Below are 144,179 nucleotides of genomic sequence, written 5' to 3' on the forward strand. Positions count from 1 at the left end.
AACACTGCTTTGCTTTGGGGGCCCTTCATTGTCATGAAATCAGTCATTTGAATCAAAATCCTTAAGGACATTTTCCATGCTGAGAGTCTTGCTTTGAAAAGTGTCTAATTATCTCAGAGTCCTGATAGCTATCCAGCATGCCCTACACTTGACAAATTATTTTCTATCATTGGACCCCAGGAGAAAACTCTGCAAAGTAGATACTGTACTATCAGAAATATTTAACTTACTTTTTAGCCCCTAAATTCTTCTATGAACAAGAAAAAATCATTAGAGGATGCAGTAAAACATCATGGTTAGAAGGATGGGCTTTTAAAGTCATTCAGGCACAGGTTAAATCCAAGATTGACCACTTTCTACCTGTATGTCCTTGAGTAGTCACTTAACTGCTCTGTGGCTATAGTTTGCTTATCTGTAAAATAGGTAATTATGCCCACCTCATAGTAGTAGTAGTTTAGTTGCTAACTCGTGTCCGACTTGATTTAATTAGCTTGCTTCTCTTTCTCTAAATAATGAGAATGATTAATATCATCCTGTACATAGATGGTATGTCAAAACCAAACAATAACTGTTGTGCAAGGAGTAAAGTGAGAATTATTGTATAGATTACTATAGAGGTTAAATAATATATGCAAAGTACATGGTAGGTGCTCTATAAACCATTACGAACTGACTCAAGCCAATTCAATATGCACAACTCTTAGATTCTTTATGGTAGATTATGTGGCTACCAGATCATGTTGAAAGCAAATCACAGACCAAATTGTGCAACACATATAGACCTTCTCCAGGGGATCTTCCCGACCCAGCAATTGAACCTGGGTCTCTCAGATTGCAGGAAGATTCTGAGCTACCAGGGAAGCCCCAATATAATGACAAATAGACATAAATCAGGTCACACCAAGAATTCTTTATAGCTTGATAAAGTTCCAGCTCTTAGTACAGTTAAGTGTTCCATGAACAGCTCACATGAAATATTTACTCAAAACAAACACATACTAGAAATTCTCTTACCCAATAGCTGGAACCAGTCTGTTTAGGACTCAAGTCTTAAGCATCATTTTTACTGCTAAAGCTTTCAGGCCTCCTTGAATTATTATACCCTGTTCAGGACTATGCCTCTAGAACAATTTTAGTCAGTGCACCTATCCTGAAGAGCTTTAATTTTACGAATGAGACTGTCTTCTTATATTAATGATGTTGATCAATAAGCCAGCATTTTCACCTCTGAAAAATTATTTGCCATATAGTATGCTGTTTATGAATAATATAGAGTATTCCTATTTCTAACATATTTGCCATCTATGAAATAAGCTAGATTTAGATAGCATAGATACGGATGATAGAAGTGTGTACATTAGCATCTCATAGTGCATGGAACTTTTCACTTGAAAGCTAGCCGGCCAGCCCTGGACTAAAATTCTTGAATAGGATGTTTTCAGCACGTGGAATGTACTCTCCATCAAATAACATACACACAGTACCAAGCTGCATATTTTTAAGGTAAATGAAAGATATCATAGCAAAAATCAATCCAATTTAAGTGCGAATTCTTTATAAATGAAAAAGAAAATATATATTTAAAAATCAGTGATTGTGACAATGATTATCTTATTTTTATCTACTGTCTCACCTTGGGTGCAGGCCTCAGAATAAGAAAGCTGATAACGAGGATTTGCCATGGGAGCCTCCATAGTATGCAATAACAGATTTGAATGGAAAAAAAAATTTTTTTTAAGGAAGGTGGGTGAGGGTGGCTGGTGTATATGGCTAAGATGACAATGTCTAGGGCTTACCAGCCAGTCTAAGCTTGGATTTCTCAACTCTGAAAGCCATCTCTTCCCTCAAGGCCTTTGCAGACCAGGTTGAAAAGTGGTCAAGATCTGCATAACCTCTAAAGATGGGGTCAATGCAAATAGTTTCTAGCTGAGGTAAAACACAGACAATAAGGTACATTGTTAACAAAAGTCTTTTATCCAAACTTGATAAGTGGTCTGATGACGCTGGAGGGAGACAGGAAAAATCTGCTACTTGTCTAGGCAAGTTGCACATCCACTTAAAAAAAAGAAAGTATCTACAATGCTTGTTTCAGACTTTGGAACCTACAATAGAGTTAAGTTTATTTGTTCTCTAGCTGCCTTAAAGTCAAATTCTTTTCACCTACTGTGCTCCAGAAGAAGAAAGAGGAAAGTTCCAAATACACGATAGCTTCTCTGCCATTCCCTGTTTATAATTTTTAAAGGGAGATAACCAGGGGAGTCACATTACATTTCATGGTAGAGCTTTACCAAGTACTAGTACATTTGTCTATGTCTCTATACTGTTCACTAACTGTGCCATTCAAGAGTTGAATATAGCAAACCTATCAATTAGGAAATACACTAGCAACTTTTCATTTAAATGATTCATTAGAGAACACATTTCAAAAGTACAATGTAAAAAAGAACACTGCTACAGTTCAAGTCACACATCTCTTTTAAATCAGATAAGAGAATAACATCACTGACAAAAATATCACCCTAAATTAATTTATCTAATACACATAAAAGTCATAATATCAAGGAAAATTCTGTAAAAATGTAGAATTATATAATATGTTTTTTAAATGTCATGGAGAAGAGGGACTTGTAGTAAAATATTAAAAGTTATAACAGCTCATGGTATTTGATCGTCATATATATATATATATATATATATACATATATACATATATATGTATATAGAAATGCATATTCCCAGAAATACATATCAATTAGAAAATCAATTCTACCTTTTTCTCTAGAAATTCTTCTCTAAATAATCGTAAAATCATTATCTTATTAATAATCACTCTTTACTATAAACAAGGTAGAATATTTACTCTTTGATCTGGATTTCTTGGAAGCAATACTTCCAGATGAGGCAGTCATGAGTCAATTCTAGAGACAAATGTTCTCTTCCTCATTCAAATAAGACTCTCCGTGGCCTCCATTCTTCATCTGTAGATGAACTGTGTAAACCACATTTATCAAAATTCTTTTCTAGTTTTAAAACCTAGAAATAGTGAAATAACTGTTTCTGAAATCTTTAAGGATTAGAAAGACACAAAAACAGTTATATAAGTTGAAGGGAATAATTATACTTATTAAAAATACAACTTTGAGTCAAAACATATTTGCTAACCTTTTAGTAAAAAGAAAAAAAAAATCACATGCAACTATTATCAAGCCCCCATGTGCATATTCTCTTGCTCGAGTGTTCCCATCAAATTCCCACAGCTCATTTTATTCTTTCTCTCAGCACATACTGAGAGTATCCTTCTCTCCTTCTCTGAATGAGGGCTCACGGATTACCAAATAACTTTCTCATTAATTGTAAGCCTAATGAATGTTATAAGGAGTGAGCAACCACTCTGCTTCTAAGAGGAAGTGTTATTTGAACCAGGATTTGAATGATGAAAAGGAGATTTCAGGCAGAAAATAGAGAAAAAGCTACTCCATGCAAAAGGAACAATGTGTGCACAGGAACAAAGGTGTCAGAGAAAATGCTGAGAAGTCCAACATGGCTAGTTGGAAGAAAGTAGCTAGTACAATTGATGAGTCTAGGGAGCTACAAACATGTATTGTGGCCAAATTGCCGGGAACTTCAGATTTTATTCTCTAGTTACGGAGAATCAGACTACATTTATAGACTATGAGGTACTGTGCCTAGATTATTATAGATGCTAATGTAATGTTGACAGTGATGATGAAGTGGATGGGAAGAAGAAAAGACCAGAGACGGGACGACATTAGGTGAATCTGTTCAAATAGTTTTAAATGAAATTCATGAGCTCTGAAGCGGGATAGTGAGGATTGAAATGAATAATACATTTTAGAGTAGATTATTGGAGGTAATTAAAAATTATGTTATAATTACTGAAAGCATTAAAAATATTTGTCAAATGAATTCATTAATGAATAAATGAGTTAATTCTACAATTTTTTTTTCAGGAACATAATTATTTACTGTTTTTTTTAAATTGGACCTGTGATTAATTTTCAGATACCAAAGGGAAAAGAATGCTGACTACCAATTATTTAAGTATTTCCTATCCTTGGCAATGTTTTCTAATCTGTATTCTATAATCAAGAAAAAATAAACTAATGAGTTTGATAGTATTCCCTAAATATAAGAACTGTTGGGCTTTCAAAGAATACTCTGAACTGTTATCTTTCAGCATTTTTAAGACTGGTCAAACCAGACATCAATAGGATAAAGGGACCGTCACATTTTTGTGGCTTGTGGCAAATTCATAGGAAGAAGGTAACATTTCCAAGTAACTTTAGCAGGAAAATATTTCAGTGGATTCTGATTGGCCCATCTCAAGTGATGTAGCCATACCTCACCAATCAGGGGATTGGCCAGGATTCTAAATCCAGGCCTCAAATGAAGGGGGAAGGTAAGGAACAAAGGCTTGTGAATGACAATCCCTCCTGAAAGACTTCAAATCATCTTGTGTGATTTCTACAAAAGAAAGTGGGATGCTGGTAGCAGAGGAAGAAGAATAGGAGAGGTGCTGAGTAGGTAAAAAATCCTAACCATAGTTCACAGCCTGAATTAGATCATGCCTTTTTCACTTACCAATTGAGGATCTTGAATAAATTACTTAATCTTATTGGTCCTCAGTTTCCTTATTGATCAAACAGAAAAATTATCTCCCTTACATGATTGTTGTGAGAAATTGGTGATATCATATAAGCCATGGGCCTTGTCCAATTACTGCCTCCTGTCTAGCATCAGCAAACTAATCAGAATAATATTTAAGAGATTCACTGTGTTCTGCTCACTGCACTCAACACTGAAGGTAAAATAATGAGTGAGGATAGTCAGAGTGACTTTAATCATCACACAAACAAATGTGAAACTGCCTCTGTTTTATAAATGCTATAAAAGAGGGAATTCATACTTGAGTTTCTAGTAAGAGTGTGCATGTGTGCTAAGTCACTTCAGTCATGTCCAACTCTTTGCAACCCCATGGACTATTGCCCACCAGACTGCTCTGAGTATGGGATTCTCCAGGTGAGAATACTGGAGTGGGTTGCCACGCTGTCCTCCAGGGTATTTTCCCAACCCAGGGATTGAACCTGCATCTCTTATGTCTCCTGACAGGATAGTTCTTTACCACTGGCGCTACCTGGGAAGCCCTTCTAATAAGAGACATGCATGCTCAGTCGCTTCAGTCATGCATGATCTTTGCAATCCTGTGGACTGTAGCCCACCAGACTCCTCTGTCCATGGGATTCTCCAGGCAAGAATACTGGAGTAGGTTGCCAGGCCCTTTTCCAGGAGATCTTACTGATGCAGGAATTGAACCCGCGGCTCCTGTGTCTCCTGCATCACAGGCAGATTCTTTGCCCACTGAGCCACCTGAGAAGCCCCTCTAATAAGAGCGGGCTGATCAAATCAGAGGTTGGGGAAAACCTACTTGAAGAAGGGAATTTAGGGAATACTGAATTGAGATCTAAAGAATAAGAAGATATTTACTAGGCGAAGAGGAGCAAGTTGAGCAAAGCAGTCTAGGCAGAGGCAGAAGGAAGAGTACCGAATAAGTACAGGCTCTGAGATAGGAGAGAATTCTGAGGAATATCAAATGGCTCTTGCCTCTGGGGTAGGAGCACAGCATGAATTGACTTTGGAGAGGCAGTGAGGAGCCAGACCTCAGAACGTTTAAAGCCTTTCCTGTTTTTTTTTTTTTTTTTTCCCCCAAGAGTAATGGCAAGCCACCAGAGTTCTCAGCAGAGGAGGTTATGTGATCGAAGTGTTACGTCTAACAGAGGGCAACCAGAAGGGGTGAATGAACAAGAGATGTTTCGTATGCAGGCAAGACTTACCAGACTTACTTATTAAATTAAATCTATCTCTAAAAAACATCAGCAACAACAAATGTTAAAGCTCAAAAGAAAAAAAAAGAAGCTTTCCAACAATTAATCAAAAGCAGCATGATGGACCAACTAGCACTGAATGTATGCAAGTAAAGACTAGATACTCCTGGACAGACTTTCTTCCCAATGTATCAAATGTTGAACTCCCTGTACCTTATAACAGGAGCCTACTATTCTGCAGAAAAAATTCCTGATGCCTCTTATCCTTTTAGAGCACAGCCTTACCTCTTATTCACTTTTAAGTAGCTCCTGGTTTTCTTTTGCTAAGGGCCTGGATGCTGGCTTTTGTCTTCTCTCAAAAGCCTACCCTGAAGAGAGATCTTAGTTTTTCTGACCCACTTCTGACCTCCTGCTGAGCTTGCCCACAGTCTTCGATTTGTATGCTAGCTCTTCTAATCTCTTTGATATCTTCTTTTTTGTTGTTGTTCAGTCACTCAGTCATGTCCGACTCTTCTGGACGCCATGGACTGCAGCATGCCAGGCCTGCCTGTCTTTCACTATCTCCTGGAGTTTGCCCAAGTTCACGTCCACTGCATTGGTGAGGCCATCTGGCCATCTCATCCTCTGATGCTGTCTTCTCCTGCTCTCAATCTTTCCAGCATCAGGGTCTTTTCCAATGAGTCAGCTGTTCGCATCAGGTGACCAAAATCCTGGAGCTTCAGCATCAGTCCTTCCAATTCTCCAATGCTCTGCCTTCTTTACAGTCCAGCTCTCAAAACTGTACATGACCACTGTCTAGGTATGTCACAGCTTTCTTTCCAAGAAGCAATCATCTTCCAATTTCATGGCTGCAATCACCATCAGAATTGTAGCGTCAAATGAAGGAAACAACAGATAGAGTTATCGATAAGAAAGTCAATCATGCTATTAATGGAGCTAAAAAGCCATTGACTGTGGAGGTGGAAGAAGAAAACAGAACTGAGAGGGAGAAGAAAGGAACAAGGGAGGAAGGGAGAGAAGAGAGTGAGTCATTCTAGGAGATGAGCATATTGGGTATTGAGATGAATTATCCAGTTGATTGAAAAGAAACTGGACTGAATTTCTGCTAGGTCTAAATCCTCTGGTTTCTTTAAACCTGTTCTAACCTGTAGGCCATTTCCTCTTATTGGTTTCATAAAATTAGTATGGTTAAATAGATGTTGGCCAAGCTTCAGTAATTCTTCCATGATGATTTTTGTCCATATCTATCTTCCTTTATTACCAGTTTTATTTAACGTTATAAAACTTCTTTTAAAAGTTGGCTTAAAGCTCAACATTCAGAAAACAAAGATCATGGCATCTGGCCCCATCACTTCATGGGAAATAGATGGGGAAACAGTGGAAACAGTGTCAGACTTTATTTTTTTGGGCTCCAAAATCACTGTAGATGGTGACTGCAGCCATGAAATTAAAAGATGCTTACTCCTTGGAAGAAAAGTTATGACCAACCTAGATAGCATATTGAAAAGCAGGGACATTACTTTGCCAACATAAGTCCATCTAGTCAAGGCTATGGTTTTTCCTGTGGTCATGTATGGATGTGAGAGTTAGACTGTGAAGAAGGCTGAGCACCGAAGAATTGATGCTTTTGAACTGTGGTGTTGGAGAAGACTCTTGAGAGTCCCATGGACTGCAAGGAGATCCAACCAGTCCATTCTGAAGGAGATCAGCCCTGGGATTTCTTTGGAAGGAATGATGCTGAAGCTGAAACTCCAGTACTTTGGCCACTTCATGTGAAGAGTTGACTCATTGGAAAAGACTCTGATGCTGGGAGGGATTTGGGGCAGGAGGAGAAGGGGACGACAGAGGATGAGATGGCTGGATGGCATCACCGACTGATGGACGTGAGTCTGAGTGAACTCCGGGAGTTGGTGATGGACAGGGAGGCCTGGCGTGCTGGGATTCATGGGGTCGAGAAGAGTCGAACATGACTGAGAGACTGAACTGAACTGAAGTTGACCCTTAATTTTTTTTTTTCTAAAAAGCAATCAACTTGGACTCATCTGTTTAATATGATATATATGTTATATGTGTGTGTGTGTATTGCTCAGAGGTGTCTGACTCTTGCTGACCCCATGGACAGTAGCCTGCTAGACTCCTCTGTCCATGGAATTCTCTAGGCAAGAATACTGGAGTGGGTTGCCATTCCTTTCTCCAAGGGATCTTCCTGACACAGGGGTCAAACCCAGGTCTCCTGTATTGCAGGCAGATTCTTTACCATCTGAGCCACCTGGGAAACCCTATATATGTTATACATGTAAATATATAGTAAACATTTTAAAAATATGCATTTCAACTTATCCTCATTTGATAAACAAAGATGTAATATCTATACTCACTTGGGGAGCCTTAACAATTATGCATGCCACACTGTTTAATCCCTGATTGGAGAAAAGATCATAGAGCCTGCATACAGTCTAAAATAGAATCAACCTTCCTCAAACTCATTTCCCTTTCCATAATAATATTGGTCCATAATAATACATTTCAGAAGTGTAACTCCTTAGTGCGTAATATATATGCAACTCTTTGGAAGATTCTGGCAGACCAAAATTACTCCTAAAGGCTGGTTATATTAAGATTCGATTGCCAGGGAGAAGTCATTAGTTAAATGATTTTCCTCTACTGTCCAATTTGTTTCTGTTTTCACACTTCCACTCTGAGTAAGATCATTTTATAGCACTGTTTTGACTGAAAGTAATTATTTAAAACTCTGAACTTTGGTTGTGGTCTTTTTTCAAACACTTATTTTCATAGCTATGGAGGAGACAGTCTCCTAGCCAGAGATCTGTGGCTGCTTGGAGTAAAGGACTTGATGAAGGATCATAGTGAAACAAATCCACATTTCCACTCCTTGTTCTCCCAGAACTTGTTTGCTATTAAGTGTGGTGTGTGTTGAGTCACATCTCTTTGTGATCCCCATGGACTGTAGCCTGCCAGGCTTCTCTGTCAACAAGATTTTCCTGGCAAGAGTGGGTTGCCATTTCCTCCTCCAAGGGATCTTCCCAAACCAGGGATCGAACCCTTGTCTCCTGAGTCTCCTGCACTGTGGGCAGATTTTTTTTTTTAACCAATGAGCCACCAGGGAAGCTCATATTGAGTGTGGCAAATAGAATAATGTCTGTACCTGCTGCCCCCCAACCCCTACCAAGATATCAATCTCTGGAACCTAATCTTGGGAACCTGTGAATATGCTATACTAAATGGCAAAGAGGAATTAAGATTGCAGGTGGAATTAATGATGCTAATCAGATGATTTAGGGAGCATACCCTCGATTATTCAGGTAAGCTCAATGTACACAAGGTCCTTCAAAGTGAAAGAAGGAGGCAGAAGGGAAGGCCAGAGTGGGCGATATGAAGACTCAACTTACCGTAACTGATTTTGAAGAGGAAAATATCTATAAGCCAAAAACTCTGGATTACTTCTAGAACCCTGGACAAGCAAGAAAAGGAATTCTCTAGAGCTTCTATAAGGAACACAGCCCTGTCAACATTTAGCCCTGGGAGATCCATTTTGGACTTTTGACCTCCACGCTGTAAGATAATAAATACGTGTTGTTTAACGTGAATAAGTTTTGGTTATTTGTCACAGCAGTGATGGAAAACTAATACTATGAGCTTCAAATTTTACCTAGTTTCTTGTTTTTCATGATTATAGGTTTTATGGCCATATTTCTTTAAAAAGGCTCACTGAATTAATTAATTTGGAATCCTACTCATTAAAATACCTAATTCCTCAATTTACATATTTTTTCTTATAGATTATTGACATATTAATCTCTAGTACATACTTTCTTCAAAGAATTAATAAAATGCTTTTTAGTGGTCTGAAATAAGAACAAATATAATGGGGCTTTAGAGAGTCAAGAATTGTTTTAAATATTTTTAAAAGCTGTATAGCCAAGACTCTGGATTCAAGTTAAGTTCTGCCATTTACTAGCTGTGATTTGGGGAAGTTGACCTAAGACTGTTTCATCAACTATAAAATGGAAATAAAAATGACAAGACCTATATAATAGATTTGTGGAGAGGATCTAAGTGAGATAATCGCTGTTAAGTACTAACACTTCTCAGGCACAGCGCCTGGAATGTAATTAAGTACATCACACAGTGGTTTTAGCTATTATTGTTGTTGTAGCATTACCTGACTCCAAAACGTTCTCCAACAACAGAAAGTACAGGTTTCCAAAACTGCCTGGTTCTGTGGCCTGCCTGTTACCTACCTCCTGTTACCTACCGCCTCTCTTTCCATCTTAATTTCTAAAGCAGCAGCCATAAATCACTCTGGAAACAGCATCTCCCTTAGCAACATTCAACTCTGAGTCAACAATAATTTCAATGATTAAATATCCATTCACTAAAGTAATTGTTTAAAAAAAATTGGAGTGGGACAATGGCCTAACTATATAGATCCTAATTAAGCTTTAAACATTTTTTTCCCCTAAAGCAGGACTAGGTGAATTCTTCGCTAGGCCCCGAGTGACTCCTCCAGCCCCGCCTCTGCAGTAGAAAAGGAACTGCCAGCCCTCGCCCAAGCTCAAGGTTTCTCTTGAGTCCCCCGGCCGTGCCAGGCTAAGAGGCAGATCAGAGACTCTCCGCGCCCGGCGCGCAGCGCGAGTGGCGGCTGCAGCGTGTTCACCTTCGTCCTAGGCGCCCCCGCGCCCCAGTGGTCTCCCAGCCTTGCACGCACCAGCCCCCCAGCGCTGAAACGCGCTTCGCTTGATCTGTCCAACTTCTGGTGCTCCAGCCGCCCTCCAGGGTCTGCCCCCCTGCCCCCCTGCCCCCTGCCCCAGCTCAGGCTTGCTTCCCCGGGGCTCCGGAAGAGAAGGAGGCGTGTCCGGAGTAGGCGGGCAGGAGCCGTATAAAAGTGCTGGCGGCGCGCCGGCCCAGGCTTCGCTCACCGCCTCGCGCCGGGACAGGGATCGCCGCACCAAGCACTGGCAGTGGAGCGGGCGTTGCGCTCGGGCTCAATGCGTGGACTATCTGCAGCCGCTGCTCATGCAGTATGCTGGAGCTCCAGAACAGCTAAACGGAGTTGCCACACCGCTGCTTGGGCTGGATCACAGTGCTGCCTTTCCTTATGAAGAAGACACAAGTAAGTAGGGCGCGCCCGGGAGCTCGCCAGCTCTCCAAGAAAAACCGTGCCCGGAGGCCGGCGCGTCCCGGCCCCAGCTGCCCCGGCGTGCGGGGCTGTGCCTGCCGGGCGAGCCTGGAGGGGGTGGTGGAGGCGGGAGAGGCGCTCGAGCCCCAGCCGCCCGGCCCGGGTGAGCCTGGAGAGGAGTGGGAGGGATGAGAGGGAGCGGGTGTCAAGTTGGGAGCCGTAGCCCGTAAGTTGGGAGCTGTCAGTTGGGAGCCGCAATTCCTGTAAGACAGAAGGATCTGTTCTTTGGCCGGAGAGTTGAAGTTATTCCGGAAAGGCATGTCCTTGCACGGGAGACATTTTCCCGTGGATTTCGGGAAGATTACACAATAGTTACCCACGCGCCACGCTCGATCACTCGCGTACTCAGATTTTTGTGTGGCTCGGGTGTGGGTGTCGGGCTCGTGCGGACTCCGGTGCAGCCGCGGGAACCGAGCCAACCCCGAGGTCCTTACTCGCCGCGCTCAGCTGGGCGGAGAACCTGCCCCACCAGCCGGGGGAAACTTGGCTCCCGCGGCGTCTGCCAGGTTTGCGGCTCTAGGAGAGCTCTAGATAGGGTAATACCTCCACATTGTACCCACTTTCTTCCATTACAGAAGAGAAGAAGTTGTATAAGTGTGCGCGCGTGCGTGTTTTAATGGGCACCTCTGGTGGTAGTTATGGAGGTAATTCCCGGTGCTGCAAAATTTGCATTATGCACAAGAAGCACAGAGGGTAGAGCACCGTCTAGGGGTACAATTAGTTGTTGTTGTTTTTTTCCTTTCTTTCCTTGCAGCAGATATCTCAGGCTTGTCCTTGATAAAGGGCCGGCGCGGCACTCCCATCCACAGTTCTTTTCGCCAGGTCTCACCTCTTCTTACTTCTCCCCTTAGGAATTTTTCTATGTTATCTGCTGCGGGTTAGGTAAGGCTGCCCTCTCACCCCCCAGAGGTTCTGTCGGAGATTGCAATTCTTGACACGTGTCGAGGGGGTGGAAGTGGCGGGTGAAAAGATTGTATACGTCTTCAGTTTAGAATGTTGAAAATGCTTTATTTAATGACACACTCAGTGTCACAGTTTCAATAGACGTCTAGATCTGGGAAGGGTACCAACGCATTCAGAAGGGAGTAGAAAGACCCGAGCCCATTACATTGTGTGGAAAAGAGCAGGGGTTTGGGACTTGGCCTGGCAGAAAGGTTTGTGTAGTCTCTAGGGCAGCTGCCCAAGGCGGAGGACAGGAGCGCAGCGCAGGTTTCTTTCTTGCAAGCAGGTTAGTTTATAGGCAGAGCACCTGGGATCACCGCAGCGGGCTGTTGAAATGCAAATGTGGAAGACTGGCAACAGAAGTTTTAAAGTAATTACTTGACTTATACATGCTTTCTGCTGTGTGAAATTAATAAGCATGGGCGGGGAACCAATTCTTTGTTACAGTAGCATCTGCTCATATGAATGGCAGTAGTGAGATCTGGGTGGAGAACCCCGCTACCTTCCAGTTCAGGAAAAGAGCCTAAACCTTCCTATTTAAACAAGATCTCTGGAGACAGATCAGGTTAATGACCAACAATCCAAAGGTGGGTGGTGGGGGGTGGTATGGGACGGTACTATCAAGTCAACTTAGACTCGGTAGGATTGATGATCCTTGCACCCTTGCTTGCTTTGCAAAACAAACGGTGAGCTCTGTAATCTCCTTTCTCACTTTGATTACATGGCTGTGTAAATCGGATTACATGGAATAATTCCATTGAAAACTAGAAAGAGGTCGAACTAGCCTGAAACTCCTTGGTGATAGTGAATCAGTACTGCTGACCAGGGACGTTGGAGACAGGGGAGTATTTTAGAAATGTGACCTGCTCAGGCTGAGTAAAAGTGCAAGCCCTTTGGGGGAACTTGCTGATGCTGAAGGGCTGGAGGCAAAGGAGGGCAGTGCCCTTGGTGAATGAAGGCATTCATTGCCTGGGATCTAATGACCTTCAAGGTTTCCTTTAAGGATACTTCTAGCAATTCCACATTCTTGCACTGAAGAAGGAGACCCTGGAAATAACATGAAATCAATGAAGTAATCAGTGGAAATGGGGGAGGGTGTGTAGGTCCTCATTCATATTTTTAGATTTTCTAATCCAAAAGTTACAAAGAAATTTCCTAGTGCAACTCTGTACGGAGGGAAAATAGCATAAGGTAATCTGACATTAAGAGATGAGATCAATTGTTCCAGTGAATCTAATGTTATACTCGAAAGGGTGGAATAGCTATTAATATTCAGTAGTTAAAATAGTCATTTATAAAGATGGAATCAATCCCGAGTTCTGTAATAAAGCAAACAGTTGTGTACCCTTCCATTACCCAAGATATAAAATGAGAAATTAATATACTTGAATTATGCAGCTCTCCAAGAATCACAGGGACACGAGGCATTCTAGCCTTATAGTCGAGCTAAATAAATGTGGAAATTCCACCAACAACCACTTGAGGTGTGAAAAAACGATTCTTTCATTTATTTAGCACATGCGATGGACCAGCAGATGGGCAATAATTACACGGCAGGAGTCGTGAGGAGCAATTTGAACGGTTAAGTTTTAATCACAAGTCTACAGAAATCAAAGTGTTTTGCATTTTTCAGATTTCTGAATGTATTTTATCCTTATTGTGTGGTTTTACGGTTTCTGAAGGGAACTGTGTCTCTGGCTTAGAACATCTATATTCACCATATAATAACAATCGGACATCTTAATTTGCAAGACCAATTAGGAAAGTGCTATCAGTTTAACAGGGCTGATGCCATGTTTATTGATGTTGTACTTACATTTTAGTTTTGAGATGGTTTGTGACAGTTTTCACAACTGCTGTCGGGTTTAGAAATATGAAGACAGGAAAATTCTGTCTGGCAAATGGTGTAGAGAAGACCACGTTAGGCACACATTAGTTCTCAGAAGAAGCAAATAGAATGATTATTAGCTTTTGTTTTTCCAAAGAAGATACTCTGCGCCCCCCCCACCCTTTTTTTTTTTTTTTTTGTCTGTGTGAAGTTTGTCATCTGGGTGATGATGCAAGTTTATAGAAAAATTTAACATTTATGAAAAGAGCATTTTTTAATCTTGTCCTTAGAAATCACTCCATTTGGAATGGGTGCTTTGAACAGTCCTAATTTATGTAGCTTTTAATTGATACGTTCTGCCAAAACTTTGAAACTCAAGTGCTAAATCGATTACGTTTAACATAAAACAAGGAAAATAACCATATGGAAATCTGAAGGCCTGAGCCAAACCAATTAAAATTGCCAAATTTTATTTATATCTAACTGCTGATTTGGAGATAGCAAATTGGTGAGTCACATTTATTCTATAATGATAGGTGATTGAAATCTTTCCATCACCATCAATAATGTTAAAAAGAATGAATTCTTCCCCAAGTAGCTAGTCTGAATATGGGAGGTTCTTGCATGGTCTGGCAAGCCCCACTCCATGTGCTCTTCCCCATCCATGTCCAGGGAGCACCTAAAAATAGTGAAGAGATCTTAAACGTTAGCTTTTCAAGACTGATTCTAATTCCTCTTTTACCACTGGTGAGAAAAATGACTTCAGGCACGTGGTTTAACGTCTTGGGATTTCCATTTTGTAATCTGTACAATGATTATCAAATAGTTATAAAGATTTGTAAGGATTAAATGAGATTTTATATATCCCAGCCCAGTGGCTTGCTGTGGTTACAGCTTAAATTTATTATCCCTAGAAGAAAGTTGCCTCCCGGCTCTCTTAAAAGCCAGGGATAAAACTAGCTTTTGCAGGTAAATGATGCTTAACCATCAAAGCATAGATACCAAATTTTGATAATCTGGATCTGTGGATTCAACTTTATAGGCTGATATGTGTTTGTACTCATCAAATCAAGAATGTGTGAAAAGAAGGGCTATCTCCATGGCATGGGAGATGCTAAATTCTTTAAAATTTTTTCTTTAGAAGTGAAAATGAGAGAGTGAAAATAGAAAAAGGAAATATCACTATCTCTGATTCACTTTCATATTTCCGCACTCTCGCTTTCTGAGCCCCCCTAATCTGAAATCTGAGGATTTATGTTATTTTGTTTTAGAAGGGACTGAGTCAGCTTCTTGTCCTTGATGTTCTTTGAACTTGCTGTTCTGAGTGAGGACAAGGATTCATGTCTGCAGCGTTCTTTATTGTCTTTACCAGGCAACAGGCAACATGCGGTGACATTTTTTTTTTTTTTTCCCATTATGCAATTTTGGGAGATTTTTTTCTTTTTCCTTGATTACCTTAACTTTCCCTTTTGTAAATTAGGGTAAGGCATTTGGATATAAATCTGTCAGGAATGATCTTTTATCTTTGTTTTCTAGTACATGAATCATGAGCAGCTGCAGGAGACTGTCTTTTTGGTGTTAGTCACCTGTGTAGTTGGAACAATTTAGAAAACAAATTGAAGAAACACCAGGATGCTTTTCTAATATATGCTGCTTTCAGGGTTATTTTGTTTGGACTTTGTCTCATAGAAACCATTGACTGTAGCCTTACTGATTTATAGATGCATGAGATGCTTTTGCCTTTTCACTTAGTTGTGGGCATGCTAAAACTGTTTACTGGGGGTGGGAGAGGATTGTCATTATCTATTTCTGTCTATTTCCTTCTGTCCAGAAAAATGGAGGTGATGGGGGGAATGTGACTTTCTTATAATTAGGCCTCAGGGACCTTTTTCTAAAATCACAATGTGTGTCAGGAAGGACAGGAAGACTGTCCTTTATATAACTCTCTTTGTCTTTTGACTACATTTTCCTATTTTTCTAGGTTGCTGCATTGACTTGGTTATTAGGGGATGGAGTTCTTTTTTAGCACAGATACTATGTTATCTGACTTTGGGAAGGTATTTGAATCTCTCTGGACCTCAGTTTCCTCCACTGTAAAATGAAAAAGTAGGACTAGGTGATTTCTCAGTGTCTTATACTTTTAAAATTCTCTAAGGTTCTAGTCAAATAGATACTTGAACCAGTTGGCGTTTAAGCTTCCATTGGTCCTGAGGTTCATGTAGTCATTGCTTTGGTGTGAATAGAAATCATAACGATTGTCTTATATATGGTTATGGAGTATAACCATATAACATATTTTATATATATATATATATGGAAAATAAATGCAGCGGGGCAAAATGAAGGAGATTTCACTTTAAACTGTTCTACTTTTAGCCTTTTCACCTACTACTTGATATTTTTTCTATAAAGAATGGTGTTTACACTTCCTATTTTAGCAGTGTCCCTCACTAATGGGGATCTTTCCTTTCTCTCTTCCAATCTTTAAATTCTCTTATGTGAAGAAGAATCTTAAGAAAAAGTCAGGCAGCCAGAGAGGTCCTCTTACATAACTAATGTATGCCTGCCTCCCCATATTAGCTTGTCATTTCTGCCCCTGCGGTCTCTAATATCTGTGTGCCTGGAGTAGAAATGTATAGAGAGAGCTTTCTTGGAGGGTATCAGAGGTATGGGTCCTGCACTTGGCTCAGGATCCAGGGCCAGTCACTGAGTCTCTGTAGTCTTGGGCGAGTCTCAGACAAGTCTTGGGCAAGTCACTGAGTCTTAGTCATATCGTGCCCTAGAGTTAATCCTGAGAAGAGAGTGAAGAGGAGGGGTCTGCAGCTGGAGACGCAGAGGCTGAGAAAGGAGGGAGCAGCTCTTCTGCCTCCGGGAGAGACTGTTCCTGAGGATGGCTCGTTGCCATCTGAGTCTCTCCGTGTCCTGGGTTTTTGCAGGTCTAGGACCACTCTGGAACACCTCTTACTCGCGACTTTTCCTTAGCTTCTCTTGCCAACTGACGGAACTGGAACCTGGGACTAGCCTGGTAGCCAGCAGCTGGATTTCCTTGGCAGCCAGAGCCACTTTGCTCATGATTGACATGAGAATATTCAAAGATCAACTGGACCCCCCTCTTCCAGGCAAAAGACCACAAATTCTGCAGAAAATAGAGCTGTGACAGTGACAACAATGTACCATTTGCTCTCATCATCAGCAAAATCTAGCGAGCTTCCTACTAAAACCATGTTCAGAATTGAGGCAGTGATCCAGATACTTGACACAGCAGCAGTGGCTATCTTTCGGTTATCTGGATGCAAGAATTCAGTGCTTGACTTTGCAGGTGTAAGCTGTTGCCTTGGGGCTTGCGGTGCAGCTGATTAGAATGTAGTCTCTAAGGGGGGCAGTTAGGGTGCCTTTTCTGTGTTCCTGGCACACAGACGGCAGCTCAGAAATCTGACAGTTGCCTTGCAAATAATGCCTTTGCTCTCCAGGGTGACCATGCAAAAGGGCGTACAAGACGAGAGCAAGAGCAAAGCTCTGTCACTGCTCATTTGCAAAAGCAAGCCCCAGCCTCCTTCACCTTTGCAGAAAGGGTGGCCCTGCTGTCTAATGTACCCTGTCTGTACACTGTGCCACCACTGGAGACCGGGAAAGAAAGAGCATAACCTGGAGGGAGCCGTTGTTTGTCTTACATACACATACTCTGTTGCCCTTTCAGGAGCAGAAGTTCACCTTTTGTGTAAAAGCCCTGTGGGTGCTTAGCACTTTTGCCTCTTTGTCACCTTGACATGAAATCTCTGAAGCCAAGGACCTTTCCTTTTATGTGTCTTTACCAAAAGTCCAGGACTGAATCACATCTGGTAATTGGCCTGTTTCTTCTAAATGCCAGTGTTTGAGTGGTAGTAAACCGAGTTGCCTCTAAAAATTACAGCGTAATAATGGTAATCTATTGTCACAGACTGTTTTACTGAGTTTTCGACTGTTTACTTGGGGTCCCTTTCTGAAGCCTTCCTAGATGCCTTATGAAGACACGAATCTCTCGATTTCCAAGAAGAGTGCTGCAGAGAAAGCAGGTTGTGTTATAAAGGCTTTGCCCCTCTCCTGGAATGTGTTGTCCTTATAAGAAAGAAAAGAAAGATAGCGCTAACTCGTGTCCAACTCTTGCGATCCCATGAACTGTAGCTTGCCATGCTCCTCTGTCTATGGCATCCTCTAGGCAAGAATATTGGAGTGGGGGGACTTATAGATGGTTATTAAAATTGACATTCACTGCAGAACTTTAGATGGGAGGAAGGAGGAAGGGTAGAGATGTTTCATATAAGATGGTTTCTAATGTGATCTAGAAAAGCCAAGGATTGCAAAACAAACCCTAGCAGTTGCACATCATTATTTATGGCTCTGTGTAAACCTACAGTTTAACACTTCTGAAATAGTCACTGCATTAGGGATTTCCATTTCTGATGATCGACTAAAACCTCTGTGATTGGATCTCTGGCAATTTTAGAAAGCTGCTACCTTCAGCCAGCCCTACCCAGAGATCTCTGATGTGTTCTGTTAGGCAGAGAATGAACGCAGGTCATTCTACTGCTTATTAGATTTATTATCACACTACAGGAACTGGCTCTGTGCTTTATGCCTCCAGATGGTCCCAAGTGGGTGCTAAAATGCTGGAATAGTAAAGAAGTCAGAAAACATTCATGAAAAATCCAAAAGAAGTTATTAGCAAAATGTTTTTAATACTGGATGAAATTAATTCTATGTAGAAAAACATAGACGGAGAAGGCAATGGCACCCCACTCCAGTACTCCTGCCTGGAAAATCCCATGGACGGAGGAGCCTCGTAGGCTGCAGTCCATGGGGTCGCTAAGAGTCGGACACGACTGAGCGACTTCACTTTCACTTTTCACTTTCATGCACTGGAGAAGGAAATGGCAACCCACTCCAGTGTTCTTGCCTGGAGAATCCCAGGGACAGGGGAGCCTGATGGGCTGCCATCTATGGGGTCGCACAGAGTCGGACACAACTGAAGCGACTCAGCAGGAGCAGCAGCAGCAGCAGAAAAACATAGAACTACAAAGTAGGGTTTATATAATCTTTCCATTGTTATGCAACAAATTGTAACAATATTGTTTTTGTTTTTTCTAATTCTTAACCCCTGCCCAGGAAAGTATTTTAAAACTTTAGGACACATTTGTTTATAACATACTGTAGCCATAATGGTACTCTATGTCTGAACAGTACTAGGAAATAGTGAACTATAAAAAATAGTCCCCCATTTGAAACTCGGATCTTTTATATTCTTAATTCCATAGACTTCTAACCCCCAAGTTGATTTGACCATTTATTGTTTGCATTTATTTATAAATGTCACACATAAATGATTTGGCTTGAAGGAATGATATTTAGTACAGTTTGTGTCAAGCATTTGACATTTAAATGTGTAGCCATTTTAAATAGCTTTCATGATTATTTTGTAAAATCAGACCACCCTGATAATAAGATTATGCCAAAATAGCACTTAGTAGAAAACAGTTCCAAGATGAGTGAATTCAGACCTTTTCTTCTTAAGTCCCATTTCACAGATGAGGAAACCAAGATAAAGTCTTTTCCTTGTTAACTCAAAGGGTTTTCTGGTCATGATCAACACCCAGAGATTCAGTTGGCACGACTGCAGTCCATTAGTGGGGCTTATTCAGAACCTCAAAGATACACATTCTGCTCAGAAGAACATTGAGTCAAAAACAAATGCAGTCAGATATTAAAAACAGCTGCCTGTAATAGAATTTGGTAGCAAAAATTGTGTGGAGTGGTTCATACTAGAGGCTCAATGAAAATAAATGGAAAATTGTGGAATGAATAAATGCCTGATATCCGGTTGTTAAGTGTCAATAACCTGTTTAAGAAGCCTTTTTCTTTCCTTCTTTCTTTTTTTTAACAGTAGGCAAATTTTAACTACTGTCCTGGCTGTGTCATACACATAAATGTCTGGTTAATGATTGGAAAGGCTACTTTGGTCCCCATTTACAGCATTAATTTTCAGTGAATATGCGCTATTTACTAATCAAAACTGGTGGGCATGTGAGAATACAAAAAACACTGGACTGAAGCAAACACAGCAGTGGTTCTGCCACTTACTAGCAGTGTGCTCTTCAGTAAGTATTTCTCTCTGAGCTTTACTTTCCCAGTCTCTAAAATGGGTGCAGAAATAACTACCTGTGGCTAGTATTGATGTCGTGATTAAGTGAGATAGGCTGTGTAAGGGCACAGGGACTTGCTCCTAGTAAATAACCAGTTTCTTCTCAGCAAGAAGAGCAAATCACAGAACCTTTCCGCAAATCCACATACTGAAAGACATAAATGCGTTATTCGCATTTCCTCACTTTGGGTATAGGGCTTGCATGAATAAGTGCATTAAGATAATAGAGCTTGGGATAGTTGGGGAATTTGGGATTGATAGGTACACACTGCTATTTTTAAAATGGATAACCAACAAGGACCTCTTGTATAGCACAGGGAACTCTACTTAATATTATGTAACAACCTAAATGGGAAAAGAACTGAAAAAAGAATAGATACACGTGTTTGTATAACTGAATCACTTTGTACACCTGAAATGAATACAACATTGTTAATCAACTATTACTCCAGCAGAAAAGTTAAAAAAAAAAAAGAGCTTTATACCTTAACTGCCTTCTTTATACACAATCTACCTTCTTCAGCACTCCTAGCAGACTAAACAGAATTTTCCTCCAGTTTTACATCCTCTACCTCATTTTTCCCCTTGCTACGATGGTAACAGGCATACAAAATGGGCCAAAAAACAAGCTGCTTAACAAAATGAAGAATAAGGAAATAAAAAAGACTAACTAATACGTTAATACCCATTGATTACTCACCATACCTGAGGCACTAGGTCACAGACTGCACAGGAATTTCTCATTTGATTCTAGCCAAAAAAAAAAAAAAAAAAAAATCTTATGAAGCAGATATCCTTATTGACATCATTTTTTCAACAAATAAGGAAACTGAAGTTCAAAGAGATTAAGAACACTTGCCCAAGATTACAAGTGGGGCAAAATGCACGTAAGTGGAAGAGTTTGGATTTGAAGCCAAGCCTGTTTAATTCTACAAACTAGATTCCACTGAACCACGTCAATGGAATGCACCTATGTTTAATATACATATAATCTGTAAGCCTTGAGACTTAAAAAGAAAAGTGTGTGTGAAGATGATGGTTTTTTAATCTTATAAGGGGAAGGCTGAGCAGGCAAAGCAGAGCTCCTGGGGTGAGTGAAGGGTTGCTTCTGACTCAGCTCCCAGGACCACCCAGGAGTGTAAATGGCGGTGAAGAGCAGTAACACTCCCACAGTCTGGGAGCCCAGCTTGGTCCTCAGTCTCCCTAGCCATCAGATGCTTGCCTCTGCTGACCCATTGTGAGGGAGGCCCCTTGTTAACTGGAAAAATGCCATTTTATTTTATGGAATTAAGAATCACTGCCAAGTTCTTGGTGTCTGTCAAATAAAATGGTACTTTTGTTGGCAGAGGGGAAGGTTGTTAAATATTTGAAAATTGTTGCAAAATAACTTCGTGGGAGAAGAAAGCTGTTTCAAGGATTACCTTAATCAATTAGCTCTGACTCTTTTCATGCTGTTTCTGAAGACAATTGTCAGTGACTGTGATCATTTTTGGAAAACTACTGAATAATGTCTTTTTGCTAAAGCTACCAGCTGTTAAAGTTGTGACCTTTGCTTTGTAATTCCCTATCAGTCCAACTGCATGAATAGTAAAAATTCATTTTCTGCATTGATATTATGATTTTTTGCAACAAATGACTGTTGGAGCATCCTTGGTGGCAGCATCACTTTGTAACTTATCAGTTTAGTGGAAATGAAAGTGTTCTTTAAAAGATCCTGGAATCATTAGAACACAGGTGAAAGAAAACAGCAGAACAGAGGTGTGATAAGCTGAACAGAACTAAACAGACAGCAGTTGGATGGCCTGCTTTGGTTAGATGGCCTGCTGATCCTCTGAGCCTTGGTTTCCCTATCTGCCAAAAGGGAGAACAGTACATTTCTCAAAGGTGGTTGTGAAAATTATGTGAAATAATCCACAAAAAGTCCTTAGTCCAGTGTCAGGCACCTAGGGAATCCTAAGTAAATATTCACAGTAATCATTAGCATTAAACAAATGGTAAACTTACGTTTATATTGAACAGATGGCTTCCCTGGTGGCTCAGTGGTAAAGAATCTGCCTGCCAATGCAGGAGATGTTTGTTCAATCCCTGGGTCAGGAAGATCCCCTGGAGAAGGGAATGGCAACCCACTCCAGTATTCTTGCCTGAAGAATTCCATGGACAGAGGAGCCTGGCGGGCTACGGTCCATGGGGTCGCAAAGAATCGGACATGACTTAGTGACTAAACCACCACCACAGCCAAGCTTATCAATAGCAATGAAGCCTTGTGTTTTAAAGTGACTTTCACTGCAAAATCTCCATTGTCAGAATGAAACAGAAAATTGAAGCAATTTATCCAAATACCTAGAATTAACTTTAGTCCTAAATAATTGTTTTCATTCCCTACTCTAACAAAAAAAAAAAAAAAAAACAAACTGAAAAAGAGCTAAATGTGTATACTTATAATCACAAGATAGTTTACCTAGAGCAAAGTTAGTTCTTTCTATTGTGTGCCCAAGGTCACAGTGCTAACACGTGGCGGAGCTGGCCTAGGAACCAGGCGGTCTGGAACCAGAGCCTGCATTCCTCAGCCCTGTGCTCTACCTGGAATTGGGGGTACAGACCATGAGTCCTTCCCCTGAATTGGTGAGTGATCTCCTTTCCCTGTCTGGGATGAGCAGTCGTTTTCTGCATCAACAGAAATATAGCCACTTGTTGAAGGAGAAAGGAAAGAGCGTGGCTTTTGTGTCAAAAGCACCTAGGTTTTACCTCTAGCTCTTGATTCTAGCTTTCAAAGGGATCTTAGGCAAATTAGCTAATTTGGCTTGCTGCTGCTGCTGCTGCTAAGTCGCTTCAGTCGTGTCCCACTCTGCGCGACCCCATAGACGGCAGCCTACCAGGCTCCCCCATCCCTGGGATTCTCCAGGCAAGAACACTGGAGTGGGTTGCCATTTCCTTCTCCAATGCATGAAAGTGAAAAAATAAAATGAAGTCGCTCAGTCGTGTCAGACTCCTAGCGACCCCATGGACTACAGCCCACTAGGCCCTTCCGTCCATGGGATTTTCCAGGCAAGAGTACTGGAGTGGGGTGCCATTGCCTTCTCCGTAATTTGGCTTAGCCTTCTCTAAACTGAATTTCCTCTCTTGTAAAGTGGAATAATACTTTGCAGCTTTTTAACCTAAAAATAGTGTCGTATTATCTACTTTCGGAGAAGGCGATGGCACCCCACTCCAGTACTCTTGCCTGGAAAATCCCATGGATGGAGGAGCCTGGTAGGCTGCAGTCCTTGGGGTCGCTAAGAGTTGGACACGACTGAGCGACTTCACTTTCTCTTTTCACTTTCATGCATTGGAGAAGGAAATGGCAACCCACTCCAGTGTTCTTGCCTGGAGAATCCCAGGGACGGGGGAGCCTGGTGGGCTGCCGTCTATGGGGTCACACAGCGTCGGACACAACTGAAGTGACTTAGCATAGCATAGCATCTCTACTTTGTGATTGTCACTCACAGAATTGTACTATTATAAAAAAGTGCTTTTCAGACTGAACACATGTTTTCCCGCTATACTATTAAGCACTAAATTGTGACTGTGTAAGTGTTTGATTCATTGGCCTCGTCAGACACTCAAAGGAGCATGGACTTTGGAGTTAGAATGAGGCTTAAGTCCTTAATCTTGTTACTCACCAAGACCCACTTTCTTTCTCTGGGCCTCAGTGTTCCTACCTGTATAATGGGGTAGTAAGGGTAATAAAATATAGTTGGAAGAATGCAAAGATCACATGAGATAATGTATAGAAATTGGCTGACCCAGAACTTATGTTCAATGAGTGGTATCTCTAATCTTTAGGGACTGGAAGACGCCAGCCAACAAATCCGTATGGATCAGTCTGCTCTGTCTCTTACCCCACTTGTGTAATAGATACAATTATTTAAACCTGTTGTCACTGAAAAGCTGAAAAGCAAAGAGGGATCATGGGAAATGGGCTTGTGTAGCCATGAACCGAGACTAGTAAGGGTCTGGATGTGGGTCAGCCTCCTGCTTTGAAACCAAGGATGCTGATGCTTGTCTTGACTGCATCACCAGTTGTTGTGTGAGACAGAGATACTTAATAGACCAGTGCTCCTCACGCTGTGTTGTTTCATTCAGAGGCCTACAGTCATGCTATTATTCTAAGCCCTGAGTAATGAATAAGTCCAACTTTCTAAATAATGAAAAATTTGAGTTTATCAATGTCTCCCAAAGTGAGCCTCACACTGCTTCATATAGTATGTATTAATAGTTTTGGAGACACATAGGTATGGAGTCACCTCTTCAAATTGGAGTGACTTTGAGTCACTTAATTCTTTTAACATTCTGACTTTTTCATTTGTAAGATGACATTTATAATAATGTTTAACTCATCAGGTGGTTTTGAGGATTAAAGGAGCCAATGCATGAGAAGGACTGTTCCATGCCAGATACCCAGGAAACCTAGGTAAATGTTAGTTGATTTCGAGCAAAATTCATTTTTGCATTCAGTTGGTTGCTTTTTTTTTTTTTGGTTTTGTCTGCATGCATTGAATTTGCATGGGTGTAGGATCAACAGTTTGGGGATGTTTGCATTATAAATTCAGGTTTTATTTTCTTGTGGGTGATGGTGTTTTAGAGTTTAAGGGCTTGATTGTTGAGGTTAATCTTCAAGTAAGTGTTGTATCAATCACGACCAGATGCAAATTACTTTTATCAGTCCATTATTTCAGGTAAACAAGCATTCCCTTCTTGGACAGAACATTAAACTGTTATGTTCCTTTTGATGGGGTGCTGACTTGCGGAAGACAGAAAACAGCTCCTGTTTCCTGACATTGCATAATCTGAAGACTGTTTCTAGAGGTTTCTTGATTGAATCTTTGACTCTCATGACTTCAACAATTAAGTTATCAATCCAGAGAAGCGTGAAATAACTTTGGGCTCAATTCACAGTAGGCTTTAGCATAACAACTTGAGTCAAGACTCAAGTGAAACTCAAAAGCAAAAAAGATCTCTTTTAAATGTTGAAAAAGGGGAAAAATAAAAAAAAAGGTATGTCCATTCTTTTAAGGCCCAAAGGAGAATGGGGTGAATCATTGATATGTGTGTTATAAGTTATTTAAGAGGAGAGTTAGGTTATAAAGGGGCTTTTTGCATCTTTCCTTGAAAATTGTGCCCTGGCACATGAGGGGCAATGCAGCAGAGTCAAAACAAGCACTTGACTGACTGCACAAGAATCCGCATCCTGAATTCAACTCTATGGTGTTGGTATAGAGTTCGTCTCTCTGACGGCATCGATTTCATAACTCAACAAAATGAAGAGTGAATTCTGTAATGTTAAAGATTCTCTGTAATGTACACAGTCCAGATTATTAAAGAAGTTTGATCATGTGGCTGCCCTGGTTAAAATCTTCCACTGACTTTATATTACCTGCAGGATAAAGTCCAAACCCTCAACACACTGTACAGGATTCTCTGCGATTTGGCTGTTGCTTATCTCCCCTGCTCCCTCAGTGGTAAATTTCATGCCAGTGTCACCTAACCAACGTGCAGTGAAACAGTGATATACTCCACGCTGCACTTGGTCTTGAAAGCCCCAATAGCCCCTCTTTATCCTCCAGTTGATCTACCTGAAATGGTTCCTCTTCTTAGAAGCCCTCCCTGAAGTCTGTTGCCCTTCTTCCCTGCCTCCACTCCCCCTGTATTTAGTGATCTTACCCCATGCTTCTATAGCGTTATATATATTTTATATATATATATATAAAACAATATAACAAAATTTTCTTATTTGCCTATGTGGCTAAATTGGTTCATGTTGATATCCTCAGCTAGTGGTACAATACCAAAATCTTATTAAGGTTTTTGGAACCAAACTATGAGTGCATGAATCACATCAGCTGCTCTACTGAATCTTTGACTATAGCATTCTAAGCATGGGTCAGACTGCTTATCAGTTTAATGCCTGCTGACCTTGGTTGACGCATGGGGTGCTACCACGGAGGGCAATTTGGAAGGTAGGAGGAACATCAATCACGCACTGATGTCATACCTAGGAAATGCATATAACCGTGCATGCAGTACCACTTGGCACAAACATACGTTGTTCAAACATACTTCTGTTTGGAGAGAGAAGTTGGCCACTTGGGGTTGTAGAAGAAGGTAGACTATGGATTAAAAAAAGAGTTGGGTGGGTCAAGTTGCTGGCCATCTTTAAGGAAATAACACACTAGGTTGAATAGCAGGTTGAGATGGTGCTGGCTAATTCAAGATTATATAGGGTCTAAGAGCCAGAAAGGATTTTAGGAGATGATACTGCCACTGATAATGGTAAAGAAAATGCTGATTCTGATTCTCATTTGGTGTGCCAGGTCCTGACCTAAGTGTGTCACATACTTGTATCTGCACTGGTTTCTCCACTTACGAGTCTGGTCATGTGATCCCTTCCATTTACAGAACATGAATAGGTAGGTTGTGTAAGTTGCTCAGCATCTTTCAACTAGTTAGTCTTAAACCCAGTTTGTTTGCTTGGTATTAGTATTGCTGACATTTTCTCTTTTTGCTTAGGTAAGATGTTTTTCTTGATACATAATAATGAATAAGACTGTCATAAATAGAATAAATGAAATTCTTTCCAGCTTACCCACATTCAAGAAGCTTCCTTTCATATTTTCTTTTCACAGTTTGGGTTGGTTAATGGTTAGCCAGTGCAACAGACAAGGGAAGGATGTTGTGAAGGATTATACACTGATGTGTATAATCTCTATCAAGAAAGTGATGAAAGAAATATGAGACGATAGACAATATGAGAACTTTAGATGGTTCAGCCTAGTGATATTTACGGATTTAAGATTGATGTGATTAAGGAATTTAGCAAAAATGATGTTTCAGTACTCAGGATCAAAGATGTATTTAAGTGTGCAGGAAGAAAGTTGGAGAAGGATTTAACATGAAGTGATGTTTTCAAATTTTATCTGTGATTAGAAGCTACCATCTTAGTGACCCAAGGCAATGATACCACTTATAACACAGTGTTCTTAAACACAGAACTATTTTGATGCCAAGTTTTCAAAAGTTCTGAAGTTGTTAAAGTTATGCAACCTTAGAGCATGCCCTAGTTTTACTTTTTTTTTTCTAATCAGGTAAGCTGCTTGGTTTGGGGTGTAGAACTGAAAGGTTAGCATTTCTGAAATCTGTAAAAACTTTTTAAGTTTTGGATAATACTACATTATAAGGAGCAAAATCTACCTCCTGTCTCCATTTACAAACAAAAGCTCCAAAAAGTACCATACATGAGAAGGGGAGATGACACACAAAAATTAAACAATAAATTTGACATGCAGATTTGGCACTCGAATCATATGGCAGCTGAAACATATCTTTGCAATTTCATTTAGTTGGATACACGGCCCTGTCTTCATTTCCTGAGGAACTGGATTCCCATTCTTTCCTGTATAGTGAGAGAATCTCTTTGCTCTCCAAGCACTCTCCATGTTTGTATGTATCCCTCTATCCACTTTTGATTCCTCAGCAAAACAGCTGCTTTGAAAAAAGCCCAAAGAACAGTTTTGCAATGGATACTCACTCATCTTCTTTCTTGACCCAAGGAAAAATTCCTTCCTTTCTTTTTTTTTCCTCTAGGATTTTTTTAGAGTTAAGGCTTGCGGGTTTAAAGTACAGTTTCCATATTCTTCTTTTGTCTTATTATACAAGGAAACTTAATTGATCATCTTTCAGGTCATCTCTGAGAAAGAATTTCAGAACACAAAATAGTTGACATTTCCTTTGAAGATTGTTAACTGAGAACCTTTTAAAAGCTAGTAATTATAAAAAGTGTGTGATGCCACTCCTTACATCCTGGTACATTGTTAAAAAGTCTTCCTTTTTTATTTCTGTCTTACATCTTCCTTTCTCTAGTGATTTTGGAGTCTCTTCCTACGTAGTCATATTATGGAGAATGCTAAGCACAACTCTATGGCTATCTTGGTGAAAAATCGCAATAAAAGAGCTTGCAGAGTAGTCATGCTCATTAGCATGAAAATGTCTATTTTGGAGGGGGTGGTGGTGAGGGCAGTGCCATCTGAGTCCACTCCTGTGTAGTCTGGCATGCAGCTTTCTGTTTCTTGCAAACAAGTCTTGCGAGAAGGGAATGGTGATATTATGCCTGTGTTGCTCTGAAGAAAAGGTAGTTGTTTTTATTCTTTAGTCAAACTAGGAATGGGTCTGATGACATAAAAAAAGTCATTTAGTTCTGTGAGTTTTTTTTTTTTTTTTGCCTGCTTCAGTAGGGATGACAGATAGAGTCAACCAGTGCTTTGGGAAAAGATAAGATTAGCATTTAAAAACTTAACCTATGTCATCACTTCTGAATGTGCCTGCTCCCTAGTGAAATCATATTCCCTGCATGTGTTTCCCAGTGCAGAGCCACCATGAATAATTTTTTATGAATGACTGCTTTAGAAATTTTGATGGATTGCAGTTCGCTGGGGAAACAGGGAGAAATTTATAGATGCATCTTATCCTGAATTCTAAATAAGAGTGTAGAATTGTACTTACTTCCACTGAACTTACTATAGGAAAGTGTCTGTATTCCAGGTTTTTTTTTTTTTAATGCCTTTGTTGAGTCAATAAAAGAAAGTAACTGCATGTGATACTCATCTAGTTCCTTTAGAAAGGGAATTGGGATTTTATAGGCGGGTCAGTACTTTGGGTTATTACCACATTTTGGCCAAATATGCCAGTAAAAACATTTAGTTTATTTAGCATTTAGCAGAGCACTGTGCTAGAGGCTAGAGCTACAGTAGTGAAGAAAGCACATCATTCCTGCTTTTCATGGGGCTTATAGGGTAGCCTTGGTTTTATATCCTTATTTTCCATTTTCATGGGGCTAGAAAAATAAAGGTACAAAGAAAATGGTTTAAAATTCAAACTGAAAGGCATTTAGCTGATGTTGCATTTTGGATAATTAAAATGTCGCAACCTTCATATGTGTCATCATTAGGCTTTGGCAGTTAGTGGATTCGGAAGGAAGACAGTGGTTTATGCCCAATGGACGAGCAAAACTGTTTCATTTATCCTTCATTCATTGATTCATCTTATCCTTCATTCATTATGGATTTATTTTATACATGTTAATGAGAAGCTCCTCTGTATTTAGCCCTGCTCTACTCACCCTGGACAAAACAGTGAGAGACAGAAAGTACCTGCCTTATGGGGCTCAAACTCAAGAGCAGGAGACAGGTAACAAGCATGCTAACTCGCTTCAGCCATGTCCAACTTTGTGTGACCCCATGAACTGTAGCCTACCAGGCTCCTCTGTCCATGGGGATTCTCCAGGCAAGAGTCCTGGGGTGGGTTGCCATTTCCTTCTCCAGGGGGTAACAAGCCTGCCTGGTGGGTAATGCCAGTTTCATGTGAATAAGGATACCATCTGCTAAGGATTGAATCACACAGTATCCTGGCTTCACCTGTGCCTCCTTCCACATACCTGAGTTTATTCTGTATGCAAACACTTTTACGCATGCTCCCACCAGGTCTGTACTATATAAAAGAGAATTAGATGGTAGGAGTGCTTAAGTAGTTCAAGGAGCTAGAGATAAGAATGATGAACAACGATAGCAGTATCCTCCTCCTCACCCCATTTTCCCACTTGTCAGAAGGAACAGGGATAAGAATAAATGAATTGAGCCATCAAGACAGTTTTCTCATAATTTCTGATGAAAAGTGCTTCAGTGGAAATAAAACTGTGATCTGAGAGTGCTCAACCTGCTTAAGGCAGGTCACCTGGGAAGGTTTTTCCCAGAAGGTGATATCTGAACTGAGTCCTGAATGATCAGAAAGATTTGCCTCATTCACAGCCCAAGAGGGAGAAAGCTTGTAAGGGTGGTACAACAGCTTAGGGCAGAAATATATCCCCGGTGTTTAAGGACCAGAAAGGAGGCCAGTGGAGCTGGAGTATGGTGAGGGGAGAGGCATGGTGAGACTGAGCATGGAGCAGGACAAGTCTGTGTTAAATAGGGCCTTGGAGACCTTGATAGGGATGTGCATTTTATCATAAATGTAATGGAAAGGCATTCCGAGGTTGTAAGCAGGTGGTGGTGATTTGCAATGCCTGAAGACCACAGTCTTGTGAGTAGCAGGCATGGAAGCGAAGGAGGCTATTTAGAAGGTCCTTGGAGTCTTCCCGGCAAGACTGATGGAGCTGGGGACAAGTGGTACTGCTCCGAGATGAGACGGAGGGAAGTGAGTGTTTCAAGACTTTATTTTGCTGGTAGAACCAACAGGACTCGACAGAGTCAGTGTGGAACTAGGGGAATGGGAAGGATCAAGGATGGTGCTCAGGGTTGGAGCTTGAGCCGCCAGGCTTCAGGTCTGGAAATGACATTACTGGGGATGCTTGTTCTAGGTGTGGTTGAAAAGACAGCATTGATATCCCCAGTAGTGGGCATCTAGGAGGGTGAGCTAGCTGTGAGAGACTCCATACCAAGTGCATGTGTAACTTAGTCCTCAAAAAGCTTGTGAAGTGAGTTCCATCATTAGGGCCATGTTACAGGTGAGGAAACTCAAGCAGAGAAAGATAACTTTCCAAAGGCCATGAGGCAAATCTGTGGCAGAGTAGAGATTAAATCTAGAGCAGCCTGGTTGTAGAATCACTGCCTCCCACTCCCGCACTCTATAACGGTTCTCTGTGCCTGAGTAAACACACTGTTTTCTAAAACCGTCTTGGATTATTACTAAAGCTGAAGTTGACTTTTGAAACTCTACTATTCGGGTTAACATTCACCCATTGCCCAAACAATTCCGTTTCACTTTTGCTCCAGGTGGAGATGAGCCTGTTGCTGCTGGGAGAGCTGATCCGAATCTAAGCTCAGGGGAGTAATGATAAAATAACTACAGGCATACCTTCTTTTATTATGCTTCACTTTATTGTGCTTCCTAGATATTGGGTTTTTTTTTAAACAGACTGAAGGCTTATGGCATCCCTGCCTGGGCCATGGCTTTCAGCATCACTTTTCCAATAGCACTTGCTCACTGTGTGTGTCTGTGTCACAGCTTTTTGCAATGTCTCAAACTTTGTCGTTATTATAATACGGTGATCTGTGATCAGTGATGTTTCCTGTGACTTCTGTGACTCACTGAAGGCTCAGATGATAGGCAGCATTCTTTAACAATAAAGTGTTTTCTAATTAAGTTCTATACATTGTTTTAGTTGTTAGGCTATTGCGCACTTGATAGGTGATGGCATAGTGTAAATACAACTTTTGTATGTGATGGGAAACCAACGTATTAGTGTGACTTGCTTGCTTTATTGCAGTGGTCTAGAACTGACCCTGCAATCCAAGATATGCCAGTATAGCTTTAATGGGATTCCCAGGTGGTGCAGTGGTAAAGAATTTGCCTACCAGTACAGGAGATACGGGTCCAATCCCTGGGTTGGGAAGATCCCCTGGAGAAGGAAATGGCAACCCACCCCAGTGTTCTTGCCTGGGTAATCCCACGACAGAGGAGCCTGGCAGGCTATAGTCTGTGGGGTAGCAAAGAGTTGGACGTGACTGAGCATGCACACATGAATAGCTTTAACAGTCATGTCTTGGTCTCCTGGGTGCCAGTCCCTTTGTATAACTGCTTTATATAACACAGTCTTCTTTACTAATCTTTTCAAATATCCAAAGGAATGTTATCACCATGAGAAATCCAAAAGGAACCTCAGAGTTTCCATAATTTGTTGGAGTTTGCAGCATGTGACAGAATCAGGATTTGAATTTACATCTTACTTTGCTGATTTTCTTCTTTTCTAAACATCATCTCATCTCTTTCATAAGCAGTGAACCTGCAGTTAAAATATACTGTTACCAGAGGGACATGTCCTGGGCATGTCAAAAATAGATGCTTTGCTGGGCTTCAGGTGGTAGAATTACCAGAGGAACGTGTTTTAGGCACGCCATAGATACATGATTGCTGGGCTTCAGGTGGTAGAATTACATTAACAGTCTCATGAATTGCCAACCAAAAACTGCCTTTAAAAGAAAAAAAAATTAAATGATTCTTATTTTACAATTTGAATTTTGAAATATTAATGGAAAATTCCTAAGGAGAGTTTAGACTGACCTTTGTGAGAAATAAATGCTCAGTAACTTAAATGTTTCTCTCCTAGCATTGCTTGGGGTTTAATTGCAGATAATACAATCTACTCTAGCTAGGTTAAACATTAAGGGATATATTGAAATATATTTGATGGCTTATGAAACCACTGGAAGGGCGAGAAGAACAGGTTGAGATTTCAGAACACTCCCACACCCAGAACACAGTTAAGTCCGAGGCAGCCTGTGAAGCAGCTACATATAGCCGGTGCTGTCCAGCCAGGACTGCTCCTGATGGCAGGCCCTCCCTGCCCCCCACCCCGCCAACCACCACTCAGCAAAATGCCTGCCCAGCATCCATCCAGCTTCTCTTCTCCTGGATTTTCTTTCCATATCAAATCTTACAGAGTTGTGCCTGACTGATAAAACCTAAGTCACATCTGCAACCATCGCTAACTGCAAAGGAATCCAAGACATGGAAATTTTAATTTTGAAGCCACTACAATACAGAAGAATATGGTCAGAGAGAATGGGAATGGGGATTAAGGGTCAATTGACAGTCTCCTCTACACTCACTATATTTAACTCTTCTTTTTTCAAGTTCCTCTAAATCAGGAGTATCTAACGTGTAATGCTTGAACCAAATGCAACCTCTCATACCTTTTCAGACATTTTCATTTTCTCTAATGATATAGCACCCATGAGCTAGTGCAGCCTAAAATAGTATGTCTCGGACTTCAGAGAGTACCTAAGAATCTTGTTTAAAGTACACATTTCTGAGATGGACCCTCGGAAATTTGGATTCCACATGATGCCCAGGAACCTGCATTCTAAATAAATACCCCCAGATGATTATACTTTGATCTAAACATAAGACAGCAGTTCCCCTTGTTTCAGTTGGGGCACCTTTCATGAAAGTGGGGGGAACATTTCAACAGTTTATTCAGTTCACCCAGAGGCATTTGGTATGTCTAGCACACACTGCATAATCAGGGAAGCTCGTGCAGTGACCTTTGCAAATCTGGCTTGTCATCTGATGTGATGGAGAAGATGATCAAGATTGTGAGCGTTCTTTGAGCTCATGCCTTTGACCTCCTGGTTTTGATGCTGTTTAGAACAGTCCCAGCAGAGTATAAAGATTTAGTTTATGTGTAGTCCAAAAACTCAGGTGGGGGAAAAAAGAAACTTCGTCTGAGATTTCCTGAGCTGCTTCCTCAGATTGAATCTTCTTAAAAATGAAAAGGGCCCGTGAGACCAAGCTTGTCACACTCCCAATAGCTGATAGGACAAGACATCTGAGCATATTTAATTACAGCCAGAGGGGGGGGTGAACACAAGAAGTTCTAAGAAGCTCAGGCATTCGGCCCAAATTCAGTGCATGAAATCAGAGAGCAACTGGAGCCCAAGCTTATTTTCCATCCCTGAATTGTTTGGAGTTCAAAAGATTGTACAGATTTTGCAGAACTTTTGATTTACAGGAGATCACAATTTCAGAAGTGAGTCACATAGATGGAGGAAGATAAATTATCGTTTAGGTTTTATAACTGTTTTTGGAAAGCTACAAACCCTCAGAATGTATGTCATGATGATTCAATTTTAAGAGCAATTAATTAACATAATAGTGAATACTGCCATCCCTAAAGAATCAGTGCTTGTAAAGTGCTGAATTTTTGAGTATGTGGATTTCAGAACTGTCACAATTTTTTTGCATTCCTATACTTTCCAATGTTGAGAGCCTGTTGCTCTTATTAAAAAACAAAGAACACTGATAGCAAAAAGAATTGGCAACAGATGTGTAAATCTAGGTTCAACATTGAGCTAGCACCCACTGGTTTTCTAGACCAGTTTGGTTTGTTACATGTCCTCTTCCTCTTAATATTGATTAGAATTAGGTCACCAGCTAGCATCTCTATAAAATACATCCTTTCTCTCGGCATTGATGTAACTTCTGAAGACCTATATTTATGAATAGCAATGATCTATTACCATTGTTTCTAATGAAATCTCCACTGCTGCACAAAGCTTATTCTATCACATGTGCTTCTATTAAAAGTAATAACAATAAAACTTGAACACCTAGCCCCTAGATTCTAGCCTGAGGTAGAAGTCCTTTGTAGATATTTTCATACAGGGGCAAAGTCTCTGAGCTAACTCGGTTCTCATTAACCACAGGGGAGTTCTCCATGCTCAGGCTATTTAAGGTGGAAGAAGGCTTAGTTACTCATTTTAGCCCTTTTTTTTTTTTTTTTTAATGCGGGCCATTTTAAAAACTTTTATTGAATTTGTTACAGTATTGCTTCTGTTTTATGATTTGGTTATTTGGCCTCGTGGTATGTGAGATCTTAGCTGCCTGACCAGGAATCAAACCTCCACTCCCTGCAGTGGAAGGTGAAGTCTTAACCACTGGGCCACTAGAGAAGTCCCACCCCATTCCTATAGAGGTGCCTTTCCTTATCTATCAAGACTAAAGTTAACTTTCTAGCCATTCCAGGCATTAGCCACTCTCTGTTGTGGTAGTTCAGTTCAGTTCAGTTCAGTCGCTCAGTCGTGTCCGACTCTTGAAGCCCTTGAAATTTCCTCACTCTCATTGACCCCTATGGTCCATCCTCCATGGTCTCACTCCATGGAAACAGCCCTCATGAAGGTCAGCTCCTCTAGGTCCTCTTCCAACAACCAACCGGTTGACATCTTTTAGTGCTTGTTTTATTGATTATACTCTCCCTTTTGTACTTTTTTCCTCTATTGGCCAGGGTACCCCCAAAGCAACGAATAGGCATCTCATTTCTGTTTGACTTCTCATTCTCTCATCTTCTATGTGGCTAATTCTTTCTTCTTATACGATGGTATTCTCCAGGGTTTTGGGTGATACCTTCCAGTCCCCAGCTGCCACTTCTGATGGGACTAGCACCACTTCTGCCTCAGTTACCCATGGAAGTCATGTGACTCCCTCCCTTACACCCCACACCTTCTTTCTGCCTACTTCCACATCCTCTTGAACTTGTCTGTTTCTCTATTCCCACTGCCATTTGTGAGAGTTAAGGACCTCCTCCTGTGGCCTCTGGATGACTCCATTGACCTTTTAACTGACCTCCTGCCCCAGGCTTATTGCTTGCCCCCCTCCACCCCATCTATCCTTTATTCCGATTACTGACAAAGTTTTCAAAAATAAATCAGATCTTGATACTCCTTGCTGAAAATCCAGCAGGAGATCCCCATTGCCTTTAAGATAAAATTCAAATCAATTAGTTTAGTGAAACTGGGAGGGCCTCCCTCGTCTATTGTGTATTCCTTGAGACTCATTTTTCATTCAGTCATAAACATGAAGATCTATGAAAATGCCTCTCTCGCTTCTGTAGGCACCTGCTACTTTAATGTCTCTGCCACTGGTCTTTGTCCCAGCTCCCTTTGACCTGGCTACCTTCCTCTCACCTTTGAAAAAGAGGTCTCCTCCCAGAAGCTATCACTGAGCCCCTCCTTTACTCTCCCAACTAAACCAAAGTCAAGTTTAGTTGTCTCTCTGGGCCCTTCCCCTCTTAGATGCTCTATCACTTAGTCATGTTTGACAAGAGTGTGAGCTCCTGGAGGCCATGACCATATATTCTGTATCACTACCTTCTGTACGTATCAGGTACTCTATATGGATCTGATGATGAATAAGTAGCTCTTCTTAGAAGTCTGAAAGCACTCAATTTTGTTTTTATCAGAACAAACAACTTATCACTTCCTTTTTTGAGCTCTCCCTTCCCTCTAGCTATGCAATTTTTAAGGTACAGCAATCATAACCTGATTTTCATGCATTACTTGTTTACCCAGCCTGGTCATAATTTGAGATTGTTGTTTCACTTAGAAATTGATGCAGTTAAAGAGACCTATATGCTGTCCACAGTACAGGTGTTGTGAACTGAAGTTTGCTCAGTCGTGTCCGACTCTTTGCGACCTCATGGACTATATAGTCCATGGAATTCTCCAGGCCACAATACTGGAGTGGGTAGCCTTTCCCTTCTCCAGGGCATCTTCCCAACCCAGGGATTGAATCCAGATCTCCCACATTGCAAGCAGATTCTCTACCAGCTGAGCCACAAGGGAAGCCCGAGAATACTGGAGTGGGTAGCCTATCCCTTCTCCAGTGGATCTTTCCGACCCAGGAATCAAACTGGCATCTCTTACATTGCAGGTGGATTCTTTACCAACTAAGCTATGAGGGAAGCCATAGTAAATAAAACTTAATTGTTCATCAGATATAACAATTAAGTTGTTTGAGCAAACTCCTGGAGCTGGTGAATGACAGGGAAGCATGCTGCAGCCCATGGGGTTGCAAAGAGTTGGACACGACTTAGTGACTCAACAACAACAGAAGTTTTACTAACTGACCAGTGTTTTTCTTTCCAGTGTAGTATAGGTCTTGGTTTAAACTTGGTCCAGGCATACAGATGGCCTACAGGCACATAAAAAGATGCAACATATCGCTAATTATTAGGGAACTGTAAATCAAAACTACAGTGAGGTATCACCTCACACTTGTCAGAATGGCAATCATCAAAAAGTCTACAAATAATAAATTCTGGAGAGTGTGTGGAGAAAAGGGAGCCCTCCTACATTCTTGGTGGAAATGTAAATTGGTATATCCACTATCGAGAACAGTATGGAGGTTCTCAAAAAAACTATAGAGTTGCCATATGGTCCTGCAATCCCACTCTTGGGCATATATCCAAAGTAAACAATAATTCAAAAAGATACATGCACCCCAGTGTTCATTACAGCACTATTTATAAGAGCCAAGGCATGGAAGCAACCTAAATGTGCACCAACAGATGAATGGATAAAGATGTGATACATGTATACAATGGAGTATCACTCAGCCATGAAAAAGAATGAAATAATGGTATTTGTAGCAAGATGGATAGACCTAAAGATTATCATAGTAAGTGAAGTAAGTGAGGGCTTTCCTGGTGGCTCAGCAGTAAAGAATCTGCTTGTCAATGCAGGAGACACAAGAGATGTGGGTTTGATCTCCAGGTCAGGAAGATCCCCTAGAGAAGGAAATGGCAACCTGCTCCAGTATTCTTGCCTGGAAAATTCTATGAACAGAAGATCTGGGCAGGCTACAGTCCATGGGGATGCAAAGAGTTGGACACAATTGAGCATGCATATGCACACTGCTGTTGCTGTTTGCTCAGTCGTGTCTGACTCTTTGTGACCCTGTGGACTGTAGCCTGCCAGGCTCCTCTGTCCATGAGAGTCTCCAGACAAGAATCCTGGAGTGGGTTACATGCACATTACTGTATGTAAAATATAGTATGCACATAAAATAATGGTGTATAGAATGCATATTACTAAATATAAAATAGGTAAACTCGACCTACTGTGTAGCCTAGAGAGCTATATTTAATCTTATAATAAACTAAGAATTTAAAAAAATATACATGTTCAACTGAATTACTTTGCTGTCTACCTAAAACATTGTAAATCAACTATACTTAAAGAAAATTAAATTAAAAGAATAAACTTGATTTCGGGGGTTTACTAGCAGAGTGGCCATAAACAAATTACTTAATCTCACTGAATCATGTTTTACTCACCTACAAAATGGGGTAGTAGTTATCTACCTGGTTGATGAGAAGATCATATGGAATATCCCAGATTGCAATGTGTGGCCCTTCGTAGGAGTGAATCTATTGAGTCATTTCCCCTTTTAAATAGTATTTACATATAGAGTAAGGATGAACTGTCCTCAGGATATTTCTCCTCCCGCCCCCATTTTTTCCTATAGATTATCTTGAAGTCCTTAAATTCTCCTTTTCCTTTAAAGCCATTGTCTGCCTTTTTCTGTTAAGCAGTTCCCTTCAGAATGTTCAGATTTTGTTATAAGAGCATACTTACCCATATTTCAAAATATTCTACTTCACAAAAAGACCTGCATTGAGAGAGAAGAGTGAATATCTTTATAGGATTTTATTGGACCAACTTGGACTTCAAGCTGGTTTGAGTTTCACTTAACTGGCCTGTTAACATCTCCTTTCCTGATAATGGTAAAAACAACCAATCTGCTGTTTCTTTTGCATCTTCAAGATTACTGGACAATCACTAGAGAAGAATTCGAATCTGTGTAGGATGCTTCTGTATTTTCTTTATAAAGTTGGATGGTAAAATCTTGTTGAGCAATAAAAAATCTGAAGGAAGAAGTCATATAGAACTAAATAGTTATTCACTGACTGACAATCTGCTGTTGCTTTAGGTCAAGATTATTTGGGGAGGATATGGTTTGTATGACCTCAGAAAATCTGAACTCAGGACTCATTTCTATACCTGTATCTTGGTAACTTGCTATCCTGGCTCTGGGTGGCTGAGCCAGTTGGCTGTCTTCCAGAGCACATTTGGGCTACAAGGGAACTGCCTGCTTGGCTAGCTGGCAGGCGAGATTAAAGAGGAGATGAATGTTGTTTCTGGCAGCAGCTGCTGTTTTGTTCGGGGCAGTCCGAATACCAGTCTGTAGTTCTCTGCATAAAGAAAAAGACTACACAGGCACCCTGCTTACCTTTTCGACTTTGAAAAGTCTGTAATGTGGACCCTGGCAATGCATATTTTAAAACCACTTCTCAAGTGCATAGAAAAGTTTGTTTTTTTTCCCAAGTTTAGAGAATTAGAATCTTCTGGTTTCCCGAACAGCATATGTTGCCCTGATGTTCTTGGTCTACATTCATGTTAATTTCTACTAAAGGAAAGGAGTCTGCAACCTGACTTCTGTGTAATAACACATGTTCAGATCAAGTAGATTGTTTGCTTTAGGGGGCTTTGCAGCTCCTTTTTCTGGCATGTGGCTTTTTATTGTAAGGAAGGCTGTTTTGCTTCGGAAGAATTGATGAATGGGTGAATAGTCCACTAGAGTCTCTTGAAATTGGTTCTCAACAAAAACGAGATTTAGATAACACTTTTGCTTTAGGGGTCTCCAGCCTCATCTTCCCGTAAATTTTGCCTTTTAAAGTTCCTTTTCAGTACTCTCTGCCACTGTTAAAACCTGCTCCCAGAAAAAGACCCGCTATATCTTGTCATTCACAATTGAATGTGAATTTTAGTCTCTGTTACCTCCCTCTATTAGGACTGTTTCTAATGTATGTTTTACTTCTAACAGTGCCTATAGATTTCTCATTTTTCATCATGTAAATAAGCTAAGGGCTCTTTTAACTATGAAAGGGTTATTGGAATTTTGTGTGCCATGGGGAGGACGTGGGGGACACTTTTGACGCATGCCTCTAAATTAAAAAAAAAAAAATCTAGAAACGGCCGACAATAAGATTAGTTTAATGTGTCTGTGCAGTGAAAGGTTATCATGAAATGAGGGGTTATCATACAATGAGCGTGACCTAGAGAGAAAAGTTGTACAATGCTAAAACAAAGTAGCCAAAGAAAAATGTCTGCAGAAGCAGAGTGTTACGGAAAAAACAGCAAGATGATTACCCAAGCCAAAAAGACACATTGTAGAGCTGAAGTCACAAACGAGGGACATTTTGCTTCAGCTTTCTATCTCCATAGGGTGTGTGGGTACGCATCTGCCCACGCGTTCAGGCACCCGCATACCCTTGTTGGAGTTGCCAGAAGGTAGAGAAAGAGGAAGGGAGAGAAAACAAAGATAAATATTTTGTCGATGTATTGGAACACCTCACTTCATTGGAAGTCAATTGTCTGTTAACCCAAGCTACTCTCAACACAGCTGAGAACTAAGAAATACATTCAGAAAGCCATCTGACCCCCAAATTAGTGTCAGAATACCTATGCACTAAAGATCAGGCTCTTTGTTCATGCAGGATTGATTCTATAAAGTCCTTTCTTGGGCTCTTATTTGTATGGTTTTGAAGCAGTTGTTTCCCTGACTTCCTAGACAGTCCGAAACCTACAGGGCACACAACAAATCACGGCACAGCACCTGTGGTTTGGAAAGTTTTCATTTGATTCTCACCAGCACTCATGAACACGGAGGCAAAAATGATTCTCATTGTAGACACTGATAAACAGATACTCAGAAGGACTCACTGGCTTGTTTGAAGTCACACAGTGAGGGGCTCAGAGGTTTTTCTGGATCCACCTTCAGTCCCCTGCCATCACACTACAAGTTTTCAAAAGCGTGAACTTTTTTTCTTTCTTGTCCTTGGAAACCTTTGTTCAAACAAAATCTTACCCAGAAGCATGAACAAACAGAACAGAAAAACAATAAAAAGCTGAGTTGCTTGCTTAAAGCAAGCTTCAGGGGCCCAGAATTCTGGTGAGGCAGTATATTTTCCTTACCAGGAACAACTTGAACATTGCACACTGCTCCATTCATTGCTTAATTCATCCAGAAAGTAAATTTATTGAGCTTTGATTTATTTTTCTATTGCTGTTGGAACAAATATGATCACCAATTTAGTGACCTAAAACAATACAGATTTATGACATTATGGTTTGGAGATTCTGAAGTCCAAAATGGGACTTAATGGGCTAAAAGCAAGGTGAGACCCTTTGCTGTCTTGAAGTCCGTAAGGGAGACTCTTTCCTTGCCTTTTTTCAGCTTCTAGAAGCCACCAGCGTTTCTTGACTCCTGGCCTCTTACTTCCATCTTCAATGCCAGCAGTGGCAAGTCAAGTCCTGATCGTTGTCACATCTTGCTGACCCTTTTTCCATCATTGCATCTCTTTGACGAGCTACAAATGTTCTCAGTTTGTAAAGACCAGTATGGTTAGGTTGGATTTAGAGAATCGAGGATAATCCTCTCCCATCTCAAGGTCCTTTGCTTAGTCACATCTGCAAAGTCCATTTTGCCATATAAGGCAGTATATTCACAAATTCCAGGAATTAGGGCATGGCCATCTTTTTTGCCATTATTCTGTCTACCATAAGTACTGCCCCGCCTGCCATGGGACGTGTATTTGCCATGGAGACTACAAGAGGCTAGATATGGGCATATTAACAGTAAAACTATGTTGCAAATCATTACCTGATGATATGGGAGAAATAGGTAAATTAAGACACAAACCAACAAAACTAAAAATACAATTGAAAAACATTCATTCAAACAAGTACAGTAATTTGGAGCTCCTTGGAGAAGGACAGTCACAACTACATAACCAAAATGCTTTTCCCCCCTAACTGCATTGAGGTTGTTCAGTCGCCCAGTAGTGTCCAACTCTGCAATCTCATGGACTGCAGCACCCCGGGCTTCCCTGTCCTTCTCCATCTCCCGGAGTTTGCTCAAATTCATGTCCATTGAGTTGGTGATGCCATCCAACCATCTCATCCTCTGTCATCCCCTTCTCCTACTGCCTTCATTCTTTCCCAGCATCAGGGTCTTTACCAATGAGTCAGCTCTTCGCATCAGGTGGCCAGAGTATTGGAGCTTCAGCGTCAGTCCTTCCAATGAATATTCAGGGTTGATTTCCTTTAGGATGGACTGGTTTGATCTCCTTCCTGTCCAAGGGACTCTCAAGAGTCTTCTCCAACACCACAATTCAAAAGTGTCAGTTCTTTGGCACACAACCTTTTTTATTGTCCAGCTGTCACATCCATCCATACATGACTACTGGAAAAACCATAGCTTTGACTATACAGACCTTTGTGGGCAAAGTAATGTCTCTGCTTTTTAATATGCTGTCTAGGTGTGTCATTGCTTTTCTTCCAAGGAGAAAATGTCTTTTAATTTCATGGCTTCAGTCACTGTCCACAGTGATTTTTGGTGCCCAAGAAAATAAAGTCTGTCACTGTTTCCATTGTTTCCCCATCTATTTGCCATGAAGTGATGGGACCAGATGCCATGATCTTCGTATTTTTAATGTTGAGTTTAAAGCCAGCTTTTTTACTCTTCTCTTTGACCTTCATCAAGAGGCTTTTTAATTCCTCTTGGCTTTCTGCCATAAGAGTGGTGTCATCTGCATATCTGAGGTTATTGATATTTCTGCTGGCAATCTTGATTTCAGCTTGTGCTTCATCTAGCCCAGCATGTCACATGATGTACTCTGAGTATAAGTTAAATAAACAGGGTGACAATATACAGCCTTGATGTACTCCTTGCCCAGTTTGAAACCAGTCCGTTGTTCGATGTCTGGTTCTAACTGTTGTTTCTTGACTTGTATACAGGTTTCTCAGGAGGCAGGTAAGGTGTTCTGGCATTCCCATCTCTTTAAGAATTTTCCACGGTTTGTTGTGATCTACACAGTCACAGAACCAGAGATCAAATTGCCAGCATCCTTTGGATCATAGAAAAAGCTAGAGAATCCCAGAAAAACATCTACTTCTACTTCATTGACTACACTAAATCCTTTGACTGTAGGTCACAGCAAACTGTGGAAAATTTATTGAGGTGTGACTGACAAATAAAATTGTATGTATTTAAGGTGTATAATGGGATGTTTTGATATATGAATACGTTGTGAGATGATGGCTACAGTCAGACTGTCTACAGTTACCCATGTGTCTTTGTGTGTGTGTGTCTGTGTGTGTGATGAGTACACTTGAGATCTACTCTTAGAAACTTTCAAGTGAACAATACAGTATTATTAGCTGTAGTCAAAGTGCTGTATTTAGGCCTTCAGAACTTATAAATGAAAGTTTGTAACCTTTAATCAATATCTCCCCATTTTCCTCCACCCCCCAGCCACCTTTCCGTTCTACTCTTTGTTGCTATGAGTTCAACTTTTTTTTTTTTTGATTCCACATATATGTGAGATCATATGATATTTGTCTTTCTGTGTCTGGCTTCTTTCATTTAGTCTTTCCTTTATTTGATGAGAATGAATCATCAAAGAAAAGCAAAGTTTAATATTTCTAGTCACTGTTTAGGATATCAGGGAAGTGTGTGTACTATATATTAGAATAATTTCTGCATAGAATAATATGGAAAAAATACTTTTCCATTTAAAGAAGTAAGCTCCTCATTTCAACCCTCTCCCTGAAATAGTGATAGGGAGGTATTACTACTGCTGTGCAGAATGCTGAATATATTTCTACCCTGACTGTTCCTCCATCCTAATGTTTAGTTATGCCTGAGTGAATGACTGGATTTTATGAAAGATGAATACTTATCAGTAGCAAAGTACATGACCCTTGAAGAACATGAGTATGAACTGCATGGGTCCACTTATATGTGGATATTTTTCAATAGTAAATACTGAGGGTACTACACAGTCTCAGATTGGTTGAATCCCTGGATGCTGAGGAGCCAGGGATAGGGTGGGCTGACTATAAATTATACCTGGATGACTGCTGCATTGCTCAAGGGCCAACTGTATATGCAATACTAAATTACAATTTCAGTGTGATAGCTTTAACATAATGCTTCATGAAATATGTTTCTCAGAGATACTTGTTTTATATTTTTTATTTTGTTGAAGTATAATGGTTTTACTATGTTGTGTTAATTTCCAGCGTGCAGCAAAGTGATCCAGTTACATTCATACATTCTTTTTCATGTTTTTTTTTTCTCGTTATAGTTTATCCCAGGATATTGAATATAGTTCTCTGTGCTATAGAGTAGAATCTTGTGTATCCATCCTATGTATAATAGATTGCACCTGCTGGTCCCAAACTTCCACTCCATTCCTTCCCCGTCTCCCCTCACCTTTGGCAACCACAACTCCTACGTCTGTGAGTCTGTCTCTGTTTCCTAGGTGAGTTCATTTGTGTCGTATTTTAGATTCCAGATATAAGTGATGTCATACGGTGTTCGGCTTCCTCTGCCTGACTTCACATAGTGTGATCATCTCTAGGTCTACTCACGTGGTTGTAATTGGCACTGTTTAGTCTACTTTATGGCTAGTGTGCCATTCCATACGTGTAGCACATCTTTATCTGTTCATCTGTTGATGGGCATTTAGGTTGTTTCCATAGCTTGGCTATTGTAAATAGTGGTGCGATGAACATTGGGGTGCCCGTATCTTTTCAAATTATAGTTTTCTCATGATATATGTCCAAGAGTGGGATGGTAGAATCATATGGAAAACATATCTTTAGTTTTTTTGAAGAACCTCCATACTGTTTTCCATAGTGGGTGCACCAATTTACATTTTCTCAGGAATATTTGAGTGCATTAACAGATTTAAGTTTAGTCCTGCTCAAATGGACCCTAATAAATTGAGCAAAGTCATCTTTACAGATGTTTCTATATAGTTGATCCAAAAGAAATTGTTGCCCTGGTGAAATTACTTTGCAATTGTTAATAGATTTTGAATGTCTTACAAAACTTACAATTAATATATATTTTTAAACTATCAAAAACATATAAAATTATAAAATTAAAAGTTCTGAAAAATGTAAAATATTCAGCTTTGACTTGGAAACAAGCTTGTCTTCATATGCATTATATTTAAATAATTATTGAAGTCTTTGAAAGATGGTGTCAGAGTCCTCACCAATGATGTAACAGCTTCCTGGGAGTGCTATGACAGTGTGAGGTGGTGAAAGAGGACAGGATTTCAAACTGGACGCACTTGAGTTTTCATTCTGATCTCACCATGGAGTGAAAGTGAAATTCACATTCTGATCTCACCATGGAGTGAAAGTGAAATTCACTCAGTAGTGTCCAACTCTTTGTGACCCTATGGACTATACAGTCAATGGGATTCTCCAGGCCAGAATACTGGAGTGGGTAGCCTATCCCTTCTGCAGTGGATCTTCCCTACCCAGGAATCGAACCAGGGTCTCCTGCATTGCAGGCAGATTCTTTACTAGCTTAGCTATCAGCAAAGCCCTCACCACGTAGAAGTCACCAAATCTCTCTTTATCTTGGTTTCTTCATCTTCAAAATTAAGATAGATGAATCTTAAATTTTGTTTGTGATCAGTTGGACAAAATGTTTGGTACCCAGTAAATATTCAGTAAGGGAAAGCTGTATTCACTGCTGTTCAGAAAGCAGCAGCATTTGTGCACACATTCAGACATCCTGCCTGGTGGTACTGATGACCTACAGTATACACTCTATTAAAAGCCAGGCCCTCTGTTTGAGACCTGGATCTCACCCCTTCCTGTCCTCAAGAACATCGCTCTACTGTACCTTTCTTCTGATCCACAGTGCGAGTTGTAGCTCCTTCTGGATTGTCCCCATAGGTATACAGACATCCTGGTATTTCTACCGTCTTACAAAAAAAGTCTCCCCCCACTCCAACCTAATTCTTCACCAACCACATTCTCACTTTGTTTTTATTTCTTTGTTCATTTATTTATTTGCTGTCCTTTGAAAGACACCTCTTTTGTTTATTTTTTAAAATACATTTATTTTAATTGGAGGCTAATTACTTTACAATATTGTATTGGTTTAGCCATACATCAACATGAATCTGCCACAGGTGAACACATGTTCCCCATCCTGAACCCCTCTCCCACCTCCCTCCCCATACTATCCCTCTGGGTCATCCCAGTGCACCAGCCCCAAGCTTCCTGTATCCTGCATCGAACCTGGAGTGACAATTCGTTTCTTATATGATATTATACATGTTTCAATGCCATTCTCCCAAATCATCCCACCCTCTCCCTCTCCCACAGAGTCCAAAAGACTGTTCTATACATCTGTGTCTCTTTTGCTGTCTCGCATACAGGGTTATCCTTACCATCTTTCTAAGTTCCATATATATGCGTTAGTATACTCTATTGGTGTTTTTCTTTCTGGCTTACTTCACTCTGTATAATAAGCTCCAGTTTCATCCACCTCATTAGAACTGATTCAAATGTATTCTTTTTAATGGCTGAGTAATACTCCATTGTATATATGTACCACAGCTTTCTTATCCATTCATCTGCTGATGGACATCTAGGTTGCTTCCATGTCCTGGCTATTATAAACAGTGCTGCAATGAACATTGGGGTACATGTGTCTCTTTCAATTCTGGTTTCCTTGGTGTGTATGCCCAGCAGTGGGATTGCTGGGTCATAAGGCAGTTCTATTTCCAGTTTTTTAAGGAATCTCCATACTGTTCTCCATAGTGGCTGTACTAGTTTGCATTCCCACCAACAGTGTAAGAGGGTTCCTTTTTCTCTACACCCTCTCCAGCATTTATTGCTTGTAGACTTTTGGATCGCAGCCATTCTGACAGGTGTGAAATGGTACCTCATTGTGGTTTTGATTTGCATTTCTCTGATAATGAGTGATGTTGAGCATTTTTTCATGTGTTTGTCAGCCATCTGTATGTCTTCTTTGGAGAAATGTCTATTTAGTTCTTTGGCCCATTTTTTGATTGGGTCATTTATTTTTCTGGAATTGAGCTGCAGGAGTTGCTTATATATTTTTGAGATTAGTTGTTTGTCAGTTGCTTCATTTGCTATTATTTTCTCCCATTCTGAAGGCTGTCTTTTCAACATAAATCACAGCAGGATCCTCTATGACCCACCTCCCAGAATATTGGAAATAAAAGCAAAAATAAATAAATGGGACCTAATTAAAATTAAAAGCTTCTGCACAACAAAGGAAACTGTAAGCAAGGTGAAAAGACAGCTCTTTTCAAAAAGCTCCCTGTATGCACTGTTTCTAATCACTCACCCCTCACTCTCGAATCCGCCCCTCTCTGGCCTTTTCCAAACTGTTTCAATAAAAATGCTCTTGTTAATGTCACCAGTGACCTCTGTGCTGCTAAATTCAGTGATCAGTTCTTAGTCCTCATCTTACTTGATCTGTTATGAGTATTTGATGTAGTTCATAGTTTGACCTCCTTAAGGTACTTTTACTGTTTCTGTTTTTTTTTAACTTGGGTTTCTCCTCCTCCTCCTCCCTTGGCTTTCTCTCAGGCTCCTTTGTGTGTTCTAAATCTTTTCCAGACCTCTCAAGATTGGAGCACCATCAGTTCAGTTCAGTTGCTTAGTCGTGTCCGACTCTTTGCAACCCCATGAATCATAGGACCCAGTTATTTGTTCTTTTTTCTATTTGTATTCACTCCTTTGATAGTCTCATCCACTCTTTTGCTTAAAATTCCATTTATGTATCAAAGGCTGTCGTATTTCTATATCCAGCCCAAACTACCCTCATGAGTCCAGATTCAAATATCCTGACCTACTTTCATCACTAGGATATCTTAAAGACATCTCAAACTGATGACATTCAAAACTTTACTCCTCATATGACCCCCCCCCAAACCTTCTCTACCCCTCAGTCATTCCCATATTGATAACTTGATGGCAACACTATCCATTCAGTTGCTCAGACAAGAATCCGTGGAGTCATCCTTGACTCTGAGCTAACCACCTCTAAGCAGTACACTGTGACAACCCTTTCTTGCTTAGATTATAGCAGTATCCCCAAATTGGTCTTCCTGTTTTTACCTGTTGTTAAAGCCTGAGTCTATTCTTACCACAGCAATCAGAAGTGATCTTTTAAAAATTTTTTTTTTTTTTTAGGGGAAGAATTTATATTTTTAGAGCAGTTCATAGCAAAATTGAGAGGAAGGTACAGAGGTTTCCCCAGTGCCCCTTACCCCCACACACGCAGGGCTTCCCTCATTATCAATAATCTCCCACCAGACTGGTGCATTTGTTACAGCTGATGGACTTATGCTGATACACCTTAATCACCCAGAGCCCATAGTCTATGCTAGGGTTTACTCTTGGTGGTGTATTTTCTGAGTTTGGATAAACATATAATGACATGTATTTCACAATTATAGTATCACATAGAGTACTTTCACTGCACTAGAAATCTTCTGTGCTCTGTGGGCTTCCCAGGTGGCCGAGTGGTGAAAAGAAAATCCGCCTACTAATGCAAGGGACATGAATTCGATCCCTGGGTTGGGAAGATCTCCTGGAGAAGAAAATGGCAACCCACTGCAGTATTTTTGCCTGGAGAATCCCATGGACAGAAGAGCCGGGTGGGCTACAGTCCATAGGGTCGCACAGAGTTGAACACAGCTGAGCACACATGCGTGCATGCTCTGTCTGTGCATGCCTCCCGCTCCAACCCCTGGCAACACTGATCTTTTTACTATTTGCACAGTTTTGCCCTTTCCGAATGACAGAGGAGTTGGAATCAAATGGTGTAGAGTCTTTTCATATTGGCTTCTTCACTTTGTAACGTGTATTTGTTTACTCTATGTCGTTTTATGGCTTTATAGCTCATTTCTTTTTAGTGCTGAGTAAAAGTCCATTGCCCAGATATACCACAGTTTATTCATCTATTCACCTACTGAAGGACATTCTGGCTGTTTCCAAGTTTTGCAGTTTTGAATAAGCGGCTATAAAAATCAGTAAGCAGGTTTTTGTATGGATATATATTTTCAGCTCCTTGGGACAGGACCAAGGAGCATGATTGCTCGATCATATGGTAAGGGTATGTTCAGTTTTGTAAGAAACGACCAGGTTTTTAGTATTATTATTATATAACATGTCATCTGTCTCCTATGCTCAAAATCCTGCAACGAATCCCTCTTGGTTCACAGTAAAAGTCAAAAATCCAGATGAGTATACAAGACCCTACATGATCTGACCTGTTCCCTTTGACATCATCATCTTCATTGCTCCCTCTTTACTCTCACATGCATGCATGTGTGCTAAGCTTCAGTCCTGTCCAACTCTTTGCAACCCTATGGATTGTAGCCCACCCGGCTCCTCTGTCCATGGGATTCTCCAGGCAAGAATACTGAAGTGGGTTGCCTTGCCCTCCTTCAGGGGATCTTCCCAACTTAGGGATAGAACCCAAGTCTCTTGTCTCCTGCATTGGCAGGTGGGTTCTTGACCACTAGCACCACCCAAGAAGCCCTGCTTTCTTCTTGCTCTTCCTTAAATAAAGCAGGTTCCTTAAATCAATGAGATGCATTTCTTTTATAATGGTGGGGGGAGATACACTTTCTAAAAATTGTCAGGGTAGTGACTTTCCAAGCAGGTTTTTTCTTTATTCTCCAAGTGTTTGGTAATGATAATATATTACTTTTATAATAAAATATCTTGAAAGATTCAATTGAAAACAACAAAATAGACCTTAGGGACTTAGCAGTAGCTTCTCTTTCTCTGTCTATAACACTCTCCTACAGACATCTGCATGGATAATTCCCTTAGTGCCATCTAATCTTTGATAAAACGTTGCCTTCCCAATGAGGCCCCACCAAAATAGCATTATTTTTGCAGTCATTCAGTCTCTGGGGAAAGAGAGGTGGCGTTAATAGCTGGTACTGTGGCCTTTTCTCTAGATTCAGAGATGCCTGGGGATTTGACCTCTCTACCTTCCTCACTTGATCTTAGCCAAAAGGCCGAGAAGCGATCTACCTTCCTCTTTGTATCAAGAACTCAAGTAACTGATAGGAGTATACCTAAACTTCACCCAAGAGAGTCCTGCTGAAGTTACTAGGTAGCAGAACAATCACCAGTATGCCTTTTATTGTTGAGACTGTTACTGGTGGGAGGAGCTGTAATGGAGAATGAGTGGCAGCTCATGGCATGTCCCTGAAGGGGCTACTCAACTAGCGAGGTATAAGCTTGAGAAGTGGTCCTGCCCACCCAGCATTGTGAATCATTGCCACATGCCCCAAGGGTGTAGTGATATGTGGACATTAGAGATGGTGCAGCAGTCAGTCGTGAGTTCTATTCTGCTGTGCGTGCTCTTTGTCATCTCTCCTGTTTCCTTTCTCAGAGCTCAGTAGTACACTTGGTGCTAGGTGAAGCCTCCAACGCCTCATGAGTGTGACTGTCACCTTGAACCTAAGACCCTGCTGCTAGTAGAGAACAGTAGGCATTGTAATTCCAGTCCCTTTACTGAGATCTAATTTTTCTCTTTTCATGGTACACTTTTGACATACTATATAATCTGGTTATTTATCAGTTTTATTGGTCATGGTCTGCCTTCTCTCATTAGAAGCTAAGCTTCATGAGGGTAGGGATTTTTGCTTTTTTTTTTACTAATATATCCCCAGCATCTAGAACAGTGCCCAGCACACAGTAGCACTAGGTGCTTAATAAATATTTGCTGAATGAATGAATGAGTGAACAAATGTTTGTGTAGCGTTTCTTAAATGTCAGGCATAAAACATGGTAAAGAGAAATCAACAGAATTTCTGCCCTTATATTTATTTATTTTTTAATTCAGTCTTACTGAGATATAATTGACATATACCCTATATAAGTTGCACAGCATAGTGATTTGACTTACATACATCATGCAGTGATGACCATATTAAGATTAGTGAACATCTGTCATCTCATATAGTTACAAAAGTAAAGAAGCAGAAATTTTTTTTTCCTTGTGATAAGAACTCTTGGGATTTACTCTCAAACAACTTTCATATATAACATAGAGCAGTGCTAACTATATTTATCACATTATACAGTACATCCCTAGTGGTTATTTTATCTTTCAACTGAAACTTTGTACCTTTTGATCACCTTTATCGAGTCCTCCCTCCCTCATCCCTGTGCCTTTATATTTCTTACAGCCTAGAATATGAATAAGGTTATTAGAGATTGGCCCATTATAGAGATACTTAGGGAGGATTCCAAAGTTAGATCATGAAAGAGGGTGTTGGAGAAATCTATTTCAAGGGAGGGTTATATTTTAGCGATGACAGTGTGAGAGAGTTTAAGCATTGTATTTACATACATGAAGGGAGACTCTTAGAGGAGATGTTATGTGTTGGGATTGTCCAAAAAGCGGAATCCCCCAAACAAATCATTTACACTAGCGGTTCCCAACCTTTTCAGCACCAGGGCCCAGTTTCATGGAAGACAATTTTTCCACAGGCCAGGGTAGAGATGGGGATGGTTTGGGGATGATTCAAGCATATTACATGTATTGCATGTTATTTCTATTATTTATTACTTGGCTTCACTTCAGATCATCAGGCACTAGATCCCAGAGGTTAGGGACCCCTGATGTACACAATTTAGTCTTTATTTTGGCCCAAGGGAGAAGAGCAGGATCCCACCAAGCTCTAAGTAGTCTTAAACAAAATTAAGCAGGATTACTTAACATTCATAGATTACAATGGTAAAACAATGAAGGGATTTTAGTTTTGTTTACACTACATTTTTATATGTAGGAAGCATTGTAGTCTTAGAAATTTTAGTAAATGATCATTGTAACTTGGTCCAGTATAATATCTATTAAGCTGGCAGATATTAATTGAAAATAATAATCCAGTTCCATTTAATACATGGCTGGTTACATAATAAGTAGGAAAGATTTCTAGCCATGTGCAGATGGGCCTTTGTGTAATTTTAAAATGCCATAGATGACTGTTAACTCATAAAAGAATTCTCACATTTTAAAATATCATCACATCTCCTGTTGTTTATTTTTCCTGGAATGCTCATCCCTTCCCCGTCAACTCTTGCAAATTCCTCCTCTGTCCACCAGAATCCAGTTGGAGTCACATTTTCTCTGTGGCTTTTCTTGGCACTACCTTTCTGCCACGAGTTCTCTCCCTTAAGATTAATTGATTAATTGCTTCCTCCTCTGGGTTCCCAGAACATTTATCGCAGGGTGTGTGTATTACTTATTTCCCTGAATCTGCATTTCAGGGGAGTCTTATCACCTTTGTACAATTCTCCGGCTGGCTCAGTCCCTGTCTCATACAAGTTCAATAAATAGGTATCAAATTTGAAACATTAGACTCTTTTTTAACCTTGATCACTGATTCATCTAGCAAATATTTAGCAAGAGCTTTTTATATTCCAGGTGCTGTTATGTCTTGTAAAGATATTGAGGGGAAAAAAATAGATGCCCTAATTTTTAGAAATATAAAACACAGGGTAATAAGAAAAAGTAAGCCAGGCATAAAAGTAACTATTTAACATGGTTGAAAGAGTTATTTGGAAAGAGAGGTAGCATGTGTGTGTGTGTGTGTGTGTGTGTGTGTGAGTGTGTGTGAGTACTTCATGCTGGTGTTCAAAAATGGCTTCTCATTGACTAAGAAAATATTTTTCCTTGTTAAATCGCTAAAAAACTGTGATTGAAAACAATGACTCTTTTGATGTCTCACAACTTAAATTCTCTCCTAGATCTAAATATCTCTCTCTCACTTTAACTGGGTGTTCTAGTAGGTTATTGGGTTAAAGCAATGCTCAGAGTTTTGCTGTTACTTGCCAAACAGTCTACATTTAAAGTAGAGAAAAATTTTTTTTGGTGCCTTAAGGTACAAATTTTATGCATTCCCTAGTTTTTAGAAAATAGCTTAAGTGATAAATTCTTCTCATGTTGCTACAAGTTCATTTCTAATTGCCATTGGGGAATTGCCCATAGAACGTTTTTGACAAAAGTTAACGATACTGTCATTGAAATTAAAAACCAAACCATATTTTAACAGAGAATTTTTAAGAAATTTGGTTAGCATAGTTTGTGTGTAAGGTATTTAAACCAGTAGTATTCAAAGAAAAAAAAAAAAAACCCACAAGATAGATTCTTTTTTCCACATTAAGGCAGAAAATGTTAGTTGTTAATAGTTTGAGTGACTATGGATATTTACTGATGGTCACCAGCATTTTTTCTCTTTTCATTTAGACTTGGATTATCACTTGCATTTATCTTCAACTGCTCCTATTTAATCCTCTCGTCCACACTCAAGGGATCTGCAGTAACCGTGTGACTGATGATGTGAAAGACGTTACAAAATTGGTAAGGAATGCTTTCAATTGCTCTGACTCTTGTACTTTTTGAAAAAGATTTCCTTTTTTTCTTGCCCCAGATTAGTGTCTTTCAGAGATCAGGAGAAAAGTCACCGAGTTGTGCTGAAGGGTTTGTAGGGAGCAGGTCAGGCGATACTTGCGGTCACAGAGCGTCTTGGTAAGGGTGGCCCGCCGCACCTCACTCGAGGGACTTTGTTTCCTTGCTGGCCTCTTCATCTCCTTTGCAGGCAGTGAAGGACGCTGGCGGGTGCTTTGTCTGCTGATGTGTGAGCACTAGCTTGTTCCCCATTATCTCGTAGGCAAGTTTCATTTTCCCTCCACACGTCTTCCTGCTCTTCTCTAAGGAGCCTAACAAAAGGAGGTCCGAGCTGCTCATTCTCCCGTTTCCAACTGCTCTAAGACCCGTTACACGCGGGTGGGTGTTTGCCCCCTCAGTAAACACAGTTGGAGTCGTTTGTTGCCCCAGAGTTGACCAGACGCATCTCCCACATCCATCCCATCGTAGCCTTTCCCCCAGCAAAAGCCGTTTTTCACTAGTGCCCCTTTGTCACTGCCAGCCTCTCTCAAGAGGCAGACCGCAGAGAGCGAGGGCGTGACCCAGCCTCTGAAATGGATTCCTCCCGACCCTCATGATCTAGCGGCGGCTGTACGTGTTCATTGGAGCTACACTCTGTGTTTTCGGAATGAACACACTTTGAAAAGCCATTTTGTAAGTTCCTGATTTTGTAAGTGCCCAGTGGCACTCAGTTATTTGAATATTGTTTTGAGAGCAGAGTGATGTGGGTTGTAGTATGTAAAAAAGAAAGGAAAGTATATTTGTTGAGATATTTATCTTTCCTACTTTGATATGCATTTCCTGGTGTATATGTTGTTATTTTGGGTTCATAACCAAGCTTCAAAACAGAAGTTTAATGCTACGATCTGAGTCTTGCTTAGCTTAGTCTCAATGTACAATTAAGAATATACGCATACATGCACACACACACACCATGCAGATTTCTTTGGATACCTACAAAGTCCAGGCTTAAAAATATTCTCTGGTGCAGTATCTGAAGGTGTATCAACATGTTTTATTTGAGGGGCTGGTGATCCAAGCACTATAACATTTGCCTCCTATATGCCCAGCTGGGTTTAAGGATGGGCTGGGGGAAGTACTTTTTTCAAAACATAGATCATGATGCTTTTCCTCAAATTGCTTGTTAGTTTGTTAGCCAAGGAACTATACTAAGAAGAAAACATTTATATTCAAAATTTGGTATGGGTCAAAGAAATGTTTGTTCTCGTGAAATGTTTGTTCAATAAATGAAGTAAGGATGTGCATCACTATGCAGCAACAAAATTATCTGTGGCGTTCATGAAAGTCACAGGTGTCTGGGCCCCACTGTTTAAACAGGTCTGAGGAAGGGCTCTATGCATCTACATTTTAAAGATATTCCTTAAAGGAGATTTAAGAACCATTGCTTTAGATGGTTTATGCTGTCAAAGTTTAGAGACCAAAATATTGTGACCTTACTTTAACCTCATTTCTTATTATGACCAGTTTTATCTACGTTGTATCAGTTCAGTTTAGTTGCTCAGTCATGTCTGACTCTTTGCAACCCCCTGGACTGCAGTACTCCAGGCTTCCCTGTCCATCACCAACTCCTGGAGCTTGCTCAAACTCATGTCCATAGAGTTGGTGATACCATCCAAATATCTCATCCTCTGTTGTTCCCTTCTCCTCCTGCCTTCAATCTTTATTAGCATCAGGGTCTTTTCTAAGGAGTCAGTTCTTTGCATCAGGTGGCCAAAGTATTGAGTTTCAGTTTCACCATCAGTCCTTCCAATGAATATTCAGGACTGATTTCCTTTAGGATTGACTGGTTTGATCGCCTTGCAGTCCAAGAGACTCTCAAGAGTCCTCTCCAACATCACAGTTCAAAAGCATCAATTCTTTGACACTCAGCTTTCTTTATGGTCCAACTCTCACATACATAAATGACTACCGGAAAAACCATAGCTTTTTCTATGTTGTATGGGTTTACATATATGTTAGATTAATATGAGTCTCCAAAATAGACTTAAAGTAGGTCACAGCTGGGAAATTAACAACTCTTATGGGGTTATTTGTGGAACCATGGAGCTACAATGAGCAGGGGAGATTGGAAGTAGTCCTAGGCATCCAATTTCAAATATGTGGGCAAGGAATCACAGATGGAAGGTGATGGTGTATCTGACCACAGGCTAAGCATGTCCAAAATTAAGTTGGCATTTAAGAAAAATTACTTATTGTCAGTATTTTTTGCTATTTGAAGAATATTACCTAATGAGCACCACTTCCTGTGAAATGTCAAACTGATATTTTCAAGTGGCATAAGTAGGTATTGTAAGCACCTTCCAAGATTTTCTGTTCTTGTCTTTAACCATCTGCTTATTTTCAGTCTGTTACCTATCAGTTGAAAAATGCAAGAAACTTTGGGAAAGAAATGCCTGGAAAGAGATACTTATTAACAGTAAAATATTAATATAATTCCTTTCCCCAGGGGGAAATGTAAAATCATTAAGCTGGAAAAAGTCTTTTTTCTCCCTTCCAGCAACTGACTCATAGGGGAATTTTTTAATTTCAAGAGTTGATCTAAATGAAATTAGTGTGTTTACTTCAGATTATTGGGGGAAAAGTCAAGTTAATAACAAAAAAGGATTTAGAAGATCACTTCTGATTGAATAAAGACCTACTTAATGCACAGCCGGTATTTCATAGAGTAGGAAATTGAAAGATATAAAATAATCCCTGGTCTCAGAGTGTTTATAATCTAGTTTGGGGCTAAGCCATCTCTATGAATATATGAAAGCAGATCACTAATACCACAATAACCACATGAAAATGGATGCTATTTAAAATATTTTCTGGTAAAGTATGGGATCCGACTTGTACTAATTTTTTGGTTAGAATGGATTTTAGCATCTGACAGACATGCTTTTTGACCTTAGATAAGAAACTATCTTTCTAAAGCTCAGTTCTTCCCAATTTTATGGTGTAGATGGAATAAGAGAATGTGTGTGTGTGTATATATATATACATACATATATATGTATATATATAACCACAGTTATTGTCACATGATCTCTCTGTGCCTCAGTTTCCTCATCATTATAATAGATTAATAGTACAACAGGGGTTAGCAGTGCCAACCTTCTGGCAGTGGAAAATCGTCTCACAGCCTATAGTTGGCCCTCTGCACATAAGGTTCCTCCCTAGCTGTGGTTTTTGCATCCATGGATTCAACAAGGGTGGATTGTGTAGTAGTGTAATACTATTGAAAAACAGGAGTATGAGTAGACTCACGAAATTCAAACACGTGTTGTTCAAGGATCTACTGTACTTAACCTCATAGAGTGATTTCAAAGATTAAATAAAAGAACAGTGCTAGGAACATAGCAAGTGCGTGCTAAATATTATGTTAGTAATGGTAGTATAGGGCTCCCTTGGTGGCTCAGTGGTAAAGAATCTCTCAATGCAAGAGACCTGGATTTGATTCCTGGGTTGGGAAGATTCCCTGGAGGAGGAAATGGCAACCCACTCCAGTATTCTTGCCTGGATAATTCCATGGACAGAGGAGCCTGGTGAACTACAGTCCAGGGTCACAAAGAGTTGGCCACACTTAGCAACTGAGGACAGAATGGTAGTGTGATGGTAGTGATGTTTGTGGGGTCATAGTCCATGGGGTCTCTAAGAGTCCGATAGGACTGAGCAACTTCACTTTCACTTTTCACTTTCACACATTGGAGAAGGAAATGGCAACCCACTCCAGTGTTCTTGCCTGGAGAATCCCAGGGTGGGTGGAGCCTGGTGGGCTGCCGTCTATGGGGTCGCACAGAGTCGGACACGACTGAAGTGACTTAGCAGCAGCAGCAGCAGGATACTGGAGCTGAATTTAGAGAATTCAGAATTTCATAAATAGGAAAACTGAGATCCGTGAGTGGTGAGTTCCAGCTCCTGGTCCCATACCTGTGTTGTCTTCTAGGACAGTGGTTTTCAGACTGGCTTCAAGAGACTACCCAGCAGCTCTGCTTTTATTTATGTTTCTGGGTTTCTGAATAAAACTTGGGTGGAACAAAGAATTGAGCTTCTGGGAAAATGTTTGCAAATCACGTCTCTAAACCACCGTTTTGTGGAATATTACTTGAGAACCATCCAGTCACAATCTCTGAGGGTCCTTATGAAAAGTTTAGCCATCAGGGCCCTGCCTCAGAAATATAGGATTGCAGCTCATGGAGATGAGATGTAGGAAGCTTAATGTGTTGGACTGGCGTCCCAGGTGATAGTTATTTGCATAGGTCAGGACTACTGAGGTAATAAATTATACTTACAATTATGGGGTTGTTTCCATATTTGAAAAGAAGTGGCGTTCCCATCCTTAGCCTAAAACTCATTGATTTCACTAATTCAAACCGGGACATGAGTGACTTTTCAGTTTTATGGCTACAGATAACCACAGTCTCTCTCTGGAGAACAGTGGAGCAAAAAAGCATCTTGAAGTAGGTCAGGCTTACTGGGGTGTTTGATACCAGCTCTGCTATTACCCAGCTGTGTGACTTTGGACAAATAAATCTCTGAACCTTTCTGGGATTCAACTTTTGGTTTTGAAAATGAGGAATTAGGACATGATCAGTAGTTCTGAATCTAGAATTCATAAACTTTCAAACTCTTTCAAATGAAATTCCAAATTATGCTTGCTGTGTGCCTTATGTGTTTCTGCTGCTGCTGCTGCTAAGTTGCTTCAGTCGTGTCTGACTGTGGGACCCCATAGACGGCAGCCCACCAGGCTCCCCTGTCCCTGGGATTCTCCAGGCAAGAACACTGGAGTGGGTTGCCATTTCCTTCTCCAATGCATGAAAGTGAAAAGTGAAAGTGAAGTCACTCAGTCGTGTCCGACTCTTAGTGACCCCATGGACTGCAGCCCACCAGGCTCCTCCGTCCATGGGATTTTCCAGGTAAGAGTACTGGAGTGGGTTGTCATTTCCTTCTCCAGGGGATCTTCCCAGCCTAGGAAATGAACCCGGGTCTCCTACATTGCAGGCAGAGTATTTACCAACTGAGCTATGAGGGAAGCCTAGTGTGTGTGTGTGTAAGAACATGTATAACTTATCATGCTTCCCAGAGAAGTCTGTAACCCTCCCCCCAAAAGATAAGAACTAGCAAATTGGATAACTCGGGAGGCCCATTTTAGCCCTGAGATTCTCTTATTCCATAGTCCTGCCTCTTCAGATTGTACATGTTGGAATAATCCAGTTATGCCTTGACTAAAGGAGGTTATATCAGATTAGATTTACTTCCTTTGCAGGCATAACATATGTACATTTTATCTGAGAAAAAGAAAGTGGGTTGAAAATACCTTTGTACCCTTTGCTCATTGTAATTTATTCAACTAAAATCATTCCTTTGCCAATGCTGCCAGTTCTGCCTTTGCTGTGGGTGGCAACTTGCACTCTGCCCACAAATCTTAAGTTTGTTTGCTTGGGGTGACTCCCGTGTCACAGAAGCACATGGTTTGTGACTTTACTGTCATTTTCTTTTTAATTTCTTCTTGGACGTTTTGTACTACACCTGTAGTCCCCATGGTTTCTATTTTAAATCCTTCTGGCATGTTTACTCAGCATAATAGTTCATCTGTTTACAGAACTTTTTGCTTTGTTTCTAAAAAATGTTGCAAGACTTGTGTTAAAAGGCAGACTCAGACCTACCTAAAGAAAGGGTGTTTGCCATACACAAAAATAAACTCAAAATGGATTAAAGATCTAAATGTAAGACCAGAAACTATAAAACTCCTAGAGGAGAACATAGGCAAAACACTCTCTGACATACATCACAGCAGGATCCTCTATGACCCACCTCCCAGAATATTGGAAATAAAAGCAAAAATAAACAAATGGGACCTAATTAACCTTAAAAGCTTCTGCACATCAAAGGAAACTATTAGCAAGGTGAAAAGGCAGCCTTCAGAATGGGAGAAACTAATAGCAAATGAAGCAACTGACAAACAACTAATCTCAAAAATATATAAGCAACTCCTACAGCTCAACTCCAGAAAAATAAACGACCCAATCAAAAAATGGGCCAAAGAACTAAATAGACATTTCTCCAAAGAAGACATACAGATGGCTAACAAACACATGAAAAGATGCTCAACATCACTCATTATCAGAGAAATGCAAATCAAAACCACTACGAGGTACCATTTCACACCAGTCAGAATGGCTGCAATCCAAAAGTCTACAAATAATAAATGCTGGAGAGGGTGTGGAGAAAAGGGAACCCTCTTACACTGTTGGTGGGAATGGAAACTAGTACAGCCACTATGGAGAACAGTGTGGAGATTCCTTAAAATCTGGAAATAGAACTGCCTTATGATCCAGCAATCCCACTGCTGGGCATACACACTGAGGAAACCAGAAGGGAAAGAGACACGTGTACCCCAATGTTCATCGCAGCACTGTTTATAATAGCCAGGACATGGAAGCAACCTAGATGTCCATCAGCAGATGAATGGATAAGAAAGCTTTGGTACATATACACAATGGAGTATTACTCAGCCATTAAAAAGAATACATTTGAATCAGTTCTAATGAGGTGGATGAAACTGGAGCCTATTATACAGAGTGAAGTAAGCCAGGAGAAAAAACATAAATACAGTATACTAACGCATATATATGGAATTTAGAAAGATGGTAACAATAACCCGGTGTACGAGACAGCAAAAGAGACACTGATGTATAGAACAGTCTTATGGACTCTGTGGGAGAGGGAGAGGGTGGGAAGATTTGGGAGAATGACATTGAAACATGTAAAATATCATGTAAGAAACGAGTTGCCAGTCCAGGTTCGATGCACGATACTGGATGCTTGGGGCTAGTGCACTGGGACGACCCAGAGGGATGGTATGGGGAGGGAGGACGGAGGAGGGTTCGGGATGGGGAACACATGTATACCTGTGGTGGATTCATTTTGATATTTGGCAAAACTAATACAATTATGTAAAGTTTAAAAATAAAATAAAATTTAAAAAAAAAGAAAGGGTGTTTGGGAAGGTAGTGAATCAAACTTTAAAAACTTGTATCTTTGGGTGGTTCAACTGCAGCTCTTAATGATTGTGTTGATAAAAAAGGAATCCAAACATTGAAATAGATCAAATTAGTTTTTCCTTCTGTTCTTTCTACTGTTTCCTTCATTTATGATCATTTTTCTTCGTTTGGGGGAGTTTAATTGAATGTGACTTTGCTGCTTTTTGAAAACATTTTTATCTTTATCTGTTGGGTAATTGTTTGTCTTCCTTAAAATGTTTAAGGCAGGTTGCTGTTCTAGCCCCCATCTTGTAAAAGTGGAAATCACTCTGTCTTTTCAAGGTCAGTCTATAGATCAGTAGGGTAAAGTCAGAAATTTGTGGCTTTCCTGGTCTTTCAGTAGGCAATTATTTTAAACAGATTATATTAATACATGCCTCTTATAGTTTGACATAATAGGAGATTATAAAAATATTCTTAGATAACAAATTTCACACTTTGAGTGGACTGTTTTGAATAGTGCTGAATTTTTATTCTCTTCAAGTACAATGTTTGGATAGAATTATCACTGCATTAAAATGGAGGATTGGAGTCTCTGCTGCTGCTAAGTCGCGTCAGTCGTGTCCGACGCTGTGCGACCCCATAGACGGCAGCCCACCAGGCTCCCCCATCCCTGGGATTCTCCAGGCAAGAACACTGGAGTGGGTTGCCATTTCCTTCTCCAATTGGAGTCTCTGAGTCTCCCCATTTCTAAGTATATCTTCTCTTTAAAAGCAGAGGTCCCCCATAGTTTTGTTTGACCATTGAAGAACAATGGTTTGATAGCTGGATAGTTTTTAAAGTTGATTTTTTATTAATTTGCAATATTTAGCATTTTACTTTCTACTCCTGTAGTCAGTACGTTTTTTTTTCTCTATTTAAAGTAAATTTTGGACTTAGTATTTAAAGGACAGAGTATATTAGAAATAATATTTGTAAAAACTGACTAGCTGTGTTGCCAAGCATGTAAATCTTATCATAAAGAAAATGTTGTTCTTCCCTTGTAAAATAAACCACTTAGGTACAGTATCTCCTGCCCCTTGACTGTTTTTACAGCAGATATTATTGTGTGAACATCTAAGCACCATGCAAAGCACTGTCTGTGGATTCTCTGTTTTAGTCATTGCAACCCTAGAAGGTAATGATTTTGTCCACCTGTGTATTCTTTACTGTCTGGGTCAAAGGGAAGCCTGACTAATGCACCACTGTATTGATTAGGCAGCTGAAGCCTAGTGATGGTTAGTAACCTGATGATTCTCACTTGGAAGCTGGGAGATGAATAGAGGTATGAACCCATAACTGCCCATCTCTGGAACATAAGAACCCGGTTCATAATATATGATGTCTTTACTTATGTCAGTATCAACTGCAATTTAAGAACTATCATTCTATCCTCTTGAATTGTACTTGCTAGGTAGAAGTCATCTTATTTTATGATTAGGAAATTATAGATTAGTACTATTTAACAGGAGTCATCATCATAAGGTATGTTTATGAAGCAGACCAACATTTTAAAATTAATTTTTATTGCAGTATCATTGCTTTACATGTTGAGTTAGTTTCTGCTGCATACAGAGTGAATCAGTTATACATATATCCCCTCTTTTTTAGATTTCCTTCTCATTTAGGTCACCACAGAGCATTTAGTAGAGTTCCCTGTGTTAGATGGTAGAGACCAAATGTTTTTAATCTCTTTTATTTGAAGGAGACAAGGATCATCTAAACTTATTTAGGTATTCTTCACTGAGAAAAGATGACCCAGAAAGGCTTGTGAGTTGTCATGTTAATTTTTTCTAAATCACTAATTGAGTTATTATTTAAAAAAGAAAAAAGCGATTGACCTGGTTAGATTTTTAGTCAGTATTAACAAGAAATGGCTTATAAGGGGAAATAAAAAGGCAAAAGCTTTGTTCTGTGTTATTTCTGAAGAGTGAACAACCATTGTTACACTAAGCTGTGGCATGGAGTAAACTGGGGTATTACTGGGATATTTTAAGTACATGCATAGAAGGCTTTTTTTGCTCTAAGAATCAGCAGTGATTCTTAAACTTCTCTGTGTCTCAGAGACTTTGAGAACTGGACTCTTTCCTCAGAAAGGTCAACTATGTGTGCGCTGCTTTATGTAGGGTCAAGGGAATCATGAGTTATTATCATTGCATTTTGATTCTTATCAAGATCTTGACAGAAACAACTGAGACGAGTATCTCACCAAGGATGTCCAAAAAGCCACTGATTTCACAAGACTGAGAGACCTCAGTGATGTTTGGATCTTGAGATCCAAATCTTTTAGATCAGTGATCTAGAGAGGGAGTTAAATGTTCTGACTTTGACTTCTTTTTCTGCAGGGCATGGTAAGCAGCCAATGACTGTTTGGCTTGCAAAGACTTTTTCTTGGCCGAGTTTCTAGCATTTCCACATGCTATTCTCTTAGGCATTTCCCCCCTAGTGTCACTGAGTATGATCAATCCTTAAGATATCCAAAAAAATGAAAAGATAGCAAGTGGGCCTGTCTAGTAATTGAGTGAAAGTGTTAGTTTCTCAATTGTGTGCAACCCCTTGCAACCCCATGGACTATAGCCCACCAGGCTCCTCTGTCCATGGGAGTCTCCAAGCCAGAATGCTGGAGGGTGTTGCCATTCCCTTCTCCAGGGGATCTTCCCTACCCAGGGACTGAACACAGATCTCCCGTATCCCAGGCAGATTCTTTACCATCTGAGCCACCAGGGAAGCCCATCATATCACAAAGTGACTTGTTTCAGAAGTTTTATGCATTTTCTAATCTAGTACAGTGTTTAAATCCTTACACTCCAAACCATTTCTTTCATTGGAATAACTTGAGATTTGGTAAATTTTCCATCATTTAGGTTCTATTTCATTTTAATTTTTGCCCTGAACTTATTTTACCAGGACAGTTAGGTTTACAAAATCTGTAGCCTTGGATATGAATCCATATAACCTTACCAGCAGGATGCTTCCTTGGAATCTAAAGCACATCTCTGCTTTTTCAGCTTTTAATCTCTGTAAAAATATTTAATGTGTGTTCAGTACTCTCCCACTGGTCTTCTAAACTGCCCCTGGTCTCTCTTCTCTCTTTGCTTTAGTACATACTTCCAAAGTGCTGCTGCTGCTGCTAAGTCGCTTCAGTCGTGTCCGACTCTGTGCGACGCCATAGACGGCAGCCCACCAGGCTCCTCCGTCCCTGGGATTTTCCAGGCAAGAGTACTTCCAAACTAACCTTCCTAAATTGACTGTTACGTTTTCTTCCTGCTTAAACACACTCAATGTAGCACCACTGCTTACACGAGGAAGGTAAATCCGACTGAATTCTTAGTAATTTTCTCCTTCAACTTCTTCATCTTACAGATGAGGGGTATAGGTTCCACAGGGAGGAAGTGATGTGCCTAAGACAACAGTGACCTGTAGGGATCTAGTGGTGGAACTGGTTCCACTGAACCTTACTGCTTCCCACCTGGCCTCCGTGGCCCAACATTCAGGTCCCTCACTGATGTGGGCTGGCTAGAGCCTGAATGATCTGCCCCTGGTCTACCATGTCTCTGTCTTTGCAGATGTCCCTCTCCCTTGCAATTAATAAGTACTCGTTTACACACAACACTAAATAACTAAGTATTTTAAATAAGTTACATTATCCTTGTATAGTCTTAATACCAGCTCAGTTCTGTGATTCCCATTTTACCTATGTGGAAATTGAGGCTAAAGAAGATTTGGTAACTTGCCCAAGATCTCTGAATTAGCACGTGGCAGGACCTGGATCCAGCCTGAGCAGTGTGTCCCCAGGACCTGTGTTGGGAGTCCTTTGTCAAAGTAACTGCCTCGAAGGAACAGCTTATCTTCCTAGTTCCAGGCCAAAGGCTCCCTCTACTCTCTCAGATTTCTGCAGTGCTCACCATGCATAAGAGAAACTGAATTTATCACGAGGTTATCTGTGCCTTTTGGATGCTATTCAACATACTGTGAATGCTTAGAAAGTAATATAATAATTCATGAAGTGGCCATAAAAAATATACAACTTGACTTCCTTAATTCTCTTCCAAATGTGATTGGAAATGAACCAGTGCAATCCAAGAAAGTAATAACGCGCAGACTGATCCACAGATAACTGCTGAGACCAGCACTCAGAGCCGGGATTTGTGTGCTCACTCGCACTGTGTACTCATGTCTGTGACCCTGAGATGCCAGTTAACCCCTCTGAGCCTCCATGTATCGTTCGGTAAAATAGGCCCAATAATATGTATCTTGGTTGTGGCAGAGACTGTGTCCAAAACCTTTTAAAATTTTAAAGCATTTTTCAAAAATAGTATTCCTTTTCAGCTCCCTTAGAAACTAAATATCAGTAAATCAGTTTAAGGCAGAAATTATTATGATATACTGCCCCCCCCCAACCCAGTGTGGTAAGATTTGTTTGATTTTTTTGCACCAATTTTTTACATGTCAATTACTAACAAAACAGAATTGGCCAGCGGATCTTTACATTTTCTCTGTTCTCTTGGTACATACTCAGATCATAAGTTTTCTGAATACTAATTTGGTCAGTTCTGTGTTTATTTTCCGATAATGTTAATTGTGCATAAGGAAGGGGGCTAGATTGTCAAGCGCCTGTGTTCAGAACACCTGCCATTTTGTGCCATTTCTCCATCTGGAATGGCTTTCACTTACCTGTTGGTTCGTAACAAAACAGAATGGTGCGCTCATTCTGATTCCAGCTTTTATACCTGTGAAGCTGTTAGCTCTGTTTTCCACCAGGGCTTACATAAAATGATGAGGTCCGTCTGCTTTTCAAATATGGGGGTGAAGATCCACAGACAGAAGAAATCCTGGAAGCATGATGGGAAGTTTGACCAAGAGAAAGAACGTTACTGTGAAAAGTCACCCTGAACTTAAAGAAGGCCACCTTCTGTGGCAGTGCAGATGTGTTCTCAGTAAGCAGTGCAGACTTGACTGTTCTCTTGCGTGTGGCACGAGGAGGGATGTTGGTGAGCCTCACAAGTGGGAAATATCTGGGACAAGTGTGCAGAGACTAAATGGGTGACCATGTGTAAGTTGAGCTGAGAGGTAATGGAGGCCCCTCTGTCAGAGACCTGAGTTCTAGTCCAGACTTGACAGGTAGTAGTCGTGTGACCTCAGTCAAGTTACTTGACCTCTTGGAGTCTTAAGTTCTTCATTCATTAATTTAGCAATCCTACGTGAAAGTGATTCTGAGGGTTGGATGCGATCACACAACATAAGCCCATAATGAGCACAGTGCTAGAACATGGTAAGTATTTGGTAAGTGTTAGGCTGGAGGCTGAGATGAGAGGGAGGTGGTTCCATTGGACGTTGGATGGTAGCACGCATGATGGGATCCCTTCCTCCCTTGGCTCCCCTCTGACTGCATATGCCTTTACCTAGATTCTTTTCTCAGCAAATTGTTCTCAAATTCTAGAAGCTATTGGCAAAGCCAAGAAGAAGCATAAGGGTTGTGTTCTGGGAGTCTTGTCAGAGATGAACTAGCCTGAAAATATGCACCAGGTACTAGCTCACGATGGAGAATAGTGATGATTTAAGAAACAGGGTAAAGGGGAAAATGAGTCTGCCGGAGCAGGGAGACCCACTGAAGATATAATAGAGCAAAACCGCATTTTTACATTGTCTATTGTTTTAAGACCCAGTGGGCTAAGTCAATTTGTACATAAAATAAATGGGCCATATTCTACAGAAGGAAATTTTAACTGTTCTAGAAGAGTGAGATGTCAGAGCTGGTGATATGTAGAAAAGGAGACAAGTGAACTTAAAACTCTGTGACTTACTAGAACTTGTGCCTTGGAAGTCAGTTTCCAGTATAGCTCTCAGTAAAGAATATGGATTGATTGTTTATGATGTTTGGCACACTCATCTAAATTCTTAAACTGACTCTTAGACACGGGTACTTTTTTTTTTAATTGGAGGACAACTGCTTTATAATGTTGTGCTGGTTTCTGCCTTACAACCATGTGAATCAGCCATATGTATGCATATATTCCGCCCGCCAAGTCTCACCCCCATCTCCACTGTGATAGGTCACCACAGAGCACCAAACTGAGCTCCCTGTTATACAGAAGTTTCCCACTAGCTAGCTATTTTATATGTGGTAGTGTATATAGGACATGGATACTTTTATCTCCACTTTACAGATGAGAGAAACCAAAGTAGAGTTGAGATTTGTTCTAAATTTCCTGGTTCTAAATCAGGTGCTTGTTCAACTTATGCCACAATGAATGATGGAAATGGGTTAGATATTTTCTGAAAGTCTTTAAAGGAAGCTAGTTAAACATTTGAGGCATCTCATACGTTTAGTCCCAGGCAAGTAGGTTACATTATATCACAAAACTGAATCTTTCTAAATTAATTAACTGATAAAGCATGTGCAACTTGTAAGTATCATTGTTCTTTTGAAACTTAACACTTTTTTTTCTAGGATTAACGTAGAACAATAGTTCTCTAACTTGAGCACACATCAGAATCACCTGGAGGACTTGTTTAGTAAGATTCAGTAGGTCTGGTGTGGCCTGAGACTTTGCATTTCTAACAGGTTCCCTGGTGCCGTTGACGCATCACTTGGAGAAGCACTTAACGAGAAAAATACACTGTGTTACTGATCCTTCGGAGGAATAAATAGGAAAATAGTCCTGAAGGGAAATTCCAAGACCACAGATGGAAGCTGAAATTCAAATCATGTTTCCAAACTCAGTAAATTATAGTTAGCCACCCATAACTGAATTTGGAGTGAAAAAAGATTTGTATTATTATTTCATTTCTGGAGAGTGCTTTTGATTGCAAAGGGAAATCAAGAATGAAAAATCACTATGTATGTAAATGTTGAAAATCAGAGGTAATTTAAAAGCATCCTGGGTTTGCAGGTGTTTTTCTCTAAACCCCTAAAAACAATATGATTTACTGATGTGTATGGATTTTCTTACAGATTTTTTTTTTCTTTTGGTCTCTGTAGGTGGCAAATCTTCCCAAAGACTATATGATAACCCTCAAATATGTCCCCGGGATGGACGTTTTGGTATGTAAACTGTACATTTCTGGGTTTCATTGTGGTAGCTGACAAAAGAAACGGGGTCATTCATATTGAGATAGGAAGTTATCTGCCATTTAAGAGTTTGCTAACTGTCAGAATTTGAAGAAGGTATCTTTGGAATTTGACTTGTATATTTATATTTTTTCCTCAGGCAACTGCTAAATTTTGGTTTGGGGTGAACATTTCAGCATGTATCTTACCCCTATACTCCCAAAGCACATAAGATCACCTTCTTTATAGCTAGCCACTGACTTCTGTTTTTCTTTCAGCCTTCCTACAAAGGCTCAAGTGTAAAATTATGTAAATTACTTTCATACCTGAAAAAGGTCCTATATAAGTCTCCTATTTAATTTGAGAACACAAAATGTTTTATCTCTGAATTTATTTGCAGTGTGATTGATTCTTCAAAATTTACAATAAAAAGGTAGCTATGATTGTACGTATGCTTTTATGACTGTAACCAAAAATCTTCATTGATGTTCTAATTATGTAGTGTTAGTATTAAGACATGAAGAAATATTTCATGTATAGGGACTAATGTAATGCCTGTGGACCTGTCACATAACTTGTCAGATGTTACCATTTTGCAATATTTGCTTCAGCTGTATTAATTGGAGTATAATTGCTTTACAGTGTTGTTTCTGCTGTACAATGAAGTGAATCAGCCATGTGTATGCATATATCCTTTCTCTCTTTGGACTTCTCTCCCACCCACCTCCACCCCACCCATCTAGGTCATCACAGAGCACCAAGCTGAGCTTCTTGTGCTTTTATATATAGATAGCAGGCTCCCACTAGCTATGTGTTTTACATATGGTGGTGCATATCTGTCAATCCTAATCTCCCAATTCATTCTACCCTTTCCCCCATCCCTCTCTTTCCCGTCATGTCTGCAAGTCCAATCTCTACCTCTGCATCTCTATTCTTGCCCTGGAAATAGGTTTCAAATGTACTTTTTAATAGTGAATCATGATAAATATAGTTAAAGCCCCATATATGCCTCTCTCCTATACCCTTAGGTACTAGTTTTCTCTTAGGGAGGGCTTATCTCTTAGGAATAAGTATTCTGAGCTGGAGTTTCTCATTCCAATGCATGTTTTCAGGGCTTGACATGAGGGTACCATCCCCTCGGAGTTGTGTTGAGTGTAACAGCCCACAGTAGCCCTACTCTTTCTTATACTTTGATAGCAAACTCTACATCCATATATATATGATTCCATGTTTTGCATATTTTATGTTGATACCATTATAATGCATATATGACTTTACAACTTGCTCATATTTTGCAAAATGCTTTGACACATAATATGTTCCATGTTGATTCACTTTAACTACTGTATTGTGCTCCTTTGAATTAATTTAAAGCCACTTGGGTTACTCTCTGCTCTGCAAATTGACATCTTTTTATAACACCAAAAATACTTATTACATTGACTTCTTGCAAGTTGACTTTGAGTCCTTTCTGTGGACACATCCATCAAAATTATTACCAGTTCAAGTGTGTTAATAAGCATGTCACTATGGCAATCCACTCCAGTGTTCTTGCCTGGAGAATCCCAGGGACGGGGGCGCCTGGTGGGCTGCCGTCTATGGGGTCGCACAGAGTCAGACACGACTGAAGCGACTTAGCAGCAAATTGTTGTTGTTCGGTTGCCAAATCATGTCCAGTTCTTTGCAAGTCCGTGGACTGTAGCTTGCCAGGGTTCCCTGTCCCTCACCACCTCCCAGAGTTTGCCCAAGTTTACCATTGAATTGGTGATGCCATCCAACCATCTCATCCTCTGTCACCCTCTTCTCCTTCTGCCTTCAATCTTTCCCAGCAGCAGGGTCTTTTCTGATGAGTCAGCTCTAGCACCAAGTGGCCAAAGTATTGGAACTTCAGCATCAGTCCTTCCAAAGAATATTCAGGGTTGATTTCTTTTCAGATTGACTGGTTTGATCTCCTTGCAGTCCAAGGGACTCTAAAGAGTCTTCTACAGCACCACAGCCAAAAGCATCAATTCTTCAGCACTCTGCCTTCTTCATTGTCCAGCTCTCAAATCTGTATGTGACTACTGGAAAGACCATGTGAAAGTGAAAATCACATGGTTTGTCTGACTCTTTGCAATTCCATGGACTGTAGCCTGCCAGGCTCCTCTGTCCATGGAATTCACCAGGCCAGAATACTGGAGTGGGTAGCTATTCCCCTTCTCCAGGAGATCTTCCTAACCCAGGAATCAAACCAGGGTCTCCTGCATTGCAGGTGGATTCTTTACCAGCTGAGCTACCAGGAAGCCCTAGACTTCACTATATGGACCTTTGTCAGCAAAGTGAGGTCTTTGCCTTTTAACACATCGTCTAGGTTTGTCATGGCTTTCCTGCTAAGAAGCAATCATTTTCTAATTTTGTGACTGCAGACACCATCCACAGTGCTTTTAGAGCCCAAGAAGAGGAAACCTGTCACTGCTTCCACCTCTTTCCTTTCTATTTGCCGTGAAGTGATGGGGCTGATGCCATTATCTTAGTGTTTTTTTTTTTTTTTTTTTAATATTGAATTTTAAGCCAGCTTTTTTACTCTCCTCTTTCACCCTCATCAAGAGGCTCTTTAGTTCCTCTTCGCTTTCTCCCATTAGATTGATATCATCCACATATCTGAGGTTGTTGATATTTCTCTTGGCAGTCTTGATTCCAGCTTGTAACTCATCCAGCCTGGCATTTCACATGATGTGCTCTGGGTATAAGTTAAATAAGCACATCACTAAGTGCTTGTGTTTAAAAAGTCTTCCAAACTTTGTAAGGTTGTCATTGCAAGAGCATTCTCTTTAAAGACATATTTCTTTTCATTAGTCCATGCTAAAATCTTTACTATCTACTAAATTCCGTAGAATTCCTTAGAACATGTACCTTCTTGTTGAACCAGGTACCTCTTTGTTGACCTAGCAAGTCTAGGTCAATCTCTGTCCTATTGAACAAGGGAAGTTCTTTGACATAGTAATGTAAATTTTATAGCAGCCTGAACCTTAATTGATCTAATCATCTGCTCATTCAGCAAGTACTTGTTTAGGGAAAACTATGGAGCGAGCACTTTATGAGACACTTTAAGAAACAAACAAACATACATCAATTAACCTTATGTTCAAAAAATAGTAATTATGGGGTTCGGTGTAGCTGGCCTTTTCATAATGCTTTTCTACTTGCAAAATGACTTCACATTTTTATCTTCTTGGATGATTAGAAAAATAGGAAAGCAGGATGGCTACTGTGATTCTTATTATACAAATGACACCTTGAGCTTTATAAACCAGAAGCATTTTGACCAAGGTTAAACAATTAGAAAGTGATAGTCTTAAAAAGAAATCCTAGGCCATCTGACTTTTAACCCTTCATGTGGGTATCTATTAATAGCAAGGTAAAGAGTTCTCAGTGAAGCATCTACGTAATAAAGACATACCCTGTTCTGACTAGAGAAGCACTTAAGCTGGGACTGCCAAATTCATTTAAAGAAATCATGCAACTCTTTGAAAAACAATTGTGTTAAACTAAAAATAGCAAAATAGATTCTTTTGTGCTGGTATAATCATAGATTGTGCCGAATCATAGATTTCCGTATTGGCTGGTGCTAACAAGAGCTAACTTATAAAAATAAAATGATTCATTACCACCTATTTTTTCCCCCTTGTTTCTGTAATTGAGAAAAATCCTCTATTATTTGGTCTTGGCATACCATCCTGGCACAATTGGAGGAACTCTGTTCTTGGCTACCACAGTTGGCAAGAAAAACAAACCCGAACATAGCCTTTGGGTAGAAACAGGGGGTCATATGCTTTGTTTTACCTTCATTTAAAAATGTTAGTTTCTTCCAAGACCAGAGGAGTTTCCCAGTGGAGAGGCTCAGGCTTATTTGCCTTATCTTTTGTCTTTAAACAATACAGGGTGGAGTGGGAGCCAGAACGGGTACCAGAAATAGTCTCTGGGGCCAAACCAATAAAATTCTGCTGGAGGCCCTGGGCAGAAGAAAGCTCTAGAATAGAATACTTTTTTTTTTTTTTTTTTTGGTTTGGTTTTAAAAATCAACCAGATACTCCTGAAAAGGGGAGGTTACTTTTCTAAGTGCCTTTTTAGAAAATTACCCAGCAGATTGTCTCTCACAAATAGCCGGGTATGATCCACTGGTTGGTATTTAAATCTAACGATAATTACCAATTTTAGTTTAAACTCTTTGAAACTATAATATTGTCAAACTTAGGATTTCCTTTAAATTCTTAGCCTAAAAATCCTAAATGTTTCTGATCCTTTTCACTTACTAGTCATGTTGTAGAAAGAACAGAAATTGAGTTGCTGAATCTGCAGTCATTCTGGCCTCTCTAAAATGATATAAACTATGAATTGCTTGTGGTATTGGCATAATAAAGTTAATTCACTTTTAGTTAAATTACATACTTACCACTTTTTATCTAACTTTTTAGTTGAAAATACTTCGAATTTACAGATTATAAGAATATACACCCATATACCTTTTAATACAGATTCAATTGTTTTTAACATTTTGCTTCATTTGCTTTATAAATTCTTGCTTTCTGTATGCTTATATCTAAACCCCTTGAGTAAGTTGTATACAAAATGACTGTTTACCCCTAAATACTTAAGTGTGTGTTTCCTAAGTATTTTCTCTTACATAACCACAGTTGTCCACTTGAATAAATTTAGCAGTAACTGAATACTTCAATCTGTTGGCTGTATTTCAATGTTACCAAATTTTTCTGGCATGTTTTTCTTCTGGTACAAGATCTAATCTAGCATCATGATTTGCATTTTGATACTATCTATGATCGGCAGAATAATGGTCCCCCAAAGATGTCTCATGCTGTGACTATATTACCTTCCATGGCAAAGAGTCTTTGCAGAATTAATTAAGGATCTGAGGATGGGGAGGGTATCCTGGGAATATCCAGGTGGACCCAATCTAATCACATAAATCCTTATGAGAGGGAGTTTAGGAACCAGAGAGAAGGTGTTACACCCCTGGCTTTGAAGATGAAGGGGCCACAAGCCAAGGAATGTGGGAGATCCCTGAAACCTAGAAAAGACACAGAGAAGGAGATTCTTCTGTAGAGCCTCTAGAAGAAACACCATGTAATCTGTGGTCACTTTGATTTCAGCCTGTTGTTTTTGTTTAGTCACTCAGTCCTGTCTGACTCTTTGCAACTCCATGGACTGCAGCACACCAGGCCTCCCTGTTTTTCACCGTCTCCTGGAGCTTGCTCAAATCCATGAGTCAGTGATGCCTTCCAACCATCTTGTCAGAATACGCATCCCAAGGTGTGATGCTACATTAAGGAATGATGTGTCCTCTAGTTATCACACCCAGAGGCACAGTGTCCATCTTCTCCCCATAGTGCTGCTTGTTTTAATCCCCTGGTTCAGGTGTTCCACTATTTCTGTGTATTTACTCATTAACAACTAAGCTGGGATCTTTGGGAAGATACTTGAAGACCATGTACGTTCCTTCATCAAAGTTCCTCTTGTAGATTGATTTTTACATGAACCAGTCTTTACTGTCATGTCAGTTTTTATTTTTTTTTAAAGTCAAGGTTAAACAAAGAAGTCATTGGCAATACATAATGTTATCCTAAAAACATGGATCCCAGCCATCTCCCCTTTGCAGCACCCTTCCTCCCTTCTGGACGATTTCACTTTCTCAACTATTTGTACCTTTTTTTGCTGGTCTGCCCCCTCTGGGTCTTCTCACATCTCCCTCACCAGTCAAGGATTTATTACTTGATATTTCAACTCTTCTTTAAAAGACAGTGGTTCTTCAAAACAAATACACCTGGTCATTTTATCCCTCTTCTTCATATACTTTGAATGGTTGCTCTTAGGAAAAGAAGCTCCTTAAACATGGCCTCCAAGACTCTGGTGATCTGGCACCTTTCCAAATTCTTCTTCAGTCCTGCAGCCTCACATGTCCCTTGCTGCCCCTGTTCCTTTCCTGCAAGTCTTTCTCTGAACCTAGTGTGCTGGTCAATCCTTTTCTTGGGATAACTCCTCTTTCATTTTCTTTTTTTTTTTTTCTTCTATGATTTTTCTTTTTTAAAAGAAAATGTTTCAATTGAAGTATAGTTGATTGTTCCCAGGAGATAGAGGACAGGGAAGCCTGGTGTGCTGCAGTCCACGGGGTCACAAAGGGTAGAACATGACTTAGTGACTGAACAACAGTAGTTGATTTATAAATGTTGTGTCAATCTCTGCTATACAGCAAAATGACTCAGTTTTACATATACATACATTCTTTAATATTTTTTCCATTATGGCTAATCGAGAATATTGGCTATAGTTCTCTGTGGTATACAATAGGACCTTGTTGTTTATCCATTCTAAATGTAATAATTGGCATCTACCGACCCCACATTCCTTCCCCATTTCCTGGCAACCACAAGTCTGATCACTATGCCTGTGAGTGTTTCTGTTTCGTGGATAGGTTCATTTGTGCCATATTTTAGATTCCACATGGAAGTGATGTCATGATATTTGCTTTTCTCTTTCTGACTTACTTCACTTGGTGTGAAGTTTTATCCAGGTAGCTGCAAACGGCATTATTTTGTTCTTTTTTAAGACTTAGTAGTTTTCTGTTGTATTTATGTACCACATCTTCTTTATCCATTCCTCTGTTGATGGAGATCGGAGAAGGCAATGGCACCCCACTCCAGTACTCTTGCCTGGAAAATCCCATGGACGGAGGAGCCTGGTAGGCTGCAGTCCATGGGGTCGCTAAGAGTCGGACACGACTGAGCGACTTCACTTTCACTTTTCACTTTCATGCATTGAGAAGGAAATGGCAACCCACTCCAGTGTTCTTGCCTGGAGAATCCCAGGGACGGGGGAGCCTGGTGGGCTGCCGTCTATGGGGTCGCACAGAGTCGGACACGACTGAAGCGACTTAGCTGCTTAGTTGATGGAGATTTAGGTTGTTTCCCTGTTTTGGCTATTGTAAATACTGCTGCTATGAATATAGGGGTGCGTATATCTTTTTGAACTGTAGTTTTGCCCAGGTATATGCCCAGGAGTGGGATTGCTAAAGATCATATGGTAGCTCAAGTTTTAGTTTTCTGAGGAACTGCCATACTTTTTTCTACAGAGGCTGCACCAATTTACATTCCCACCAACAGCATAGGAGAATTTCCTTTGCTCTGCACCCTCTCTAGCATTTGTTGTTTGTCTGACAAGTTCATTTTCAATTTCACTTCTTTAAGGAAGGAAGCCTTTACTTTCCTTGAGGAAGCCATACCCTCATATTAGAAACTTTTAATAGTACTCCTAGAATGGTAGTGCTTTTGTTTATTTGTGCAATTATTTAGTTGTAATCTATTTACCTATAAACTTCCTGAGGGCAGGAGTTCTGTAATTTTGCTTGTCCATCCTTACTGTCCAATGTATGACTATTGTTCAGTTGCTCAATCATGTCTGACTCTGCAACTGCATGAAATTCAGCACTCCAGGCTTCCCTGTCCATCACTATCTCCTGGAGTTTGCTCACACTCATATCCTTTGAGTCAGTGATGCTATCCAACCATCTAATCCTCTGTCGTCCCCTTCTCCTGCCCTCAATCCTTCCCAGCATCAGGGTCTTTTCTAATGACTGGGCTTTTAACATCACGTGGCCAAAGTATTGGAGCTTCAGCATCACTCTTTTCAATGAATATTCAGGGTTGATTTCCTTTAGCGTTGACTGGTTTGATCTCCTTGCTACCCATGGGACTCTCAAGAATCTTCTCCAGTACCACAGTTTGAAAGCATCAGTTCTTCAGTGCTCAGCCTTGTTTATGGTTCAACTCTCACATCCTTACATGACCACTGGAAAAACCATAGCTTTGACTCTACAGAACTTTGTTTGCAAAGTGATATCTCTGCTTTTTCATATGCAGTCTAGGTTTGTCATAACTTTTCTTCCAAGGAGCAAGCGCCTTTTAATTTTGTGGCTGCAGTCACCATCTGCAGTGATTTGGGCACCCAAGAAAACAAAATCTGCCACTGTTTCCAGTTTTTCCCCATCTATTTGCCATGAAGTGATGGGACCAGAAAATTAGAGATACCAAGGGAATATTTCATGCAAAGATGGGCTCAATAAAGGACAGAAATGGTACGGACCTCACAGAAGCAGAAGATATTAAGAAGAGGTGGCAAGAATACACAGAAGAACTGCACAAAAAAGAGCTTCATGACCCAGATAATCATGATGGTGTGATCACTGACCTAGAGCCAGACATCCTGGAATGTGAAGTCAAGTGGGCCTTAGAAAGCATCACTAGGAACAAAGCTAGTGGAGGTGATGGCATTCCAGTTGAGCTATTTCAAATCCTGGAAGATGATGCTGTGAAAGTGCTGCACTCAATATGCTAGCACATTTGGAAAACTCAGCAGTGGCCACAGGACTGGAAAAGGTCAGTTTTCATTCCAATCCCAAAGAAAGGCAATGCCAAAGAATGCTCGAACTACTGCACAGTTGCACTCATCTCACATGCTAGTAAAGTAATGCTCAAAATTCTTCAAGCCAGGCTTCAGCAATATGTGAACCGTGAACTTCAGATGTTCAAGCTGGTTTTAGAAAAGGCAGAGGAACCAGAGATCAAATTGCCAACATCCACTGGATCATGGAAAAAGCAATAGAGTTCCAGAAAAATATCTATTTCTGCTTTATTGACTATGCCAAAGCCTTTGACTGTGTGGATCACAATAAACTGTGGGAAATTCTTCAAGAGATGGGAATACCAGACCACCTGACCTACCTCTTGAGAAACCTGTATGCAGGTCAGGAAGCAACGGTTAGAACTGGACATGGAACAACGGACTGGTTCCAAATAGGAAAAGGAGTATGTCAAAGCTGTATATTGTCCCCCTGCTTATTTAACTCATATGCAGAGTACATCATGAGAAACACTGGGCTGGAAGAAGCACAAGCTGGAATCAAGATTGCCAGGAGAAATGTCGATAACCTCAGATATGCAGATGCCACCACCCTTATGGCAGAAAGTGAAGAGGAACTAAAAAGCCTCTTGATGAAAGTGAAAGAGGAGAGTGAAAAAGTTAGCTTAAAGCTCAACATTCAGAAAATGAAGATCATGGCATCTGGTCCCATCACTTCATGGCAAATAGATGGGGAAACAGTGGAAACAGTGTCAGACTTTATTTTTGGGGGGCTCCAAAATCTCTGCAGATGGTGACTGCAGCCTTAAAATTAAAAGACGCTTACTCCTTGGAAGGAAAGTTATGACCAAACTAGATAGCATATTGAAAAGCAGAGACATTACTTTGCCAACAAAGGTCCGTCTAGTCAAGGCTATGGTTTTTCCAGTGGTCATGTATGGATGTGAGAGTTGGACTGTGAAGAAAGCTGAGCACTGAAGAATTGATGCTTTTGAAAAAACTGTGGTGTTGGAGAAGACTCTTGAGAGTCCCTTGGACTGCAAGGAGATCCAACCAGTCCATTCTGAAGGAGATCAGTTCCTGGGTGTTCATTCGAAGGACTGATGCTAAAGCTGAAACTCCAATACTTTGGCTACCTGATGCGAAGAGTTGACTTATTGGAAAAGACCCTGATGCTGGGAGGCATTGGGGGCAGGAGGAGAAGGGGATGACAGAGAATGAGATGGCTGGATGGCATCACTGACTCGATGGATGTGAGTCTGAGTGAACTCCGGGAGTTGGTGATGGATAGGGAGGCCTGGCATGCTGCGATTCATGGGGTCGCAAAGAGTCAGACACGACTGAGCGACTGAACTGAACTGAACTGATGGAACCAGATACCATGATCTTAGTTTTTTGAATGTTGAGTTTTAAGTCAGTATTTTCACTCTCCTCTTTCACCTTCATCAGAGGCTCTTTAGTTCCTCTTAGCTTTCCACCATTAGACTGCATATCTGAGGTTGTTGATATTTCTCCTGGCAATCTGGATTCCAGCTTTTGAGTCATCCTGGCCTGCATTTCACATCTGCATATAAGTTAAATAAGCAGGGTGACATTACACAGTGTTGACATACTTCTTTCCCAATTTTGAACCAGTCTGTTGTTCCATGTCTGGTTCTAACTCTTGCTTCTTGACCTGCATTCAGGTTTCTCAGGAGACAGGTAAGGTGGTCTGGTATTCCCATCTCTTGAAGAATTTTCCACGTTTTTTTTTGTGATCCACAGAGTCAAAGGCTTTAGCGCAGTCAATGAATCAGATGTTTTTTTGGAATTCCCTTGCTTTTTCTATGTTCCAAGCAGATGTTGGCAATTTAGTATCTGGCCCCTGTACCTTTTCTAAATCCAGATTGTACACCTGGAAGTTCTTAGTTCATATACTGCTGAAGCTTAGCTTGAAGGATTTTAAGCATAATCTTGCTAGCATATGAAATGAGCACAATTGTATCGTAGTTTGAACATTCTTTGGCATTGCCCTTCTTTGGTATTAGAATGAAAATTGACCTTTTTCAGCCCTGTGGCCACTGCTGAATTTTCCAAATTTGCAGCATCATCTTTTAGGATTTGAAATAGCTCAGCTACAATTCCATCACCTCCACTGGCTTTGTTCATAGTAATGCTTCGTAAGGCCCACTTGACTTTGCACTCCAGGATGTCTGGCTCTAGGTGAGTGACCACACCATCATAGTTATCTGGTTCATTAAGATCTTTTTTGTACAATTCTTCTGTGTATTCTTGTCACCTCTTCTTAATCTCTCTGCTTCTTTTAGGTCCTTACATTTTCTGTCCTTTATTTTGCCCATTTTTGCATGAAATATTCCCTTGATATCTCCAACTTTCTTGAAGAGATTTCTAGTTTTTCCCGTTCTGTTGTTTTCCTCTATTTCTTTGTGTTGTTCAACGTAAGAAGGCTTTCTTGTGTCTCCTCACTATTCTCTGGAATTCTGCATTCAGTTGGGCATGTCTCCCTTTCTCCTTTGCCTTTCACTTCTTTTCTCAGCTATTTGTAAGGCTTCCTTAGACGGTCATTTTGCCTTCTTGCATTTCTTTTTCTTGGGGATGGTTTTGGTCACCATCTCCTGTACCTTGTTAGGAACCTCCATCCATAGTTCTTCAGGCACTCTGTCTATCAGATCTAATCCTATGAATCTGTCACTTCCTCTGTAAATGATAAGGGATTGGTTTAGATCATTTCTGAATGACCTAGTGGTTTTCCCTACTTTCTTCAATTTAAGTCTATATTTTACAATAAGGAGCTCATGATCTGATCCATAGTCAGCTCTAGGCCTTATTTTTGCTGACTGTAAGGAGCTGCTCCACCTTCAGCTGCAAAGAACATAATCCATCGATCATCTGGTGATGTCCACGTGTAGAGTCATCTCTTGTATTATTGGAAGAGGGTGTTTGCTATAACCAGTGTGTCCTCTTGGCAAAACTCTGTTAGCATTTGCCCTGCTTCTTTTGTACTCAATGTATGATAGGCACTTATGTGCTGAAAGTGAAGATGGAAGGAAGGATCACATGTAATCACTTGTAATTTCCCTGAGGTACCAACTGAATAGAATCCATAAGATTATGATGATGCGGTGAATGACTGTAACTCATCACACAGTTTTTGCACCTCAGTGTTTTACTCATCTTCTTTTAGATATGTACGCATTTTCGTAAAAAGGTTTAGGTCTAAGAGTAATATCATGCTATTTTGACGAATCATGATTTCCATGAGCCTTCTGTTATGCTGCTACTTTTAACTGAGTCATTTCCTTAATCAAGAACTTTCTCATTGTTCTCAGTGATTGAAGGCTGAAAGCCAGATTCCTGAGTCTGATGTTCATAAGCTTCCATAATAACCTTCTTGCCCCACACCAATCACCTCATCTTAATGCCCATTATTTTGCAACACAAACTCGTCTCCCAGTCAGGTGAGTCCCACCCTCCTAGAATCACCTTGAAGTGAAAGTGTTAGTCACTCCGTCTTGTCCGACTGTTTGTAACCCTATTAGCCCGCCAGGCTCCTCTGTCCGTGGAATTCTCCAGGTAAGAATACTGGAGTGGGTTGCCATTCTTTTCTATTCTCAATTCCAAGACTGCATGGTTTAGCTTCTCTTTGCTAGGAATATTCTTTCCTCTCCCACCCACTCATCCAAATTCTATCCACAGAATTATGCAGTATCCTGGGACTGAGTGCATCTTAGTGGTCATCTCCTCCAAGGTCAGCTTAAGATCCCTATTTCTCATAAGACCATTTCCTACTGTCCCAGAGCACGCTCTCTTCCCTGCATCAGTGGCCAGTAAAAACTGACACCACCCCTAATCTATGCTTCTGCTGGGTGCTTGTGTGGGACAGGGTGATGAGCAATACTGATGTGGTATCTATTCTGTGGGCCTTATCTGTTACTTTATTATCTCTGAATTTCTATAGAATTTGTCTCGAAACTAATCATTTGGGGTGAGTGAGTGAGTGATGTCGCTCAGTTGTGTCTGACTCTTTGTGACCCCATGAACTGTAGCCTACCAGGCTCCTCCATCCATGGGATTTTCCAGGCAAGAATACTGGAGTGGGTTGCCATTTCCTTCTCCAGGAGATCTTCCTGACCCAGGGATTGAACCCAGGTCTCCCACATTGCAGGCAGACGCTTTACTGTCTGAGCCACCAGGGAAGTCCATCATTTGGGGTAGTTAATCATATATTGCTTACACAGCTATTTAAACTTGTATGTGTTATGGATCTGTCTCATAGTATTGTTATGAGAAGTGATTAAGATGTGAAAAACCCAAGATATAGTGTACATGCAATAATTGTTCTATGTCCTCACAATTATTTTTATATTTTCTCTTTTTACTATATTTATCTAAAGATTAGGGATCAACCCTTTTACCCTGTTGTATTTCCTTACCATTTGAGCAGGTAGTAGCTACTCAAAAGATACTTACCAGTAAACATTTAACTGCTGGCCCAAAAAATGTCTGATTTACAAATCTTGAGGGAGCCTCCCTTATTTGTTTAGATTCCTTTGGTTCTTGCTAACAGTAATGAACTCAAGCTTCACCAAAAAAAAAAAAAAAAAAGTCCCATTACTATAAGGATACTGAAGAATAGCATTTCAAGTCAAGGGGAGGGATGCAGCCAGGCCTCATGAAGGGATTCAGGTTTTCCTTTCCCCTTCTCTGCCTCTCTGCCTCATTCTGTTTCACCTGTGCAGAATTTTTTTGTGTGTGTTTTCAGTCACCTGACGGCTTAATAGCTGCCCCAGAGCTCCCACACTCACATAGTACAGTTTGACCCTGCTCAGAGACTAGTTACCAGTTCTTATCACTACTACCTTTTAGGGGGAGGGACTTTCCGATGGACCCCTTTGTCTCAGGATGCCGTTATTGTCCAGTCAGCTGTGGCTGCTGGGCAAGGCCACTGTTTGTAATTGTGGATCCTGAGGATCCACCCCTGTGATTTGAAATGCTTCCTATAGAAATGGAAGTCAGTCTGGTAGACACTGTACTTGTCTACTTCTAGCTCTCATATAATATTTCTTTCAAAGGAATAAGTATAAAATGTTAGGTAAATGAATAAAACGTTAACATTAAACACTATTTTTTAGGTGGCTCTTTTGTATACTCAAACTACAGGGCCCATCTTAATAAGTAAGTGGTTACATTAAGATACTTTCAGAACATCTAGACCATTACTACCTGAAAAAATAGCATAGAAGCCACATGTTGTTAAGTTGCTTAGTCGTGTCTGACTCTTGCGACCCCATGGACTGTAGCCCACCAGGCTCCTTTGTCCATGGAATTTTCCAAACATGAATACTGGAGTGGATTGCCATTTCCTCCTCTAAGGGATCTTCCTGACCCAAGGATCAAACCTGTGTCGGCTGAGATCTTGGCAGGCAGATTCTTTACCACAGAGCTATCTGGGAAGCCCAGAAGCCACATATATAATGTTAAATTGTCCAGTAGCTGCATTAAAATAAAAAGAACATGAAAATTATAATAAAGTTTATTAGTCTAATATATTCAAAATGTGATCACTGTACCTTGTAAACCATATAAAATTATCAACATATTTTAATTTTTAATATTTATTCAGAATCTACTGTGTATTTCATATCTACAGTACACTCCAGTTCAAACACTAAATTTTCATCAGAAATATTTACTCATTTAGATTTTTATAAAATTGACAATTGAAAACACAGATTCACATACCTAAGCTTTTCCAAAGATTCTTAAAAGTGTTCCAGTCACCAAATCACATAATAATTTTCTAACTTTCAACATGTTGAATTAGTTAAGCAACATTAATATTTTAGTTCCTCAGTCATACTGGCCACATTTTGAGTGATGAGTAGCTGAAGGTGGCAAATGGTCCCTCTATTGGCTCACACAGATTAGACAGAGATATTTTAGAGACTTGCCTAAAATCACAATGTGTGTTAACAGAGTTAGGACTAGACAGCCTCTAGTTCATCAGGGCCGCCCTCATCTCCCATGTTGACCTTTCTTCCTGGTGCTATTTTGTATCTGGCTCAGAGGCCATTTATAGGCCCGCCTGGGGAAACAACATGTATTTATAGTGTTTGGACTGATTACCATCTTAATCAGATTGAGGTTTCTACTCGCTTTAATTAAAGCGAGAAAATGCAGTTAGATGTCTGCAGTGAACACTGAAGACCCAAATTAATTGTTTAGAGAGAGGACTAAAATAAATCATGACAAAACCCAGCTCAAAAAAGGAGTTAAGATTTTGGAGACTCTACAGCAGTAACTTGAGCACACAATATTTTACGACGTGTTTTTGTAGGAATGTTTTAAAGTTGCCTGCCCATGAAATGTTCGATTGGCAAGGAGTGTCTGCTTTCTGGTCCTAAGAGTAAAAGCAGAAGGAGTAAGGAGAGTCCATTAAAGTCAATTGGTGGTGATGGTTTAGTCGCTAAGTTGTGTCCAACTCTTGTGATCCCATGGACTGTAGCCCACCCAGGCTCCTTTGCCCATGGGATTTCCCAGGCAAGAATACTAAAGTGGGTTGCTATTCCTTTCTCCAGGGGATCTTCCTGACCCAAGGATCCAACCTTGGTCTTCTGCATTGCAGGTGGATTCTTTACTGGCTGAGCCACCAGGGAAGCCTGCTGAAAGCAATTAGCATTTGCAACAGTTACTGGAAGAAATCTGGTTCCTATAATGTAGTTCTGGATTCATTGAAATGAGACAGAGCCATTTCTAATTCCTAAGTAATCTCTTAATCGAGTTTAAGGACCAGTGTGTCTCGTCCAGAAGTTGGACCACACGAGTCATGGAGAACCCAGCAGAAGAAAGTGCTACAGCTGTATGTGTCAGTATTTACTGATGAAAGAACTAGGCAAGGGCTTGGGAGTCTTGGTTTCTAATATTTGTTTTAAATTTGTTGTGTAACCTTGGTGAACCACTTCACTGCTTGAGACCTTCCTTGATTTTCCCATTTATGACATTGGTGGGACGGGACCAGATGGCCTTTAGCATCTCTTCCAGATCTAAAGCATTGTGATTCTGTTGGCATAGTGCTAGATTCTTTTTGACTGACCAGCCAGGAGGTAAATGCTGGAAGCACAAGAGGAAAGAAAGGGGTGCTTTGTGCCTATGGGCATTCATACTTCTAATTCTGGCAAGATTGAAGGTTGACACACATTAAAGAAAACAAAACAGAAACAATCAAACTGGGCAGTAATGCTGGTAATTAGATTAGTTGGATTAGAAGATGGGGTGGAAGGCTCATTGTGAATATTCCTCAGAAGCCTCATAGTTTATGAGCCAGGGCTTTGCTCCCTCAGAATCTCTAATGGGTGTTGTACCCCAGCTCCTTTGTGGAGAATTCCCTCACAGTGCACATACCTCCGTGAGGCTTCCTGACGAAGCAGACACATATCTCCCAAAGAACAGTTACTAAACGGAAAAGTAGTGCCAAGTACCTCCGTGAAGAAACGTTAGTGTGTGTTTTGTCCACTTTCAGATTCTAGTTCCAAAAGGCTTCTGGACTGCTCTTGGAGACTCTTCATCTAAGACTGATGCAGAATCCTGTGTCAAATGTTTTCAGCTAATAAACCAGAACAGTTTCTTAAATGAAGCAGGGGATGGAGAGAAGAAGGCAGGCCAGATTTAGCAAGTCTCTCGGATGTTTTTATTTCAGTCACGGTCTCAAATTTACCAGTTCTGGGTCTGCAGAGATATTATATCACACATCCTGTGAAATTCACGTATCTATTTTATACTTGTATGAATGTGTGAGTTTTCATTGTTGGTTTTTGGAAGTGGTCATATTCTAAATTATGTTTGGAATGCTTTCAATCATAGTTTTTCTTTTTTTAATCTTATTAATTTGGTGCTTATGGTACTTTAAAATCCTTAGGAAGTTCATAGTTTTTACCCAAATCTTCTGTGGTGGTGGCGTGCGAGCAGGTCAAGGACATTGATTCAATGTCATCGATTCAGTTAGCATTCTAGAATGATACATGTTATATATCATTTATATATACACACACAAACATGAATAGAAAGCATATGTTGCTCCAATAATCCTAAGTAGAGCTGTTATAATTGATCCAGAAAATGTAAGACAGAGGCTACCAAAAAAGAAGGTAAGAAATTAAGAGTATGAAGTTAAGGAAAATCCAGACAAATTTTCCCTTTCAAAGCAAAAAAGTATATTTCTTTTTGTGTGTATATAGGTGAATAAAACATTACGTTATATGTACTTCAGGAATTTGAAACATACTCTTTACATCACCTCTTTGATGTCCTGTCTGACTCTATCAACTTTACTGATCTTTCACATTCTTCTAGTGAAATAGAGAATGTTATTTATATCTTACATTCTTCTAATATCTATTGTGAGTTAATAGCTGTGCAATATAAAACTATTTGTTTAAAATGGTCTCTGAAAGATGAGTGACAGTAATGCCTGTTTATTAAGGTAAAGGAAAAATTTAAATTTGTGAATTGCACACTTTTAATTATCTATTTCCTAATCATAATAATCTTGTAAGAGTTGAAAAACAGACTTCATATCATCTCACAAATGAAATATTTAGGTCACTGTGTTTTGCTGTCTACAAATCATTGACTAGATTTAATTAAAAAGAAAATGCGAATCTGCTTGATGTTCTAGTCAAGGCTGGTTTCCTTTCTTGTAGGCAGACAAGTTAAAACTGGCTGATAGTTAATATTGTTTACCTCAGTTTTATCTTTCCTAAATGCAATAAACTTTAAAAGCTAAAATATAGCTGTTTAAACAGATTAGTGAAAAGAAATAACTTTGAATTGATTATATAGTCTTTCCAAGAAAATTATGCAGAATGTATAATGAATGAAATACAGTTAAAGGTGTTTAGAAATATATTTTTCAGCAGTGTAGTCTCGATGTTTATGTCAAATATCAATGAATTTTTCATAACTTTAAAGGGGCAGATATTGGGCTAGGATTCGATTATGGGATTTCCATGATTTAACAGTAAGAAATTACAGGTTTAGGGTTGGAAATGTTTCTGGGAAAAGTTGATTGCTTGGACTGTTGATTAGGTATGTGAAAACAAGGGTGGGTGGCCATGGGGCGAGTAGTCATAGCTAAATAAGAACTTGAATGAGGAATGTAAACATAGAGTTCAGTTGAAGATAGAGATAAACAGAAGTGACATAAGCACCCCAGAGTTCCCAGTTTAAAACTAAGAAACATATAAACAAGCTCCTTTCTGCTTTAACCACAAAAAAGCAACAAACAAAAAGAAAAAACAACCTGTTCATTTAAGGCAAAGACCACAGTACCTTAATTCAGAATAGGGGAATTTGATTTTGGTTCCTACACGTCAGAGCATCAGAGAGAAGGACAGGTGAGCTTGTTCATAAAGTGGAGCAAGGACAGAGTTTGAAAAGATTAATACATGAGCTGTACTTGCCATGGAAAAATTTGCACAATTTCAGTGGGATGAACTAATTGGTGAAGGCTGTTTTACCATATAAATACTACTAAAGTAGTATTTACAGAATGTACTGTTTCCCATATCCTAGGAAATCTGCCCCTTGCTGATAGGGATGACTATCTAAAGGGAATTATTGCTGTCTAAGTGGAGGGAAACTTGGGAGAGCAATCAGCCTCCAAAGAAAGACTGACAGCTTGTAAAGAGACTTGCTAATGATGCAAATATGAACTTGCATGTGCTTAAGATAAGCACTGATTTTATAAAACAAGGAGTTCATTCTCAGCATATTTTGGGAACAGTCTTTGAGAACTTGGTTGGTGAGTCAAATGAAACGGCCAAATTGAACTAATTCCCACTAGGAGTTTGTTTATTCTACTTATCTGAAGTCAGAGCCAATACTCCCTAAAAGTTTTGAATGGCATTTAATGCTTCCAGAAATTGCAACGTACCTATCTGTAGAGAAACCAGTTTCCCCTTTGGCTGGGTCATATTAATTAAAATTGTTCTATGAAATAAATATAAAATGGCTCTCTTGTATAATTTAGAAAACACGAATTACATGAGTTTCACCCACAGAGATATTTTGCTGGTAAGTAGAAAAATAAAGTATAGTGGGTTTTGTTCATTTTACATGACATCGGTTACCCTCTCTGATTATGTGTTTTTATTACAATAGAAATAATTTAAAATTATGTGAGATCTTAATAAGCCAAGACCATTTTACCTTTTCTATCTTATTTTTTTCATTATAACATTTTAACAATTAAAAATATAAATCAGAACCTAGACTTCAAAGTTTTTTATAAGAGAAAAAAGAATATTACAATATACAATGTATGTAAATTTCCAATTATTTTAAGTGGTGTCACATTCATTTTTAAAAATGTTATAATTCATTCTAATATACTAAGAAGTTTTCCCTAATAATCTAAACCTTTATTTATCTGCAAATGTATAAGAGGGGTTGGCAAACTACACTCTACAGACCAGATCCAGTATGTTGCTGATATTACATGGACAGCCAGCTGAGTTTGTCTTTTTACAGATGAACATTTACAGTCTACTTGATAATAGAGAATGCTTTTAACCCTAAGTGAACAAAAATGTTGACCCAAAATAAAGAATTCCATTCTTCTTATTGCTAAACCTGTGTTACAAAAGAAGCTAAATAATTATGCAAAAGACATTGTATCCAATTATAATCATTACTTTTTAAATGGTAATAAGAATGGGTAGAAATTCATTTTCTCTTATATAACTGGACCTACACAATATTCTTGATTTTTGCCTTTTGGCATACAAAGCTTGAAAATATTTGCCATCTAGCCCTTTCCAGAAAATGTTGGGACCCTTGTTATGTAGTATTTTCTCTCACTTTTTTTTTTTTTCACTTCTATATCAGTTAAGCAATTAGTTTCTGAGCAACACCCATATGCCAGACAGTATTCTAGGTCTTAGGAACACCACAGGGAACACAATTTTATAAAAAAATCCTACCCTCATGAAACTTAAATTCAAATTATGTACCTCGTCTCCTCAAAACTACCTTACTTCCATTTTCCCTTTCTGTAGAGGGACAAAATGAGGTTCAGAAAATTTATGTAGCTTGTCGGGATTCTCTCAGCCAAAATTGAACCCAGTTTTGCTTGATTCCAAGGCTTGAGCTTCCAACCAGTGGACAGGGCTGGCTTCATGAGTGGGGCTCCACACTTGGTTTCATGCTCTGCTGTCACCATCGTGAAACTCTTCATCATTTTTTGAACACGTTTTGAGCAGTAAATACATTTCCATTTTGCTATTAGCCCCACAAATTATGTAGCTGGTCCTGCCACTAAAGCAAAAGTGCTTCTCTCCCAGACCAGGGCTATTTTTTTAACACCCACAGAAACTCAGCTATGAAGAAGTTTTGAAATCTATCAAGATCCTGAGAAAAATAAGCCATTATTGATCCACTGATTCATATTCTAGTTGCCCAAAAGACTGGAAGTTCCTTGAAGAACATAGGAACCTTTCCCACTATAACTTTCTAAAAAAATTTCTCTGGGTTAAATTCATTTCACAATACAGTAAGTAAGAAATAAATATGCTTCCATAGAATTAAATTTTGCAGTATCTGAACCTTGTCAAGGACTCTGTCTTAATTTTATCTCCATGGAAGGGCAAAATCTTTACCATCAACAATTTCTTCTGATCTTTATGCATTTGGAAATTTTGAAACAGCTGTTAGATATGACTTAAGAAAAACCTAAGAACAAACCTGTTCTGATATAAGGAAATCTTTTGTCCAGTAACCAGTGACTGTACTTAAAACAGGTGCTTTGTCTTCTTTTCTTTTAATTTCTTACAGCCTAGTCATTGTTGGATAAGCCAGATGGTGGAACAACTGTCAGTCAGCTTGACTGATCTTCTGGACAAGTTTTCAAATATTTCTGAAGGCTTGAGTAATTATTCTATTATAGACAAACTTGTGAAAATAGTTGATGACCTTGTGGAGTGCATGGAAGAACACTCATTTGAGGTAACTTTGTATTGGGACTGCTTTTTATTACTCATCTCTGTAACCTATGGCTGATAAGTGGTGGCAGGGTTGGGGACGTGTTTGTGAGATTTTTAACTTACAAATTTGTAATTAAAAAAAATTTTGAAGATGAGCACAAAACAATAAATGGTTGTAGTTATATCACAACTGAAATGTATATTAAGACAATTAAATGTTGTCACTTAATATAAAAATAAATGTATTCACAATACACTTATAAAAACAACCCTGACTTTATCTCATGGATAAAGTTCTCATAGCCTTCCTATGAGGTTACCAATGTTCATTTACCTTTAAATGGAAAATTGCCTATAATGAACACTTGACCTCTTATCTATAGTAATAATATCATAACAGAGAAGTGCATTTTAATGTCTTTGGGTCATTTGATGATTAGTTGTCACTTCAGAGTATGGGTATAGCAATGCTTTGGATTCGAAGCATATTAAAGAAGCAATGTACCCACTAGAGATTAAGGATGAGATGCTGGAGGTCAAATCCTGGCTTTGTTCAAAAATAGTTTTGCTCACCTTCTTTCCACATAAAATGGGGACAATAAGAGGAGTCGATATTACATGATTAATGATGAATTTTTATTCATTATGAATGAATTTTTATCATTCAAATTTGGCAAAGTAAAATGTTAACAGTTTTTTTAAGTTTTATAACACTGTGTCTGTATAATAAATGACCTCTTGGGACACCTGTTTTGACATAGAGTTCACAAGACAAGGTTTAGCCTACAGGCCTTCTTGAAGTTCAAACCTAAGGTTTTAACCATGATGCTGTATGAAAGTGAAAGTGAAGTCGCTTAGTCGTGTCCGACTCTTTGCGACCCCATGGACTGTAGCCTATCAGGCTCCTCCGTCCATGGGATTTTCCAGGCAAGAGTGCTGGAGTGGATTGCCATTTCCTTCTTCAGGGATCTTCCCGACCCAGGAATCGAACCTGGGTCTCCCGCATTGCAGGCAGATGCTATACCGTCGGAGCCACCATAGTAACAGTCAAATACTCTGTCTCCATTCAAATTCTAGTCACTCTCTAAGACCCAACCTCCATCCCATTTGTGCTCTCCAATCTTGAAATTCTCATAACGCCAGTAACCTAATCACGACTGAGCGACTTCACTTTCACTTTTCACTTTCCTGCATTGGAGAAGGAAATGGCATCCTACTCCAGTGTTCTTGCCTGGAGAATCCCAGGGACAGGGGAGCCTGGTGGGCTGCCGTCCATGGGGTCGCACAGAGTCGGACACGACTGAAGTGACTTAGCAGCAGCAGCAGCATAATTCATCTTTTCTACTGTTTTACTTTCTAATTTCCCAATCAGAATGTATCGTATATTCAATGACATCTTAGAGTTAGCATCCCTTTTTATCATATCAGTATGAATGATGTACTAATGGCAATGATAAGGAGAGGTCACAGAAAGTAGAGTATACCAGACAAGGTGTCATGAAGGAAATAAGATATGCCCTAGGTCCTGAAAGATGAATTAATTGGTCAATAAATGGCAGTTTATCTAGAAGAGCATTCCAGATACCAAAAGGTGTACATTTACTAACCATGGCACTTTGGCTAGAACCCAAGAGATTCATACCAGGTGGTATCTCTCAGTTGTTCCAGAGGTTAACATATATATAAAACACTTAGAGTAGTACATAGTAAGTGGTACATAGGTGTTAACTCTAATTAATATTACCTGCTTTTATTTGTAGATAACCATGTTTGAGAAGATCCCCTGGAGAAGGGAAAGGCTACCCACTCCAGTATTCTGTCCTGGAGAAGTCCATGGACTGTATAGTCCATGGGGTCACAAAGACAGACTGAGAAACTTTCACTTTTCATATATTTATGAATTCCTAAAATATAGCTTTGACTTGTTTGGGGATTTTATAGAAAATCATATTCTTTTTATGCTTTTGAGACTTGCTTCTTTCATTCCACATTGTTTATAAGATATCCACATTGATTATTACAGCCGTAGTTGTTTTTTTTTTTTTTTTTTACTGTTCATAAACATTTCATTGATTCAATATACCACTAATTTATTAAACCACTCTCCTGTTGATTGGTGTAAGAATTTATAAACACTGCTGGCAAGAACTTGCTTAATATGCCTCCTGGTACATCTTGCAAGAGTTTCCTTAAAGTAGTTACCTAGGAGTGGAATTTCTGGGTCACAGGATGGCAGCGTGTCCAACCTTACTAATATCAAAGGGCCAATTTATGTCATTCCACTGGAGTATAAGAGACCCCCTCTGCTCCAGATCCTTGCCAGTATTTATCATCATTAGACTTTTTAATTAGTGCATATTTGGAGCATGTGTTGTGTATATTTTTAATGAGAAGTAATGATTTTAATGAACATCTTTAAAGAGAACAGTCTATAGTTTGTTGTTAGGATTATTTCATTGTTTTGACGTTGCTTTCACCTTATTCGCCCTCGCCACCACCCTCTTCCTTTTATCCAGAATTGAGCCCCAGACTGAACTGCATAGAGTCATTAGTCCTATAGTGCCAGTTTGAATTACGAGTTTTAAAACAGTTGTCTAGAGACTTCCCTGGTGCTCCAGTGGTTTAAGACTCTGGGCTTCCACTGCAGGGGGTGCAGGTTTCATCCCTGGTTGGGAAACTAGATTCTGCATGCCCTGTGGAGAGGCAAAAAAAGACTGTACAAATCTAATTCAAATCTAACTCAATAGATATGTTCCTAAAATATTAACAATGTTACTTAAAAACAAACAAACAAAAAACTGTTGTCTAAAAGTGTCGGTTTCACTTGAGTCTGTCAAGGACATATTTGTGGTCTATTACTTTGACATTAGTTAAATCTGCAGACTATTTGAAAAACCTAATCTTGTGGTTTTTTTTTTTTTTTTTTTCTTCTTCTTCTAGAATGTAAAAAAATCATCTAAGAGCCCAGAACCCAGGCAGTTTACTCCTGAGAAATTTTTTGGAATTTTTAATAAATCCATCGATGCCTTCAAGGACTTGGAGATAGTGGCTTCTAAAATGAGTGAATGTGTGATTTCCTCAACATCAAGTCCTGAAAAAGGTAAGATATATATTCCTAATATAAATGTAGAAAGCAAGACTGAATCTTTTATGTATAGGTAAGAATCTACCTCTGACTCAAATATATATGTAGCTAGAAACAGACATGTGTGTGTATGTATGTCTAATATAAAAGCAAATATCAGTGGCATGAAAAAAAAAACCAGTTATATATTTGTTGGTGTTCAAGCCCAAACAACACTTAACCATCTTCAAAGTACAGAATTGCACATGAGTAAACAATATATGAGATAGTCACTCATTTTCACCTGATATTTACTAGTAATATACAATTATATTCTTCACTTCCAGTCTTCTTAATGTCCCCTTCTCAAATCTTTTCCTTAGGGGTCTAATTCTGAGTCATGAATTCTCATCTTCATCACTTACCCTGTACTGAGACTTCCTCCCCACTACCATCCCTATGATATGAAATTTTAATTTCATTACTTATTTTGAAAAAGTGATCAATTGCCATCCATTTGCATTATTTACATTTATTAGTGTGTGTAGGCAGTGAATCTTTGTTCTGTAACGTGACTTTGGTGAATTTCTTAATAAAAATAGAAAAGCAGGACCAAGTATAAAATAGGATCTGAATGATCCAGATTTGGGAAGCAGGCCTGAAAAGTACTCTAATATTGCACTTCACCTTTTGAGGACTCTTTAATTTATGTAAATCGCCATGCAACACTGACACATTATTGCTTTCTATTTAGATTCCAGAGTCAGTGTCACAAAACCATTTATGTTACCCCCTGTTGCAGCCAGCTCCCTTAGGAATGACAGCAGTAGCAGTAATAGTAAGTACATATATCTGATTTAATGCATGCATGGCTCCAATTAGCTTCTGTTAGGAGTATTGCATGAGCTTTCAAGGAAATTTCTACAATCATTACTATTAATTCTGTTCTCTTACTATTCTTCCTGTTATGATTTTCCTGAGAATTAAATAATTAGGTTTGCACAATTGGATTTCCCTAAAGCTGGAGATACTGTTTAATTGGGGTAATACATTTTCTGCTAAGATAGTTTTCAATAAGGCATGAAATTACTTTTAGATGATTTAAGCTTTTTTCATTGTTGACTTGAAATATATTTTGCATGGAATTTGCCTGACAAAAAAATGGAATTTTAAAATGGAAAATAGAGGTGCTGGCTGTGTAAAATTCCAAGGATATCTTCTGTTTTGTTGTGTATAACACTATTTACTACTGTATGTTTGGAAATTTGATTTTTTTTGTATTTTACTATAAAATCATATGTTGGGGGACAATATGCTTCTTTCTCTGAAATTTCTATCCTTGTTCGTGAAGAAGAATCCAGTTTCCTGGAAGTCTAATGTCCTTTTTTCTTTCAAATGTAATCCCATGGACAGAGGAGCCTGGAGAGCTATACAGTCCATGGAGAGCTATACAGTCCATGGAGAGCTATACAGTCCATGGGGAGCTATACAGTCCATGGGGAGCTATACAGTCCATGGAGAGCTATACAGTCCATGGAGAGCTATACAGTCCATGGAGAGCTATACAGTCCATGGAGAGCTATACAGTCCATGGAGAGCTATACAGTCCATGGGGTTGCAAGAGCTGGCCACAACTGACAGACTAAACTTACCGACCTAGGCAAAGGTCACTATAAGGGTCATTGGATTTACTAAATATTCTGACCCTCTAGTCTCATGGATGCTGTAGGAGGAAAAAATTCGTCCTGTGATCTTAGCTGAGAAGATCATCTCTTAAAAGTTAGTGATGGAACACTCTCATATGTTCAAGAGCATCAAAGACCTATCTGTAAAAAAGAGTAATCAATTTAATACAAATCCACAACAGCAATGCTGCAATTCAGAAATTAAAAGGAAAACCTCTAAAATCAATCTGTTTTGGATGTTTTGCCACCAAAACCTGACCTGAATTGTGATGAGGCTATTTGTAATCTTTACCCTCTAAAAGTGGGTATGCCTTTCACTAAGGATGCCTTTCACTAAGAAGTATTAATGTGTTTGACTATAGGGTGCTACTCATACCTCATTGAGGATATTATATAATATACAATATTTATAGGACAGAAATATTCTAAAATCTAAAATTCTGAATACCCATTGGATTTTAAAAATTTGAAGACACTATATATGTTAAGGTCTTTTTTACTAAGAATTTTATTAATCTTTTCAAAGAAGCAGTTTTTGACTTTTAAAATTCTGTTAGTATTTCATTGATTTATAATTTAACCTTTCATAATTTCCCTACATCTGCCTTGGGTTTAATTTGTTCAACTTTTTCTAAGTTCTCAAGGTAGAAAAATTAGATCATTGACTCTAAACCATTCTTCTTTTCTAAAATAAGCACTTAAAGGTATAAATGTCCTTATAAGCAGCTTTAGCTGAATTCCACATATTTTGATATATTGTGTTTCCATTATCATTTCTTTAAAAATAATTTTCCTTATAATTTCTTCTTTTGTTCATGGGAATATAAAAGTGGGTTGTTGTCTAAAAATATGTGATTTTTCTAGATATCTTATTCAGTTCTGTTCAGTTCAGTTGCTCAGTTGTGTCTGACTCCTTGCGACCCCATGAATACGCAGCATGCCAGGCCTCCCTGTCCATCACCAACTCCCAGAGTTCACTCAAACTCGTGTCCATTGAGTCAGTGATGCCATCCAGCCATCTCATCCTCTGTCGTCCCCTTTTCCTCCTGCCCCCAATCTCTCCCATCATCAGAATCTTTTCCAATGAGTCACCTCTTTGCATGAGGTGGCCAAAGTACTGGAGTTTCAGCTTCAGCATCATTCCTTCCAAAGAACACCCAAGGCTGATCTCCTTTAGAATGGACTGGGTGCATCTCCTTGCAGTCCAAGGGACTCTCAAGAGTCTTCTCCAGCACCACAGTTCAAAAGCATCAATTCTGTGGAGCTCAGCTTTCTTCACAGTCCAACTCTCACATCCATACATGACTACTGGAAAAACCATAGCCTTGACTAGACGGACCTTTGTTGGCAAAGTAATGTCTCTGCTTTTCAATATGCTATTTAGGTTGGTCATAGCTTTTCTTCCAAGGAGTAAGCGTCTTTTAATCTTATTAATGATTTCTAAATTAACTCCATTATTGTCAAAGAACATACAGTGTAGTCTTGTGAGATTTATTGAGACATTTTGTGAATATTAAAGTTTCAGGTGTAGCATTCTGAAATTTGATACAAGTGGTTGATAAAGTTCAGATCTTCTGTCCTTATTACATTTTTTTGTCAAATTTTTAATTGTTTACTGAGAGGGGAGCATTAAAAATCTTTCCTTTTGATTGTGGATTTGGTTATTTCTTATTTTGGTTCTATGATTTTTGCTTCACCTACTTAGCAGCTCTATTATTAAGTACTTACATATTTATTATTGTTGTATCTTTCCTGATTTACATCTTACTGAAATATTCCTTATTAACTCTGCTAGAGCTCTTGTCTTGAAGCATATTTTGTTTGACATTGGTAGAGCCAGCCTTTCTTATATTTACTGTTTTCATATATATTGTTTTTCTTCCTGTCTTTATTTTGAAAGTATCTCTCTGATAGGATGCAGTTGGGCCCTGCTGTTTTATCTAGTCCCTTATTTTCATTAATTAGGCTGTTTGACCCATTTTGTATTTAATGCAGTTATCGGTGTGGTTAGATGTGGGTCTACCATTTTGTGATTGGCACCACATGCTTACTGATCCCCTGTTCCTCCTTTCCAGCCCTCTTTTGTGTTCATTGATTGATTGACTTTTAGTGCTCTATTTTAATTACTTCTGTTGTCTTTTCAACAGCACCTCTTGACATCATTTTGTGGTTGCTTTAGGAATTGCCATATACATCTTAACTTGTAACATTCTATTTAATCTTGTAGCACTTCAGAAACAAAGTAAGAACCTTGCAACAGGATGTTCCACTTGCCTATAACCTCTTTTGTGCTGTGTTGACATATATCTTTATGCAGGTTATAAACCTCACAATACAGTCTTAAAATTATTGCTTAAAACCATCTTTTCAAGAGAAGGAAAAAAATTCTTTTACATTTACCCACATATTTATTATTTCTTGTTACTCCTCATTTCCTCTTGTAAATCCAAGTTTCTGTCTGGCGTTAATTCCTTTCTGGCTGAAGAGCTTCCTTTAGCATTTCGTGCAGTGCAGATCTGTTGCCAACAAATTCTTTTTCTTTTAATAGAAAAATGACTTTGTCTTCAGTATTGCAGGTGCTTTTTACTAGATACAGAATTCTGGGTTAACAGAATTTTTTTCCTTGAGTCCTTTAAAGATGTCACTCCATTGTCTTCCTGCTTCTATTGTTTCTGACAAAAAGGCAGCCAGCATTTATATGATGTTTTTCCTTATATGTACTGAGTCATTTTCCCCCTCTGCCTTTCAAAATTTACTTCTGTTTTAGGAGTTCAAATAAGATGCGCTTAGGAGTGGTTTAAGCTTCTTGGATATGTATGTTTAAGAATCACACATACATACAATCACACACATAATCCACATATATTATTGATAAAATCAGTCTCACAGATCATGGATGTTTTGTTCATTTTTTTCCAACCTCTCTTTAATCTTCAAGATGAATAATTTTAACCTATTTTCAAGTTCCCTGACTTTTCTGTCATCTGCTAAATTTTTCTTCCAGTAAGTTTTCCTTTTTCCATTAATTTTTTTATTAAGACTTTATTTTTAGAGCAGTTTAAGGTTTACAGCAAAATTGAGGGGAATAGAGGTTTTTCACATACTCCCTGCCACACATGCATAGCCTCTCTCATTATCAACATGCCCCTCTAGAGAGGTACATTTGTACAATGGAGGAATCTTCATGGACACCTCATATCAGCCAAAGTCCACAGTTTACATAGGGTTCACTCTTGGTGCTATCCATTCTATGGGTTTGAATCCAGTGCATTTTTTTCATTTCTAAATTTGTACTTTGTGTTCTAGAATTTTCATTTGGTTCTTTTTATATTTTATATTTTTCTGCTGAGATTTTCCATCTGCATATTCATTGTGACAATATTTTCTTTTTTGGCTCTTGGATATAGTTACAATAGCTTCTCTAAAGTTCTTGTTTTTGAATTTCAATATGTAGGTCATCCCAGCATGGTTTCTATTAAGTGATTTTTTTTTCTTCCTGATTGTGGGTCACATCTTCCTTTAGATGGCTAGTAATTTTTGACCATATGCTGGATATTATGTTGTTGGTATAGGTATTATGTTGTCGAATATCTGGATTTTGTAGCATTCCTTCAGTGACTGTTTTGTTCTGATAGGCAGTTGGTTCAGTTCCTAGCAGATCAGTTTTCTCTTCCTTTCCAGGCTTTTTTTTTTTTTTAGGCTTTCTTAGAGGGTGGAGGGAGAGTAGCGTTATTTCTAAGGCATGGGGTCACTGAGCTATTTCTTTAATGCCTAGAAAATCTCTCCATTCTTGCTTGTCAGAGCTTCTTTGTCTCTGAATTGACTTCTAGGGTCTTTGCTTAAGTCATAGCTTCCTGGACACTGTTTATTGCCAGCTTTTGTGAGGTTTCTCCCTGTGCATGTACAGCTTATTACTCAAGCAATGATTGAGTCTCCTCCAGACACGTATAGCGCTTCTTTTCTACACAGTTCCTCTCCCCAAAATAACCCTGCCTTACAAACCTCACAAACAGCCCCGCCTCCAGCTAAGGCAGCAGCCCTCAGCTTCATTCTCTGATTTCCTATCGTAGTGAGACTACTCAGTCAAAAGGTGTCACCCAGCCAGCAAATCGGGACAGTTGTGGGTCTTATCACTTGCATTTTCCCTCTCCCAGGGATCACAGTCTCGTGTTGCCTTTCGGCCAAGGTCTGAAAGTAGTTGCCTAGTATAATTTGTTTAGTGTGATAATTATTTATGTTGGGAAGGTTAAATTGCTATCATCAGGGTTGAATGCAAAATCTTTGCTACTTACAAGACAACTGAATATAAAACACCTGTTCGGTCCTATACCTTTGAGACTATCAGTAGTTTTTAAATGGCAATATGAATGACCAGACTTGTTTTTTGTTTCCCTTTTTCTCCCTTTCTTCTTTTTTTGCTTAAAAAAAAAAGTGAATCTTGCATGATCAGCAGCTTTTGGCCAGGTGTTCTCACTCATGAAAATGGCACTTTAGATACCCATGGATAGGACTAGCTGTTATGAGTATACAGTCTCATACGAGAAGCAGACACAAATAAAAATATTCATATTTTATGTTATTTATGCTATATTTAACAGAAGTATGTAAATGTCTTTAGTTGTAGCATAAGGAAAGTAAGACACTCTGGGGAGTAGGGAGTCAGGGAAATTTGAAGAAACCATGCTGTTTTCAGGAGAAAGACCCCAAATGTTGCCATGCTGGTCAGAGGACCATGGCATATGATGAAGCAGCCCAGAGGTGTAAGTTCCCTCTCTGTATCTTATAAGGGAGAATCATGGGATAAGGTAAAAATGTAAAAGTTATCCAAAGGGAGTTGTGCTTTCAAAGTAATGGTAATATTCTTTGTACCAAGCTAAAGTGTGTTTTCGGAGAAGGCAATGGCATCCCACTCCAGTACTTTTGCCTAGAAAATCCCATGACGGAGGAGCCTGGTAGGCTGCAGTCCATGGGGTAGCTAAGAGTTGGACACAACTGAGAAACTTCACTTTTACTTTTCACTTTCATGCACAGGAGAAGGAAATGGCAACCCACTCCAGTGTTCTTGCCTGGAGAATCCCAGGGACGGGGGAGCCTGGTGGGCTGCCGTCTATGGGGTCGCACAGAGTCAGACACGACTGAAGCGACTTAGCAGCAGCAGCAGCAGCAAAGTGTGTTTTAAAAATGTTTAAGTTTGCGATCCTTACAGACAGTATATTTAAATGATAGAAGATCCTTACTTTGACATTACCTTACACAGCTTCTAGAAAGACCACTGCCCAGCTCTAGCCCTTGCTTGGCTAGCTGTGTGATCTTGGGCAAGTGTTTTAATCGCTCTGGACCCCTCAATCAAATGGAGGTTGATAATCTTTCCTTCATAAGTTTTCTGTGAGTTTTAAATGAGTTAGCACATGTGTACTTAGCACTGTGGCTGATGTATAGTACATGTTCATCCAGAATTATTAGAACAATTAGAGGCAGCGAGGCTGAGTCAGTAAGTGGTGAGTTTGTGGTGAGCTCTGAATCAAGGGAGAGTACTGAGTTGCATGTTTTCTAAGGACCAAGAAGAGGGACATATTCCTGGGCATGGTGCCCATAAGCAGACTCACTCTACAAAGAAATTCAGCAGAATTGCAGCACAGGTTTTTGTGGTCTATGTTTGTACAGATGTCCGGCATTATTAAGTCAAACCACACAAGTCAGTTCCCACCAATTTTGAACACCGGAAGGTTTTCATAATAATGAAAACAGCTAATAAGATAAGAACTCAGGAATTCAGGATTACTCAAATCCTGTGCAGATGAGCTCCCCCACCCCCAGAAACTTAGAGGCATTTTTATATAAAAGCAACGCTTTGGACCCAATAGCCTTCATTTGTGCTTCCCAGGTGGCACTAGTGGAAAAGAATGCAGTGTCTCCCTTCCAATGCAGGAGACAGACAGTTTTGATCCCTGGGTTGGGATCCCTGGAGTAGGAAATGGCAATCCACTCTAGTATTCTTGCCTGGAGAATTCCATGGACACAGGAGCCTGGTGGGCTACAGTCCATGGGGTCGCAAGGGTCAGACACAATTGAAGTGACTTAGCATGCATGCATACCCTTCCTTTGGCTCTTGAGGCACATAATTCAGATCTCATTGACCCCTGATGGATAGCAACTGTAGCAAGTATTGGGAATCATGCCTTGGAGATATAAGCAAAGCCTCTTCTAATAAAGTAGATTTTCTTTCCTGGAAGAGGGATGGCAGGATCACTGAAGAGAACCCAAGGCCTAGCTGTGAAGCCATTTACATTAGGAGAAGAAATAAGGAAGTGACACCTCTGTAGAAGGTGAAGTCGGCTCCTGTGGATCTGACCACCTCCTGTCTATCTCCTTTTCCCTCTCATACAGGAGGACTGGTGGTAGGTGTTAGTCAAATTCCAGAACTTTGTTCAGGGCCACAGTCCTAGGGGTAGGACTTTGGTTAACAAGTCACAGTGTTCTGCGAGAGCGAGGTGTGCTTTCTTTAGTTTCTCCTCCAGCTTGGCTTTATTTGCAACACCTCCCCTTGGGGCTGTCCTTCTAGCTGAGAAAGATTTAGAGTGGGGAATCCCAGAGCACCTCACTCTGTAATAAGTTCCTTCAGCTTGCTGCTGGTGGGTGTGGTCTTTCCTCTGGTCTGACTAATAACAATTCAAGATTTGGCCTTTGGATAGAACAGGAAGAACAGATGTCTAGCTGCCTTGACTCTGGGGCATCTGGCTGCTCAAACATAGGTAATGGAGTTCTCCGTAGCACCATCCCCACTAGCTACTTTTCCATTGGAGTCTGGGGACAAAATATTTATAGCTTCCTTTGTTCTCTGTATATGTCTGGATATGTCACTTGGCCAAATCATAATCACATGCCAGCAATCAAAATAGACAGTGTGGGTCATAGTGGTTTGGCCATCAATGGGAATTCGAACATGTCACTGGAATACAAACATAAATACCCAAATTATTATTTATTGATAGTGATACAAACATTTCTAAAATGGTCAGAATTGCCTGTAACTCCAAACACATTTCCTCATAGAAATCACTTTTATAAATAGTAGCAAAATCTGAGACAAGCACATGTAATCTTATATAACCCTTAAAATGGTTTTATTATTGTAATAATAGTGTTACTTCAATTATGCCAAATCCCATTTTATAACTCAGGCTTATTTTGGTGATAGAATTCATGTTGAGCTTTCAGTTCAGTTCAGTTCAATTCAGTCGCTTAGTAGTGTCTGACTTTTTGCGACCCCGTGAATTGCAGCACGCCAGGCCTCCCTGTCCATCATCAACTCCCGGAGTTCACTCAGACTCACGTCCATTGAGTCAGTGATGCCATCCAGCCATCTCATCCTCTGTCGTCCCCTTCTCCTCCTGCCCCCAATCCCTCCCAGCATCAGAGACTTTTCCAATGAGTCAACTCTTCGCATGAAGTGGCCAAAGTATTGGAGTTTCAGCTTTAGCATCATTCCTTCCAAAGAAATCCCAGGGCTGATCTCCTTCAGAATGGACTGGTTGCATCTCCTTGCAGTCCAAGGGACTCTCAAGAGTCTTCTCCAACACCACAGTTCAAAAGCATCAATTCTTTGGTGCTCAGCTTTCTTCACAGTCCAACTCTCACATCCATACATGACCACAGGAAAAACCATAGCCTTGACTAGATGGACTTATGTTGGCAAAGTAACGTCTCTGCTTTTCAATATGCTATCTAGGTTGGTCATAACTTTCCTTCCAAGGAGTAAGCGTCTTTTAATTTCATGGCTGCAGTCACCATCTGCAGTGATTTTGGAGCCCCCAAAAATAAAGTCTGACACTGTTTCCACTGTTTCCCCATCTATTTCCCATGAAGTGATGGGACCAGATGCCATGATCTTCATTTTCTGAATGTTGAGCTTTAAGCCAACTTTTTCACTCTCCTCTTTAACTTTCATCAAGAGCTTTAAGATGCCTAAAACATATTTCCCATGGAGTTGGCCAAAAGGTCTGTCAGTCTGGTCTTAGGAAGTGATTCATAGTTACATGAAGGGAAGAGTCCAGTTCTTTACTCAATCTCCTTTAAGTATAAGGGGCACATGACTCACTATGTTTCCCCTATGCTGCCCCAGCACACACCCAAACTTACTATTATGAGAACCTCTTTGGAAACATAAGAATCATAGAATTAATGAGTTTCCTCTTCCAAGTTTACAAATGGTAGGGAAATGGGCAATTCTTATTCTCACGACAATAGATAAGATTTGTTTCTTGCCTCTGAGGTTAAATCTATGAGTTAATTTTTCCCTCTTAAATGCTGATACACATACTGTGGTTTGATTCTTTTAGATCGTGTACTTTAGGTACTTAATATTAAATAGGTGACTGTAGGCTGACACAGTAGCCCGAGTATCATTGCAAAATATCATAACCCAAATCAGTCACTTTTACTTAATTGGCTTACATTTTGATCATATGATGGCTGAAAGTATATAGTTTATAAATGTATTACATCTTCCAAAGAGAACTGAAAGTTTAACTCTTACAAGTTGACATACACATGTCCATGTTCTCAAACAAGGAAGCTGTTTCTTGTAAGGAGACAGAGAGGAAAAATCTGTCAAAATGTTAAGTTTTGTGATGGGAGCAAGAGACCCTTAGGGGAGTTTTGTTGTTTAATTCCTGAATCATTCTGCTTCTCAAGGAAGATCAAAGCAGGATTCAGGGAGGTGTCCCAAGTTGATTTCATGTGCCCATTCTCTCTCTCACTTAGTTACATGGGGAGACACTGGTGTTTCCAGCCATTCTTCCCTGTTCAGTCATCTCTGGCTTTCTAACATAGAAAGTCTGAAAAATTGAAACCTTTAGTCCATAGCACAGTGCAAAGCACTGCTCGGTATCCAGTAAATGCCAGCTGACGATGCAATGAAGAGACACTGCAATTCTAAGCTTGAGGTCCCTGAAAATACCCTAAGCATAATGTGCAGATATTAACTTAAAATTTGAGGCAGGCCAGACATAGCTTGATTCATCGAGACCTTGATCGGGATGCAGAATGTCTTTAACGTTTCTTGGCAAGAGGTGATGTGTAAAAAAGTGAAAAGGTATTAGAAGATAAAGGCATAGAAGATGGATTTGCTTGATTAGATAGAAATCATTTTCAGGTAGATGTTATCTGCGTTCCATATGGGTCCACATTAACCAAGTCAGACAGCCTTCTGTCTGTGGGGTTTCTTTTTCACCTTATATCTGTCAGAAACAACATGAACTTGTATTGAAAGTGGAAAAATCAGCATGTTAAATACTTTAAACAGATGATAGGTCCAGAGTATATTTCGGAAACAGTTGGGAACAACCACAGCATTAAGAGCAAAACCTCTGGCATGGGTATGCGTATGTGGTGTTCACCACTGTACTGTTTAAATTACAGGGAAGGCCTCAAATTCCATTGAAGATTCCAGCCTACAATGGGCAGCCGTAGCATTGCCAGCATTCTTTTCTCTTGTGATCGGGTTTGCTTTTGGGGCCTTTTACTGGAAGGTAAGTGCTGTTATTTTTTTTTTTCCCCCTTAATCAAAAACTTTACATATTTATTTGCTCATACCACATTACATAAATGATTAACAAACTGCCCTTTTCTAAGAAAGGATCCTACCAAGAAAACAGTAAGACAGGATATGTCTTAACTTACAGCCTCCACAGAATATAAACCTTAGAAAGGTTCCCCCATTCCTCCTCATGTTTTGAAGACCACTCCTGTAACTGAGAATGCATACTTAAGAAAATGAAAACTGGTTTTATTAGTCTGCTGCTGCTAAGTCGCTTCAGTCGTGTCCGACTCTGTGCGACCCCATAGACAGCAGCCCACCCGGCTCCGCCGTTCCTGGAATTCTCCAGGCAAGAACACTGGAGTGGGTTGCTAGCACCTTCTCCAATGCACGAAAGTGAAAAGTGAAAGTGAAGTCACTCAGTCGTGTCCGACTCTTCGCGACCCCATGGACTGCAGCCCACCAGGCTCCTCCATCCATGGGATTTTCTAGGCAAGAGTACTGGAGTGGGGTGCCATGGCCTTCTCCTTATTAGTCTGAACTAAATATAAAAAGGAATAAATATATGATGTGGTTAAAATTAGCTAGAAATGCCATTTGTATGATGTGCTATTTTGGATTTCTACTCTTATGCTCTTTTCTCATTGAAACCTGTCTGAAATTTTTAAATGTGCTAAATGATTGCAAGTCAGCTTTTTGAAATGTCTTTTTAATTTGATTACTATTTAAATCTTTCAGTTTCTTTACTACTCTTTCATCTCCAACATCCTAAAACTTTTGAGTGATAATACCATGCATTTTTCATAATTTCTTACTGCAAAAGTATTTTCATAGACTGCCTGCTGATGAAAACATAGAAGTGGAGACTATTTACCTCTTAAATAGGACATGATAATTTTACAATACATATCATTGTTCTTTTCCCAGAAGAAACAACCAAATCTTACAAGGACAGTTGAAAACAGACAGATTAATGAAGAGGATAATGAAATAAGGTATTTCATTTTACTGAATATGTTCATCAGTAAGGTTGACCTCACCACTTCACATACCATGCATGTGCTCATAACATCTTTTAAGAAGTGTTTCACCCTCATGATGGTAGCTCCTAACCAGTGTCTTCCAGCTTTTAGCTCCATTTCTGATCTCCCATTCTCTCTTCAGTCCCACATCTCCACTTACCTGTGAAATACCTTCACAGAATTGTCTTCCTGACCCTTCTTAGGGTATGCTCTCTCTTTTCTATAAGCAGCAGAATCTTGCTCATCATGTTCCTGGTCATGGAGCTCAGGAGGCACGTTTACCCTCCTCTTTTACACACTATAGCCGAGACATGCTGAGCTCCTTCTTTAGCAGCAGTCATTATTTTCATCTTGTCTGAGTTGCTGCCACAGAACCTTCCTCGGCCCTTCTAAATTCCACCTTTGTCTCCTTCTGTAAACCCCATTCTTGATACCACCTCCTAGTCAAGATATTTTCAGTGTTTTTCTCTTTCACACTTCATATATTAGACCTCACTCTGGCTTTTGGAGCCTTTAACTTATCTCAACTTACTCAGTATTTTTTTAAAGCCAGATACAAAATTTAAGATACCTTTCCACTTATGATAATTGACTTCTGATCACTATTTTACTCTTACCACATACTGCCCAGGACCAATACTTTGACTTTACATTCAGTTATGGTTTTTCCATTTGGCATGTTATTTTTTCTTATATCATGTTGTATGTGTACACATTCACATATTAAGCACATATAAGCATTTTCTGTATATGTATCATATGCATAGAGAATTTTTTAACTACTTGAGACTGTTGAAGTCCTCTCTATAGTAATATTACGAAAGTAAACTTTCCACCCAATTTTGCAAGCTTTTTGCTCCTGTATTTATAGAAAAGTAAAAACTGCCCTTTACAATACCCAGATCATGGTATACTTCAGAATCTATCTTAAAGCAAATAAGCATGTTTCTTGGTTTTCAGTATGTTGCAAGAGAAAGAGAGAGAGTTTCAAGAAGTGTAATTGTGGCTTCTATCAACACTGTTACTTTCGTACATTGGTAAGTTTTCAGAAATCAAGCTAAAAGATATAACAGGAACTACACAGCATCCTAGATGCCAGAATTTATTGTCTTCTATCAAGCTGATGTCAGTATGTCAGCTGAAACTGTTACATTGAATTGTGCATTCTCAAATTTTGAAAGACAAGCAGTGTTATTCCAGATTAGTGGATTCATCTTGTAGAGGAGTTATACAAAACATTAACAGTTGAGTGCTTCCTTTTTTTTTTTTTTGGCCACACCATACGGCTTGTGGGATATTAGGTCGCTAACCAGAGATTGAACCCACATCCTCAGAAGTGAAGGTGCAGAGTCCTAACCACTGGGCTGCCAGGGAATTCCTGAGTGCTTTTATTTTTGAGGCCAGAAAATAAGAGGGATAGAGCAAAGTAGGATTAAAATAAAATAGAAGAAGAATAAATAAAACCAATTTCAATTACGTGTGATTACTATAACATGATAGGAGAAGTATCTCATTTGTTAAATGCTCAATCAAGTGAAAACCAAAAACATTTCCCTGCTATTTTAAGGAAAAGGAGTAAAGGTCAAAATCCCTTATAGTCAGGAGAGGGAAAGTGTCAAGGTAAGGGGCCACCTGCCACATGACTGGTCCTTATTGTGCCTCATCACAGTCCAGAACCCCAGATGCACTGAATACAAGCCAGGGATAGATACCGTAGTTGTGTGGGTCTGTGGAGGGCTCAGGGAGAAGGGAGACCAGGAGAACATGACTAGAGGGCGCTGTTTTTTACGTCTCCTCTCCCCTCTCCTGTCTTAGCTTCCAAAAAAGTTTCAGATGTGGTGCGGGGAGCACCCCGAATGGCATTAACCTGATCCAGCATCATGCATGCTCTTCCCATTGTACTGCTGCCAACTGGCTATCAATTCTGTTCTGCCCATTAACTCCCATGTATTCCAGTGGGGTATGAGTGTTCTTTCATTTCTCTAAATCCTCCGTTCTTCCCCTGCACCCCCTCGTGGCTGGAGGATCATTTATTTGCCCAGATTATTACAGGCACGGTCTCTGGGGAGCTTTGCCCTTTACTTTCATGTCACTGTCCTCCCAGCTCTCCCTTCTGTCCCAGATTCAGAGATTTCTCTCTACAGTGAATCTTCTGCAGGGAAACTGGGTCACAGAGTCTCTTGTCTCCTCCAGGAAATCACTTTTTATCAAACGCCATTTTTTAGCAACCCAAAATAACATCATATAATAATAGTAATTATGTCGCATATGTCTCTCACACTTTAACCCTGCTATTATGCAGACTTCATTTTTACCTTGAATCATGCCCTTGATCACCATGTCTGGGGCATGAATAGCACCCTCTCTTTTTTCTGCTCCCATCCTAGCCCTCTCTAGACTCTGTTTCCTATCAAATACTGTAAAGGAACACTTGACTCTCTTTATTTTCAGGCCCAGTATTCCCTAAGCTGAAATCATTGTTATTCCTAAAAACTTAACTTTTCTGCCCTTGAATCCCAGTACAAACCTACTGCTTCTTCCCTATCTGCCGTTTCAGTTCCCTTAAGCCAGACATCCACCGAGCACACATTAAGTGGTTAATTGAACCTTCAAGGTTCAAGTAATGTCCTCTGTAATTTGCTTTTGGATGGCATCACTGGGATCCTGTTTTGGCATACAGGTCATGTGGTGTTTAATTGTGGTACTTGTCCTGTGACATTTGGAGAATGGATTTTGATGGAAAAGCCCAGGGCACTGGCCTAAGAGGGGAAAAAATGATGGCATTTTAAAGGCTGTAGTCAAGCAACTAACACATGTCTACCAGAGGACACGCAAGGGCAGGAACCAAGGCTGTCTGGTTCTTGCTGTATCTCCTCACGAGCACCCCACTTGTTGCCTAAGCATTGTAGGCACTTAGTCAATGTCTATTGAATAAGTGATTGAGGCAATAAACAAACCCTAAATGAAAAGCTTACTAAGTGGTAAGGAATATAGTTCTTGTGAAATGACCTTTTTTAAAAGGTTTTTTGTTTTACAAGATAAGTATGTTTTAGAGATCTGCTGTACAAGATAATGCTTAGAGTTTAAAACAATCTATATTGTGTATTTAAAAATGTGTTCAGAGGGTGGATCTTGTGTTGTGTTCTTACTGCAATAAGGTAAGATGAACAATCTTTTAAAAAGTGCAGTAAGGTTTATTTTTATCTTATATGTGTGTGTTTAAGTTGCTGATTTTGGTCAGGACAGCAAAGTGTGTACAGCAAGGGGAAGATGGTCATATAGGAAACAGTTAACTTATTTTCTTAGAATCTGAGATATTACTCATATAATTAAATGAATGAAAATGAAGCAGGTTAAAGAAGCCCCAGATTGTTTAGGAATAAACTCATCACATAATAATTGAGGAGTTGGTGTGAAATAGATGACCTTACCGGAGAAGGCAATGGCAGCCCACTCCAGTACTCTTGCCTTGAAAATCCCATGGACGGAGGAGCCTGGTAGGCTGCAGTCCATGGGGTCTCTAGGAGTCGGACACAACTGAGCGACTTCACTTTCACTTTTCACTTTCATGCATTGGAGAAGGAAATGTCAACCCACTCCAGTGTTCTTGTCTGGAGAATCCCAGGGATGGGGGAGCCTGGTGGGCTGCCGTCTATGGGGTCGCACAGAGTCGGACACGACTGAAGCAACTTAGCAGCAGATGACCTTACTCATCATCATCTTGGCAAAGCTCTCTCAAGGCTCAGGTCAGAAACCATCCCCTCTGAAAAGCTGACTTTCCAAATGAAAGTAATCTCTATGATTTCCCAGGTGGCTCAGTGGTAAAGAAATCCACGTGCCGATGTAGTAGACACAGGAGGTGTAGGTTCAATCCCTGGGCCAGGAAGATCCTCTGGAGGAGGAAATGACAGCCCACTCCAGTATTCTTGCCTGGCAAATCCCAGGGACTGAGGAGCCTGGCAGGCTACAGTCCTTGGGGTTGCAAAAAGTGGGACCTGACTGAGCATGCACACACAATTATATTTCATATTACATTTCATACCATACTAATAAATTAGGAAGGCATCACATTTACTTACATACACTTTTTGTGTCCTCTTGTAAACCATAAGCTCTGAGAGGACAGGACTCATTTCTGAATTTCTTTATGGAATCCCAGTAAGCTATATAGTTTATACTAAGCACAGGCAAGTGATGATGACTGTATCTGTTGAATAAACGAAGAGATGAATGACTACATCAAAGAACTGCAATAATGTGAGAATAAATTTTATGTAGTAAAAACACATGTGTGTGGGTAGAAGTAATTAACAATCAAATGTTGAGGGAAAGATAGATATAAAAGGAAGTAAAAAGCAGCTCATTATCATGAATCTGCAAACCCCAAAGTAAAAATGTGAATGTATCATTTGTGACCATTTATTGAGCACCCACTACATAAAGAAAGCTTTGTTCTCTGTAACAATAGAGATTAAAACCTGCCAAGGAAATTTGAGTATAATTTGGGGAAAGGGATGTGGTGGAGGGAGAATAGGCTGTGGCATGGTAGGCGAGGAAGTCTTCCAAGAAATAAGAATAACCATAGTAAAAAGTATCAAAATAGAAATGAAATGCGAAGTTGTAATTATATATTTTAAAAATTGGATATAATTTGTATTATAGAAATTTTCTTGGTTAACAAAAAAGGGAAAATATAAGGAATGACTCAGGTTTGTAGCAAAAATTTCTCCCTGAACTAAAACAAATTAAACCAGGACAAATATTGGAACGCTAGAATTGAAAACATATGGAATAGTTAGATCTCCAACCTATAACTGGAAAATGAAGAGGAGGGTTTGATATTTTAAATACAGGGAAGGGATGTAGATAATGAGCCAGAAAGAAAAAGAAGTTGCCTCTAGGAGAAAATATACTAAAGCTGCGATTATTTGACATCAAATGTGAAATTATCTCTGAAAAGTTAAAAATGTATTTAGTCAACTAGCTGATGACAAGTATTCATATGTGACATCCCAGAATTTTTCACTTATTAGGTTGCCTGTAGCACAGTTTAGGAGAGAGAAATAGAGTAGATCATAGTACATATTCCTCTTCATTCTAACCACAAATATGATACCAACAAGCTCTAGTATAGCAAAACTTACTATAACCTAGTTCTGTCCTCAGATTGCTTATGGCCTACAAAAGGAGATAAGACATATGTATAAATAATCTATTTTTTAAAGCACCAAAGGAGGTGTTGGTTAAAAATCAACAGAAGGAGCTGACAGAAATGTAGTAAAGAATCAAAGATCAAACCATTGTATATGGTTGTCAAGGATATACCCTCAACATAACTCTAGATAATGAATGATATGGACGGCATCCTTTAGAATTGCACTACCCACATACAGTTGTCTTAGAACTGACTCATTGGAAAAGACCCTGATGCTGGGAACGATTGAAGGCAGGAGGAGAAGGGGATGACAGAGGATGAGACGTTTGGATGGCATCACTGCCTCGATGGACATGAGCAAGCTCTGGGAGTTGGACAGGGAAGCCTGATATGCTGCAGTCCATCAGGTTGCAAAGAGTTGGACATGACTAAGCGACTGAACTGATAAAATTGTTTTATTTAACAGGGGAGCGAAAGCACTAGGGGAAAAGCTTCACTGTGTAGGTGATGGAGGTGGCATTTGTGTTGAGCTAGGTCTTAAATGATTGGTAAAATTTTATTGGCAGTCAGGAAGGTGCTGCAAATGGAATAAGCTAAATCAGAAGACCAAAAGTACAGACTGTGTTCAAGGGTTTATACAGCTGGAGATCACACATAGAGGGTTTAAATGCTAAGAAAGGATGGACATCAGTGTGAAAGGGTCTGAATTCCAATATATAGGGCGTACACACTATTGAGTCACATAAGGAGTTGTTGGAGGGTTTAGAAAAAATGTGAGTAATACAATCAAAGCAGAGGTTTAGGAAAGTAATCAGATGTTGATGTGGCCGGATGGATGGGAGTGGTGAACTGGAGTCAGGAAGTCCACTTAGGAGTGGATTTTCAAACAGATGTGAGAGAATGACAACTTGAGCTAGGGTCACAGCCATGGAAATAGGAAAGCACAGGCCATTTTGGAGACACAGCAGAAAAAGAATCAAGTCCTAGTTCCTGATGGGATGTAAGGCTTGATATTAATAGCACTCAGGGATGCATGTGCTCAGTCGAGTCTGATTGTTTGCGGCCCCATGGACTGTAGTCTGCCAGGCCCCTCTGCCCATGAAATTTTCCAGGCAAGAATACTGGAGTAGAGTGCCGTTTCCTTCTTCAGAGGATCTTACTGACCCAGGAATCAAACCCACATCTCCTGCATTGGCACGTGGATTCTTGATGATTTAGAGCCTATAAGACCAACCAGATGTCAAGCACCATTAGAAAAAAATGGGAGAAAGAGATGTTAGTAATTATTAACCAGTGGCCAAATATGTTGCACTGGAACTTCAGTGAACAGTCAGGGATGGAAATAATAGATTTGGGATTGGGAAGTCATCTACAAAGAATTTTAATTGAGACCTCAGGGGAAGGTTTTGCATAATCATGGCAAAAGCCCAGTTTGGTTGGGGGTAAACAGCATAAGTCTATAGACATTCAGATAGCAGTGTTTGTAGACTTATCCCAGCATAGTAAGTGGAGAAAGTAATTCTTATTATAATTAGGCTGGCGGAGAGATTTATAAAAGAAACACAACTTGGAAGTTTCCAGTGGATCTGAGCTAAGACAGAAGAAGGGAGATCCTAGAATTGGAATAGGGATGAGGGCAAGTTATGTGGAGACATTTAATGTACAGGACTCAGGAATGGTTGGTTACCAAAGGGCCGGATCTCTGACTCTTTACCACGTATTTCCTAAGGTTTGGTTGATACACTGTGATGCAGAGGATTGGAAGGAATTAGTCTTAGGTTCAAACCTTGAGCTGCACCTTAACCAGCTGTAGGTTCCTGGATGAGTCAGTTGTTTTTGACCCCAGGTTTTTCAAATATAACTGAAAGGATAATAATGCTCACCCTGTTTATTTCATGAGGTTGTTGTAAGAATCCAGGGTATCATTATAAAAATAGTAGTTTTGTTCTATAGGAAACCAGTTGTTGGCTTTTAAATGTTTTTTTTTTTTGCTAAATGATCCAAAGGCAAAGTCAGAAGACTTTCTGACTTCTCTCTTGTTTCTCTCTGCTTAAGTTTAGAATTTCAAATTCTTCATAGCTTTCCAAAAAAATATGTATTTTTTTGCCTTTTGTTAGTTCCTTCTGCTTTTCTAACCAAGCTTTATTTTTTAAACTTGGTAATTTGTATTTCTGAAATTTTCTCTTAATGTCTGTTAATTTTTCCTTCAGGATTTAATTCTGCTTTCCTAAATATAATTTTCCTATTTTTTCAGAGTTTTGCAAATTGTCATATAATACAGTTTTTAGTATATTATTACATTTTATATATTTATATGTTTAGTAAATTACATTTAGAGAATACACAAAATATTACATTTAGAGATTATATACATCTAGTATATTACTGGAAAAAACACTCATACACTCAAAGTTTTTAATATAGCCTGTGTATTGATCTCAAACATTTTAAAACCAGTGACCTCTGATTCTTTGGATTGATAAATAAGGACAAAAATAGGTAAAGAGTAGGGGGCTTCTTTGGGGGCTCAGATGATAAATAATCCACCTACAAGGCAGGAGACTCAGGTTCCATCCCTGGGCCGGGAAGATTCCGTGGAGAAGGGAATGGCAACCCACTCCAGTATTCTTGCCTGGAAGATCCCATGAACAGAGGAGCCTGGTGGGCTACACTCCATGAGAGTCATTCATAGTCAGACACAGCAGAATGACTAACACTGTAACTTTTCACAGGGAAGAAACTAAATGCAAAATACACATTTATTTAGGGGTTGTGACTAAAGATAACATATAAATGCTGCCTATAATTAAAAAAAAAAGGAAGTGCAAACACTTCAGTTGAGAGTTGAAAAATCCAGGACTTCCCTGGTGGCATAGCGCATAAGAATCCACCTGCCAGTGCAGATTCAATCTCTGGTCCAGGAAGATTCCATATGCTATGCAGCAACTAAGCCCAGGTGCCACAACTCCTGAGCCCACGTGCCTACAGCCTGTGCTGCTCAACAAAAGAAACCACCACAATGAGAAGCCCTCGCCCTGCAATGAAGACTAGCCCCCACTCACCACAACTAGAGAAAGCAATGAAGACCCAGCACAACCAAAAATAAATCAATTAATTAAAATAATAATAAAAAGTTGAAAAGTCTGAAAGCTGAGTCTGTAGCTCAGAGGTTTAACCCCAGCACTGAAAAGCTAGAACAGAGTCTGGCTTTCATGATTCAACAAGTACAATAAGCTGCTCTGAGGCCAAATGAACTTCCCCAGAGGCTTTGTCAGAATGTGGTGACAGGATTTCTTTGTTTCTTTTTTGGCACACAGTACTGGCGATCTTGCTGCTGTTCTTTCCTTGGTTGGTAGACGTGATTGCTAGAACCTGGGTAGGCAGTCAAGACCCTGGTGCTGCTCAGTGGCTGGGAGGCTGCCATTTATGGGATCCCTGATATATTTCATGCCACTGCACTTCTCCACTCTGACACCGCCACTGTCCCTCATGCCTCACTGCCTGTCTACAACCTTTTCATAGCCTTGTTAGAGAAGTTCACGGCTACACAGATTGATAATTCTCATCACAAACGGAGATCATCTGTGGTGTGCCTGGGGATATAAAAGCCACAGGGCATTCATTCATCCACTCCATGTTCAAGATGTATTTATCAAATATAAGTGGGGCTTCCCTTGTGGCTCAGTGGTAAAGAATCTGCCCACCAATGCAAGAGATGCCAGATTGAACATGGGTTCAATCCCTAGGTCTGGAAGATCCTCTGGAGGAGGAAATAGCAACCCACTCCAGTATTCTTGCCTGGAAAATTCCATGGACAGAGGAGCCTGGTGAGCTACATACAGTCCGTGGGCTCACCAAGAGTCGGGCATGACTGAGCACGCACAGACCGACCACTCCAGCACTATCCAAGAGTAGAGCATTCCTATGAAACCTTTCTTAAACCAAAACGGCTTCAAGCAAAGAAGCAATCATCTTAGGACACATCTTACTAACAGGATGCACAAAATAAATTGGGGTGAAGCACAGACGCTTATAGACACAGTTCAAAGATAGAGTAACTTTATGCTGAGATTCTAAGTGTAATTCCAGGGAAAGAACTCGGTGGCAGTGCCAACTCTTACTGATGGGGCTGCACACTTACTGATAGGCTTATTGCAAAACAAACCCTGAATGCTTTGTCACTTTTTGCCTTTTTTCATAGAAGCAAAAATCCTCTTGAGATTTCTGTCGTGTGTTGAAAACAGGTACTAATGTAGGTCTTTTGTAAAAGCAAAGTAAAGGGAACTTGGAAAAAGCAGGGGATAACTGTATGGATTTTGTACCAGGCACTGTAGTTGCTGGAATACAGCAGTGAAAAAGATCAACAAAGCTCCATGTCCTCAGAGGGCTTACATTCTAATGGGAAGACATACTAAGAAAAAGATCATTTCCGATTTTGTAAAATGTTACTAGAGAGATCAGAGAGTGATCACTAATATCTAGGAAAATATTTGTCAAGTTACTTTAGGCTGTGAAGCATACATTGTAAATCTAGTACTCATTCTGTAGGCACATGAAGTTAGCTACTGAGAATGAAAAGAAGGCAGAAAGCAGATATGCTATATAATTTCTCTCTTTTCCTTTCTTCTCTAGGCGGGTAACAGTTCATGTTTGCTTCATAAATGAAGCAGCTTTAAACAAATTCCTATTCTGTCTGGAGTGACAGACCGCATCTTTATCTGTTCTTGCTACCCATGACTCTCTATGGATGATTGAGAAATTGGAACAAAGTGTTTTACTGTGAAACTGGCACTGAATTAATCATCTATAAAGAAGAACTTGTATGGAGCGGGACTCTATTTTAAGGACCTACAGGGAGTTGTGGTCTCAATTAGAACTTGCAAACTGATATTGGGAGAGAAAGCACGTGTCCCAGATTGCACATACAATTTTGCATGCCTCCAGAAGCATCTAACTGCTGAAAAAACCACATAGCTTTATTTTACAGTGACAACCTGCAGTTCATAGTTATCTTGGTCTGCAAGTAGATTTCAGCCTGGATAGTGGGGGATGGGGGTCATCATTTGTATCACAGGGATCTAGAAAATGTTCAAAAAACAAAAACTCAACAGCATCATCCACTGTTCATTTAGAAAGCAGTGGACACAGTGTGGGAGTAGGTGCAGGTCCGCCTCATAGCTGCTGATCAGTGAGGGATGTGGGTCTGAGCTTGGGTCTCTTCCTGACATAGAAGGTGCTCACACGTATACCACAAGACAAATGGACATAGTTGGCTGGCTCTATCCATACAAGCTAGCCAGTACTGAATGACAACATGATGCCTTTGCAGAGAAGAGACTCCTAGAGGGTTGTCACATGAAGAAGCTGTGGACACTGATCAGCAGAACCATCTGCCGAGGAGGACATCTGGCACCCCTAGTGACGCCGGCCTTTGCCCTTGCCCACTCTACAGTGTATAAATTGTGCTTGCAAAATATATTACAAAATGTTTATATTCTAAAACTATTACAGAGTTATGTAAAGGGACTTAGGAGGAATCACTGAATGTATGGAGGCCCCATTTTCAATTTCTGCTGTGGGAGAGAGGAAAAATAAGTTAAGATATTTAGTATCTAAGATTAGAAAACTACACTCACATGCTGATAATGGGTGTTGAAAATTAGGTGACTTGGCTTTTACAAGAATGCAGGGAATCAGGTAACTTTAGTTATTTATACTATAATCACCATTATCTGTTTAAAGGATCCATTTATTTAAAATCAGGCACTCTATATTCATTAAGGTTTATGAATTAAAAATAAAAAGCTTTATGTAGTTATGCATGTCAGTTTGCTATTAAAATATGCGACAGCATTTTTGTCATATTAAGTGAATTTGGCAGGAATTCCCAAGATGGACATTGCGTTTTTAAACCAGAACTTGTAAAGACATTAAGTGAATTTCCCTTGCCAGTTTTCTTTTTTTATATAAAAGGAATATCTGACTAAGGTCAAAGAATGATTTCTTATGGTTTATTTTGATGAAGATTCTTTCAATATGTCATGAACATAAAGGAATCCAAAGCTTTCCTTCTAACTTCATCCTTGTGATAACATTATTGCCATATCCTACCACCATAAGATGACCTTCAATGCAGTGACACAGAAGGGCATGAAAAACTGATACTTTTTATTTGACTTTACTAGTCCAAGAATTTCTAGTAGAGTTGGATTTTAGCTTATGTTCACTGCTAATTAGAATACAACTCCAGTAAGTGGCCTTTGCTCTTTTTTATACCAAAGAGCTCAGATGATTTCTATGACCCTTGTCTTCTCTAAAGTGCTGTGGTTCCTCAAATACTAGTCATTTCTCTAAGATACAACCCAGGTGCTTTGGGAAGCTGCATGAATTTATTTAGGCCCTCAAATATCCCATGATACAACTATGATATGTATAATAAAAGAGATCAAGTTAATGGCTGTAAGGACCTGTCTCAGTGTGTGATACTGTTTTGAATAGACATAGATTAACCTGAGTATGTGTAAGTCACGTATAGATTGAGAAGATTGATACTTCTCAATCTAATAGTTTATTTCAGCAATGGTTTCGATTTTCATATGTATGTGAAAATGCTGCTTAATGAGCTTCAGAGTACAATAAATGTACTTTTGTTCTCAAAACTGGTAGCTGGGTTTTTAACACTCAAGGACATGGTCCTAAATCAATAGAGTTAAATAAACAAATTCAGCAAGTTATGAAATCTGGCATGGTAGGGTGTGGGGAGATGTATTCTGCCTAATTAAATGTATTGGTTCATTGATAGTTGTATGGATACCAATATTTTAAAACACTAAAATTCAATAAAATACATGAACAATAGAAAAATGCTGAACATTACTTTGGATGGTAGTTGCTTGGGAATTAACTGTCATATCTGCTTGGAGATTAACGTATATAGCTTTGCTTTATTTTATCCAGTATGTGTTCTGAATAGCCTTCATAAATCATGGAAAACTCATAACTGATATCTTAAACAGTGAAATCACCCTGTAAATTGGTGCCATGTATCTGATAGTCTTCTTTTGTAATGTTTTAAAATTGTCTTTTAAAATAATTTCAGAAGTCTTCAGATTCTAAATTATACTAAAAGCTTTGTACCTCTTTGGTAGAACCCAAATCTATACAGAAACTGGCTCTGTGATAAATGATGCCTGCCCAGTGATATCGAAGTGTTGCTGGATTTTGTATTGTAATCTGTTGTGCTTACCACACTGCCACTTTTTAATGAGTCAGAGACGTTGATTTTTTCAACACTTTAATAGAACAATACCCTCTTTAAAAAGGACTAAGTATGTGAAAATGACAATTTATGATAAAGTATGTTCACAATGAAACATTTGCTTTTAGTAAGAATTAAAGTACTTTGGAGAAACTTTGTGGCATATTTTGATATTCCAATTCAAATGAAAATTTAAATTAATAGAAAAATCCATTCAGAATTCATAGATAGTTCTTCATGTTTTTCTGCAGCTAGTTTCTGGTTTCAAAATGTAAGTATGGGGCTTTTAGCCATTGCCTACCTATTCTGACTTAACTAAAAAATACATTTTTCAAAAAGGCAGTTTGACATAGTGGGATGGATATTAGGAAAAATTGTCAGGAGCTTCCACTTTGCTGTTAACCTGTATTGATAAATCACTGCCCTTCTTTGGATCTCAGTTTTTTATTTATCTGTGTGGTGAAGTCAGGTCATACCATAGACGTGAGAGAAACCTATTGATATGTGAATGACAAAGATGATAGATAAGAGCTGAAGCTATTGCATACAGAATATCCAACTATGATCTCTGTGAATAAGCAATTTGAACATAAAAAGCTATGGCTGTTCTTGTTTGTAATGTAAATATGGTCCATTCTTAAAGTGAAATTCAGTCTACTGTAGGTTGAATTGGATAACCATTTACACAAGAGATGGCTTTTTCCTTTGCTTAAATAAACATTTTTGGATTACTTCTGAAGAATGAAAACCAAGAGTGTATTTTATCCAGGAAAAAATATAAGATATGTGTAGCATTTGGAAGTGCACCAAATTAAGCATTTAAATCTCTCATTTTCTTAAAAGCTAAGGGCAGAAAATGTAAGATGTTCATAAAGTTTTTAACTGCCAAAAGATACTTTAGAATCCATTTGGAGATGGGTAAACCATAAATTAAATTTTAAAACTGGAAAATGGGATAAGAATTTTAAAGAAAGCCAGCTTGTTTTGAAACAGTATTATTTTGAAATTGGCATTAAAATACAAATATTCAGATTGAAATTCCAACCACTTTATTTGTTATAATGTTGCTGGAAATGCCCTTTGTGAAGATAAAATAATGGTACTTTCATTTCCTAAAAAGGTATTGTTTTAGAAATAATCCATATTATAATGGATATTCATGATCCTAAAAATGTTTCCTAAGCATTGTAAATTTATGTATAAGTGCCATCTACAATTACATCTTAATTGTATTTTTTTAAATAACATTATTTAAACTAAAAACCATAGTATTTTCAGTTGCTTAATTTCTGAGCTGTGACTCAATAAAAGTTTCCAATCAAAACATCCTATTCTCCTATATTCTAAGGATTAATGTGTGATTATAGTGTCCACTTGCCACTGTTTTTTTTTTAAATCAATGGACTTAAAGTATTCAGACATTTAGATGGATGTATAGATATATTGCTAGTTCAGTCATAGATTGGAGTTTGCATATTGTAATGTAAATGTCTTTCAACACTATTCTATAGTTTTATTATGACTGAAGTTTAATTAAATAAAAAAAGTTGTAAAATGTGATGTGTATGTGTATGTACTGTATGTGTACTTTTTAAAATAGGTATATGTTCTGACCCTTTTTTATACAGGTTTGAATTTGAAATTACATTATATATACATATACTTTATTGTTATAAATAAAGAATTTTATGCACCCAAAGTTGTCCTGTGATTTGATATCTTAAGGTTATCACACATGTTCATAATGTAGTTGATTGAGCATTTAAGCTAATCTCAATTTTTTTCTGTGGAAACATCAATCTGGATTTTGCTGTGATATGCACACAAGGAGATAAGAAATCAGTTTATTCCACAAAATAATGCCATTTGCAGCAACATGGATAGATCTAGAGATTGTCATACTAGTGAAGTCAGACAGAGAAAGAGAAATATCATATGACATCTCTTGTATGTGGAATGTAAAAAGAAATGATACAAATGAACTCACAAAACAGAAAGAGACTCACAGACTTAGAGAAGGAACTTACAGCTGCCAGTGGGGAAGGGATAGCTAAGGAGTTTGGAATCAACATATGCACACTGGTTTAGGCAATAAATAATCATCCTGCTTATAAACCCCTAGGTGGTACTGGACTCTTGAGAACATCCTCCAGCTTTATGACACAACACTTCACCCACCATTTCTTTTCAATTTTTCTGCTGATTTTCTCTGTACTCACATATTATGAACTTCCATCAATATAAGCCTAGATCATAATAGCCTTATAATTGATCACAGTTCTCAATTACTGAGCACTTTTTCAATCAGTTCCTCTGTTAGAGTGAATACTATGGAGACGATGGATAATATTTTTCTCTGGTTAAAACACTGAAATGGCTGCTTATTATTTTTAGGAGAGAACCCAAACTCAACATAGTTTTCAAGGCCCTCCTTGACCCACCTCATTATTTTTCTTGGGGAGAGGGGGTGGGGACGTTTGCTAATAGTTTGTTTTCCCCTTTAAGTTATCAATTATACAACGACTAGGACTGAATATTTATATCACTTCATTCTCCAAATTTGCACTTTTCCTTGTGGCTCAGCTGATAAAGAATCCACCTGCAGTGCCGGAGACCTGGGTTCGATCCCTGGGTTGGGAAGATCCCTGGAGAAGGAAAACGCTACCCGCTCCTGTAGTCTGGCCTGGAGAATTCCATGGACTGTACAGTCCATGGGCTGGCAAAGAATTGGACACGACCGAGCAGCTTTCACTCATTCTCATTCTCCAAATTTAATGCAAATAAAGTATGGAATTGAAACAAATTTTATCTGAATTAGATATTACCTATTGCAGTGTTCAATAAGTTATTTTCTGTAACTTTTTGTGGACAATTTGATATATATGCAAAAGTAGACAGAGCAGTGTAATGAAACTCCACATAAACATAACCTAACTTCAACCTTACTCAACTTGTGAATGATCTTATCTAAGTCTCCTATTTATTCCTCTTATCCACTCCCCCTTTCATATTATTTTTAGGCTGATACCTACAAATAGTTGATCAGTAAATATATATGCATCTCTAAATTATGACTTTTAAAACATCATCCTAATACCCTTGTCACACCTAGGAGAAAGTAATAATTCTTTAATACCAAAGACCCAAGGGACTTTCCTAGTGGTCCAGTGGTTAAGAATCTGCTTTGCATTGCAGGGGACATGGGTTCAAATCCAGGTCGGGGAACTAAGATCCCACATGATATGGAGCAACCAAGTCCACACACCGCAACTACTGAGCCCATGTGCCACAGCTGGAGAGTCTGCACCACAATGAAAGATCCTGTGTGACACAATGAAAAGCCCATGTGCCACAGCTAAGACCCACTTCAGCCAAATAAATATTAAGAAAAGACTCAATAAGTATTCATATTTTGATTTTCTCACATCATCATGCATTGTAGTATTTCAGTATAAAATAAAGGTAAAATTCTCCCTCCAACATTAGTTAGTTCCTCCAGAAGAAAACACTTATCTCTTGTTAGCCATCAGAAATACTGTGTATATACATTTATATGCAATACTATATTCTCTAACCTTACCCCCTACCATAGCCCAGAAATTATATCTGGACATAGAAATGGTAATAGAACATGTGCCCTTTGGAATTCCAGTCCATACTTAGCAAAATCCAATGTACTTTTAGAAATTTTTCTTCCAAATTAAAATGAGGCTCTCTTTTGAGGATATATCTGCCTCTTCAGCCCTTTCAGTTGGTGGCTGCATTTCTTCCATAACTGGGTCTGGAAGTGGGTTATCTGCTCCTCATTGCTGCTTCTGGGTATTTCTTTCCTATTCCCTAATTCCTCCAATTATTTGCACCTCATTTTATCAAATTACATACCCATTGCTATTCATTGTTACTTTCATGTACTAACTCCCAGGTTCTTCTTCACTTCTTGTTGGTATGCGCACCAAGGTTCACTGTCACCCAACTCATTTGTACTCCTCTCTTAATTCTTGGGAATTTGATACACATATAAGGGATCCTTTCAATATCCTGTCCTTTCAGGTCTTTGAAAAGTCTCTCCCAGTGAGCCAGTCCTCAACACCACCCTACCCACTCAGTCTGACGCTAACCCTGTAGGCTTTGTCATTGCCATTAACAGCAACTCATCCGAATCTCAATTCCATGCACCCCATTTCTTGTCATCACTCCGTGTCTTTCCAGTTTACTTCCTCATGCATTCAATTCTAACAATCCTGTGATCCACAAGACCTCTCAACCTATTGATTTTTACCACTTTTCACTAACCATCAACTTTTGATAACCTTTCTCCTCTCCTTACATGGGTTAAAATTCACAATCCAGTTTTAAAATCACTCTCTGCAACATCTTCTTCCCCCTTGATCCCTCTCACTTTGCAATATTTGCTTGGCAATGATGCCCTGCTCAAATCCAGTTCTCCACCCACTCTTTGGTCTATAATTGTGTGACTAAACATGGCCAGAGTGTAATACACCATCACACCTACTGGTTTTTCTATAAATCCTCCCCAAGAACATGAAGTAGGTCCTAATGCCATTCAATAATTATATTTCCCTAGTCTATTTCCATTCTCATAGATACTTCATATGTTATTTTCTTTCTCAAACTACCCACTTCATTCCTCATTCTCATGGTTATCCATCCTGATTGCTATTTCTCCTTGAAAGATGAAGAAAATAAAAGAGACCTTCCAAAGACTCTTGGGCACATGGAGGGTGATTTTCTGTGAAGCTGAAGAAGCTTAAATGCCTGGTCCTTTCTTACACAGTTCTTTTATAAGTCATAGGAAGGGGACTAGCAATGTATTCTCACAGAAATATATTTTTGTAAAATTTGCCATCATTTCCATTTATCTTTAGGTTATTAGTAGGTTTTCTGTGTGGCAATGGCTTCCAGCAACTGTCCCACTGACCACTGTGGGCACTAGGGCATCATGACCCAAAGGTGTGTGGTCAGAGGCTGTATTATGAGGCCCTGGTGAATGTGTCCTGTGGACTGACGCCAGAAGTATATCAATGATGGAGGAGAAACAAGGTTTAAAATGAACGGAACCTAAGCCAATTTAGGGAAAACTGTCACAATCATCATAAATGATTGTAAATTGTAAATGGAAGACTCTGCAGGTTTCATTAATGCTTCATCAAAACAGTAGCTTTCAGGCTTCCCTGGTGGCACAATGGATAAGAATCTGCCTGCCAATGCAGAGGGCACAAATTCAATCCCTGGTCCAGGAAGATTCCACATGCCTTGGAACAACTAAACTGGTGAGCCTCAACTACTGAAGCCCCTGCGCCCTAGAGCCTTCAGGCCACAACTACTGCGCCTGCGTGCTGCAGCCAGTAAAGCCTGAGCACCCAGAGCCTGTGCTCTGCAACAAGACGTCACTGAAAAGAGAAGGCTATGCACCACTTGCTAATACTGAAGTCTGCACACAGCAATTAAGATCCAGTGCGCACCACTTACTGCTGCTCGAGAAAGCCTGCGCACACCAACAAAGACCCAGTGCAACTGGGAAAAAAAAGCAGTGTCTTTCCTCAGCCAGAAAATCCTCAGTCATGCAGAGTATACATTTATTAACAAGTCATACTTTGTTCCCCCTCTTAATAGTGAGGAAGCACAATAGAATTTAACTAAATTGCCATGTTTATGGAACCAGAGAATCTGTACATAAGGACACATGTTCTAGGCTTCTCCATGTACTGGTCTTGACAAATACACAGCACTGTCTATCCCCATTATAGCATCAGGCAGAACCGTTTCATTGGTCGAAAATATCCCTTGTGCTTTACATATTCAATATTCCTTCCCTCCCCTGTACCTCTGGAAACCACTGATTTTTGTCTTTATAGTTTTTTCTTTTTCCAGAACGTCATATAATTGAAATCCTACAACAGATAGATAGCCTTTTCAGACAGGCTTCTTTCATTCAGCAATACAAATCAGAGATTTGCCTATGTCTTTCATGGCTTAAGCTCATTTCTTTTTCTCACTGAAGAATATTCCATTGTATGACTGTGCTAGAGTTTTTTAATCCATTTACCTATTAAGGACAGCTTAGTTGTTTCCAGTTTTGGGTGATTATCAATAAAGCAACTGTAAACATTCCATTTTTTTGTGGACATAAGTTTTCCAATTAGTTAGGTAAATACCCTAGAGCACGATTACGGAGCTGTGTGGTAAGACTGCTTAGGTTCCTAAGAAAATGCAAACTGTCTTCTAAAGTGACTGTACCATTTAACATTCCCAGGAGCTATGAATCAGAGGTCCTGCTGCTTCTCACCCTTGCCAGTGTTATTGTTATTGTCAGGTTTTTTTTTTTATGCTCTCCTAATACGTAGGTAATAGTATATTATTATTGTTTTAATTGGTAGTTCCCTGATGATAAATGAGCATCTTTTCATATGCTTATTTGCCATCTATACAGCTTCTTTGGTCTGATGTCTGCTCAAATCTTTTGTCCAGTAAAATTGGGTTATTTTCTTACTGTTGCATTTTAAGAGTTCTTTGCATATTTTAGATGCAAGACCTCTGTCAAATATGTGTTTTGCACGTATTTCCTACCCGTCTGTGGCTTGTCTTATCATTCTCTTAACAGTGCCTTTCACAGAGCAGCTGCAAGGATTCTTTTAAAAAACACATGTAAGAACCTAGAGTATGTATCCTGTTCAGTTCATTCCCTTAAGCTCATCAAAGTAAAAGCAGTTCACACAGTATCTACAATTGTTCATCACTTTGGTTATTTTAACTCTTACATTTTTTCTTTTCAGGGTCCTCTTAATAGAGTATTTTAAACACATGCAAACTTGGACTTTCTAATGCACTTTAATATAACAAGATGGTCTCCCCAGTATCAGGCTGTTGGGACATGATGACATTTTAAAGACTTCCAACACATACTTTTTAAAGATTCAAAACAAAAAATCAAAACACATGAGGAAAAAAAAAAAATACTGATAAAATTCAGACACATCATTTAACTCCAATTTGGAAAGATATTTTGGAATGGCTTACAAAAACAATTCAGAAATTACAAACTCCTGATTCAAACATGTAAAACAAAGGATCTGTTTCTGTCACTTCTGTGCATGCATGCTCTATCACTTCAGTCATGTCCAACTCTCTGCAACCCTATGGACAGTAGCCCACCAGGCTCCTCTGTTCATGGGATTCTCCAGGCAAGAATACTGGAGTGGGTTGCCATGCCCTCCTCCAGGGGATTTCCTGACCCAGGGGTTGAACCAGAGTCTTATGTCTCCTGCACTGGTAAGCAGGTTCTTTACCATTAGTGCCACCTGGGTAAATTGTGTCATTTCTGTATTTATTTATTTATTCAATAATAGAAAAGCTACTTAAACAAAAAATAAATAGATGTGAAACAAAATCAATGAAGATGATGGAGGAAGTAAATTTAAATGACTATGAGGTTAAGAGGGGCTTCTCAGGTGGTGCTGGTGGTAAAGAACCCAGCTGCCAATGCAGGAGACATGAGACACGGGTTCGATCCCTGGGTCAGGAAGATCCCCCGGAGAAGAGAATGGCACCCACTTCAGTATTCTTGCCTGGGAGAATCCTATGAACACAGGAGCCTGGTAGCCTACGCAGTTCATGAGGTCACAAGGAATTGAACACAACCGACGCAACTTAACATGCATGCTCATGATGTTAAGAAGAAAACTGTAACAACAACAAAAAAAGTATCACATCAGAAGCGGTAAAAGAAAATGTAAATGTGCTATTATTTATCTTAGAAATGGGAAGGTATTATGAATGTAATTGTATGTATCATTGCTTATATTTATAATACAGAATGATAAATAAAAAACTAAATAACTAACTATAGGGGAAGAAGAAAACTGCCTCCTATGGAAGGAGAAAGCAAAAAGCTAAGCTTCTTTGAATGTTGGTCTTGTAGATTTACGGTGAAAACAATTTTGGGGTCCTAATTCTTATAATTCAATTAGAAAAGGTTTATTAAGCAATTCAGGATATCAAAACTCTTGCTGGATAATGAATTATATGAAAAGCATTTTTCTTCCCTTAAGGAGTTATAATGGTAATACTGCTGATGGGTAGCAGCATCACTGATCTCTACATACTACATGTCTCAGATAATCCAAATATCCTCTGAAGGGCAAATTCAGGTGCCTCCCTATTGACTGTCTTAATTTAACCAGATGGTCAACATGGAAATCTGATGGAAAAGTTCTATACACTGAAGAAAAACAAGACCTGGAACTGACTGTGGATCTGATCATGAGCCCCTTATTGCAAAATTCAGGCTTAAAATGAAGAAAATAGGGAAAACCACCAGACCAGTCAGGTACTACCTAAGTCAAACTCCTTACAATTATATAGTAGAACTGACAAATAGATTCAAAGGATTAGATCTGGTGGACAGATTGCCTCAGAACTACAGACAGAGTTTTGTAACCTTGTACAGGAGGCAGTGACCAAAACCATCCCAAAGAAAACGAAATGCATGATGGCAGGGTGGTTGTCTGAGGAGTCCTTGCAAATATCTAAGAAAAGAAGAGAAGTGAAAGGCAAGGGAGAACGGGAAAGATATACCCAACTGAATGCAGAGTTCCAGAGAATAGCAGGGAGAGAAAAGAAGATCTTCTTAACTACATAGATAACCATGATGGTGTGATTACTCACCCAGAGTCAGCTATCCCAGCTGTGAAGTCAAGTGGGCCTTACCAAGCATTACTACAAACAAAGCTAGTGGAGGTGAAGGAAATGACAGCTGTGCTATTTAAAATCCTCAAAGATGATGCTGTTAAAATGCTGCACTTAATATGCCCGCAAATTTGAAAAACTCAGCAGTGGCCATGGAACTGGAAAAGGTCAGGTTTTATTCCAATCCCAAAGAAAGGCAATGTCAAGCAATGTTCACACTACCATACAATTGCATTCATTTCACATGCTAGCAAGGTAACGCTCCAGATCCTTCAAGCTGGGCTTCAACAGTACATGAACCAAGAACTTCCAGATGTGTAAGCCAGATTTAGAAAACCAGAGATCAAATTGCCAACATCCGTTGGATCACAGAAAAAGGAAGAGAATTCCAAAAAACATCTACTTCTGATTCCTTGACTGTGCTAAAGTCTTTGACTGTGTGGATCACAACAAAGTGTGGAAAATTCTTCAAGAGATGGGAATACCAGACCACTTTACATGCCTCTGACAAACCTGTATGCAGGTCAAGAGGCAACAGTTAGAACCAGACATGGGAAAAAGGACTGGTTCCAAATTGGGAAAGGAGTATGTCAAGTCTGTATATTGTCACCCTGCTTATATAATTTATATGCAGAGTACATCATGCAAAATGCCAGGCTGGATAAAGCACAAGATGGAATCAAGATTGTTGGGAGAAATATCAATAACTTCAGACATACAGATAATACCATGTTTATGGCAGAAAGTGAAGAGGAACTAAAGAGACTCTTGATGAAGATGAAAGAGGAGAGTGAAAAAACTGGCTTAAAGCTCAACATTCAGAAAACTAAAATCATGCCATCTGGTCCCATCACTTCATTCAAATAGATGGGGAAACAATAGAAATAGTGACAGACTTTATTTTCTTGGGCTCCAAAATCACTGCAGATGGTGACTGCAGCCATGAAGTTAAATGATACTTGCTCCTTGGAAGAAAAGCTATAATAAACCTAGAAAGTGTATTAAAAAGCACAGACATCACTTTGCCAACAAAGGTTTGTATAGTCAAAGCTATGGTTTTTCCAGTAGTCATGTATGGATGTAAGAGTTGGACCATAAAGGAAGCTGAGTGCCAAAGAATTGATGCTTTTGAACTGTGGTATTGGAGAGGAATCTTGAGAGTCCCTTGCCCTGCATGGAGATCAAACCAGTCAATCCTAAAGGAAATCAATCCTGAATATTGATTGGAAGGACTGATGCTGAAGCTGAAGCTCCAGTACTTTGGCTCCTTGGAAGAAAAGCTATGACTAATCTAGACAGCACGTTAAAAAACAGAGACATCACTTTGCCAACAAAGGGCCCTCTAGGCAAAGCTATGGTTTTTCTAGTAGTCATGTATGGATGTGAGTGTTGGACCATAGAGAAGGCCAAGAGCCAAAGAATTGATGCTTTCAAATTGTGGTGCTGGAGAAGACTTTGAGAGTCCCTTGGACTGCAAGGAGATCAAACCCGTCAGTCCTAAAGGAAATCAACCCTGAATATTTACGGGAAAGCTCCAATACTTTGGCCACCCGATGTGAAGGACTGACTCTTTGGAAAAGATTCTGACTCTGGGAAATTTGAGGGCAGGAGGAGAAGGGGGTGACAGAGGATGAGATGGTTGGATCGCATCACCAACTCAATGGACCTGCGTGTGAGCCGTCTCGGGAGATAGCGAAGGACAGGAAACCCGGCATGCTGCAGCCCTTGGGGTCACAAAGTGTCGGACGTGACTTATCAACTGAATAACAACAACCATGAGAAACTCAGACCTGAAACTAAATCTGGATCCCTGGGAGGGTCCATTTATTCCTATCCACTCCAAAATTAGGGTCCCAACTCAATATTGGGGATTTTTTTTTTTTTTTTGAACCAGGGCTCATACCCCTTGGCAAACCCCAGTGCCAGTGTTCGTTCACCAGCCCCGAGAGTTTGTTGTTAGTTCTGCCTAAACTTCTTAATCCTTTAGCTGGCAATTCCATTACTCACAGACAGTTCTGAGAAAACAGCACCCCTGAATGCTTTGCATTTCTCTGTGAGTTTTCTGTTTTAGTTCACCAGACACTTGAAAAGACTTTTTTTAACCATTTTGTCTAGCTTATTTTTCTTATCTGGAGGGTTGATCCAATTTACCTACAGGATTACTGAAGTGGAAATCCTCCATTCTTTGTTTAATCCAATCAGATTTTCATTTCCTTTACTCCAGTGAAACTCTTCTTATCAAGATCACTACCCCATGAATTCCATTGGGTCAGTTCAGAATCCTGATTCTCTGCGCACTCTCTGACACTCATCCTCAGTTTTGTCTTCCTTCCTAGTTGCTCCATCTCCTCCTTCCTCATCTTCCTCCTGTCCAGTCTGTGTTGGAATGCTATATGGCTCAGTCCTTGGCCCTCTTTTCTCAGAATATACTCACTCGGTGATTTCCACTCAATTTACTTTAAGTAACAAACACAGATATAGCAAATACACTCAATTAATGTATCCAGCCCAGATCCATCTCATGGATATCTGAGTGTAATCTCAAAGTTAATGTTCAAAACTGAACTTTTGATCTTACCACAGAAACAAAAACAAAGGGAAAAACAAAAACCCCTGCCTCAATTTAATGCTTTTAAATTGAGTTGTTTCTATTAGCCAAATAAAGGCTTGGAGATATTAAAATTTTACCCCAGGTTTATACTTCTATTAATTGACAATTGCTCTATGACTAGTGTTGTTTATTACAGTTAAAAACTTAGCCAATGATTTTATGCTAATACTAATTTGGCTGTGATTTAAATATACCTGAAGTATATTTTTGTATATGAACAGTGTTTAGTACCTGTTTATCTGTAAGTAACCCTCATAATTCTCATTCTGAGATGAACTCACTCGTGTGTATTTATGTTGGGTTGTAAAGACTCTCTAGGATTTTGATCTTAGGCAAAAGGAAATCATGTGTACAATTAAATATATTCATGTAATAGTCATATAATGTAAAGTATTTGTCATTAAAAATATTTTTAAATGTGTCAGAATAACACTCCCCTAAAAGCTTTCAGAACATTATGTAACCTTAGAGACTGCCATTTAAAACTAACTCATACTACAACTCTTTAGATGTTTGATGATTAAAACTACTATAAAATAGGTTATCTTTGTCTACTCTTCATGCACAATTATTTTTACATAGAAAATTGGGCACTGCTATGCATAACTACTTACTGGAAGTATTTCTTTTGTGGGAGAAAATGGGGTGGGGAAAGAAGAATTTGTAGCCTCTAATACTGTCAAAGGCATATTACATTTTAAACAATGATGTCCTTAAATGATTCATGTCAAAGGTAGAGAGCTAAGTTTTCTAAGACACGTGGAAACACTTATCAATTTAAAAAAATGAACACTGAAATATATATAATAATAATTCAAACTTTCTATATTTCAACTCTAATAGCTATAGGGTTTATTGAAATATCAAAAGAGTCAGATGTGTTTTTTTTTTTCCTCTAAACTATTCATTCTTTTGGCAATGCAAGTACATTTAAAAGCTTATTTTAAAATGCAACTGATTCTGTATTTTTCTCACAGTAAAAACCAAAGTTCTTTAATGGCCCCTATAACTTGCCTACTTGACCTTATCTCCTAGCATTTTGTTTTTGGCTCACTCTGCTCTAGCTACAGTAAACTCCTTGCATGTTCCAAACACACTCCCATCTGGGGGTTTTTGCACTGACCATGCTCTGGGAACAGTTTCCCTTAGGTATCCATCCTGGTGGCTCACTCCCTCACCTTTCCTAGGCTTTGCTCAAATGCCTCAGCCAAGTCCAAACGATCCTGGCTATTTCAAATAGCAATCTGTCCCTTTTTACTCCCAGTACTCAGACTAATTACTGTGTTCTGCATTTTTTTCATAAGTTGATGGTGCCTCAAAAGAAATATTTAACAATTCCATTTATTAAATGTGTGTGAGTGTTTAGTTGCAAAGTCGTGTCTGACTCTTTGCAACCCCATAGACTATAGCCTGCCAGGCTCCTCTGTTCATGGAATTTCCCAAGTAACAATACTGGAATGGGTAGCCATTCCCTTCTCCAGGGAATCTTCCCGACCCAGGGATTGAACCCACATCCCTTGGCTGTATCTCTTGCATTGACAGGCTAATTCTTTACCACGTGAGTCACCGGGGAAGCCATTTATTAAATAATTAGGTCCAAACAACTTAATAGCCATTTGAAAAAAGTCAAAGACATAAGTTAAAAGAAAATAATATGTTTAGTTTTAATTAATTATTCTTACCTACTAATGGCATATGTTTACCTGTCGGGCCTTGAATGGCTTGTCAACACTTGGAATAATAATAATGGACAACACTAGTCTTATTTCCTGATGCACCTTGGGTTTTGTAATGTTTGCTTGTTATTGCAGACATCTGAGCAAAGTCTACAAGAGGTGAGGGAGTAAGCCACCATAATAGATACCTGAAGGGAGACCATTCCCAGGGCACAGTCAGTACAAAAGGTGTGATGCCACTAAAAGAAATTTGGTGTGATCTCAAGAAATTTTGAGCTACCTCAGCTGGTAATGGTATCTTGTCTGATAGATGCTTCTGTGCTTCCCTTGAAAACTGAAATAATCTGCACTGTCGCTGTCCTTCTGCTGGATTAGAGATGTCTGGGCATACAGTTGGGGAAGTTTGGGACTGATATATTATACAATTATTTGTTAGGTATATTATCTATTGTCTTTTCCACCCTCATAACTGAATGTACTCAAGTACTAGAATTTGTATCTATTTTGTTCTCTGATATTACTTTAAGCACAGTGAATAGTGCTGGTATATGTAAGCTTTCAGCACACACTTATGGCATAAATAATTGTTAATCATTTATGTTTCTTTCTGAACTCGGTTTATATTTTTGCCAAATTGTCTTTCAGGTGTTATCTTTTTATTGGTTTGTGAATATTATTTGCATATCTAGGAAGCTGGTCTTCTGATTATATGTTTGGCAAGTATTTTTCCTAGTTTGTCTTTTTGCTTGTGACATTTTAATCATACTTTCTACTGCATAGATACTTTAAATTTTTATATAGTTAATTTAGCCATTTCCCTCTCTTTAAAACCGATAGCTGATATTTTAAATTTAAACTGATTTTGCCCATTACATGATCCTAAGTGAAGAAAAAAACTGCATCCAATTTTCTTTCTTATTTATTAGGATTTGTTTTACTATTATTATTTTCAATCATTATTTTACCAAGAATTCATTAGACTCTAAGACAGATACAGCTTGATCTTCATCCAAATGGCTAGCCAGCTGTCTCAACACTGCCTATTAAATAATTGATTTTTCCCCACTGCTTTGAAATAACAGCTTAGCCACACACTAAATCCCCATGTGTATTTTGGCTCTGTTTCTAGAACTGTCAATTCTGTTTAGCTGTTATTTTGTTCCTTCTCAAGCACTAACCTCTCTGACTTACTGTGATCTTGAAAACTGTTCTTAGTTCCGTTTTACAAACTAATGGATTTTTAATTTGGGAGACATAGAATATTATCCTTTGAAACTATCCTTGAAAAGTTAATTCCAACAAAACAACTTGACAAGTATTAGAAATCATGATTCAAAGAGGACCTACACAAAAGTTCTCTAGCAGATTTCTTTTTTGTCCATTCAACTATTTACCACAGTTCCGGATATATCGTGGGCACATAGAATTTCAATGAATCAAATACCTTCTAACCCTGAAAACAGGGCAGCATGAATGATCTTATACATGATGTACAGTAAAGACAAAGAATGACTGGATCTTCCTGTACACAACAAACCACCTCGTTATCCTGTTATCGTCTTTTTTAACACAAGGACAGTGAAGTCATGAATTCTATCTTGCTCTCAGTGAATACTGAAAAACCTTACAATGTGCAATTAGAAACACAAAATAAAATATGATTTATTGTTTTTGGGTAGACTTTGCTCATATCAATATACTTGATAAGAAACATCACTGCTAAAACATGAAACGTAACAGCTAAAGAGCATAATTACCCTCTAAAGACTTAACAAAATCTTTATGCATCTACTTGAATTCAAAAATATACATATGTACATTTGCATATACATATGCAGAAAAGCAAGGTAGGTTTTGGTAATTTGACATAAATAAACATTCAAAATGTTAAGACTGGTTAAAAAAGATTTCAATAGTTTCAACATCCAGCCCAGGCGCTCTCAAAGTAAGTCCATTTCCTTTTTGCCTGTGGTGCTACCCAAGTCCATTAGAAGCAGACAAGACCTAAAACTACAGATTAGAAAAGTGTTTTTTTTTTTTTTTCCCCTTCATATATATGGGAGACATGGGCTCTTGGTCAATGACAAATACAGAGACAATTTTTTTTACTCTTGGCAATATAACATGCTTTTTGGAACTGATGGAAAAATATTCTTTGGAAACCAACTCAACAATCCCTCTTACTTATAAAACTAGCGACAAACAGTAGCACAAAGGAATCAATTAGGGTAAAGACCATAAGAACACAAAGGCACTATATCCCATTTTTATCAGCTTTAAATAACTATCCCAAGCACATATTTTTTTAGCCCCCAATTTCAGATTCTTGTTTGTAACCATTTATTCCATGGCATGAGACAGTTTAATCACTGCATTATGCGTTATTTTATCCCCAAGGTTATCTTTGAAACGTCTGGGGCATTCATACCACTGAAAACATAATTCTGTCAGCACTGTCAAGTAGAAGCTTTCCCAACTTCTATAGAAAATGGACAAAGCGGGGATGTTTCCTGTGCCAATTAGCAGTTTCGCTGAGCAAGAAGGAAGTGTGTCTAAAGATTTCCTGAATGAGAACCCAGCAAGCTCTGGATTTGAATGAGAACAACCCAGCAAGCTTTCTTGGGCTTTTGGCACCCACAGAGGCTACAGTAAAGAGTTCCCAGGAAGGTCATCCAATTTCAATGAGCCAGAGGGATTATGTGGGAGGGAAGCAGTTGTATGGCTTGTTCCCTTCAGCACATGTCCAGGGAGGACCTTTGCCAATGTCTGGCACCATACGGCTTATAAATATTTTCTAGCTGAACTCGTGAATACAGTTTTTTCAAACACTAGACAAATGATATGGTGCAAAGGACTAAGTTTGGCAAAACCTATGAGTTGTCTGAAAATTCAATGAAGCTGCACATTTGTATCTGGAAGTCACACGTATGCCTCAAACATATCATTTGATTTAGATTCAGGGGAGAAGTTTATTTAACTATGGGATACTTATCTGATGACTTGTCTATGCTGCTGTTACTCGACTGTTTGCAAAATGAATAACTTTCCAACATTTCACCAATACCTTCATCTTAATGGAGGCATTCAAAATTGTTGTATAGTTGGCAACATTTTAGATGTGTAACTGACACACTCGATTAAACTAGAATTTTGTCCTCCTATATGTCTTAATTCATTTAAAAATCCAGTGGCAAATTATTTTTTATTTTACAAGTGTGCACTATACTTATTTACCTATGTGAAAGTTTAACTTTCTTTTTTTCCTACACTCTACTGCCTTTCATCAGTTTAGTGTTGCCTTCTATGAAATTAAGCTGAATGTAGTCTTTTCAGATCGTACTTGGTACACACTTGTTTCTTATGCTTGATAAGGGGAATAAAACTAATTCAACAAATATATGATGTCCCATTGAGTCTTTTAAACACTTGTAAATTGCAAGGATATTAAAATAAACAAGTTTCAGCTTTTTAAATGAAAGGGAGAAGAGATGCCAGAGATTAATAAACAGCTAATAATCATGTAGTGTGATGAATATTCCCCAAAGTACATTCTCAATCCAGCAAGCAGAATGAGCCCTTAAAAAGAGAAGTCAGATCCTATCCATTCTTGGCCCAGGCTCCCCATTAAGAGACAATGGTTTACAAGGCCCTGTATGATCTGGCCCCCGTCTTCAATGTGACCCCCTCTTCTACCTTTATTACTGCTATGCTAGCACACCGATGTATTTGCTTTTCAATGGCACACTGATGCTGAACATGATACATACAATTCTCTCTCACTTTTCCCCAGATATCCACCTAATCTCTTACCTTTTTTAAATATTTGTTCAAATTCCACCCTTTTTAGTGAGACCTTCCCTGACCACCTTATTGCAGTTTCTCTCCCCAGCACTGTCTCTTTTGCCAAGATTTATTTATTGCCATGATACTTTTATTTCCATAATACTTTATATCCCTCCACATCTTACCATTTTGTTGGTGATTAGCTTCTGTCTTGCACTTGAGAAAATAAGCTCTATGAGGGCTGAGATTTTTGTCAATTTGCTAATTTCTGTGTTTTCAGTGCCTATAGAAGAACCTGATACATAAAAAATACTCAATAAATAAGTATGTTGAATGAATGATTGTCAACTTGAAGAACCAGGTGCAATGGGACAGAGAGTGAAGCCTAAATGATTGTTATCATGGGATGAAGAAGCCTTCCACAGACAATGAAACAATTCAGCTTGGCTTTAGAAAAAAAGACCAGATATTTCCCAGTTACAGAAATTGGGAAAGGAGGCCATGCTAATCACGGAGAACAGTGTTATCAGGATGCTCTGAACAACTAGTAACAGAAAACCTGACTCAGAATGGTCAAGTCAATGACAAAATGCATTAACTCTTATAACTGGAGGACCTGAAGTCAGGCAAGCATCATGACTGGCTTCATCCAAGGGCTCTGGCTTTCTTTCTCTATGATACCTCATCTCAGGAGTGGCTTCCCTCATCAGAGAAAAGTAATTATAATGGTCTCAAGATTCAAATCCTCACAATACTACACCCAAAGGAAAGGAGAAAGCTCTCAGAAGAGTGGGTATCCTTCTTTCTCATATCCCAGACCTATTCTTAAATCAGTCACTTTGGCTGTGGTTATGTCATAGACCAAGTGATTTACACCTGATTTATAAGAATTAATCACAATGACAAGTGGAAATGGATTCCCATGTTTGGATTAAATCAATCAGGGCCATCCTTGGATATGTAGGTGGAGCCATTTTCCCTCCAAGTTCATGATTACTATCCAATGGGTGACAGGGTTGTTGGGAAAACCACCATAATATCCATAATAAATACTAGGTACAAATATAAGATATTGGGATGATATTGTGTGTTCTTAAAAGAATTTAAGTAGAATGGAAGGAATTGATTCTAGAAAGGGTAAGGTGAGGTCAGATGAGTTAGGGCCCTGCAAAACTGGATAAAAAGATTAGACTTTATCATGGAGTTGCTAAAAAGTTATTTCAGTTTTTTAAAGCAATAAATGTATCAAGATTATCGTTTATTACTTTGGTGTTTTAACTACGTTAGAAAAACAATTCTGCAAGCAATATTAGTATGTAGATTGGAAACATTTATAGAAAAAAAGTCATCTAAGATGCTATTGTATTAAAATACTCCACAACAGGTTGAAGTGAGACAAAGGGAAAGAAACTTAATTGGAGAGGTATTTTCCACAAAATAATGCATCAATCAGTTCAGTTCAGTTGCTCAGTCATGTCCGACTTTTTGCGACCCCATGAATCGCAGCATGCCAGGCCTCCCTGTCCATCACCAACTCTTGGAGTTCACTCAGACTCACGTCCATCAAGTCAGTGATGCCATTTAGCCATCTCATCCTCTGTCGTCCCCTTCTCCTCTTGCCCCCAATCCCTCCCAGCATCAGAGTCTTTTCCAATGAGTCAACTCTTCGCATGAGGTGGCCAAAGTACTGGAGGTTCAGCCTTAGCATCATTCCTTCAAAAGAAATCCCAGGGCAGATCTCCTTCAGAATGGACTGGTTGGATCTCCTTGCAGTCCAAGGGACTCTCAAGAGTCTTCTCCAACACCACAGTTCAAAAGCATCAATTCTTCAGTGCTCAGCTTTCTTCACAGTCCAACTCTCACATCCATACATGACCACTGGAAAAACCATAGTCTTGACTAGACGGACCTTTGTTGGCAAAGTAATGTCTCTGCTTTTGAATATGCTATCTAGGTTGGTCATAACTTTCCTTCCAAGGAGTAAGCATCTTTTTTTTTTTTGATTACTGTAGTGTGTAATTTTTTTTTTTTAACATTCTGATATTTTATTGTAAAACTTATGGGAATTATTATTATTATTATTTTTTTTTTCATGTGTTCCCCATCCTGAACCCTCCTCCCTCCTCCCTCGCCATATCATCCCTCTGGGTCGTCCCAGTGCACCAGCCCCAAGCATCCAGCATCGTGCATTGAACCTGGACTGGCATCTCGTTTCATACATGACATTTCACATGTTTCAATGCCATTCTCCCAAATCTTCCCACCCTCTCCCTCTCCCACAGAGTCCATAAGCCTGTTCTATACATCAGTGTCTCTTTTGCTGTCTCGTATACAGGGTTATCGTTACCATCTTTCTAAATTCCATATATATGCGTTAGTATACTGTATTGGTGTTTGTCCTTCTGGCTTACTTCACTCTGTATAATAGGCTCCAGTTTCATCCACCTCATTAGAACTGATTCAAATGTATTCTTTTTAATGGCTGAGTAATACTCCATTGTGTATATGTACCACAGCTTTCTTATCCATTCATCTGCTGATGGACATCTAGGTTGTTTCCATGTCCTGGCTATGAAGGAGAAATCAAAAGCTTCTCAGACAAGCAAAAGCTGAGAGAATTCTGCACCACCAAACCAGCTCTCCAACAAATACTAAAGGATATTCTCTAGACAGGAAACACAAAAATGGTGTATAAATTCGAACCCCAAACAATAAAGTAAATGGCAACGGGATCATACTTATCAGTAATTACCTTAAACGTAAATGGGTTGAATGCCCCAACCAAAAGACAAAGACTGGCTGAATGGATACAAAAACAAGACCCCTACATATGTTGTCTACAGGAGACCCACCTCAAAACAGGGGACACATACAGACTGAAAGTGAAGGGCTGGAAAAAGATTTTCCATGCAAATAGGGACCAAAAGAAAGCAGGAGTAGCAATACTCATATCAGATAAAATAGACTTTAAAACAAAGGCTGTGAAAAGAGACAAAGAAGGTCACTACATAATGATCAAAGGATCAATCCAAGAAGAAGATATAACAATTATAAATATATATGCACCCAACACGGGGAGCACCGTAGTATGTAAGACAAATGCTAACAAGTATGAAAGGAGAAATTAACAATAACACAATAATAGTGGGAGACTTTAATACCCCACTCACACCTATGGATAGATCAACTAAACAGAAAATTAACAAGGAAACACAAACTTTAAATGATACAATAGACCAGTTAGACCTAATTGATATCTATAGGACATTTCATCCCAAAACAATGAACTTCACCTTTTTCTCAAGTGCACATGGAACCTTCTCCAGGATAGATCACATCCTGGGCCATAAAGCTAGCCTTGGTAAATTCAAAAAAATAGAAATCATTCCAAGCATCTTTTCTGACCACAATGCAGTAAGATTAGATCTCAATTACAGGAGAAAAACTATTAAAAATTCCAACATATGGAGGCTGAACAACATGCTGCTGAATAACCAACAAATCACAGAAGAAATCAAAAAAGAAATCAAAATTTGCATAGAAATGAATGAAAATGAAAACACAACAACCCAAAACCTGTGGGACACAGAAAAAGCAGTCCTAAGGGGAAAGTTCATAGCAATACAGGCACACCTCAAGAAACAAGAAAAAGTCAAATAAATAACCTAACTCTACACCTAAAGCAACTAGAAAAGGAAGAAATGAAGAACCCCAGGGTTAGTAGAAGGAAAGAAATCTTAAAAATTAGAGCAGAAATAAATGCAAAAGAAACAAAAGAGACCATAGCAAAAATCAACAAAGCCAAAAGCTGGTTCTTTGAAAGGATAAATAAAATTGATAAACCATTAGCCAGACTCATCAAGAAACAAAGGGAGAAAAATCAAATCAATAAAATTAGAAACGAAAATGGAGAGATCACAACAGACAACACAGAAATACAAAGGATCATAAGAGACTATTATCAACAATTATATGCCAATAAAATGGACAACGAGGAAGAAATGGACAAATTCTTAGAAAAGTACAACTTTCCAAAACTCGACCAGGAAGAAATAGAAAACCTTAACAGACCCATCACAAGCACGGAAATTGAAACTGTAATCAAAAATCTTCCAGCAAACAAAAGCCCAGGTCCAGACAGCTTCACAGCTGAATTCTACCAAAAATTTAGAGAAGAGCTAACACCTATCCTGCTCAAACTCTTCCAGAAAATTGCAGAGGAAGGTAAACTTCCAAACTCATTCTATGAGGCCACCATCACCCTAATACCAAAACCTGACAAAGATCCCACAAAAAAAGAAAACTACAGGCCAATATCACTGATGAACATAGATGCAAAAATCCTAAACAAAATTCTAGCAATCAGAATCCAACAACACATTAAAAGATCATACACCATGACCAAGTGGGCTTTATCCCAGGGATGCAAGGATTCTTCAATATCCATAAATCAATCAATGTAATACACCACATTAACAAATTGAAAACAAAACCCATATGATTATCTCAATAGATGCAGAGAAAGCCTTTGACAAAATTCAACACCCATTTATGATAAAAACTCTCCAGAAAGCAGGAATAGAAGGAACATACCTCAACATAAAAAAAGCTATATATGACAAACCCACAGCAAACATTATCCTCAATGGTGAAAAATTGAAAGCATTTCCTCTAAAGTGAGGAACAAGACAAGGGTGCCCACTTTCACCATTACTATTCAACATAGTTTTGGAAGTTTTGGCCACAGCAATCAGAGCAGAAAAAGAAATAAAAGGAATCCAAATTGGAAAAGAAGAAGTAAAACTCTCACTATTTGCAGATGACATGATCCTCTACATAGAAAACCCTAAAGACTCCACCAGAAAATTACTAGAACTAATCAATGATTATAGTAAAGTTGCAGGATATAAAATCAACACACAGAAATCCATTGCATTCCTATACACTAATAATGAGAAAACAGAAAGAGAAATTAAGGAAACAATTCCATTCACCATTGCAACGAAAAAGAATAAAATACTTAGGAATATATCTACCTAAAGAAACTAAAGACCTATATATAGAAAACTATAAAACACTGGTGAAAGAAATCAAAGAGGACACTAATAGATGGAGAAATATACCATGTTCATGGATTGGAAGAATCAATATAGTGAAAATGAGTATACTACCCAAAGCAATTTATAGATTCAATGCAATCCCTATCAAGCTACCAACAGTATTCTTCACAGAGCTAGAACAAATAATTTCACAATTTGTATGGAAATACAAAAAACCTCGAATAGCCAAAGCGATCCTGAGAAAGAAGAATGGAACTGGAGGAATCAACCTACCTGACTTCAGGCTCTACTACAAAGCCACAGTTATCAAGACAGTATGGTACTGGCACAAAGACAGGAGTAAGTGTCTTTTAATTTCATGGCTGCAGTCACCATTTGCAGTGATTTTGGAGCCCCAAAAGATAAAGTCTGACACTGTTTCTACCATTTCCCCATCTATTTCCCATGAAGTGATGGGACCAGATGCCATGATCTTTGTTTTCTGAATGTTGAGCTTTAAGCCAACTTTTTCACTTTCCTCTTTCACCTTCAACAAGAGGCTTTTTAGTTCCTCTTCACTTTCTGCCATAAGGGTGGTGGCATCTGCATATCTGAGGTTACTGATATTTCTTGCGGCAATCTTGATTCCAGCTTGTGCTTCTTCCAGCCCAGCGTTTCTCATGATGTACTCTGTATATAAGTTAAATAAGCAGGGTGACAATATACAGCCTTGACATACTCCTTTTCCTATTTGGAACCAGTGTGTTGTTCCATGTCCAGTTCTAACTGTTGCTTCCTGACCTGCATACAAATTTCTCAAGAGGCAGGTCAGGTGGTCTGGTATTCCCATCTCTTTCAGAAGTTTCCACAGTTTATTGTGATCCATACAGTCAAAAAAGCAGAAATAGATGTTTTTCTGGAACTCTCTTGCTTTTTCAATGATCCAGTGGATGTTGGCCCATAGATGATAAATAAGAGGAAAGAGCTGACTCTGAGGCCTAGAATTTGTAGGACTGATATGTATAATGGCTCTCAAGAGAAAAAAAAAAAAAAAAAAAAGGAGACCCAGGATTAGAAGGAGTGTATTGGAGAGGAAAGATATTAAGAAATTCTACACAAGATTGAATCAGAAACGCTGTGGAAGAACTGGGAAACAGTAGAACCAGTTATTTCTAAGAGACAGAAAGTATCTCGGATTTTTGTTGTGTTTTGATTGTTTCACTAACACTCATTTTCCCTTGTTCATTTCACCCTAATTTCCTCTCGGGGAAGTTTTGCTTCTCCATTGATTATAGTTTGATGGAGTGTAAATGGAAGCAACATTTCCACTTGGGCAAGAAGTAACGTCTGTAATCCAAGCCTAAGTCACTTGGATGCTCTTTTTTTAAAGCTTAGTAGTGGGCAAAATGACAAGTAACCAGAAACAGCTGGATTCATCCCAGAGATCAGGCTGGAACACCAAGCTCTTTTTGCTGTCAGAGACTATTTTAAAATTCCCTCTGGTCCCTTGGTTCCTGTAAACTTCCAAATACACATCTCCAGGCTTCCTTTTAATACTACGGTCTCACAATATCTTTCTGAAAAATTCCATTTTTCTCAAGAGAGTTCATTTGTATTACTCTAGTCCAAGAACATTAGCTGGTACAGAAGGAAGAGAGAAAGATGGGGAAAGAGTAAAGTTAGAAAGAGTAAACAGCAACACTGAGGATGTTCTTATAAGATACATGAATTCTAAGTCATATAAAAACCAGATCATCATTATTATTAATTAGGGGCTTGAGAACCATAAATGTATTTTTTGTTTGTTTTTAACGGTTTCTGAAAGGAATGTGCAATGGGATGAAGAATGATTAAGAGAACTGCTTATCTTATTAATGAGAACTGCTTATTGAGGCTGAGAAATATGAAGTTTTAATGGAGCCAAACCAGCATAATTATGCAATTTTATTTAATTGTATTTAGAAATCTTGAAATGGAATTAAAGAATACAAATTAGTAGAGTGATGCAGATTGAGGGGTTAGTGTAGTATATGCTTCACTTAACAGTCAAGGGAGTAAGAGAAAGAGTGGTTGATATATACTTGACATGATGAACCCTGGGAGTCTGCCTGAGTAGGAAGCTCTCTATATCACATATATGTGTGGAGTCACTCAGTCATGTCCAACTCTTTGCAACTCTATGGACTGTAGCCTACCAGGATCCTCCATCCATGGGATTTTCCAGGCAAGAGTACTGGAGCAGATTGCTATTTCCATCTCCAGGGGATCTTCCCGACCCAGGGATTGAATCCGGGTCTCTCGCATTGCAGGCAGACATTTATCATCTGAGCCTCTAGGGAAGCCCATTATAAATATGAAAGTGGGTGAAATCAGTTCCAGCTTCACCTATAAGGCTGTGATAAGGATAGGATCCAGGATTGAACAATTTTAGGAAGGATATTTATCCAGATTCCTACTGGCAGCACAGACCAAGGGAATACCCAGTCTATGATCCAAGAGTTTCCAGAAAATAATGTTATAATCCTAAATGCTACAAGCCCAGAGAGTAGTAAAATGCCATAATGTGAAAATTAGTGACTGATTCAGAAATCTAGGGGAGTATGGTATGATCTAAAAAAACCTGAAGAATGTTTATAGCAGCAAGGCACAGAGGTGGACCTGCTGGTGTACAGTGCTCTGATAAGAAGAAAATGAAGCTTAGACCCTAATAAACGGAAAGTGAAAGTGAAGTCGCTCAGTCCTGTCTGACTCTTTGCAACCCCATGAACTGTAGCCTACCAGGCTCCTCTGTCCATGGGATTTTCCAAGCAATAGTATTGGAGTGGATTGCCATTTCCTTCTCCAGGGGATCTTCCCAACCCAGGGATCGAACCCGAGTCTCCCACATTGTAGAAAGACACAATAAACAGAAAGATGATAGTAAATAAACTGGGGAAGTGGAAGCTAAAGATGAAAGGAAAAGGCAAATTTACTAAACCTGAGGAAGTAAAAGAGGTGGAGGGTTTATTCGGAGAGAGAGATCTCAGGGTTCAAAACATTAGAAGTACAGACAGTCATGTGAGTGCTTAGAGGTGAAGTTATTAAGGTAAAATAGATCACGGCAACGGACCTACAGTATTAAATAAGTCATACACATGGAAATTACATGGCTGATGGAGTTATTAGAAGAAAATGTGGGGAAAAAGTGTTAACATCCTTGGTGAAAACAGTTTCTGACAGATTAGTTAATGATGAAGAGACAGATTGAGAAACAACAGTCAAGGGGGAGATAACTGAAACTGGAGTATAAAAGTAAAAGTGTTAGTCACTCAGTCATGTCCAGCTCTTTGCAACCCCATGGACTGTAGCCTGCCAGGATCCTCTGTCCATGGGATTCTCCAGGCAAGAATACTGGAGTGAGTAGCCATTCCCTTCTCCAGGGGAATCTTCCCAACCCGAGAATTGAAGCCGGCTCTGCAGCATTGCAGGCAGATTCTTTACCATGTAAGTCACTAGGGAAGCAAGTATAGGCAACTATGAAAGAACTGTGCTAGGAAGAACCTTTGTTATGTGTAATAGTAAATGTGCAGTTCTCACTCTTTCTTTCCTTTTCTTTCCTTGACTTTGGGTCAACTTTCTTGAAATGAAATAATGCCCCTGCTCATATGAGACCCAAATCATTAGGCCTCCTTGAGTACTGGAGCAGATTGCTATTTCCATCTCCAGGGGATCTTCCCGACCCAGGGATTGAATCCGGGTCTCTCGCATTGCAGGCAGACATTTATCATCTGAGCCTCTAGGGAAGCCCATTATAAATAGGGGTGAAATCAGTTCCAGCTTCACCTATAAGACTGTGATAAGGATAGGATCCAGGATTGAACAATTTTAGGAAGGATATTTATCCAGATTCCTACTGGCAGCACAGACCAAGGGAATACCCAGTCTATGATCCAAGAGTTTCCAGAAAATAATGTTATAATCCTAAATGCTACAAGCCCAGAGAGTAGTAAAATGCCATAATGTGAAAATTAGTGACTGATTCAGAAATCTAGGGGAGTATGGTATGATCTAAAAAAACCTGAAGAATGTTTATAGCAGCAAGGCACAGAGGTGGACCTGCTGGTGTACAGTGCTCTGATAAGAAGAAAATGAAGCTTAGACCCTAATAAACGGAAAGTGAAAGTGAAGTCGCTCAGTCCTGTCTGACTCTTTGCAACCCCATGAACTGTAGCCTACCAGGCTCCTCTGTCCATGGGATTTTCCAAGCAATAGTATTGGAGTGGATTGCCATTTCCTTCTCAGGGGATCTTCCCAACCCAGGATCGAACCCGAGTCTCCCACATTGTAGAAAGACACAATAAACAGAAAGATGATAGTAAATAAACTGGGAAGTGGAAGCTAAAGATGAAAGGAAAAGGCAAATTTACTAAACCTGAGGAAGTAAAGAGGTGGTGGGGTTTATTGGAGGAGAGAGAGATCTCAGGGTTCAAAACATTAGAAGTACAGACAGTCATGTGAGTGCTTAGAGGTGAAGTTATTAAGGTAAAATAGATCACGGCAACGGACCTACAGTATTAAATAAGTCATACACATGGAAATTACATGGCTGATGGAAAGTTATTAGAAGAAAATGTGGGGAAAAAGTGTTAACATCCTTGGTGAAAACAGTTTCTGACAGATTAGTTAATGAAGAAGAGACAGATTGAGAAACAACAGTCAAGGGGGAGATAACTGAAACTGGAGTATAAAAGTGAAAGTGTTAGTCACTCAGTCATGTCCAGCTCTTTGCAACCCCATGGACTGTAGCCTGCCAGGATCCTCTGTCCATGGGATTCTCCAGGCAAGAATACTGGAGTGAGTAGCCATTCCCTTCTCCAGGGGAATCTTCCCAACCCGAGAATTGAAGCCGGCTCTGCAGCATTGCAGGCAGATTCTTTACCATGTAAGTCACTAGGGAAGCAAGTATAGGCAACTATGAAAGAACTGTGCTAGGAAGAACCTTTGTTATGTGTAATAGTAAATGTGCAGTTCTCACTCTTTCTTTCCTTTTCTTTCCTTGACTTTGGGTCAACTTTCTTGAAATGAAATAATGCCCCTGCTCATATGAGACCCAAATCATTATTGTGAAAACTAGGCCTCCCTTTTATAGACAGCTTCCTTCTACAGGTTTAATTTCATCATCAAAAGTTTTCTCTATAGGCTCAAGAGGCAGTGGAGAGAACTCTGAGTTCCCTGGGCTGTGAGATGGTCATTGAGGTGGAAAAGCACCAATAATGGATGCAGCAAAGGTTCTGGGCACAGAGGCTGCCTGAGGAGCACAAGAGACTTGGGTGAGGACTTCCCTGGTGGTCAGGGGTTAGGACTTTGCCTTTCAATCAGGGGGTGCAGTTTTGATTCCTGATCGGAAAGCTAAAATCCTACATGGCTCATGGACAAAAATGCAAAACATAACACAGAAGCAATATAGTAACAAATTCAGTAAAGATTTTAAAAATGGCCCACATCAAAAAAGTCTTAAAAAAGGAAAAAAAGGTAGCCTTGGACGTGATGCCTGGGACAACGATAAATAACATCTTGAGAACTAATTCAGATTCTTCACAGGGGAAGGGTCTTTTGAAAACAAATGTTTAAGATGATACATAGTAATAAAGAGCCTGGACTTTGAAATCAGACAACTCTTGTTTAAAATGCTGGCTCTGCAACTTAATTGTGTAATCTCAGTCAAGTTCCTTACAATTCTGAGACTGTTTCATTATCTTCAAAATAGCTAATTAATATATTTATATAAAATAAGACCAATCATTTTTCCCTTGTTAGATGTATCCAGGGTGTGAGTGGACTATTGAACACATAGAAAATGCTCAAATGGATCTAAATAGCTCTGGGTTTCCAATTTCTTTTTCTGTCTTAACCTCCTATTTTTTGACATGTTGTCTAATTTACTTTGTCCTTATTTTTCTTTTTTTTAAAAAACTGATTAAGTCAAACTATGGTGACATTTTTGGTCATTTTATTTCTTACTATAGTATCTATTTCCTAATATAAATAGCATACTTTCAGTTCAGTTCAGTTCAGTTGCTCAGTCTTGTCTGACTCTTTGCAACCCCATGAATCACAGGACGCCAGGCCTCCCTGTCCATCACCAACTCCCGGAGTTCACTCAGACTCACGTTCATCGACTCAGTGATGCCATCCAGCCATCTCATCCTCTGTCGTCCCCTTCTCCTCTGCCCCCGATCCCTCCCAGCATCAGAGTCTTTTCCAATGAGTCAACTCTTCGCATGAGGTGGCCAAAGTCCTGGAGGTTCAGCCTTAGCATCATTCCTTCAAAAGAAATCCCAGGGCTGATCTCCTTCAGAATGGACTGGTTGGATCTCCTTGCAGTCCAAGGGACTCTCAAGAGTCTTCTCCAACACCACAGTTCAAAAGCATCAATTCTTCGGCACTCAGCTTTCTCACATCCATATATGACCACTGGAAAAACCATAACCTTGACTAGACGGACCTTTGTTGGCAAAGTAATGTCTCTGCCTTTTAATTTCATGGCTGCAATCATCATCTGCAGTGATTTTGGAGCCCCCAAAAATAAAGTCTGACACTGTTTCCACTGTTTCCCCATCTATTTCCCGTGAAGTAATGGGACCAGATGCCATGATCTTAGTTTTCTGAATGTTGAGTTTTAAGCCAACCTTTTCACTCTCCTCTTTCACCTTCATCAAGAGGCTTTTTAGTTCCTCTTCACTTTCTTCCATAAGGATGGTGTCATCTGCATATCTGAGGTTATTGATATTTCTCCCTGCAATCTTGATTCCAGCTTGTGCTTCTTTCCAGCCCAGCTTTTCTCATTATGTATTCTGCATATAAGTTAAATAAGCAGGGTGACAATATATAGCCTTGACGTACTCCTTTTCCTATTTGCAACCAGTCTGTTGTTCCATGTCCAGTTCTAACTGTTGCTTCCTGACCTGCATACAAATTTCTCAAGAGGCAGGTCAGGTGGTCTGGTATTCCCATCTCTTTCAGAAGTTTCCACAGTTTATTGTGATCCATACAGTCAAAGGCTTTAGCATAGTCAATAAAGCAGAAATAGATGTATTTCTGGAACTCTCTTGCTTTTTCGATGATCCAGAGCATGTTGGCAATTTGGTTCCTCTGCTTTTCTAAAACCAGCTTGAACATCTGGAAGTTCATGGTTCACATATTTCTGAAGCCTGGCTTGGAGAATTTTGAGCATTCCTTTACTAGCGTGTGAGATGAGTGCAATTGTGTGGTAGTTTGGGCATTCTTTGGCATTGCCTTTCTTTGGGACTGGAATGAAAACTGACCTTTTTCAGTCCTGGGGCCACTGCTGAGTTTTCCGAATTTGCTGGCATATTGAGTGCAGCACTTTCACAGCATCGTCTTTCAGGATTTGAAATAGCTCAACTGGAATTCCATCACCTCTACTAGCTTTGTTTGTAGTGATGCTCTCTAAGGCCTAGAACATTCCAAAAAATTCCCCTTTCCTACTATTCAATCTTGCTCTTCCCTTTTCCTGGAATGTTC

The 144,179-nt window shown here is 39.3% G+C and overlaps 1 protein-coding gene across 3 annotated transcripts; it reads left to right on the top strand.

The window, feature by feature from the left end:
- Positions 1 to 10,705: 10,705 nt before the first annotated feature.
- KITLG (KIT ligand) lies at positions 10,706 to 116,539 on the top strand. Of its 3 annotated transcripts, XM_070370945.1 has the most exons (10): positions 10,722 to 10,977; positions 52,476 to 52,589; positions 66,663 to 66,725; positions 86,970 to 87,140; positions 90,059 to 90,218; positions 90,937 to 91,020; positions 101,288 to 101,397; positions 102,333 to 102,400; positions 103,388 to 103,464; positions 112,215 to 116,539. In XM_070370945.1, the coding sequence occupies exons 1-9, from the start codon at positions 10,963 to 10,965 to the stop codon at positions 103,425 to 103,427; spliced, it is 825 nt and encodes a 274-aa protein (XP_070227046.1). In that variant the 5' UTR covers positions 10,722 to 10,962; the 3' UTR covers positions 103,428 to 103,464; positions 112,215 to 116,539. The 3 variants fall into 3 exon arrangements, with proteins under 3 accessions (XP_070227048.1, XP_070227047.1, XP_070227046.1); XM_070370947.1 differs by lacking the exon at positions 52,476 to 52,589 and having other exon boundaries at positions 10,706 to 10,977; XM_070370946.1 differs by lacking the exon at positions 90,937 to 91,020 and having other exon boundaries at positions 10,708 to 10,977.
- Positions 116,540 to 144,179: the final 27,640 nt, after the last annotated feature.

This window comes from Bos mutus, chromosome 5, assembly GCF_027580195.1.
Source record: "Bos mutus isolate GX-2022 chromosome 5, NWIPB_WYAK_1.1, whole genome shotgun sequence".
In the NCBI taxonomy this organism is placed as follows: domain Eukaryota; kingdom Metazoa; phylum Chordata; class Mammalia; order Artiodactyla; family Bovidae; genus Bos; species Bos mutus.

Coding starts and splice junctions, on each gene's coding strand:
- KITLG (XM_070370945.1), top strand. Junction 66,726..86,969: donor TCCCCGGGATGGACGTTTTG/GTATGTAAACTG, acceptor AATTTCTTACAG/CCTAGTCATTGTTGGATAAG. Junction 87,141..90,058: donor TGGAAGAACACTCATTTGAG/GTAACTTTGTAT, acceptor TTCTTCTTCTAG/AATGTAAAAAAATCATCTAA.